Source organism: Muntiacus reevesi, chromosome 1, assembly GCF_963930625.1.
Source record: "Muntiacus reevesi chromosome 1, mMunRee1.1, whole genome shotgun sequence".
NCBI lineage: Eukaryota > Metazoa > Chordata > Mammalia > Artiodactyla > Cervidae > Muntiacus > Muntiacus reevesi.
In genome coordinates, this window is record NC_089249.1 from 5,719,856 (window position 1) to 5,837,086 (window position 117,231).

The following is a 117,231-nucleotide window of genomic DNA, read 5'->3' on the forward strand; positions in this document are numbered from 1 at the left end:
CATTACCTCACCAAGGAAATTCCAGGCATGGTTGACAGATCACACCTTAGAAAGTGTTTATAGTTCAGAGTAATACAGAATTGTTAATTACAGAGGTTTGTTAATTGAGAATGATGACTTTTGTGTTTAAAAATACCTATCACATAATTGAATGGCTATACATTTGTCTACAGAATATGAAATTTTAATGCCTATTTTTCTTGCAAGTGTTCTTCACCTTTCTTTTCCCTCTAGTCCCTGAGGATTAGGGAAAAAATAAGTTCATTTTCTTGTGAACATCACATATTCTCTCTGTAGCACTGACTATGATCCATCTCAGCAGGAATTTTTCTTAAATCAACAGCAGCTATACTTTTTGCTGTTCAATGAAGTGAGTGAAAGAAGTCTCAGACTAGTAAGTGAAAAAAACACTGAAAATTTTCACAATATTATGATGCTTTACGTATTACAAATCAGAAAACCTATATCTTGATATTAAAAAGTCTATTGCCAAAACTTCTGACAGTGGAATGTAAACTTTATACTTAATGAGTATTCTCAGAGTGAGTGATATGAAAATGAACTGGTTTAATGTAGGGAGGGAATTCTTTGCTTCTTTTTAAAATGCATTATTTTTAATATTATTATTTAATGCATTATTATTATCATAACTGTTATTTAGAAAGACAAAATAGAAGACCTTCTTTGCTATTTCTTGGATTGTTCCAAGGTAGTAGTGACTTTCTATTAACAAAATATTAATGTAGATTAAAAAATGATAATACAGGTTAGAAAGCTATATATTTGTATATAGAGAAAGACAGACAGAGGGAGAGGGAAAGAGAAAGAGAGCATTAATATCATTTAGATAGGAGAAATTTTGAAGGAAAAAAGTTTTCTGAGAGATAATGATTTAAGTTTTATTTTCAGTTCAGTTCAGTTCGGTTGCTCAGTAGTGTCCTACCCTTTGCAACCCCATGAATTGCAGCACGCCAGGCCTCCCTGTTCACAACCAACTCCCAGAGTTTACTCAAACTCATGCCCATCGAGTTGGTGATGCCATCTAGCCATCTCATCCTCTGTCATCCCCTTCTCCTCCTGCCCCCAATCCCTCCCAGCATCAGGGTCTTTTCCAATGAGTCAACTCTTTGCATAAGGTGGCCAAAGTACTGGAGTTTCAGCTTCAACATCAATCCTTCCAATGAACACCCAGGACTGATCTCCTTTAGGATTGACTGGTTGGATCTCCTTGCAGTCCAAGGGACTCTCAAGAGTCTTCTCCAACACCACAGTTCAAAAGCATCAATTTTTCAGTGCTCAGTTTTCTTCACAGTCCAACTCTCATATTCATACATGATCACTGGAAAAACCATAGCCTTGACCAGATGGACCTTTGTTGGCAAACTAATGTCTCTGCTTTTTAATATGCTATCTAGGTTGGTCATAACTTTCCTTTCAAGGAGTAAGCTTCTTTTAATTTCATGGCTGCAATCACCATCTGCAGTGATTTTGGAGCCCAAAAAAATAAAGTCTGACACTGTTTCCACTGTCTCCCCATCTATTTCCCATGAGGTGACGGGACCAGATGCCATGATCTTAGTTTTCTGAATATTCAGCTTTAAGCCAACTTTTTCACTCTCCTCTTTCACTTTCATCAAGAGGCTTTTTAGTTCTTCTTCACTCTCTGCCATAAGGGTGGTGTCATCTGCATATCTGAGGTTATTGATATTTCTCCCAGCAATCTTGATTCCAGCTTGTGCTTCTTCCAGCCCAGTGTTTCTCATGATGTACTCTGCATATAAGTTAAATAAGCAGAGTGACAATATACAGCCTTGACCTACTCTTTTTCCTATTTTGAACTCGTCTGTTGGTCCATGTCCAGTTCTAACTGTTGCTTCCTGACTTGCCTACAGGTTTCTCAAACAGGCAGGTCAGGTGGTCTGATATTCCCATCGCTTCCAGAATTTTCCACAGTTGATTGTGATCCACACAGTTGAAGGTTTGGCATAGTCAATAAAGCAGAAATAGATGCTTTTCTAGAACTCTCTTGCTTTTTGATGATCCAGCAGATATTGGCAATTTGATCTCTGGTTCCTCTGCCTTTTCTAAAACCAGCTTGAACATCTGGAATTTCATGGTTCACGTATTGCTGAAGCCTGGCTTGGAGAACTTAGCATTACTTCATTAGCATGTGAGATGAGTGCAATTGTGTGGTAGTTTGGCATTCTTTGGCATTGCCTTTCTTTGGGATTGAAATGAAAACTGACCTTTTCCAGTCCTGTGGCCACTGCTGAGCTTCCCAAATTTACTGGTATATTGAGTGCAGCACTTTCACAGCATCATCTTTCAGGATTTGAAATAGCTCACCTGGAATTCCATCACATCCACTAGCTTTGTTCATAGTGATGCTTTCTAAGGCCCACTTGACTTCACATTCCAGGATGTCTGGCTCTAGGTCAGGGATCACACCATTGTGATTATCTGGATCATGAAGATCTCTTTTGTACAGTTCTTCTGTGTATTCTTGCCACCTCTTCTTAATATCTTCTGCTTCTGTTAGGTCCATACCATTTGTGTCCTTTATTGAATACATCTTTGCCTGAAATTTTCCCTTGATATCTCTAATTTTCTTGAATAGATCTCATCTTTCCCATTCTGTTGTTTTCCGCTATTTCTTTGCATTGATTGCTGAGGAAGGCTTTCTTATTTCTCCTGGCTATTCTTTGGAACTCTGCAAAATTTGGTTTCCTTAGACCATGACACAGATCATTAATCATAGTCTACTAAAGATCCAATATGCCTCTTCTAATACTCTGGACTCTTTAAATATGTCCCCAACACTTTTGTAACCAGGAACCAGTTTCCTGGAAGACTATTTTTCCATGGACCAGAATAGAAGGTGGTTTCAGGATTATTCAAGTAGTGTGACATTTATGGTGAACTTTATTTTTATTGCTACTGCATCAGATCCACCTCAGATCATCAGACATTGGATCATGGAGTTCAGGGACCCCACCTCTAATACCTGAGGAGGTCACGGCATTGAATGCATTACCTGTGGCTTCAAATGAGTAGAAGGAGGTTGGGAAAGTGAAAGTTTTCTTAGTGAAAACTTAGAAATCTGTCACATTGTGAAAGATTTTATTCTAATGACTTTCATCTTGGACGGAACCATCTGAATGATCTTTTTCTGACATACTTAGATTTACTATATTAACTAGTACATAAAAATACAAGAAATTAGGTGAAAGATTAGGAAATAATACAATTTTACTGGGTTTGAAGAAAAGAGGAGTTTCTCAGTGGGAAAGGCTTTTAAAAATACTTAGGAATATATCTACCTAAAGAAACAAAAGGCCTATATATAGAAAACTATAAAACGCTGCTGAAATAAATCAAAGAGGGCACAAATAGATGGAGAAATATACCATGTTCATGGATCAGAGGAATCAATACAATGAAAATGAGTATACTATCCAAAGCAATCTATAGACTCAATGCAATCCCCATCAAGCCACTGATGGTATTTTTCAGAGAACTAGAACAAATAATTTCACAATTTGTTTGGAAATACAAAAAACCTTGAATAGCCAAGGCAATCTTGAGAAAGAAGAGTGGAACTAGAGGAATCAACCTGTCTGACTTCAGTCTCTACTACAAAGCCACAGTCATCAAGACAGTATGGCATGGGCACAAAGACAGAAATATAGATCAATGAAACAAAATTGAAAGCCCAGGGATAAATCCACACACCTATGGACAATTTATCTGTCACAAAGAAGGCAAGGATGTATAATGGAGGAAAGACAATCTCTTTAACAAGTGGTGCTGGGAAAACTGGTCAACCACTTGTAAAAGAATGAAACTAGAACACTTTATAGCACCATACACAAAAATAAACTCAAAATGGATTAAAGATCTAAAGATCTAAACATAAGACCAGAAATGATTAAACTCCTAGAAGAAAACATAGGCAAAACACTCTCCAACATAAACCACAGCAGGATCCTCTATGACCCACCTCCCAGAATGTTGGAAATAAAAGCAAAAATAAACAAATGGGACCTAATTAAAATTAAAAGCTTCTGCACAACAAAGCAAACTATAAACAAGATGAAAAGACAGCCTTCAGAAAGGGAGAAAATAATAGCAAACAAAGCGACCGACAAAGAATTAATCTCAAAAATATACAAGCAACACAAGAAGCTCAATTTCAGAAAAGTAAAAGACCCAATCAAAAAGTGGGCCAAGGAACTAAGCAGACATTTCTCCCAAGAAGACATACAGATGGCTAACAAACACATGAAAAGATGCTCAATGTCACTCATTATCAGAGAAATGCAAACCAAAACCACAATGAGGTACCAATTCATGCCAGTCAGAATGGCTGCTATCCAAAATCTACAAGCAATAAATGCTGGAGAGGGTGTGGAGAAAAGGGAACCTCTTACATTGTTGATGGGAATGCAAACTAGTACAGCCACTATGAAGAACAGTGTGGAAATTCCTTAAAACACTGGAAATAGAACTGCCATATGACCCAGCAATCCCACTACTGGGCATACACACTGAGGAAACCAGAATTGAAAGAGACACGTGTACCCCAGTGTTCATCGTGGCACTGTTTATAATAGCCAGGACGTGGAAGCAATCGATATGTCCATCAGCAGATGAATGGATAAGAAAGCTGTGGTACATATACACAATGGAATATTACTCAGTCATTAAAAAGAATACATTTGAATCAGTCCTAATGAGGTGGATGAAACTGGAGCCTATTATACAGAGTGAAGTAAGCCAGAAAGAAAAACACCAATAGAGTATACTAACGCATATATATGGAATTTAGAAAGATGGTAATGATAACCCTGTATGCGAGACAGCTAAAGAGATACAGATGTATTGAACAGTGTTTTGGACTCTGAGGGAGAGGGTTGAGGGCAGGATGATATGGGAGAATGGCATTGAAACATGTAAATTATCATATGTGAAACGAATCACCAGTCCAGGTTTGATGCATGAGACAGGGTGCTCAGGGTTGGTGCACTGGGATGACCCAGAGTGACATAATAGGGAAGGAGGTGGGAGGGGGTTTCATGATGGGGAACACACGTACACCCATGGAGGATTCAAGTTAATGTATGACAAAACCAATACAGTATTGTAAAGTAAAATTAATTAATTAATTAATTTTAAAAATAAATAAATAAAAAATCAATAGGTAGAATTTCTATTTCGGTATTTCAAACACTTAGAAAGGCCTATATTAAAATCTCTGCTCTTCCCATTCAGAGTGCGTGATTTGAATTTTTGCCATTTAGCGGATAAGTCCTGTCCCACTCTTGTGCAACTTCATGAACTGTAGCCTGCCAGGCTTCTCTGTCTGTGGGATTTCCCAGGCATGAATTCTGGAGTGTATTGCCATTTCTTTCTCCAGCCAACATTCCCAACCAAGGAATGGACCTATGTCTCCTGCATTTCAGGTAAATTCTTTACTACTGACCCACTAGGAAAGCCCATGATTTGGATTAGCTCTTTAAAAATAATTTTAGCCTGGCTTCAATCAGTAAATTAGAGTTTTAAAAGAAAAATTCTATGAGAAATTCAGACCAGCATATGGTGAAAAAAATTACTTTAAAGCAAGTTATCTATTTTTATTAAGTTGTTTTAAAGATCTCCCAAGTCAAATCAAATATGGCATAACACTTAAAGAAATAAATTCCAGTGCTATTCAGGAATAACTCCCTTTTATTTGAGGCTTCTTTTTATTTTTCCCCCAAAATGTACACAAAAGAAGGACAAAAATGAGAAACTACACAGAAACAACAGAGTTTACCCCTGGGACTGTCCGATGACACATAACTTCAGGTTGTGATCTTTGTCTTTCTGCTCATCAACTACAGGCTCAACATCACTGGGAACCTGACCTTTATCACCTTGACACTGAAGGATGCCCAACTCCAGACCCCCGTGTCTTGCTTCCTCAGGAGTTTCTCCGTATTAGAAGTGTCATTCACAACTGTCACTATTCCTAAGTTTCTGACCACCATTATTACAGGAGATAAAACCGTTTCTTTTAATGATTGTATGGCTCAGTTATTTTATTTTATTTTTTTCATTCTCTTGGGAGTCACTGAGTTTTACCTTCTGGCTGCCGTGCCCTATGACTGTTACATTGCCATCTGCAAATCACTGCATTACATGACCATCACGAATCATAGTCTTCACACTGCTTGTCTTGGCCTCTTGGCTGGCTTCATTCCTAACTATATTCCCATTACTCGTGTTCTTCATACAGCTCAGTTACTGTAAGTCCAGTACTATCGACCATTTTACTTGTGATTATTTCCCCTCTAACCTAGATAGCATATTAAAAAGCAGGGATATTACTTTGCCAACAAAGGTCCATCTAGGCAAGGCTATGGTTTTCCAGTGGTCATGTATGGATGTGAGAGTTGGACTATGAAGAAAGCTGAGCGCCAAAGAATTAATGCTTTTAAACTGTGGTGTTGGAGAAGAATCTTGAGAGTCCCTAGGACTGCAAGGACATCCAACCAGTTCATTCTAAAGGAGACCAGTCCTGGGTGTTCATTGGAAGAACTGATGCTAAAGCTGAGACTCCAATACTTTGGCCACCTCATGTGAAGAGTTGACTCATTGGAAAAGACTCTGATGCTGGGAGGGGTTGGGGGCAGGAGGAGAAGGGGATGACAGAGGATGAGATGGCTGGATGGCATCACCGACTCAATGGACATAAATTTGAGTAAACTCCTGTAGTTGGTGATGGACAGGGAGGCCGGGCGTGCTGTGATTCATGGGGTTGCAAAGAGTCAGACACGACTGAGCAACTGAACTGAACTGAACTAATACATATGTCAAGAAGGGAAGTGAAAAGCAAAGGAGAAAAGGAAAGATATACCCATTTTAATGCAGAGTTCCAAAAAATAGCAAGGAGAGGTAAGAAAGCCTTCCTCAGCAATCAATGCAAAGAAATAGAGGAAAGCAATATAATGGGAAAGACTAGAGATCTCTTCAAGAAAATTAGAGATACCAAGGGAACATTTCATGCAAAGATGGGCTCAATAAAGGACAGAAGTGGTATGGACCTAACAGAAGCAGAAAATATTAAGAAGAAGTGGCAAGAATACACAGAAGAACTGTACAAAAAAGATCTTCATGACCCAGATAATCATGATGGTGTGATCACTCAACTAGAGCCAGACATCCTGGAATGTGAAGTCAAGTGGGCCTTAAAAGCATCACTACCAACTAAGCTAGTGGAGGTGATGGAATACCAGTTGAGCTATTTCAAATCCGGAAAGATGACACTGTGAAAGTGCTGCACTGAATATGCCAGCCACTTTGGAAAACTCACCAGTGGCCACAAGACTGGAAAAGGTGAGTTTTCATTCCAGTCTCTAAGAAAGGCAATCCCAAAGCATGCTCAAACTACCGCACAATTGCACTCATCTCACATATTAGTAAAGTAACGCTTAAAATCCTCCAAGCTCAGGGCTGGTGCCCTGTGAAGACCCAGAGGGATGGGATGGGGAGGGAGCAGAGAGGGGGATCAGGGTGGGGTACACATGCAAATTCATGGCTGATTCATGTCAATGTATGGCAAAACCATTACAATATTGTAAAGTAATTAGCTTTCAACTAATAAAAATAAATGAAAAAAAAAAAAATTTCCCCAAGCCAGGCTTTAGCAATACATGAACCGTCAACATCCAGATATTCAAGTTGATTTTAGAAAAAGCAGAGGAACCAGAGATCAAATTGCCAATATCTGCTGGATCATTGAAAAAGCAAGAGAGTTCCAGAAAAGCATCTATTTCTGCTTTATTGACAATGCCAAAGCCTTTGATTGTGTGGATCACAATAAACTGTGGAAAATTCTGAAAGTGATGGGAATACCAGACCACCTGACCTGCCTCTTGAGAAACCTGTATGCAGGTCAGGATGCAACAGTTAGAACTGGACATGGACCAAGAGACAAGTTCAAAATAGGAAAAGGAGTATGTCAAGACTGTATACTGTCACCCTGTTTATTTAATTTGCATGCAGAGTACATCATGAGAAACGCTGGGCTTGATAAAGCACAAGCTGGAATCAAGATTGCCAGGAGAAAATCAATAACCTCAGATATGCAGACAACACCATCCTTATGGCAGAAAGTGAAGAAGAACTAAAGAGCCTCTTGATGAAAGTGAAAGAGGGGAGTCAACTTTTTGTTGACTTAAAGCTCAACATTCAGAAAACTAAGATCGTGGCATCCGGTCCCATCACTTCATGGCAATAAGATGGGGAGACTGTGGAAACAGTGGCTGACTTTATTTTTGAGCTCCAAAATCACTGCAGATGGTGATTGCAGCCATGAAATTAAAAGACGCTTACTCCTTGGAAGGAAAGTTATGGCCACCCTAGATAGCATATTAAAAAGCAGAGATATTGCTTTGCCGACAAAGGTCCATCTAGTCGAGGCTATGGTTTTTCCAATAGTCATGTATGGATGGGAGAGTTGGACAATAAAGAAACCTGAGTGCCAAGGAATTGATGCTTTTGAACTGTGGTGTTGGAGAAGACTCTTGAGAGTCCCTTGGACTGCAAGGAGATCCAACCAGTCAATCCTAAAGGAGATCAGTCCTGGGTGTTCATTGGAAGGCCTGATGTTGAAGCTGAAATTCCAATACTTTGGTCACCTGATGCAAAGAGCTGACTTATTTGAAAAGACCCTGATTCTGGGAACGATTGAGGGCAGGAGGAGAAGGGGACGACAGAGGATGAGATGAATGGATGGCATCATCGACTTGATGGACATGGGTTTGGGTGGACTCTGGGAATTGGTGATGGACAGGGAAGCCTGGAGTTCTGCGGTCCATGGGGTCACAAAGAGCCGGACACGATTGAGCGACTGAACTGAACTAAACTGATACACATATCATCAGAGCAATTTTGAGGATCCCTTCTATCACTCAGAGGACAAAGGCCTTTCCACATGTTCTTCCCACATAATTGCCATCTCCATCTCTTATGGCAGCTGCATTTTCATGTACATGAATCCATCAGCAAAGGACAGGGTCTCTTTTGAGCAAGGGAGTAGCTGTGCTAAATATTTCAGTTGCCCCCATGCTAAACCTATTCATCTGTACCCTAGGATTCAGCAAGTCAAAAGAGCCTTTATGAACGTGGCAAGGAAGAATTTACTTTTCTCAAGAAAATGAAAAAAATAAAAGTCTTATTTTCATAAATTAGAGGCATAATGAAATGTAATTAAATAAAACTCAGAACTATTCAAAATCTATTAATTTTCATATTGTCTCCAGAGTTATTTTCCATTACTCATAATTTCATTGACAGAAGCTTTGCAAGGATACTGTAGATATTATTTTTTCTATTCAAATTCCCATCTTTCTCTCATTCACTTACCTTCCTTTGGGCTCAGCTTTTCATTCTGTGCTTCCTGGTTGGTGCCAGGGGTAAAGAGTCCGCCTGCCAATGCAGGACATGCAAGAGACACAGGTTTGATCCTTGGATGCGGAAGACACTCTGGAATAGGAAATGGCAGCACACTCCAGTATCCTTGCCTGGAAAATGCTATGAACAGAGGATCCTGATAGGCTACGGTCCATACTGTCACAAAGACCTGGCATGATTGTGCAGCTGCTCATGTGTTCCACACTGTAACTATGAAACTGCAATTTCCTTCTTTGAAATTTTTAAAAGCCCATTTCTTCCACAGTATTTTTTGGGAAATTGAATTCCAACAGAAAGAGGCAGAACAGGAATGCACAAGAGAGAGTTCTTTCTAGAAATTCAGGAAACAGTAAATCATGCTAAACACTATTTTTAATTTACTATACAAGACCATGAGCATAATCTGACCGCCTTATTAAAGTATTACATATACTATTCTCTCCATACAATGGCCTACTTTGTAATTATGTGAAAAACAGCACAACTAAAAAATTAAAAATTAAAAAAAGAATTAATGAAATCATAGTTTCTTGAGAAATCAAAATCTTTTATTACCCAACTTAAAATCTTCTCTGCCATGTAATTTATCAATTTGAGAACAATTATGAATATATACTTTCAAGAAAACTGTGAGATTGTCCCTCTTTTGGGGAACACTATAAGTAATACATAATAATTTCTAATAAAAGCCTGAAGAATTAAAAATTATTGGAAACCATATATGACTACATCTGCTATAATCAGTTTTATATTTAAATTAAAGCTTGAAGTTAAGCTGTTTTTGTAATTAATCAATAGCTGACAGTTTTTACAACTTTCTATTATTAGTGGTTATTTTGAGTTGATATCATACACATATAATGCATTCAGCTACCTAATTAAATGAAAAACTTAATTAATAGGGATAAAGACACTGACATTGGCAAAATTTTACTGTATATAAATTTGAAATTTTCTTTTGTTAAAAATTTGCATGTTCACTCTGTTTTAAGCATTATAATGATTAGAATTTAGAAGATGATTATGCAAGATCATGCAATCATGCAATTCTGGCACTAAACTTTTTTTTCACTTTTCCATGAAGCCAAAATTTTAAATAATACTGAATGCTATCCAAACTCATCTTACATTTTCTAACCTTTTTTCTATAAAGACTGTAATTGTAATTCATTAAGCCAAATTATTCCTGATATGCATATACTGTACTCAGTTGAAAGTTTAGATCCATGCTTGCTGAGAAACAAAGAAAATAACTTTAAACATTACTAAAGAGTTTTCCAGTTTCGAAAGAGTCATGGAGCTACTATCTCCTATCTTCTTGTTGAATCAATAATTTCTACAGTTAACTGGAAATATTTGAAAATACTGAAGTTTAGAATTGATTGATGATGTGGGTTCTTGATAGCTGAATAAAAATATACCATAAACTAGCGAGTTATAGTTTCAGGAATTAAAAGAACTGCAAATTTTATTACAAAAGATATGAAGGAGTTTATGTTGATATCAAATAATGTGGCTCTTTACACAAACTCTTTAGTGGTTATTATAAAGGTTTCAATCAGTGTAAACATTTTAATTATCAGTATCAGAAGTCAACACAATTTGTGTCTAAAGGACACTGTATTAATAATTTAGAATTTGCAGACCATAGCGTCCCTGATGAAATTACTCAATTCTCCCCCTCTGTCATACAAATGCAGCTATAAACCATATGTGAATGAAAGGGTTCATGTGTGCCCAATTAAACTTTTAACACAAATAGGTGGTGGACCAACTGTGACCCATGGACAAGGTTTTCCATAAACATTGGCTAGTATATTATTTCTTATTTAACATAAGTTAATTTGACTAAAATTTGAAAATTCAATAAAAGATGTAAGACTTTCAAGTTTAACAGCAAATGTCATTTATTTATTTATTGTTAAGAAGGTGAATGAGGACATCTATAAAATATTTATAGAAGAAAAGATGAGGCAAACATTTCTAACTAATTTTTAGACATTTACATTGTTTTTGATATCAAAAGATTAAGTGAGAAAATCACCAACAATTTGACTCATAAATAAGGGGATAATGCACTAAAAGAAATGATCAAAACTAGTATTTCATGTTACATGTGGCCCTATCCCAAAGATAATTTATCTTTAGAGAATTTACTTGTGGAATTTGCCTCATCAAAAGACTAAAAATGAAAAACAAAAGCTGAAATGAAAATCATATGTGCAATGATAAAATGCAGTGACCATTCATGATTTTTTAAAGTCTCTTAGTAAAATAGAATAAAACATTATTTCAGTAGCATAAGTAACCTGACCAGATCATCACAATTTGATATACTACATGCTCCTTGTCTGGCTCTAATTTGAACAAGCCAACAAAAAAAATGATGTTTTGAGACAACTGGGTATCTAGGATTATGTTCCCAGTGGCTCAGTAGTAAAGAATCCTCCTGCCAATGCAGAAGACTCAGGAGACATGGGTTCAGTACCTGGGTCAGGAAGATCTCCTAGAGGAGGAACTAGCAACCTCTTCCTGTGTTCTTGCCTGGGAAATCCCATAAGCAGAAGAACCTGGTGGGCCAGAGTCCATGGGGTCACAAAGAATCAGACACAATTGAGCAAGTGAGCATGAACATGCACAAGTGTGTGCAAGGTGATAAATGATACCAAAGACATTTTGCTAATTTAGCTAACTTGGAAACTGCATCAGGATTAAGCAATATATATTTTAGGAGTTCATACTAAAAATATACAGGTAAGAAAAAGTTTGCTGTATAGGTTCTAGTTTAAAATACAACAAAATATTTAAAAGTTTTTCAAAAAACAGGTAAAGCAATATAAAATAGCCTTCATATCTATTGAATCTGCTTGACCTGCACTTGAAACTATTTCTCCAGTTCTCTATCCTAGTGTATAGTTGAAAATATTCAAAATTTAAAGTTTACAGCAAATATCATTTTTAATGTTTTAAATAGTAGCTGTAGTCTTGGTAAAATCACTTATAAGATGTGGAGGACCACTATAACTGCTTTATTCAATACTCTGCTGGAGATTCTATCCAGGAAACTAGTTCAACAAAAATTGAAAAATATCAGAAATGAGAAAAAATAAACAACCAAAAATCATTCTTTGCAATTAACATGATTTTCCTTCTAGGACCTTAATGTATTTATACTAAATGTTTCTTAAACAGGAAAGTCTCCCTCTCCCAGATAATCACATAGTTAGCACCCATCCCTCCTTCAGATCTCTGTCCAAATATCACCTCAATAAAATCTACCCCATTGACACTATTTAAAATTATACCAGCTCCCCACTTCCAAGCCATTTCAGCTTTTTCTTCCTCTTCAAAACACTTATTATTATTACATTCATGCTTATTGTCTACATTCTCTCCCATCCCTCATCCCATGAAAGCAGGGATATTTGTCCACTTTGTAGATGAACTGGTTCACTATCAGCAGTGGTGAGCTGGAGCCTGTCTGGACCACATCATGGGACCCAATTGTGCACAGGTTCTTGAAATCTGTCCCGGTAAGAGACTTTGCCTTAATATTTGAAGGGACTAGCAACCCACTCCAGGATTCTTGCCTGGAGAATTCCTTGGACAGAGGAGCCTGGTGGGCTACAGTCAATGGGGTCGCAAAGAGTTGGACACCACTGAGCAACTAACATTTTTATATCCAAATAGTGATTCTTCTCATATTTTGTTTCTAAAATTCTTTAACAGTTTTTAAGATTTTATTGAGTACTGGAGATTGATTATACACCAAAATTATTGCAACATATTTATTCATTCAGAAATATTTATTGAGTATCCACCACATGACTGACAGATGTTCTAAATGAGAGAATAGTAAATGTTTAACAACTGCCTCTCAGAGGTGAAGTTGAGGGGCTGTTTTGTCGAGTTTTTCAATTTCTAAATCTAAATCAAATTTTTGCACACTCAGTATGACATGTTGTTTACGAAGTTACTTCATTTAGCTCAATCATTTTGGTTTTTGCCTCTTTTTAAAAAAAAAATTGTATTTATTTGTTTATTTTGGCTGCACCGGCTTTCTCTAGCTGAGACAGGTGGCGGGTGCTGTCTACTCACGATGTGTGAGCATCTCACTGCAGTGGCTTCTCCTCAGGTGGAGCAGGGCTGCAGGTGGGAATGGTTTCAGTAGCTGCAGCAGGTTGACTCAGTAATTGCTGTCCCCAGGCCCTAGAGCACAGGCTCAGATTTTGTGGCAAACGGTCTTAGTTGCTCCATGGCTTGAGGAATCTTCCCACTTCAGGGATCACAGCTGTGTCTCTAGCATTGGCAAGTGGATTCTCTACCACTGAGCTACTAAGGAAGTGTAAGCACTTTCTTATTAATACTCACAAAACCGATTCACCTGTGTCTTTTCATAATGCCTCATCAGCCCTCTGTTTACTTAACAAATTACCCTGAGAAAACAGGAAAGACAAGGTAAATCCAATTCCCTGTGTTTGACATACATGGGGAAGAAATTTCTAAATCTCTTTTTCTCAAAGCAGCATTCGTAGGAAAATATAACAGTCTCGGAAGCCTAAGGAAAATATTACTTAAATTGCATGGATAAATAATCATAGAATTACAAAATCTTCATTTAAAATCTGTGCATTAATCTAAAAAAATGTTTTAATAAGTAATGCTTTATTATGTGAAAGGTGTAAATATAAGAAATATTTGACTAGTTCCCCCAAGTGCAACTGAGTTTGTACACAGAGCTCAGATAAGAAACAAGAATCAATTATGAGTTACAGTATAATGAAATGTGCACCAATTTTGCAATATCAGGAATGAAGGATATTGTGGGTCAAATATTACCAGTTGAACCACAATGAGAATATAATCCTTGAGAGCAATGACACGGTTAAGTCATGGATTGGAAGAATCAATATTGTCAAAATGGCTATTCTACCCAAAGCAATCTATAGATTCAATGCAATCCGTATCAAGCTACCAACGGTATTTTTCACAGAATTAGAACAAATAATTTCACAATTTGTATGGAAATACAAAAAACCTCGAATAGCCAAAGTAATCTTGAGAAAGAAGAATGGAACTGGAGGAATCAACCTGCCTGACTTCAGACTCTACTACAAAGCCACAGTCATCAAGACAGTATGGTACTGGCACAAAGACAGAAATATAGATCAATGGAACAGAATAGAAAGCCCAGAGATAAATCCACGAACCTATGGACAGCTTATCTTTGACAAAGGAGGCAAGGATATACAATGGAAAAAAGACAATCTCTTTAACAAGTGGTGCTGGGAAAACTGGTTAACCACTTGTAAAAGAATGAAACTAGAACACTTCCTAACACCATACACAAAAATAAACTCAAAATGGATTAAAGATCTAAATGTAAGACCAGAAACTATAAAACTCCTAGAGGAGAACATAGGCAAAACACTCTCCGACATAAATCACAGCAAGATCTTCTATGACCCACCTCCCAGAATATTGGAAATAAAAGCAAAAATAAACAAATGGGACTTAATGAAAATTAAAAGCTTTTGCACAACAAAGGAAACTATAAGTAAGGTGAAAAGACAGCCCTCAGATTGGGAGAAAATAATAACAAATGAGGAAACAGACAAAGGATTAATCTCAAAAATATACAAGCAACTCCTGAAGCTCAATTCCAGAAAAATAAACGACCCAATCAAAAAATGGGCCAAAGAACTAAACAGACATTTCTCCAAAGAAGACATACAGATGGCTAACAAACACATGAAAAGATGCTCAACATCACTCATCATCAGAGAAATGCAAATCAAAACCACAATGAGGTACCATTACACGCCAGTCAGGATGGCTGCTATCCAAAAGTCTACAAGCAATAAATGCTGGAGAGGGTGTGGAGAAAAGGGAACCCTCTTACACTGTTGGTGGGAATGCAAACTAGTACAGCCACTATGGAAAACAGTGTGGAGATTTCTTAAAAAACTGGAAATAGAACTGCCATATGACCCAGCAATACCACTTCTGGGCATACACACTGAGGAATCCAGATCTGAAAGAGACACGTGCACCCCAATGTTCATCGCAGCACTGTTTATAATAGCCAGGACATGGAAGCAACCTAGATGCCCATCAGCAGATGAATGGATAAGGAAGCTGTGGTACATATACACCATGGAATATTACTCAGCCGTTAAAAAGAATTCATTTGAATCAGTTCTAATGAGATGGATGAAACTGGAGCCCATTATACAGAGTGAAGTAAGTCAGAAAGATAAAGAACATTACAGTATACTAACACATATATACGGAATTTAGATAGATGGTGGCGATAACCCTATATGCAAAACAGAAAAAGAGACACAGAAATACAGAACAGACTTTTGAACTCTGGGGGAGAACGTGAGGGTGGGATGTTTTGAAAGAACAGCATGTATATTATCTATGGTGAAACGGACCACCAGCCCAGGTGGGATACATGAGTCAGGTGCTCGGGCCTGGTGCACTGGGAGGACCCTGAGGAGTCGGGTGGGGAGGGAGGTGGGAGGGGGGATCGGGATGGGGAATACATGTAACTATATGGCTGATTCATGTCAATGTATGACAAAACCCACTGAAATGTTGTAAAGTGATTGGCCTCCAACTAATAAAATAATATTAAAAAAAAAAAAAAAAAAAAAAAAAAACAAGTTGGACCTAATTAAACTTAACAGCTTTTGCACAGCAAAGGAAATCATAAACAAGATGACAAAACAACCCTCAGAATGGGAGAAAATATTTGCAAATGAAGCAACTGACAAAGGATTAATTTCTAAAATATAAAAGAAACTCATGTAGTTCAATAACAAAAGAACAAGTCATTGACACAATAGGCAGAAGACCTAAATAGATGGCTATTTCTCCAAAGAAGAGATAATGATGGCTAATAAACACAAAAAAAAAAAATAGAAAAAAATACTCAACTTCACTTGTCAATACTACAATGAGGTAAACACATCAGTCAAGATGGCCATCATCAAACAAATACTGGAAATGATGTGAAGAAATGGGAATCCTCTTGCACAGTTGGTGGGAATGTGAATTTATAGAGCCACTATAAAGAATAGTATGGTGATTTTTTTTAAAATTAGGAATAAAACTTCCATATGACCCAGCAATCTCACAACCAGGCATATATTCAGAAAATCGCAATTCTAAAAGACATAGGTACCCCAATGTTCATTGTGGCACTGTTCACAATAGCCAGGACATGGGAGCAACCTTGATGTCCATCGACAGATGAATGGATAAAGAATTTGTGGTAAGCACATGGACAGAGGAGACTGTCAGGCTATAGTCCACAGGGTCACAAAGAGTTGGCCATGACTGAGCACACATGCACAACCATATGCTGGGTTACAAACTAGTTCATAACAAGCCAAGCATCCACATAAAGGAGCAAACTGGAATCAAATATAATGAGGTAGATAAACCTAGAGCCTGTTATACAGAGTGAAGTAAATCAGAAAGAGAAAAGCAAATATTGTATATTAGCACATATATATATGGAATCTAGAAAAATGGTACAGATAAACCTACTTTCAGGGCAGCAATTAGAGACACAGACATAGAGAACAGACCTGTGAACATAACGGGGTGGCGGTTGGGAGAGGATGGGGCAAATTGAGAGACTAACATTGAAACTCATACGTTAAAATATGTAAGACAGATAGCCAATGAGAAGCTGCTGTACAGCACTGTGAGCTTAACCCAGGCCTCTATGACAACCTGGAGAGGTGGGCTGGCGTAGGAGGTGGGAGTGAAGTCCAAAAAGGAGGGGACATGTGTATACTTATGACAGACTCACGTTAACGTATGGCAGAAACCAACACAACATTGTAAAGCAATTATCCAACAATTAAAAGACATTGAAAAATAGTATTCCACCTCATTTAATATTTCCTGAATTTCTAGAAAGGCTGTTTCCTGTCAAAATCAAAATGCAAGTCTCTCTCAGGTGCTGCTGCTCGGCCTCTTTCTGTCTGTCCTTAATTTTCCAAGAAATATTGTGAATACATGGAATTAAAAAACATTTCAAAGAGGGAAATGAGGTCAGTTCCAAGGTTGGGTGGAATGATGAGCCCAAAGGAAGGGCAGTACATGAGAGAATGATGAGAATTTAAAGGCAAAAAATGTATATACTATATTTCGTAGTTCATTTCAGTTATTCACTCATGTTCAACTCTTTGCGACCCCATGGACTGCAACATGCCAGGCTTCCTGGTCTATAACCAACCCCTGGAGCTTGCTCAAACTCACGTGCATTGAGTCGGTGATGCCATCCAATTATCTCATCCTCTGTCATCCTCTTCTCCTCCTGCCTCCACTCTTTCCCAGCATCAGGGTCTTTTCCAGTTAGCCAGTTCTTTGCATCAAGTGGCCAAAGTATTGGAGCTTCAGCATTTGCCCTTCCAATGAATATTCAGGATTGATTTTCTTTGGGATTGACTGATTTAATCTCATTGCAGCCCAAGGGACTCTCAAGAATCTTCTCCAACATCACAGTTAAAGAGCATCAATTCTTTGGCACTCAGTATTCTTTATGGTCCAACTCTCACATTCATACATGACTACTGAAAAAGACCATAGCTTTAACTAGATGCATCTTTGTTGGCAAAGTAATGTCTGCTTTTTAATATGCTGTCTAGTTTGGTCATAGCTTTTCTTCCAAGTTGCAAGTGTCTTAATTTCATGCCTGCAGTTACCATCTGCAATGATTTTGGAGCCCAAGAAATTAAAGTTTGTCACTGTTTCCATTGTTTCCCCATGTGTTTGTCATGAAGTGATGGAACCGGATGCCATGATCTTAGTTTTTTGAATGCTGAGTTTCGAGCCAGCTTTTTCACTCTCTTCTTTCACTTTCATCAAGAGACTCTTTAGTTCCTCTTGATTTTCTGCCCAAAGGATTGTGTCATCTGCTTATCTAGGTTATTGATATTTCTCTCAGCAATCTTGATTCCATCTTGTGCTTCATTCAGCCTGGCATTTCGCATGATGTACGCTGCATATAAGTTAAATGAGCAGGGTGACCATACACAGCCTTAGTGTACTCCTTTCCCAATTTGGTACCAGTCCATTGTTCCATGTCTGGTTCTAACTGCTGCTCCTGGAATGGCATACACATTTCTCAGGATGTAGGTAAGGTGATCTGGTATTCCAATCTCTTTAAGAATTTTCCATACTTTGTTGTGATCCTACACAGTCAAAGGCTTTGGCATAGTCAATAAAGCATAAGTAGATGTTTTTCTGGAACTTTCTTGAATTTTCTATGGTCCAACGGATGCTGGCAATTTGATCTCTGGTTCCTCGGTCTTTTCTAAATCCAGTTCTAACATCTGGAAGTTCTCTGTTAATGTATTGTTAAAGCCTCACTCGGAGAATTTGACCATTACTTTGCTAGAGTGTGAAATAAGTGCAATTGTGTGTAGTTTGAACATTCTTCATGGTGGAGAGTTCTGACAAAACGTGGTCCACTGGAGAAGGGAATGGAAACCACTTCAGTACTCTTGCCTTGAGAACCCCAGGAACAGTATGAAAATGCAAAAAGATATGACCCTGAAAGATGAACTCCCCTGGTCGATAGGTGCCCAATATGCTACTGGACAAGAGCGGAAAAATAACTCAAGAAAGAATGAAGATATGGAGCCAAAGTGAAAATGATGCCCAGTTTGCATGTGACTGGTGATGTAAGTAAAGTCTGATGCTGTCAAGAACAATACTGCATAGGATCCTGGAATGTTAGGTCCATGAATTAAGGTAAATCAGTTCAGTTCAGTTCAGTTCAGTCACTCAGTCGTGTCTGACCCTTTGTGACCCCGTGAAAGGGTACATCAGAAGTGGTCAAATAGGAGATGGCAAGAGTGAACATCAACATTTTAGAATCAGTGAACTAAAATGGACTGGAATGGTCAAATTTAACTCAGAGGACGTTTATATCTACTATTGTGGGTAAGTAGTAGAAGAAATGGAGTATCCCTCATAGTCAACAAAGGAGTCTAAAATGCAGTACTTGGGTGCAATCTCAAAAAAGACAGAATGAACTCTGTTTGTTTCCAACGCAAACCATTCAATATCACTGTAATCCAAGTCTATGCCCCAACCAGTAATGCTGAAGAAGCTGAAGTTGAATGGCTCTATGAAGACCTACAAGACCTTCTAGAAATAACACCCAAAAAAGATGTCCTTTTCATCAAGGGGACTGGAATGCAAAAGTAGGAAGTCGAGAAATACCTGGAATAACAGGCAAATTTGGAGTACAGAATGAAGCAGGGCAAAGACTAATAGAGTTTTGCCAAGAGAACACACTGGTCATAGCAAACACCCTCTTCCTGCAACACAAGAAAAGACTCTACACATGGACATCTCCAGACGGTCAATACTGAAATCAGATTGATTATATTCTTTGCAGCTGAAGATGGGGAAGCTCTATGCAGTCAGCAAAAACAAGACTGGCAGCTGACAATGGCTCAGATCATGAGCTCCTTACTGAAAAATTCAGACTTAAGTTGAAGAAAATAGGGGAAATCACTAGGCCATTTAGGTATGACCTAAATCAAATCCTTTATGATTATGCAGTGGAAGTGACAAATAGATTCAAGGGAATAGATCTGATAGAGTGCCTGAAGAACTATGGACGAAGGTTCATGACATTCTACAGGAGGCAGTGACCAAAACCACCCTCAAGGAAAAGAAAGGCAAAAAGGCAAAATGGTTGCCTGAGGAGGTCTTACAAATAGCTGAGAAAAGTAGAAAAGTGAAAGGCAAAGGAGAAAAGGAAAGATATACCCATTTGAATGCAGAGTTCCCAAGAACAGCAAGCAGAGGTAAGAAAGCCTTCCTCAGTGAACAATGCAAGAAAATTGAGGAAAACAATAGAATGGGAAAAACTAGAGATCTCTTCAAGAAAATTAGAGATGCCAAGGGAACATTTCATGCAAAGATGGGCACAATAAAGTACAGAAATGGTATGAACCTAATAGAAGCAGAAGATATTAAGAAGAGCTGGCAAGAATACACAGAAGAACTATACAGAAAAGATCTTTATGACCCAGATAACCATGATGGTGTGATCACTCACCTAGAGCCAGACATCTGAAGCCAAGTTAGCCTTAGGAACAATCACTATGAACAAAACTAGTGGAGGTGATGGAAATCCAGTTGAATTCTTTCAATTCCTAAAAGATGATGCTGTTAAAATGCTGCACTCAATATGTCAGTTTTCATTCCAATCCCAAAGAAGAGCAATGCCAAAGAATGTTCAAACTACTGCACAACTGCACTCATATTTTGTAAGATGTTGGCAATAAAAGCATAAGCACTGAAAAATACTTCCAGGGAGACTATGTGACAATTAATAGACTTTGAAAACCCTGGTTTTTATCTGATTGCTCATTGTTGTGCCTCTAATTATAAAACAAGATGTTTATTTTTTCATTTCCTTGAAGAGTACTGTCTTCCTGGCCATGTCCATGAAGGCTCACTTGACTTTCGGATTCCTTAGGGTATAAATAAAGGAGTTCAGCATGGGGATTACTGAGGTGTTTAGCACAGCCACTCCCTTGCTGAAAGACACCCTGTCTTTTGCTGATGAATTCATGTACATGCAAATGTAGCTTCCGTAAGAGATAGAGATGACAATTTGTGGGAAGAACACGTGGAAAAAGGCCCTTGTCCTCTGAGTGGTGGAAGAGATCCTCGAAATTGTTCTGATGATATATGGATAGGACAGAATTATTAATACCAAAGTGAACATTAGGGTAAACACAGCAGTGGAAAAGCCCATCATCTCTAGCAATTTGCTGTCTGTACAAGAAATGTGTGAAAGGGGAAATAATCACAAGTAAAATGGTCAATAGCATAATCAAGTTGTCTGAACAGCATGAGTGACAAGAAAATGATTAAGGATGAAGTCAGCCAAGAAACCAAGACAAGTAGTGTGCAGACTCTATGATTCATGATGGTTGTGTAATGCAGCTGTTTTCAGATGACAATGTAATGGTCATAGGACTTGGCTGCCAGTAGGCAAAACTCAGTGACTTCCAAGAGAATAAAAAAAAAAAAAAATAGCCATACAATCAGTAAAATAAAAGCTTTTATCTCCTGCAATAATGGTGGCAAGGAACTTGGGTATAGTGACAGTTGTGGATGACACCTCTAATATGGGGAAATTTCTGAGGAAGAAACACATGAGGCTCTGGAGGTGGGCATCCAGCAGGGTTAGGGTGCTAATGGTCAGGTTCCCAGTGATGCTGAGCATGTAGGTGGTGAGCAGAAAGACACAGCTCAGAATGTGAAGTTGTGGGTCATCTGACAGTCCCAGAAGGATAAACTCTCTTATTTCTATGTAGTTTCTCCTTTTCTTCTCCTTTTGAGTTTCCTTCAGGGTAAAACACAAAGAGACTTAAAGAAAAGGAAATTATTCACAGATAGCACTAGAATTTATTTCTGGAAGAGCTATGCCATACTAATTTAACTTGGGAGATCTCTGAAACAACTTATCTTTAAAGTTGGTGTTTTGTTTTTTTGTGCCATAAGCCAGTGTGTGTTTTTCAAAGAATATTTTTTTTTAATTAACTATTTCACTGATTGAAATGGGGTTTAATGTATGCTTAAAATTTGTATCCAAATCACATACTGTAAATGTGAAGAGCAGGAATTGTAACCTAGGCTTTTCTATATGTTTGAAATACTGAAATAGAGATGCAATCTGTTGATTCTTTTAAATCCTTTCCTAAACTATTTCTTTCCTGATGGGAAATTCCTCATCTTTTCTTCAAATTCAGTTAGATTGCATTCTTTCTTAATCCTTTACCTGATTTCTTATATTATTATTTTGCTAGTTAGTTTAGAAAATCCCAATATGTCAGGGAAAAGGTCACTCAGATGGGCCCATCTCCCAAGTGAAAGTCATTGGACTTAAAACTTCAACAGTATGAAAGGCTTCTAAGTTCTCACTCTGACTCACATCCACCTTCCTAACTTCTGACTCCTTATCTGAATCACATCTAATGGATTCACTATTGTGACCACCTCGAGTATTGGAGCCAGGGTTTCTGAACTCTGAAATCTATTGCCTGATGATTTGATGTGACAAAGATGTAATAATAATAGAAATAAAATGCATGATACACAAAATGAGCTTGAACCATCCTGTAACTAGCCTCTACCCAGGTCCTTGGAAAAGTTGTCATCTACTAAACTGATCTGTGATACAAAAAGTTGGAGAACTTCTGTAGATAGCCCAGAGAACAGAGGAGGCAGAGTGGATTTTTCATAGACTGGATCTGTGTCATTGTCTAAGGAAATAAAATTGTATGAATATCTAAAATCAAACGTAAAATGTTATCTTTCAGAGAACATTTTTTTCTTCAAAATCTCTGCCATCTAAATATTATTATTCTCTCTATATGTATGTGTATATTCTGCTTTCTATTCTATGTTGTATTTTTACATTTTCCTTTTTTCTACATCGATATTCACTTAGTAAAATCTTTATTTTGTCAGTATATTGGTATAACTCTTAAATAGCAATGAAAGACTTTTACTTTGTCTTGCTGTTTAACAGTAACAGTAATAACAATGCATTTGTTTTAAAAGGTCAATAAATTGACCGAGTTCTTTTCAAGATCATTCATTCTGTGAATTCTCTTTGAATGGTAAAATTTACATTTCAGTATCAGGAGAGAACTTTCTGCAATAGAATATTTAATTTCAAAATATAGGTTTATTGATTTGTTGTATGTGCATGCTTAGTTGCTCAGTTCTGTCCAGCTCTTTGTAAACCTATGGACTATAACCCATCAGGCTCCTCTATTCATGAGATTCTCCAGGCAAGAATACTGGAGTAAGTAACCATTCCCTTCTCCAGGGGGATCTTCCTGAGCCAGGGATCTAACTGGGTCTCCGGCATTGCTATCAGATGCTTTACCATTGAGCCACCAGGGAAGACTTTTTTAGTATGTAATGCATCATAATATTGTAAAAATTCTCAGTGTTTTTTTCTTCTACAAGCCTGAGCCTTTCCATTTGCTTTACTGTATAACAAAACTATAGCTACTGTCGATTTAGGAAAAATTCCAACTGAGATGAATGGTGGCCAATTCTACTGGGAAATCATGTGATGTTTAGGAGAAAATGAGCATATCCTTTTGCTAATCCTCGAAGAGCAGAGGAAAACAATATCTTGAAACTTACAAAAACAACAGAATTTACATTGTCTGTAGACAAATTCATGGCAACTCAAGTATTTGATAAATATTTTTAGTAAATATACAAGTAATAAATACTTGTAAATAAGTAATAAATAGTAAATAATACAAGTGTAAAAGTCATTGTTCTCAATTAACAACAATCTTCTCTAATTAACAGCTGTACATGACTCTAATCCTTAAACCATTTCAAAATATGAAGTGTCTCTGAGGTTGTCCTCATTTCTTTTGATCCTTTTTTCTTTTTTACTCTCTGCTTCATTTGTTTCGAAAGAACAGCATATATATTATCTGTGGTGAAACAGACCACCAGCCCAGGTGGGATACATGAGTCAAGTGCTCGGGCCTGGTGGGTTGGGAAGAACCAGAGGAATCGGGTGGAGAGGGAGGTGGGATGGGGGACCGGGATGGGGAATACGTGTAACTCTATGGCTGATTCATATCAATGTATGACAAAACCCACTGAAAAATAAAAAATAAAAAAAAATAAAAGAAAACTAAAAAAAAAAAAAAATATATGAAGTGCCAACCACTCCTGGGATGTTTTTGGTAAAGCCATGAAGAATATACCCAAGTCTTTAAGACCTCATTTTAGACTTATCCTTCCTTAGGACTTATCCACACTTTTCTTGCTATTCCCATGAAATTTAGGATAACAAGCTTCATATTCCTTTTTCTCCCTTAAGAATTCTAATGTCTTATATATCTCATGTTGAATCAGGCTTGTGGTTCATTTAGAGTGAAAATTAACCTATCCTATAAACTAATGCTTGCCAGAGGAAGGGGGGATGATTGGGATTGGCATATATACACTATTGATCATTGTTCATTATTGCTCATCTCAGTTGCATCCAACTCTTCGTGGTTCTTTGGACTGTAGCCTGCTAGGCTCCTCTGTCCACAAGACTTTTCAGGCAAGAAATACAGGAGTGGGTTGCCATTTCCTCCTCCAGGCAATATTCCTGATCCAGGGATTGAATCTGTGTCTCCTGCACTGCAGGCAGATTCTTTATCCACAGGGCCATTGGGGAAGCCATACACTATTGTTGAGTAATTTTTATAAATTACTCATAAATCTAATTATTTTCACATAGTATCTCTAGAGTTGTTTTTCATTTCTCATACTTTTGTTGCCAGCTCTTGCCAAGGATATTAGATACATTTTTTTTCCTCATTCAAATTCCCATCTTTCTCTCATATACTTCCCTTCCTTCAGGCTAGTCCTTCCACTCTATAACCATGAACTGACCTCATAATTCTTCTTTGAAATGTTTTTAATTCCATGTTGCTGAACAATATTTCTTAAAAAATTAAAGGCAGAAGAGGCAGAGCAAGAGCACACAAGAGAGGCCTGTGTATTATGATTTCACCAGAAAACACTTTCTAGAATTTCAGGAAATATTAGATCATGTAAAATATTATTTTTAATTTACTCTACAATGGCCATATACATAGTCTGTTTGTCTTTTTAGACTATTACATATGTCTCCTCTGCAAATTGTGGGCCTACCTAGTAGTTACGTGAAAACAGTACAACTAAAAACATAATGTAATTATATTTTCTGAGAACTCAAAAACTTTTCTCATTACTCAGCTTAAATCTTCTGTGCCATATAATTTATCAATATGAATATATACATTTAGGAAAAATGTGAAATACTCCCCTTTTTAGAAATATATAATTAACATATATGCTGTAATAATTCTTAAAGAAAGGTCGAAGAATGATTATTACCAGATACCATATATGACTACATTTTTTGTGGCCAGCAGTATATTTAAATAAATGATTGATGTTACGCTGATTTTTTCAATAATCAATAACTAAGAGTTTTTGTAACTTTCTCAGATTGGTGGCTATTTTGAGATAATATCTTACAGGTACCATTCATTCAATAATCTGCTTAAATGACAAATCTAATCAGTAGGGATAAAGAAGCTCACATTGGCAAAGTTAATTGAGGTTAAAAAAAATTGTAAGTTCACTATATTTTAAGCATTAGAAAATTGCATTGCTTTGGAAAATATATTGATTAAAATTTATAAAACATTCACACAAGATTATGCTATTCTGACACTGAAATTTTATTTTTATATGTTTTCCATGAAGTCAAAACTTGAGATAATAATGAGGAATACTCAAACTCATCCTACATTTTTAAAACATTTATCCAGAAAGAGTATAATTGTAATTCACTGAGCCAAATTCTTCCTGATATTCTTGTACTATTATCAATTGAGACACTCAAGTCCAAAATTTACTGAAAAACAAATAAAACAACTTATTAAAAAATACTGAGGAGATTTCAACTTTGTAGGAAAGTTGTGGAATTACTATTTCCTCCCCTCATGCTGAAACATTTATGATTTCCTAGATTAATTGGAAATATTTGAAGATACTGAAGCTTAGACTAGATTGATGATTGTGAGCTCTTAATACCACAAACTGTAGTCTGGGAATTAAAAGAACTGTAAAGGAATTACAAAAGAGGAGTTTATGCAGATATTATCAGATAATGTAGCTCTCCACATAACTCTGTACGAACTCCTTAGTGGTTAGTATAAATGTTTGCAATCTACATGAAAACATTGATTATCAATATCAGAGTTAAACACAATTTGCCTGTAAAAGGGTAATATATCAATAATTTAGAATTTGCAGACTGTAATGTCCCTGTTGAAACTATTCAATTCTCTGTCTTTGTAATAAGAATGCTGCTATAAGCATTGTGTGAATGAAAGGGCTCAGGTGTGTCCAATAAAACTTTTAACAAAAATAGGAACTGAGCCAAATTTGGCCCATAAACCTTAGTTCACCCACCCCTGTTTTAGACTTTTCCCATAAACATTAACCCATATGCTATTTTCTTTATTTAATATGGGCTAATTTGATTTAAATGTGAAAATTTGATAATAGATGTAAGATTTAAATTTAACTCCAGATCTTTTTATTATGAAGGTAAATTAGCATAATCTTATAAAGTATTACCAGAGGAAAAGATGAGGCAAACATTTCTAACTCGGTTTTGGAGATTTTTATTCTTCATATCAAAACATAATATCAGAAATTAAGTATCATCAGCAATTTGAGCCCTAAATTAAAAGATAAAGTACTAAAAGTATCAAAACTAGTATTTCATGTTACATATGATTTTATCCCAAAGGTAATTTATCTTTAGAAAGCTTATTTGTGGAATCAGTTACATTAAAGGATTAAAGATGGAAATCAAAGGTTGAAGAAAGAAAATCACATATCCTTGAACAAGATGCAGTGACTGGTCATGATTCTTAACAGTGTCTTAGTAAAATATAACAGAACACTTTTTTTCAGTAGCATAAATAACCTGACTAGATCATCACAACTAGATATGCTATATGTTCCTTGTTTGACTCAATTGGAACAAGTTAACACAAAATGATATTTTCGAACAACTGGGTACCTCTGGGTATTGCAAGATGATAAATGATACCAAAGACCTTTGGTTAACTTTACTAGCTTGAAAATTGCATCATGGTTAAGCAAAAGTCAAACATGTATTTTAGGAATTCATACTGAAAATATACAGGGATGAAAAAATACTCCATTTCAGTTCTGATTTAAAATATATCAATAAAATTCTTTAAAAGTTTTTAAAAGACAGTTAATGAAAATATTTAAAAAGTCCTCGTATTTATTGAGTCTGCTTGATCTGTAAATGAAAGTTATTTCTCCAGTCCTCTATCTTAGTGTATATTTGATAATATTTATAAGAATGATAGCAAACAATTTTAATGTTTTAAACAGTAGCCAAGTCTTGATAAAATCACTTATAAAATGAGAACTATCAGCATAACTCCTTTCATTTAGTACTCTGCTGGAAGTTCTATCCATGGAACTATCATAAGAAAATTAAATATATATAAAAGTATTGGAAAGTAGGAAACAAATATGTCATTCATTGCAAATAACATGATTTTCCTCCTAGGGCCTTAGTGTTTTACACTAAATATTTCTTTTACTGGAAAGTCTCCTCTCCCAGATATTTGCATGGTTAGCAAATATCCTTTAGGTCCTCCACTCCTTTAGGTCTCTGTTCAAATATCACCTCAATGACAAACATCCACCCCAATGACATTTTTTAATATTACAGTATCTCCCCACTTCCAAGATTTTTCAGTTTTCTCTTCCTTTACAAACTACTTATTAACATGTGAAATACCATATATATATAGTTTACTAATCTTATATTCAGGTTTATTGTCTATATTCTCTTACATCCCTCCCCCCATGAAAGCAGGGATCTTTATCTACTTTGTAGCTGAACTGATGCACCCCCAGCAGTGCTGTGCTGGAGCTTGCCTGGGAGCCAATGGTTGCAAGTCTGATCTCACCTCTGAGTTCAGTAAGGGTGCACCGATAGCTTGAAATCTGCCATGGTGAGAGACTTCACCTTCATTTGTGTAACCAACTAGTGACTTTTTCATATTTTCTTTCTCAAATCTTTAACAATAATACATGTTGCAATCAGTTGTTAAGGTTCTGTTGATTAACAGGGACTGACTCTGCACATAAATTATTTAAATCTGTTTATTTATTTTAAAATATTTATTGAGTATCCATTGCGTGGCTGACAGATGTTCTAAATGAGAAGGATTAACGACTTCTGGTAAATGCTTAACAACTGCCTCTCTGGAGTTGTACAAATACAAATCTATTTATAGAGACTCTCTGTTTCTATGATATAAATTCAAAATTCAAAGGCTATAAGCACACTAACTTTCTTAAGGGTAAGTTCAGAATTTCTGGGAAAAAAAGGAGACTCCTTAAACATAATCATACAAGAGTCAAATCTAAATTAAATTTTCACGCACTCAATATCACATGCTGTTTCTGAAGTTGCCTCATGTATCTCAGCCATTTTGCCTTTTTACACTTTCTTATCCATGTTTACAAAGCTGACTCACCCGTATCTTTCAATGCTGCCTAATTGGGCCTCTCTCTATTTAAATTCCCCTGGGCTAACAGGAGACAGATAAAATCAATCCAGTCCCATGCGTGTGCCATACATAGAGAAAAACATCCCTATTTTCTGTTTTTCAAAGCAAAATTTGTACAAAAATGTTAGGCTCTGAAGCCCAAGGAAAATGTTACTTTAATTGTGTAGATAATCATAGAATTACAAAATATCATTTAAAATCTGCATTAATACAAAGAAAATGTCTTAGTAAGTAGTGTCTCATATTATATGAAAAGGAGCAAGTGTAAGAAGTACTTTATTGAGTTTACCCAAGTGTAATTAAGTTTTTACACAGAACTTGGCTAAGAGACAAAGAGCAACTATGCATTGCATTATAATGAAAATATTCCTCAAGTTTTGCAGCAGCAGGAATGAAGGATATCGTGGGTCAAATATTACCAGTCTAACCATAATGAGAACTATAAACCTTGAGAGTCATGACAAAGTTAAACCACCATACTTGATTTGAGAGTACAAAAGAAACCAAATAAATTGCTAACTCAATTCACCAACTCTGAATTTACATAAGTATGGAAGTAATCACTTTAAAATTTGAGACTAAATCATCAAGAAGAACCAGAGAGTAAGTATCTTTGTTATTTTCTAGTATAATAATATGATTCCATCTCATTAAAATGTTATAAAGTAGTATTTGTTTATGGGTTTGTGAATTCAAAACCTTTCTGATATTAAAATTGAGTATCTACTAACAAGAAAACTATTCATAGAGTCCGAAAAAACCAACACAGCAATAAGTCTTGGGTTTTTCATTAACTTTTCTTAAGTTAAATGGTTTTCTGTTACAGAAATAAAATGGCATTCCCTATGTAAAGAATTATCTGCTTCCCAGTAGAAGTGTTGACCATCTACTTGGTCAATTTCTTGGTCACTTTTCAAAGCATTATTGTAAAACAAAAGAAAACTGATGTGTTCACTGCATGAACTGAACTATTTCTAGGCAATATTTATTTTAGTAGCAGAAGTTACTCTCTCTTCCCTTTCTGGCCTTTTATCAGAAAAAGAAAACAATGATGTGAGAAAGGGTTGCATCAACCAAACCCATAAGGAAGGAGAGAATACTAAAAAATATTCCCATGGATAAACACATATTCTAAAGTGAGATATTTACTATATAAACTAGCCATTTAAACTTGTGAAAGTTTCCTAAACAAAGTGGGCATCAGTTTTTCAAAATATAAATGTGAAAGTAGGCCTACATAGCCTCTGTAAGCTTATAAACTCTGTATTTAGATTACCTACAAAGCATACTGGTTTTTATACTACTGAGGAAAGGAAAACAATAAATTAAATATTATCATATTATTACCAAAGAAGGTAAATATTTTAAAGACTTATTTAAAATATTTAAAGACTAACTTGAACTCTTACTAAAGAAAGTAGTAGAAGAAATGGCCCTGTTTAAATGTTAACATGTAATTCTTATTTCATCCATGGCCTGTGAGAGTGTATTTTTGAAGATTAGAGTTCAATATTTAACTTTTCAATATTCATTACTTGAGTGAAAGGTTGAATGGAAACTGGAGAAAGTTACTGTATGGGAACAGAGGTTTTAAATTTCAAACACTGACTTCATGATGGAATCTTTAAAAATTTTGTATTCTATCCTCAAATATCTTTTAACATTTTTATGTCCTATAGGGAGAGCATATATTTTCTGTTCTAACAAAGGAGAAAAAAGGATCAGCAATGAAAAACCACACAAGACCCACAGAATTCATTCTTTTGGGGCTATCAGATGATCCAGAGCTTCAGATTGTGACTTTTCTCTTTTTAATCATCACATATATATTAAGTGTCACTGGAAATTTGACCATCATCATTCTCACCTTGGTGGACTCCCATCTACAGACACCTATGTATTTTTTCCTCAGGAACTTCTCTATACTAGAAATTTCCTTTACAACGGTCTGTATTCCTAGATTTCTGGGCACAATTATCACCAGGGACAAAACGATTTCATACAATGATTGTACAGCTCAGATGTTTTTCTTCATCTTCTTGGGTATCACTGAGTTTTATCTTCTAACCGCCATGTCCCATGATCGCTATGTCGCTATCTGCAAGCCCTGCATTACGCAATCATCATGAACAACAGAGTCTGTGTATTGCTTGTCTTTTGTGCTTGGCTGGCAGGATTCTTAAACATCTTCCCACCTGTTCTTCTTTTCCTCCAGTTAGATTACTGTGGTTCTAATATCATTGATCACTTTGCTTGTGACTATTTCCCCCTCTTGAAACTATCCTGCTCAGACACATGGCTCCTTGAAGTGATTGGTTTTTACTCTGCAATAGAGATTCTGCTTTTCACTTTGGCATTAATAATTCTATCCTACATGTTCATCATCAAGACAATTCTGAAACTGCCTTCTGCCAGTCAGAGAAAAAAGGCATTTTCTACATGCTCCTCTCACATGATTGTCATTTCCATCTCTTATGGAAGCTGTATATTCATGTATGCCAACCCTTCAGCAAAAGAAAAGGCATCCTTGACGAAAGGAGTAGCAATTCTGAATACTTCCGTTGCTCCTATGATGAATCCATTTATATATACACTGAGGAACCAGCAAGTGAAGCAAGCCTTTAAGAATACCATCCAAAAGGTTATCTTTTTCTCCAGCAAATGCAAGTAACTGTAGCATTAAAAAAATAATGTTCTGGTCAATTATTTCTTTATTCATATTCCCTCAAAACTCTTGCACTACAGTTATGTGATTCCTTTTTATTAATTCTTATTCTAAACTTCCCCAGACGTTGAACCAAAAAAATTGGATAAAGCTGAATATTGCTTCAGAATTTTCTGTAAATTGTTTTTTATTCATATATATTTTATGAAGTAAAACGATGTTACAACATAAGCCATTTCGTTTGAGAAAAAGAATCTCAGGAATAATGTGGATTTCTGAAATTTTCACTCTTAGAAGATAAAAAAATGATTATTAGAAAAACTTGATTCTACTTGGCATTTTCATGAAATCAAAAAACCACATACACTAGCAGGTTGGAAATAAAATATAAATATTTACTTAAATATTTTTGAAAAATAATAAGCATATATATTCAAATTTTTTATACTACTACTAATACTTTTGATAATAATGAAGAGAAGGGCAAGAAAAAAGAGGGTAGAGATAATTTTGTTTGGCAATTACTATACTCCAGACTTATTCCAGAGAATGATTTTCTGGAAGAAAGCGATTTCTTCCTATTGGCTCACTGAATCCTGCCAACAACATTCTGAGGTACCTGTAATTGCTATTCTCTTGTGGAAATATTACCTTATGTTTTCCTCTGGAAATATCTTATAAGATTATCATCATTCATAGGCATGTAAAAAATGTTGGAATTAAATTTTAAAATCTTACCTCTGTCAAGAATTTTCACATTTTATTCAAGAAGAGTTCAGTCACTCAGTCGTGTCTGACTCTTTGCAACACCATGGACTGCACCACGCCAGGTCTCCCTATCCATCACCAACTCCCGGAGTTTACACAAACTCATGTCCTATGAGTCGGTGATGCCATCCAACCATCTCATCCTCTGTCGTCCCCTTCTCCTTCCACCTTCAATCTTTCCCAGCATCAGGGTTTCTTAAAATGAGTCAGTTGTTCACATCAGGTGGCCAAAATATTGGAGTTTCAGCTTCAACATCAGTCCTTCCAATGAAGATTCAGAAATAATTTCCTTTACAATAGACTATTTGGATCTCTTTGCTGTCCAAGGAACTCTCAAGAGTCTTCTCCAACACAGCAGTTTAAAAGCATCAATTCTTCAGTGCTCAGTTTTCTTTACAGTCCAACTCTCACATCCATACATGATTACTGGAAAACCCATAGATTTGACTAGATGGACCTGCTGGCTGCGACTGACCACGCAGAAGCGGGGCGAAGAAGAGCTACCCAACGTCCAAAGTCAGGGACGGAGGCTGAGAGGAGTAACACCCCTCTCCCCTGCTGGTCCAAGGAGCGGTGGCTGTGCTTTACTGGAGCAGTCGTGAAGAGATATCACACATCCAAGGTTAAGAGAAACCCAAGTTAGACAGTAGGTATTGTAAGAGGGCATCAGATGGCAAACACACTGAAACCATAATCACAGAAAACTAGCCAATCTGATCACATGGACCACAGCCTTGTCTAACTCAATGAACTATCCATGCTGTGTGGGGCCACCCATGAAGGAGGGTCATGGTGGAGAGGTCTGACAGAATGTGGTCCACTGGAGAAGGGAATGGCAAACCACTCCAGTATTCTTGCCTTGAGAACCCCATGAACATTACGAAAAGGCAAAATAATAGGATACTGAAAGAGAAACTTCCCAGGTTGGTACGTGCCCAATATGCTACTGGAGATCAGTGGAGAAGTAACTCCAGAAAGAATGAAGGGATGGAGCCAAAAAAAAAAAAAAAAAAAATACCCAGTTGTGGATGTGACTGGTGATAGAAGCAAGGTCTGATGCTTAAAGAGCAATATTGCATAGGAACCTGGAATGTTAGATCCACGAATCAAGGCAAATTGGGAGTGGTCAAACAAGAGATGGCAAGAGTGAATGTTGACATTCTAGGAATCAGCGAACTAACGTGGACTGGAATGGGTGAACTTAACTCAGATGACCATTATATCTACTACTGTGGGCAGGAATCCCTTAGAAGCAATGGAGTAGCCATCATGGTCGACAAAAGAGTCCGAAATGCAGGATTTGGATGCAATCTCGAAAACAACAGAATGATCTCTGTTCATTTCCAAGGCAAACCATTCAATACCATGGTAATCCAAGCCTATGCCCCAACCAGTAATCCTGAAGAAGCTGAAGTTGAATGGTTCTATGAAGACCTACAAGACCTTTGAGAACTAACACCCAAAAAGGATGTCCTGGTCATTCTAGGGGACCAGAATGCAAAAGTAGGAAGTCAAGAAACACCTGAAGTAACAGGCAAATTTGGCCTTGGGGTATGGAATGAGGCAGGGCAAAGGCTAATAGAGTTTTGCCAAGAGAACGCACTGGCCATAGCAAACACCCTCTTCCAACAAAATAAGAGGAGACTCTACACATGGACATCACCAGTTGGTCAACACCAAAATCTGATTGATTATATTCTTTGCAACCAAAGATGGAGAAGCTCTGTACAGTCAGCAAAAACAAGACCGGGAGCAGACTGTGGCTCAGAATATGAACCCCTTATTGCCAAAATCAGACTTAAGTTTAAGAAAGCAGGGAAAACAACTAGACCATTCAGGTATGACCTAAATCATATCCCTTAAGATTATACACTGGAAGTGAGGAATAGATTTAAGAGACCAGATCTGATAGACAGAGCGTCTTATGAACCATGGACGGAGATTTGTGACATTGTACAGGATACAAGGATTAAGACCATCCCCATGGAAAAGAAATGCCAGAAAGCAAAATGGCTGTCTGAGAAGGCCTTACAAATAGCTGTGAAATAAGAGAAGTGAAAAGCAAAGGAGAAAATGAAAGATATTCCCATTTGAATGCAGAGTTCCGAAGAATAGCAAGGAGAGATAAGAAAGCCTTCCTCAGTGATCAATGCAAAGAAATGGAGGAAAACAACAGAATGGGAAAGACTAGAGATCTCTTCAAGAAAATTAGAGATGCCAAGGGAACATTTCATGCAAAGATAGGTTCGATAAAGGACAAAAACGGTATGACCTAAGAGAAGCAGAAGATATTAAGAAGAGGTGGCAAGATACACAGAAGAACTGTACAAAAAAGATCTTCACGACCCAAGTAATCACAATGGTGTGATCACTTCCCTAGAGCCAGACATTCTGGAACGTGAAGTCAAGTGGGCCTTAGAAAACATCACTAAGAACAAAGCTAGTGGAGGTGATGGAATTCCAGTTGAGCTATTTCAAATCCTAAAAGATGATGCTGTAAAAGTGTTGCACTGAATATGCCAGCAAATTTGGAAAACTCAGCAGTGGCCACAGGACTGGAAAAGGTCAGTTTTCATTCCAATTCCTAAGAAAGGCAATGCCAAAGAATGTTCAAACTACCACACAATTGCACTCATCTCACATGCTAGTAAAGTAATGCTCAAAATTCTCTAAACCAGGCTTCAGCAATATGTGAACCATGAACTTCCAGATGTTCAGGCTGGTTTTAGGAAAGGCAGAGGAACCAGAGATCAAAATGCCAATATCTGCTGGATCATCGTAAAAGCAAGAGAGTTCCAGAAAAACATCTATTTCTCTCTTATTGACTACGCCAAAGCCTTTGACTGTGTGGATCACAATAAACTGTGGAAAATTCTGAAGGAGATGGGAATACCAGACGACCTGACCTGCCTCTTGAGAAACCTGTATGCAGGTTAGGAAGCAACAGTTAGAACTGGACATGAAACAACAGACTGGTTCCAAATAGGAAAAGGAGTATATCAAGGCTGTATATTGTCACCCTGTTTGTTTAACCTATATGCAGAGTACATCATGAAAAACTATGGGCTGGAAGAAGCACAAGCTGGAATCAAGATTTTCGGGAGAAATATCAATAACCTCAGATACGCAGATGACACCAGCCTTATGGCAGAAAGTGAAGAGGAACTAAGAAGCCTCTGGATGAAAGTGAAAGAGGAGAGTGAAAAAGTCGGCTTAAATTCAACATTCAGAAAACTAAGATCATGGCATCCAGTCCCATTACTTTATTGCATATAGATGGGGAAATAGTGGAAACAGTGACTGACTTTATTTTTTTGGGCTCCAAAATCACCGTAGATGGTGATTGCAGCCATGAAATTAAAAGACGCTTACTCCTTGGAAGGAAAGTCACGACCAACCTAGATAGCATATTTATTTTTCCCCCATTGTTTTTATTAGTTGGAGGCTAACTACTTTACAATATTGTAGTGGTTTTTGCCACACATTGACATGAATCAGCCATGGATTTACATGTTTTCCCCATCCTGAACCCCCCCTCTCACCTCCTTCCCCATTCCATCCCTCTGGATCATCCCAGTGTACCAGCCCTGAGCACTTGTCTCATGCATCCAACCTGGACTGGTGATCTGTTTCACACTTGATAATATACATGTTTCAATGCTGTTCTCTCAGATCATCCCACCCTCGCCTTCTCCCACAGAATCCCAAAGTCTGTTCTATACATTTGTGCCTCTTTTTCTGTCTTGCATATAGGGTTATCGTTAAGCAGAGATATTACTTTGTCAACAAAGGTCCGTCTCATCAAGGCTATGGTTTTTCCAGTAGTCATGTATGGATGTGAGGGTTGGACTGTGAAGAAAGCTGAGTGCCGAAAAATTGATGCTTTTGAACTATGGTGTTGGAGAAGACTCTTGAGAGTCTCTTGGACTGCAAGGAGATCCAACCAGTCCATCCTAAAGGAGATCAGTCCTGGGTGTTCATTGGAAGGACTGATGCTGAAGCTGAAACGTCAATACTTTGGCCACCTGATGCAAAGTGTTGATTCATTGGAAAAGACCCTGATGCTGGGAGGGATTGGGGGCCCGAGGAGAAGGGGATGACGGAGGATGAGATGGCTGAATGGCATTACTGACTCGATGGACATGAGTTTGAGTGAACTCCGGGAGTTGGTTATGGACAGGGAGACCTGGTATGCTGTGATTCATGGGGTCGCGAAGGTCAGACAAGACTGAGTGACTGAACTGAACTGAACTGAACCTTATTTTAAATACGAAATAATATATGTGTCAATATTTAGGAAAATTTTATGACAGAAGGTCGGTGGACTATCCATAGCCCACTGGGAAAATTTGGCCCACCACCTATTTTTGTTAAAAGTTTTATTGAACACACCTGAGCCCTTTCATTTACATGTTGTTCATAGTTGCATCCAAAATAAAGACAGGAAGAACTGAGTAATTGCATCAGGGACACTGCCTGCAAGTTCTAAATTATTAATATATTACCATTTTACAGAAAAAGTGTGTGTTGACCACTGCTATTGATAATCAAAATGATTATACTGATAGCAAATATTTAAACTAACCACTAAAGAGTTTGTATAGAATTATGTAGAGAGCTGCATTATCTGATAATATCAACATAGACTCCTTCATATATTTTGTAAAAACTTTACAGTTTTTTATTTCCCAGAACTAACCTATCTACTGTTTATGGTATATTTTTATTGAATGAATAAGAACTCACAATCCTCAATCAAATCTAAACTTCAGTATTTTCACATGCTTCCAATTAAGCTTACAAATTATAAATGTTTCAGCATGAGGAAAGGAGAAAGTAATGGGATGACTTCCCTACAAATTGGAAATCTCTGTTTTTTTTATAAGTTGTTTTTCTTGTGTTTCACCAAATAATGGATCCAAGACTCTCAATTGAGTATAGTATGTGAATATCAGGAAAAACTTGCCTTTGAGTTATGGTTACAGTGTTTCTATAATAATGGTTTAAAAATTTAGGATGAGTTTGAGTACTTTTCATCATTATATAAATGTTTGACTTCATGGAAAACAGAAAAGAAAAAAGTGTTAAGGGCCAGAATTGCATGATCTTGCATGATTATTCATATATATTCTAATCAGTGTATTTTCCAATATGATAATGCTTAAAATAAGCATTTTTAACAAAAAAAACTCAAGTTTATATATGGTAAAACTTTGCTCTTGTTTCTTCTTTACTCCTATTGATTAGGCATATCACTTAAAGAGGCAATTAAATGAATTGTATGTACAAGGTATTATCTCAGAATAGTCACAAATATGAGAAAGTTATAACACCCCTTAGCTACTGATTATCAAAAGATCAGCTTAACATCAAGCTTTTATTTAAATATACAACTGACCACAGTAAATTCAGTCATATTTGGTATCCAGTAATATTTATTTTGTCAGCTACAAATTGGCACTTGGCATGAGTGCTTTCCATCTACTTCTGCAAGGATTAAACCATGTGCTGTGCAGCTGTTGATGTTCAACACGCCTGAAGGAGTTCAGTGTGGAGAGCAGGAGGGAGGCACTTTGTGCTCTGGGAAAAGTGGCAGGACACGTCTTCAGTTAGTTAAATAGTCTCAGGAGCTGATTTTATGAGCCCAATTCTTGTGTCTCCGCATATCAAGAAAAACACTAAAATTCTTCACGGTGACAATTGTTTCTCATAACTAGCAGAAGTCTCATGAGATGAGCAGAAACTTTCTACAAAAAATAACGTGCTTGAATACACATACTCCCATTTTACCAAATTATATATATATACCCCAGTATCTCTATATATATACTGTCCTTCCCCTATACCTCTTTAGATCTGTTTCTCACAGATATCTGAGATCTGTCTTCCAGTTTGCAATCCTCATATTGCCCCAAATAAAATTTAACTTGCAACTCTCACTTTGTGCACTTTTTTAATTGATAATTTCTTCAGGAATTTTAAAAGAATTTTTATGATACATATGTTAATTTTGGAGTTCCCCAAGAAGTGGAGGCTATTTCATAGTTTTCCCTAATAGCTTTCATAGTTTTCTTCATTATGATAGTCTTTGAGTTGATAAATTATACAGCACAGAAAATGTAAAATTCAGTAATGAGAAAAGTTTTTTGATTCCTCAAGAAAATGTAATTACATTATTCTTTTTAGCTGTACTGTTTTTCATGTAGTTACTAAATTGGCAACAATATGAAAAGGAGAGTATATGCAATATTCTAATGAGACTGTCAGATTATGTTTATTGTCCTTGTGTGGTAATAAAAAATAAGGTTAAACATGATGCAATATTTACTCAATTACTGAAAAGAGTAATTCTGGTGAAATCACAAAATGCTATTCTCTCTTGCATTTTGAAATTTCACCAGAAGTACATGAGAGAAGGTTTACAATCTGAATGGAAAAAATGTATATGTATATATATATATATATATATATATATATATATATGAAGATTTCAAATTTAAATGGCAAAAATAAAATACACATCTGCAAATATCCTTGATAAACTGCTGACAATAAAAGTATAAATGATGAAAATGAATCTAGGGAAGCTGTGTGGATATTAACAAATTTTGATAAACCTGGATTTTAATTTAATTGCTCTTCATTCATATGCCTCTAATTCATGAAACATAACTTTTATATTTTCATTTCCTTGAGAAAAACATGGTCTTCCTTGCCATGTCCATGAAGGCTCTCCTGACTTGCTGATTCCTAAGAGTGTAGATAAAGGGGTTCAGCATGGGTGCTACTGAGGTATTTAGCACAGCTACTCCCTTGCTCAAAGAGACCCTGTCTTTTGCAGATGGATTCACATACATGAAAATGCAGCTGCCATAAGAGATGGAGATGACAATCATGTGGGAAGAACATGTGGAAAAGGCCTTTGTCCTCTGGGTAGTAGAAGGGATCCTCAAAATTGTTCTCATGATACATGTGTAGGACAGAATTATTAATGCTAAAGTGAACAATAGAATAAACACAGCACAGGAAAACCCCAGTATCTCTAGGAATTTGGTGTCTGAACAAGAAAGGTATAATAAAGGGAAATAATCACAAGTAAAATGGTTGATAACATTAGACTTACAGTAATCAAGCTGTATGAAGAACATGAGTAATGGGAATATAATTAAGAATGAAGCCATCCAAGAGGCCAAGACAAGGAGTGTGCAGACTCTGTGATTCATGATGGTCATGTAATGCAGCGGTTTGCAGATGGCAATGTAGCGGTCATAGGACATGGCAGCCAGAAGGTAAAACTCAGTGATTCCCAGAAAAATGAAAAAAAATAACTGAGCCATACAATCGTTAAAAGAGATGGTTTTATCTCCTGTAATGATGGTGGCCAAGAACTTGGGAATAGTGACAGTTGTGAATGAAACTTCCAATATGGAGAAACTCCTGAGGAAGAAATACATGGGGGTCTGGAGGTGGATATCCAGCAGGGTCAGGATGATAATAGTCAGATTCCCAGTGATGCTGAGCATGTAGGTGATGAGCAGAAAGACAAAGATCACAACTTGAAGTTGTGGGTCATCTGACAGTCCCAGGAGGATAAACTCTGTTATTTCTGTGTAGTTTCTCATTTTTCTTCTTCTTTTAAGTAACATTCAGGAGAAAACACAATGGGAAGACACAGAAAAGGGGATTATGAATGTATAACACTGGGATTTGTCTCTGAAAGTAAATTTACTATGCCATGCTAACATAATTCAGGAGATCTTTAAAAACAAGTTAATAAAAATAGATAACTTACTTTGAAATAAGTTTTTACTGTATGCCAGTATGTGTGTTTCACACAGAATATTTCTTTCTAAAATCCCTATTTTACAGGTTGGAATCAGAGTAGAAATAATTTTAAAAATCTTATCCAAATCACATACCCTGAATTGAAAAAGCAGGGATTATACCCTAGATCTTTCTAAAACCTAGGAAATACAGTAAAATAGATGCTACCTGTTGACTTTTAAAATGCCTCACCCCCCACTCTTAGAGGATTCCCTCCTGTTGGGAAAGACTTCATCTTTTTTCAAGCCCCATAAAATCATCCTATCCTAATTTGTGTCACCTGGTTCCTTGTATTGTTATTCTCTACTGTAATATAGAAAACCTAAATGTCTCAGGAAAAAGTCACCCAGTGGATATGTCTCCAAAGTAAAAGTGATTGGAATGAAAACTTTAACAACATGACAGATTTCTAAGTTTTCACTCAGACTCACATCAACCTCCCAACCTCATATCCCTCTTCTGAAGCCCCAGATAATGGAATAAAGGAATCCAGACAGTGGATTTGCTTCAGCAGTCTTCTCAGATATTAGATAGTCAAGAGAGGAGGCAGAGTGGACCTTTAGTAGATTGGATCTGTGTTATGAGTTAAGGAAACCAAAATGTGTTATTCAGTTTCCAAGTCGTGTCCGACTTGTTGTGACCCCATGGACTGCAGCACGCCAGGCTTCCCTGTCCCTCACCATCTCCCAGACTTTGCTCAGATTCATGTCCATTGCATTGGCGATGCCATCCATGCCATCATGCTATGGTGATGCCATGCCTCTGAAGTCCTCTTCTCCTTCTGCCCTCAATCTTTCCCAGCATCACAGTCTTTTCCAGTGTGTCAGCTGTTGGCATCAACTGGCCAAATTATTGAAGCTTTCAGTAGATAGCAGCAAAGCTGCTCTGCTACATAGGAAATCCCAAACAAGAATTAGGTCATCTAGGAATGGTTTAGCACCAGGCACAAATTGGGGTGCTGTGATGGGTGAGGGGGTGGCTACCTTTCTGGCTACACCCAGGGTTCCAGGAAGAAGGGCTTTCTGCTCCTGACCCTGGTCCCAAAGCACAGGGTGGCGCTCCCTTAAGGACCCGGTGGAGGCCTGCCAGCAGGGGTGTTGGGGGACCAGCTATCCAAGGCCGATCAAGGTTCCTGGGATGCTGCCGTATCATTCTGTATGGGCAGGATTCTGACTTAGAGGTGTTCAGTCATAATCCCACAGATGGTATCTTCGCTCCATTGGCTCCTCAGCTAAGCTCTCAACCAAAGTGTATGAATATCTAAAAACAAACATTACCTTCTAGAGAATGTTTTTTCTTCAAAATTTCTCCCATCTAAATGTTATTAGTATGTATGACTCTGATCTGTAAACCATTTCTGGAATGTGAGGTGTTAACCATTCCTGGGATGGTTTTGGTAAAGTAATGAAGAATATATCCAAATGTCTAAGACATCATTTCAGACTTTTTTTCCTTACAACTCATTCACATTTTTCCCCCCTTAGTCCTGTGGATCTTAGGATAACAAGTTGCATATTCCTTTCTGTCCCTTTCTTTTTAATGAATTCTAGTGTCTTGGATAAGGGCTTCCCAGGTGGCACTGGTGGTAAAAAACATGCCTGCCAATTCAGGAGACATAAGAGATGTGGGTTCCATCTCTGGGTTGGAAAGATCTCCTGGAGGAGGGCATGGCAATCCACTCCAGTATTCCTGCCTGGAGAATGCCCATGTACAGATGAGCCTGGCAGGCTACAGTCTGTAGGGTCTCAAAGAGTCAGACACGACTGAAGTGACTTAGAAGCAGTGTCTTGGATATCTCATTGTTGAAACAGGCATGTGGCTCACTGAAAGTGAAAATTAATTTATATGATAAACAAATGTTGGCCATTGTGTTAAATAAGATAACTGGAAGTGATTTTCAGGACACATATGCTATTCCATAGTAAATTGTAAGCATGGCTTCTTTAAGAAAAGATCACTAGCATTCCCCAAATGCACCAATTTAAAAAAGTGACAATATTTAAATGTCAATTAAAGATTGCATTCCTTATTTTATATAAATTGTGAGACATGAGTGGGGAACTCTCTAAATTCCACAATATAATTGAAAACAAATTAGCTTCTCACATTCTCTATGTGTACTGAATTTTCTCTTCTTAACTTTAAGACTCCTAAGGAAATCATAAGTAATTCGATGAACACATATATCCTCAAGGCAGCTTGCACCTTTTGCATGCTATATAGTATTCCACTTCCTTATCTTTTCCTTCCACTTGAGGATCTTTTCCTTGGTGTTAGGTTTATAAGCTAGAATAATTTGTCACAGAAGAGAATAGAATATTTATTAAATTTGATATCTTGGGTAATAGCTTGGTTTTATAACAATCCTAATCTTTTTCTAGAATGATTTGTTCCACTCCTGATTGTGTTCACTGACATCTAATACCATATAAGAACATCATCATGACTGTATGGGGAAAAAAACTCATAAGAGTCAATTTAGATTATTTTCAGATTATTACTTTAAGACTGCCTTTGACTAGTCCTAAAATTAGTTCAGAATCCTGTTTCTCTTAGCCCTCTAGTTTTTTTCTTTTAAGTCCTTGTTTTTTCTTAATGGAAAAGGGAAATCAAATCAAATTACCAATAAGTATGAATAGGAATAATGAAGGAAAACCTGTAAAGACCTAAGTCACTCTCAAAATCTGTATATTTTCCTAGAAATGTTGCTTCTCTCCTAACTGTCTCAGTTTTAACTATTATCTATTTCTGAAGATAATTTTTAACTTAACAAGGAAATAAATTCTTATAAAAGTATGGCATCAGGACTTAATTTTAGTTAAAAATGTGTGAGACTATTAGGGATTTGCATTCCAAGATAAATTATTAAAGATACAACTGAGTTATAGGTTTCTTTTCCACTATGAACATGACTATAATATTTCATGGAATTATTATGAGGGCTAATTTAATTAAAAGAAAAGTTAAATTATATAAAACTTTAAAACATGTATTCATTCCCACAGAGTAAATATTATTTTATTATTATTCCTAAAAATAAAGTCAATTATTACCTTTGAGGAAGATGATCCCAAAATAAAAAATAATAGCCATTTTTTGAGGAAACTCATTTGAAAGACAATGCTAAGATTTATGTAATTATCTAACAGACTCATTACAATAGCTTTATGTAGTGTTTGAATAAGCTAACAATGAGAGGCTAAATATTAAACAAAATCATACAGCCAGTAAATTGTCAAGTTGGTATTCTAAATTCTTCCTGCTTGAACTGAAGCATGTGTTATTTATTAAACATATATTCAATGAGGAGGGCCAAACTCAAAGAGTGATTTTCTAACAATGAATAAATAATTAATAAGACAAACAGAAAATATTAATGTGCTCATTCTTCATAACCCTTGGTATTTACAGAAAGGAAAGGCAACTCCAAATTATTCACCTCAATGTAATGAAAAGTTAAGCTAAGAACATATAAATCAATGCTAAGAAAAAGTTGTCATTGACTTTTACTTTACAGTCTTACCTCTATTTGTACAAATGCATCACTTCAGGTGACTGAAGCTATTTTTAAAAATTGGTAACTATATCAATTTTAGGATAAGATATCGAGCATTTCTAAAAATGCTCTATCTCAACACATTTGGAATTACTTTATTTCTATAGATAAATTTCTTTGATACATTTTACATGGAAGCCATGGGAGCAAAAACAGGGAAGGGAAGCAAGATATGGAGTTACTGTGGTCCTTTCTGGTTGTGATTTCTATATGAATTTTAACCTGCATGAGGCAAATGTTGCTTTATCCACCATATGACCAAGGCTCATGGGAAATACTCCAGCGAATCAAATATGACAACAGGGCCAAAAGGAAAGAAAATACACTAAGGATTATAAACGTGTTATCAACATTTATACCACTACTGAAACAGAAAACTTGGCAGATAATATCCAAGCAGATAGAAAAGCATGAGAACTTGGCCAGAAGCATATGGATTATTTTGCTTACTATCTATGAGAAGATATCTAAATGTACAAGGTTTTGGAAGAGATTTCTTGAATATCCTACATCACCATTTCTCTGAAGAATAGACCTTTTTCCCCCTGCTGACTAAAATACTATGATGAATGAATCATATGTGTAAACATTACATTTTCCTTTCTTATGTAGTAAAATGTCTCTATAAAGTGGCTCTCTAGACTACTAGATATAAAAAAAAATTAAAAAATCAAATAGAGCACAATAAAAACAAGAATGAAATAAAATATCATACTTAGTGAATCCCATGAAAGTTACAAGAAATTTTGGATTAAATACACTTTAAACTGTTCAAACTCTTCCAAAAAACTTTTCAAGTTATTTTTCCATAATAATGGTAATAATTGTTGACAAGGATCTACCAGAGGTCCTGTTTTCATCTGATTGATGATCTGTGTTCCAGTAATTATTGAAAGTGTAAAATCCAGGAATTTTTACAAGAATTTGCAAGTCAGATTCCTTTTAATCTAATTTTAGAAAGGACAGAAAATCAAATAAACCTCATCTAGTGACTCAAACACTGTTATTCATTGAACAAACATTTATTGAAATTCTTCTATCTTTAGATACTATAGGAGCACTAAGGACACTACAGGATCAAATTAGATATGACCCAAACTTTAATCAGCCTACCAAGGACTCTCCAAACAAAAATATAAAAGATACTGTCGTGGTTCATGCACAGGTTGGAAAAGAATTTCTAGACATGAGGCAGAATGAGAGGGAAATAAAGTTTATTAGAGTGGGAGATGCTGATAAGAACAAATACTACACTTAATCTTAGCCCAAAGGCTGAGAAGCAATAGACTTATGGACATGGGGTAGGAGAGGAGAGTGTGAGATCTATGGAAAGAGCAACATGGAAACGTACATTACCATATGTAAAATAGATCGTCAACGGGAATTTGCTGTATGGCTCAGGAAACTCAAACAGGGGTTCTGTATCAACAGTGGTGAGATTGGGAGGGAGATGGGAGGGAGGTTCAAAAAGGAGGGGATATATATATACCTATGGCTGATTCATGTTGAGCTTTGACAGAAAACAGTAAAATTCTGTAAAGCAATTACCCTTCAATAAAAGAATAAATAAATAAATTAAAAAAGACTTGTGGGTCATTTGCTGATTGGATGAGGCAGGTATACTGGGTAGGGAAGAGTAAGGCAAATACCTTCCCTGTGTGGGGTTGGAGGGCAAACAGGTTATACTGCTCAGGAGGACCTGAAATCCGTTAATAGTTACAACATGGGGGAGGGAAGGACCATATGTGTCTGGTTTTTCCGTTCCTGCATTAATCCTCCTTGATTTTATCTGTTTTTTAGTCCTTGGGTCACCACATTCCTCCCTTCTGTTAACACTAATGATAACTAGAATTTTAATTGACCACATTTTTATCAGGGCATATCAGATCTATGTGAATTCCACATAATTTTAGGATATCTATATTAGTAAATCAACCATATAGTATGACCTGAGAAGATTTATCATCCTTTCAACAATAGTTTCCATGTAACTTAACATGTCTAATGAATCCAGGTAGTTTAATAGCTCTTTGGGATGTCTCAGGGGCCCTCTGAAGCTTCCCAAAATCATCCTCATAAAATATGTGAGATGCCCCCAAATCTCTTGGTGGGCTTGATGATGATGAAGTCCTGAACAAATCCAACTCCAAAATACTGGACCGCCCCTTGGTGTAGGTAAAAACACCAAGTTACAAGTGACAAGAAGAAACAGAAAACAACCCAATCAAATATATATAAACCTCAAAAATTCTACCCTAAACAAATGGAGGTTTTTGAACACTTGACAAAAACATCAAAATAACTGTCATAAATATGATCACTAAATTCAGGAAAGCGGCAGTGTTTTAATTTTCTTGAATTTATTCTGAATTATTTGAATTTTTTTCCAAAATAATAGAGGATAATTGAATTATATACAAAATGCATGATATCATGATCAACATTTACCTTCAAAACGTGTATTGAATTTCACAAAATAAATATCTTGACATTAAAAGTCTGATGCAAGAGTGCATATCTCTTTGGACTGAATTTAGTATATGTTGGCTAAAAAATACAGTCACAACCTGAAAGGAGAGAGCTATTTTATTTTATGAGAATGTTTAGGACTCTGAGCCCAGGAAACAGCATCTCAGTAGCTTGGAGAAAATTGCTTCAAGAAGACAGGAGAGGGAGTCAGACTATATACAAGTTTGCAACAAAGAGAGCAGGCAATCTGAACACCAAAGATCAGGTATCGAATTAAGGAATTTAACATTCTAGATATGGGAAGATGCAAGCCTCTAGGTTCTCTGAATTAATTCATTTCATAGACACCTCAGCTATCTGGGGCCAAATCCTGTTCCCTTGTTCACCTTAAAGAGTTGCAAGTGGCTACTTCTTGCATCACCCCCAGGTACTCAGCAATCACCATGAGGGAATGAGAGTCTGCTGGATCTCAGTTTGGGGAGCCCTCATTCACATCTGGAGACCAGAAATTGCTGATGGCTGTGACGTTTCTTGTTTGTTGATATGGCAGGAAATATTTTCATTTCACATGTAATACCACACAGAATATATAGACTCTTTAAATCATAGGAAATATCAATGTTCATCTTGAAAATACACAGGAAATTACACACTCATTTTGAAACTCTATATTTGAAGTACAGTGTGGTATCATAGGATCTTTTCAGGGACTGATTAAGAAAATTAAAACTATCTTTCACATTGTGCTATGTCTTAAAGATATACATTTCATTTTTACAAAAGGTCTTTTTTCTCTGACTGGCAGATGGGATTCTCAGAATAGTCCTGACAATGTACATATAAGACAAAATAACTAAGGCCAAAGTGAATAGCAACGTAACCAAAGCAAAGTATAAACCCATTACTTCTAGGAACCATGTATCTGAACAAGACAATTGTAAAAGGGGGAAATAGTCACACAAAAAGTGATCAATGACATTGGGAGCACACTAATCCAGCTGGAGGAGAAGCATAAGGGGCGGGAAAATGGTCAGAAACCCACCCAGCCAAGCGCAGAGCACAAGCAGGCTGCAGAGTTTCCTGCTCGTGATGGTTGTGTAATGCAGGGGCCTGCAGATGGCAACATAGCGGTCATAGGACACGGCGGTTAGAATGTAAAATTCAGTCATCCCCATGAAAATAGAGAAAAATAGTTGGACTGCACATTTGTAAGAAATGGTCTTGTCCCGGGTGATAATTGCCCCCAGAAACCTAGGGATTCACACAGCAGTAAAGGAGATTTCTAAGAAAGAATTTTCGGAGGAAGAAATACATGGGCGTCTGGAGATGGGCGTCCACCCAGGTCAGGGTGATGATGCTCAGGTTTCCAGTGACACTTAACACATATGTGATAGATAAAAAGAGGAAAATCACAATCTGAAGCTCAGAATCATCAGAATGGCCTAGGAGGACAAACTTTGTGATCACAGTGTGGTTCATTTCTTTCTCTTTTTTCCTCCTTTTTTCTTCTTTTAAATATATTTAGGTAGAATGTGTATTAAAAGGAAGAGACGAAAAATATAATTCATTATGATTAATATCATCACCAACTCTAAAGCAGTCTCTTTAATTCATGCCCATATTGTTTTCTTTTAATTACCTTATTTACAATTTTTCTTAAAACGTATTTGTGGGTCATGTTTTATATAATAGTTCTCTTATTCTAAATCTAACAGGAGAAGTTAGGAAATCTTTATATGAGTCATATTATTCAGAGATGATAAATTAATTCGATACTTTTTGCTTTGTCTGATTTATGCAAGTCATTGCAGTTTTGTTGGGATGATCCTATAAAACATACATTACTTTTTGTCATATAGGTATCAGAAGACGCTGCCATCTAAAAGAGAAATGGATGATCTTACTTCCATCATAAGATACAAATGAAACTTAGAAGAATAAAGTAGCAACACCTTTTATGAAACAGGAAATCAATTCATGATTTTCTTAGCAAATAAAATAAACTTTAAAATGTTTAATAATTAGATAAGTTAATTACCGGCTTTATTTTTATTTTGGTATTTATGAATGTAATTATCAATATGAGAATATACTATAGGTATTACATAGTATTTACAAGAAAGTAGAATAAATAGCCTAGTTATTTTGTATATTAAATAACATTCGCCTAATTGTTTGTCTGATAATTCCTTTGAAATCATTAATGTTTGACATTCTGTAAGATTTTCTATGAATATATGTATAGAAACTCTATATGTAGAAAGCTGTGTATATTTTTGAACTTAAAAGGATATGCAGTATTAATCAACTTTTTATTTTGCACTGAAGCACAAACTGAAAAGTAACTACTTGCTGCAGATAGTAGCAGCTCTGTCACCCAGACTTTAGCCCAGTACATTTTCCATTTGAACATCCTTGCTTCTCAGCTATTAAACTTTATGAAAAACTATTTTATTCCCTTGGAGTTCTACCCCACATTTATCTTTTGCATGAGGTGACTGATCCAAAAGGATATTCCAGAGACATAAACGAAAACCTATCCTAATAATCCAAAGCCATTCAGCTGATTCCCAGCTCCACTGGATGTATCTATCATTCTGTGTATCTGGTTTGCTAAAATCATGATAGCTCCCTTATCTTATTCTAGATATTCACATTTCTGCTGTGAATAATAGAAGATAAATCATTGCTACTCTGCCAGACACTAGCAAACATCACATGAATCAAATTTGTTTATTTTTCTCTATTTTATGATGATTCATGGAAATAAAAATGGAATATCAGAAACCTTAAGAAGATGTGTAAGTATACCATCATCTCTTCAATAACTTTGGTCTAGAAGTTTAAGGGAGCAATATTTAAAGCAAGAACTCCAAGTGACATGGCAACTTGGGGGTATTCGGAGTGTAGATTCTTAAACTAGGATCTGGCATTTAGTTGCACTAAACCTCAAATATTCAAGTTTAGCTGTTGTGACCTATGAAGAGAGACATGTGTTGATCTCTGAGGAATGAAGTCTAGGCGACAGCTTTGCTATGACGTGGAACCTCGGGGATTTCTGGAAGCTACCATTGGTGTTCACAGAGCCTCCTGACTCTCTTCTTTGGTGAATCTCTCTTGGGAATGTTTATGTTCATCCCACAGAAAAGTTCAATGAGGACTTCTACAAAATAATCCCATTCATTAATCACAATTATTTAATATTTTTGAGTAATAAAATTGACGTGAAATCTTACAAAAATAGCACTCAATCTACTTTAGTTTTAAGTCATATTTTTGATGTATAAAAGTTTTCTACATATACACTTCATTGCTTATCCTTTGACTTCATTATTGTTGGAGTTTCAAGGTTCTTTCATAATTCTAAGTTATATAAGAACTTTATTGAATATTAAAAGTAACAAGGGAAAAATAACATACAAGGGAACTTCCATCAGGTTATCCGCTGACTTTTTAACAGAAACACTACAAGCCAGAAGGGAATGGCATGATATATTTAAAGTGATGATAGGGAAGAACCTACAACCAAGACTACTCTACCCAGCAAGCCTCTCATTCAGATTTGATAGAGAAATCAAAAGCTTTCCAGATAAGCAAAAATTGAGAGAATTCAGCACCACCAAACCAGTTTTACAACAAATGCTAAAGGAACTTCTCTAGGCAAGAAACAAGGAAGAGACCTACAAAAAATAAACCCAAAACAATTAAGAAAATGATAATTGAATGATACATATTGATAATTACCTTAAATGTAAGTGAGTCAAATGCACCAACCAAAAGACATAGACTGACTGGGTGGATGAAAACATGTGCATGTATGTACTCCCAATTACTATATCACTCTGCTTAACCTCCCAAACTGTATGTAATTATTTTATGTTATTAGATTAATCATGTTCCCATTATAGCTTGCAATTGCAGTGATCTATAATTTTTTTGTCTGGCTAATGATTGTGAAAACTGATAAACATCATTTACTATTGTGATTATGTAACAATTACTCACTTAATATCATTTTGTCATTATTGGTCAACAATAGAATTCTTTATCATCAACACTAACATTTAATAGGAAAACATATAATCACATTTTAAAATTAAGATGCATATCTGAATTATCTTGGAATTTTTTGAAAAATACAAATGCCTAGGTATTGCTTATTTCCTCCAAAGCTCCAGATATGTTTCTAAGGAGCAGCCATGTTTAAAAATAACTGGACCATAGCATGATCTTTTACTTTTATCTAGTAGGTTTCACTTTTTCTATTTCATATTCAGTGCTCCCATATCATTTAGCTTTTGTTTTCAGATTTCTCCATCTTTTCTACTTTTTTTATGTCCTTTCTCAAGCCTTTATCAAGCATAGTAGAACAGTTTTCATATACATATATATATAGTATTTTTTAGAATATATATATATATATATATATATATATCTTAGACAATTTATAAACTGTTTCCTAAGTGAAAAATTTGACATTTTGACTCAGCTTGTTTGACTTAGTATTAATAGAATGCTATATTTCTAATTATAAAAATAGATATACAACAAGCAACAAAGTTTTATTGTATCACAGAGGGAACTATAAGCAATATCATGTAAAAATCTATAATGGAAAATAATTTGAAAAATAATATATGTTTATATGTGTAACTGAATTACCTGGATATGTATCTGAAACACTGTAAGTCAACTATGCTTCAATAAAGTATGTATGTTATGAAATTTTAAGAAAGAAATGTAGCTTCATGGTACTCAAGGATGAGATTCTGCAAAGTATTTTAAGATCACTATAGAAAATTATTCTATACTATAAAGCCTTTTAAGCATGTAAAAGACTATGTAAATAATCAGTAAAATGTCACAGAACATTACAATGTTTACTGAGCTTAACAAAGATTAGAAACTCATATATATATATATATATATATATATATATATATAAATTCTTTATATTATTAATAGTACTTGTGATAATAATGAGGAGGAGGAAAAAAAAGAAGAGGGTAGAGAAAAATTTTTTTCAGCAATTACTATAGTCCAGATCTATTCTAATTGTTTTCTTCACATTGCCTCTTTGAATCCTGCCAACAACTTTAGGAGGTACCTGTAATTGTATTCTCTTGCAGAAATATTTATTTTATCTTTTTATCTGGAAATCTGTTATAAGATTGTTGCCCAATTGGTCAAACTTTATGGGAAATTTTAAGACAGCAAGTGGACTATCTATAACCTATTGGGCAAATTTGGCCCATGAACTATTTTTATTAAAAGCTTTATTAGAGGGAGGAGCCAAGATGGCGGAGGAATAGGACAGGGAGACCACTTTCTCTCCTACAAATTCACCAAAGAATAACTGAACACAGACCGATCTTCACAAAACAACTTCTGATCGCTAGCTGAGGTCATCAGGTGCCCAGAAAAGAAACCCATTGTCTTCAAAAGGAGGTAGGACAAAATATAAAAGATAAAAGGGGAGACAGGGGAGCTAAGGATGGAGATCTGTCCCAGGAAGGGACTCTTAATAGAGGAAGTTTTCAAGCACCGGGAAACCCTCGCACTGGAAGGTCTGGGGGAAGTTTTTGAACCTCGGAGGGCAACCTGACTGGGAGGGGAACAATAAATAAAACCCACAGATTACGAGCCTAAAAGCAACTCCCAGCGGAAAAGTACCCCAGACGCCCGCATCCGCCACCAGCGAGTGGGGGCGGAACGGAGAGGAGCCGGCGGCATTGCTTGGGGCAGGGTCCGGGCCTGAGTGCCCTGAGGACAATCAGAGGGAGCTTTTGTGAGTTACCAACTTGAACTGTAGTACAGCAAAAGAGAGAGAGAAAATTAACCTGCCCGAACACACTGCTGGCCCGTTCGCAGAACAAAGGGACCGAGAAAGTCCAGAGGAGAGCTCGCAAGCTGTGGACCGGCCCAGGCCCGCCGGAGGCAGGAGGCAGGGGGGAGGGGAAGGGGGCAGGCTCTGCCCCAAGGACCGCATCCCCTACCGCACTGCAAACGGGCCTCCACCTTCTAATAAAAGACCTCCTGAGATTCTGGATGGTCGACATCCGCCGGGAGGGTCGCAGCAAGACAGAGGGCCCAGGCACCCAACCGGTGCGGGCGGGGATTGGGGCTGGGGACGCGGAGGGCAGAAGGCGCAGGCACCCGACTGGTGTGGGCGGAAACTGAGGCTGGGATCGCACAGGGCAGAAGACGCGCTGCACCCAGGGAGAGAGCGCTGGAAAAGCGCCTGGCTGCCTGAGCCACTCGGGCGGCGTAAGCACAAAACGCAGGCGCAGCTTTGTGTTCAGCGGTTTTGTGGAACACCCGAGGGCAGGAACCGCGCGCAGCTTGGGGCGCGCTCCATACAGAGCAGCCGGGAGCCTGAGCAGCGCAGACGGGAGCCTGAGCAGCGCAGACGGAGAAAACAGCGCCAGCCCCTCCCCGCAGCGCGACAGAACTAGCAACCTGAAGAAGAGACCACCTCCGCCCGCCTGTGTCAGGGCGGAAATAAGGCGCGGAAGAGACCGGCAAACAGAAGCCAAATAAACAAAGGGAACCGCTTCAGAAGGGACCGGTGCAACAGATTAAAATCCCTGTAGGTAACACCGACTACACCGGAAGGGGCCTGTAGATGTAGAGAAGTGTAAGCTGGAATGAGGAGATATCTGAAACTGAACCGAACCCACACTGACCGCAACAGCTCCAGAGAAATTTCTAGATATATTTTTACTTTTTTTTTTTCTTTTTGAGTGTAAAAAAAAAAATTTTTTTTCCTTTTTTATTTTTTCTCTTTTATTTTCTTTTAAAATTCCCTGTTACTCCCCCATTGCTCCTTAACTTTCATTTTCATAGATTTTTACGATTTTCTTAATTAGGAAAAAAAATTTTTTTTACTTGTGTTGTTTTTCTTTTCTTTCTTTCTTTCTTTCTTTTTTTTTCCTTTTTCTCTTCTATTTTCTATTTTTCTTTTTCTCTTATTTCCTTTTAAAGTCCTCTATTACTCCTCTACTACTCCTTCATTTTCATTTTCATTACACTGTAATCTTACAAAAAAAAAAAAAGAGAGAGAGAGAGAGAAGCCCTATTTTTAAACCGAACTTCTTATATATTTCTAAAATTTTTTTGTGTGTGTTTTGGTTTTTGCTTTTAGTATAGTATTTTTAAGAGTCTAACCTCTACTCTAGATTTTTAATCTTTGTTTTTCAGTGTATGATATAAATTGTGGACATTTAAGAATCCAGTATTCAGTTTCCATGTTTATTCAGGAGTGTGTTGATTATTCTCTCCCAATCTTGACTCTCCTTTTTCTACCTCAGAACACCTCTATTTCCTCCTCTCCCCTTCTCTTCCCAATCCAGTTCTGTGAATCTCTGTGGGTGTCTGAGCTATGGAGAACACTCTGGGAACAGACAACTGCATAGATCGATCTCTCTCCTCTTGAGTCTCCCTTTTTCTCCTCCTGCTCATCTCTATCTCCCACCTCCCTCTCCTCTTCTTCATGTAACTCTGTGAACCTCTCTGGGAGTCCCTCACGGGGGATAATCTTTCACCATTAACCTAGAAGTTTTATTAGCAGTGCTGTATAGTAGGAGAAGTCTTGAGACTACTGGAAGAATAAAACTGAAACTCAGAGGCAGGAGACTTAAGCCCAAAACCCGAGAACACCAGAAAACTCCTGACTACATGGAACTTTAAGTAATGAGAGACCGTCCAAAAGCCTCCATACCTACACTGAAACCAACCACCACCCAAGAGCCAATAAGTTTCAGAGCAAGACATACCATGCAAATTCTCCAGCAACGCAGAAACATAGCCCTGAGTGTCAACACACAGGATGCCCAAAGTCACACCTAACACATAGACACATCTCAAAACTCATCACTGGGCACTTCATTGCACTCCAGAGAGAAGAATTCAAGTTCCATGCACCAGAACACTGACACAAGCCTCCCTAACCAGAAAACCTTGGCAAGCCAAACATCCAACCCCACCCACTGGGTAAAACCTCCAAAATAAAAAGGAACCACAGACCTCCAGAATACAGAAAGCCCACTCCAGACACAGCAATATAAACAAGATGAAAAGGCAGAGAAATACCCTACAAGTAAAGGAAAATGAAAAATGCCCACCAAGTCAAACAAAGAGAAGGAGATAGGGAATCTACCTGAAAAAGAATTTAGAATAATGATAATAAAAATGATCCAAAATCTTGAAAACAAAATGGAGTTACAGATAAATAGCCTGGAGACAAAGATTGAAAAGATGCAAGAAATGTTTAATAAAGATCTAGAAGAAATAAAAAAAGAGTCAATTAAAAATGAATAATGCAATAAATGAGATTAAGAACACTCTGGAGGGAACCAAGAGTAGAATAACGGAAACAGAAGATAGGATAAGTGAGGTAGAAAATAAAATGGTGGAAATAAATGAAGCAGAGAGGAAAAAAGAATCAAAAGAAATGAGGACAATCAGGGACCTAAGGGACAATGTGAAACGTCCCAACATTCGATCATAGGAGTCCCAGAAGAAGAGGACAAAAAAAAGAGGCCATGAGAAAATACTCAAGGAGATAATAGCTGAAAACCTCCCTAAAATGGAGAAGGAAATAGCCACCCAAGTCCAAGAAACTCAGAGAGTCCCAAACAGGATAAACCCAAGGCGAAACACCCCAAGACACATATTAATCAAATTAACAAAGATCAAACACAAAGAACAAATATTAAAAGCAGCAAGGGAGAAACAACAAACAACACACAAAGGGATTCCCATAAGGATAAGAGCTGATCTATCAATAGAAACCCTCCAGGCTAGAAGGAAATGGCAGCACATACTTAGTGTAATGAAAGAGAATAACCTACAATCTAGATTACTGTACACAGCAAGAATCTCATTCAGATATGAAGGAGAATTCAAAAGCTTTACAGACAAGCAAAAGCTGAGAGAATTCAGCACCACCAAGCCAGCTCTTCAACAATTGCTAAAGGATCTTCCCTAGACAGGAAATGCAGAAAGGTTGTATAAACGTGAGCCCAAAACAACAAAGTAAATGGCAACAGGACCACACCTATCAATAATTACCTTAACTGTAAATGGGTTGAATGCCCCAACCAAAAGACAAAGATTGGCTGAATGGATACAAAAACAAGACCCCTATATATGCTGTCTACAAGAAACCCACCTCAAAACACGAGACACATACAGACTAAAAGTGAAGGGCTGGAAAAAAATATTTCACACAAATGGAGAACAAAAGAAAGCAGGAGTCACAATACTCATATCAGATAGAATAGACTTTCAAATAAAGGATGTGAAAAGAGACAAAGAAGGACACTACATAATGATCAAAGGATCAATCCAAGAAGAGGATATAACAATTATAAATATATATGCACCCAACATAGGAGCACCGCAATATGTACGGCAAATGCTAATGAGTATGAAAGAGCAAATTAATAGTAACACAATAATAGTGGGAGACTTTAATACCCCATTCACAACTATGGATAGATCAACTAAACAGAAAATTAACAAGGAAACACAAACCTTAAAGGACACAATGGACCAGCTAGACCTAATTGATATCTATAGGACATTTCACCCCAAAACAATCAACTACACTTTTTTCTCAAGTGCACACGGAACCTTCTCCAGAATAGATCATATCCTGGACCACAAATCTGGTCTTGGAAAATTCAAAAAAATTGAAATCATTCCAATCATCTTTTCTGATCACAGTGCAGTAAGATTAGATCTCAACTACAGGAAAAAAAATTGTTAAAAATTCAAACATATGGAGGCTAAATAGCACGCTTCTGAATAACCAACAAGTCATAGAAGAAATCAAAAAAGAAATCAAAATATGCATAGAAATGAATGAAAATGAAAACACAACAACCCAAAACCTATGGGACACTGTAAAAGCAGTGCTAAGGGGAAGGTTCATAGCATTACAGGCTTACATCAAGAAACAAGAAAAAAGCCAAATAAATAACCTAACTCTACACCAAAGCAATTAGAGAAGGAAGAAATGAAGAACCCCAGGGTTAGTAGAAGGAAAGAAATCTTAAAAATTAGGGAGAAATAAATGCAAAAGAAACTAAAGAGACCATAGCAAAAATCAACAAAGCTAAAAGCTGTTTTTTTTTTTTAAAAATAAGCAAAATTGACAAACCATTAGCAAGACTCATTAAGAAACAAAGAGAAAAAAATCAAATTAACAAAATTAGAAATGAAAATGGAGAGATCACAACAGACAACACTGAAATACAAAGGATCATAAGAGACTACTACCAGCAGCTCTATGCCAATAAAATGGACAACTTGGATTAAATGGACAAATTCTTAGAAAAGCATAACTTTCCAAAACTGAACCAGGAAGAAATAGAAGATCTTAACAGAGCCATCACAAGCAAGGAAATCGAAACCGTAATCAGAAATCTGCCAGCAAACAAAATCCCAGGACCTGATAGCTTCACAGCTGAATTCTACCAAAAATTTAGAGAAGAGCTAACACCTATCTTACTCAAACTCTTCCAGAAAATTGCAGATGAAGGTAAACTTCCAAACTCATTCTATAAGGCCACCATCACCCTAACACCAAAACCAGACAAAGATGCCACAAAAAAAGAAAACTACAGGCCAATATCATTGATGAACATAGATGCAAAAATCCTTAACAAAATTCTAGCAAACAGAATCCAACAACATATTAAAAAATCATACACCATGACCAAATGGGCTTTATCCCAGGAATGCAAGGATTCTTTAATAACCACAAATCAATCAATGTAATACACCACATTAACAAATTGAAAAATAAAAACCATATGATTTTCTCAATAGATGCAGAGAAAGCCTTAGACAAAATTCAACACTCATTTATGATTAAAACTCTCCAGAAAGCAGGAATAGAAGGAACATAGCTCAACATAATAAAAGCCATATATGACAATCCCACAGCAAGCATTAGCCTCAATGGTGAAAAATTGAAAGCATTTCCCCTGAAATCAGGAACAAGACAAAGGTGCCCACTCTCACCACTACTATTCAACATAGTGTTGAAAGTTTTGGCCACAGCAATCAGAGCAGAAAAAGAAGTAAAAGGAATCCAGATAGGAAAAGAAGAAGTGAAACTCTTGCTGTTTGCAGATGACATGATCCTCTACATAGAAAACCCTGAAGACTCTACCAGAAACTTACTAGAGCTAACCAACAAGTATAGTAAAGTTGCAGGATACAAAATTAACACAGAGAAATCCCTTGCATTCCTATACACTAACAATGAAAAAACAGAAAGAGAAAGTAAGGAAACAATACCATTCACCATTTCAACAAAAAGAATAAAATACTTAGGAGTACATCTACCTAAAGAAACAAAACACCTATACATGGAAAACAATAAAACATTGATGAAAGAAATCAAAGAGGACACAAACAGATGGAGAAACATACCGTGTTCTTGGATTGGAAGAATCAATATTGTCAAAATGGCTATTCTACCCAAAGCAATCTATAGATTCAATGCAATCCCTATCAAGCTACCAATGGTATTTTTCACAGAACTAGAAAAAATAATTTCACAATTTGTATGGAAATACAAAAAACCTCAAATAGCCAAAGTAATCTTGAGAAAGAAGAATGGAACTGGAGGAATCAACTTGCCTGACTTCAGACTCTACTACAAAGCCACAGTCATTAAGACAGTGTGGTACCGGCACAAAGACAGAAATATAGACCAATGGAACAAAATAGAAAGCCCAGAGATAAATCCACGAACCTATGGACACCTTATCTTTGACAAAGGAGGCAAGGATATACAATGGAAAAAAGACAGCCTCTTCAACAAGTGGTGCTGGGAAAACTGATCAACCACTTGTAAAAGAATGAAACCAGAGCACTTTCTAACACCATACACAAAAGTAAACTCAAAATGGGTTAAAGATCTAAATGTAAGACCAGAAACTATAAAACTCCTAGAGGAGAACATAGGCAAAACACTCTCCGACATGAATCACAGCAGGATCCTCTATGACCCACCTCCCAGAATATTGGAAATAAAAGCAAAAATAAACAAATGGGACCTAATGAAACTTAAAAGTTTTTGCACAACAAAGGAAACTATAAGTAAGGTGAAAAGACAGCCCTCAGATTGGGAGAAAATAATAGCAAATGAAGCAACAGACAAAGGATTAATCTTAAAAATATACAAGCAACTCCTGCAGCTCAACTCCAGAAAAATAAATGACCCAATCAAAAAATGGGCCAAAGAACTAAACAGACATTTCTCCAAAGAAGATATACAGATGGCTAACAAACACATGAAAAGATGCTCAACATCACTCATTATCAGAGAAATGCAAATCAAAACCACAATGAGGTACCATTACACGCCAGTCAGGATGGCTGCTATCCAAAAGTCTACAAGCAATAAATGCTGGAGAGGGTGTGGAGAAAAGGGAGCCCTCTTACACTGTTGGTGGGAATGCAAACTAGTACAGCCACTATGGAAAACAGTGTGGAGATTTCTTTAAAAACTGGAAATAGAACTGCCATATGACCCAACAATACCACTCTTGGGCATACACACTGAGGAAACCAGATCTGAAAGAGACATGTACACCCCAATGTTCATCGCAGCACTATATATAATAGCCAGGACATGAAAGCAACCTAGATGCCCATCAGCAGACGAATGGATAAGGAGGCTGTGGTACATATACACCATGGAATATTACTCAGCCTTTAAAAAAAATTCATTTGAATCAGTTGTAATGAGATGGATGAAACTGGAGCCCATTATACAGAGTGAAGTAAGCCAGAAAGATAAAGAACATTACAGCATACTAACACATATATATGGAATTTAGAAAGATGGTAATGGTAACCCTATATGCAAAACAGAAAAAGAGACACAGATGTACAGAACAGACTTTTGGACTCTGTGGGAGAAGGCGAGGATGGGATATTTTGAGAGAACAGCATGTATATTATCTATGGTGAAACAGATCACCGGGCCAGGTGGGATGCATGAGGCAGGTGCTCAGGCCAGGTGCACTGGGAGGACCCAGGGGAATCGGGTGGGGGGTGAGGTGGGAGGGGGGATAGGGATGGGGAATACATATAACTCCATGGCTGATTCATGCCAATGTATGACAAAATCCACTGCAATGTTGCGAAGTAATTAGCCTCCAACTAATAAAAATAATTGGAAAAAAAAAAAAAAGCTTTATTAGACATGACTTAGCCCTTTCATTTACATGTTGTTCATAGCTGCATCCACACTACAGAGGGGGAGAGTTAGTTACCTCAAGGACTTATGGTTTACAAATTCTAATTTATTCATATATGACCTTTTTATAGAAAAAATATATCTTGACTTGTGATATTGATAATCAAAATGCTCATACAGATTGCAAACATTTATATTAATCACTAAGGAATTTGCATAGTGTCATGTAGAGAGCTGTATTATCTGATAATATCAACATAAACTCTCTCATATCTTTTGCAATAATCTTACAGTTCTTTTAATTACCAAAACTACACCTATCTACAGTCTATGGTATATTTTTTTTGAGTCATTAAGAAGTTACAGTTATCAATCAAGTCTAACTTCAGTATTTTCATGTTTCCAATTAAGCTTAAAAATTATAAATGTCCAGCATGAGGGGAGGAAAAAGTAACTGCATGATTTCCCTACAGTGTGGATTCTCCTCAGTAGGGTTTATAAGTTATTTTCTTTGTTTCAGCAAATGATATATCTAAGACTCTCAACTGAGTATAGTACATAAATATCAAAACTTAGTTCAATGTATTATGATTACAGTCTTTCTATAATAATGGTTTAAAAATTTAGGAGGAGTTTAAGCACTCTCCATTATTATTTCAATTTTTGACTTCATGGAAAACAGAAAAAAAAAAATGTTCAGGGCTAGAATTGCATGATCTTGTAAAATTGTTCATATAAATTCTAATCAGTACATTTTCCATATGATGTCATACTCTAATGCTTAAAACAAGAATTTTTAACAAGAAAATCTCAATTTTGTATATAGTAAAACTTTGCTACTGCTAGTTTCTCTACTACTGATTAGGCATATCATTTAAAGAGGCAATTAAAAGAATTGTATATATAAGGTATTATCTCAAAATAGTCACAAATATGAGAAAGTTATTTAAAAAACAAAAAACAAAAAAACCTTAGTTATTGATTATCAAAAGACCAGCTCAACATCAAGCATTTATTTAAATATACAACTGACCATAGCAACTGTAGTCATATTTGGTATCCAGCAACTACAAATTGGCAATAGGCTTGGGTACTTGCCATATAATCGCTACAAAGATTAAATCATGTGCTGCTGCAACTGCTGACCTTCAACACCCCCTGCAGGAGTGAGGGTAGAGAGAAGAAATGAGGCACTCTCTGCTCCAAGAAAACTGCCAGGACAGGTCTTCAGATAGTTAGATACACTCAGGAGCTGATTAATTGTATCTCCCCATATCAAGAAAAGTACTAAAATTCTTCATGGTGCAAATTATTTCTCACAACTGGCAGAAGCTTCACAAGACCAGCAAAAATTCTAAAATAAATATGTGCTTAATTGCATATAATCCCCATTTATCAAAATCACATGTATACTATCCTCCCCTGTACCTCTTTGGAACAGTTTCTCAAGTTTCTCAGAGTTATTTGAGGCACTATCTCCTGGGTTGCTCATATTGCCCACCTAAAAACTTAACACACAACTCAAGTTTTTTTGGGTTACCAGTTTCTTCAGGCTTTTTAAAAGAATTGTTGTCATATACATGTTAATATTGACATTCCCCCAAAGCAGGGTCTGTATCATAATTTTCCCTAAGCAACTATTCATTAAATAGTTTTTGAGTTGAAGAATAATACAGTGATGTTCGAATGGTATCATAGACCCAATGGACATGAGTTTGAACAAATTCCAGGAGATAGTGAGGAACAGGGAAGCCTGGCTCCAGTCTTCTACAGCCGGGGAGTCTGCAGCCCATGGGGTCGCAAAGAGATGAGTGAGCGACTGAACAACAGCACAGACAATGGTAAACTCGATTATGGGAAAAGTTTTTGATTTCTCAAGAAAATGTAATTACATTTTTCTTTTAGTTGTACTGTTTTTCACATAGTTACAAAGTAGGCCACAGTATGAAAAGGAGAGCATGTGCAAGATTCTAGTAGGCTGTCACATTATGTTTATAGTCTTTGTGTAGTAAATTAAAAATAAAGTTAAATATGATTTACTATTCATTTAATTTCTAGAAAGATTGATTTCTGGTCAAATTGTAAAACACTATTCTCTGGTGTGTGCACCTGCTCTGCCTCTTTCTGACTTTAATTTTCCAAAAATTAGTGTGAAATAATGAAATCAAAAATGTTTCAAAGAAGGAAATAAAATCACTCTCATAGTTACAGACTGGAAAAACCAGCCCTAAAGGAAGAAAAGCACATGAGAGAAGGATTGCAAATTGAATGGAAAAGAACTGTACACATATGTATAACCATATATTTGTGTATATGTGTGTGTGTGTATATGAATAATTCAAATTTGAGTAGCAAAAAGAAAACATACATATGCAAATATCCTTGATAAACTGCTGGCAATAAAAATATGAATAATGAAAAATGAATCTAAGGAGGCTGTGTGGATATTAATAAATTTTGAAATTCCTGGAGTTTCATTTAATTGCTTTTCATTCATATGTGTCTAATTCATAAAACAGGACTTTTATTTTTTCATTTGCTTGAGAAAAATACAGTCCTCCTTTCCATTTCCATGAAGGCTTGCTTGACTTGCTGATTGCTTAGGGTATAGATAAAGGGGTTCAGCATGGGAGCTATGGAGGTGTTTAGCACAGCCACCCCCTTGCTCAAAGACACCCCGTCCTTTGCTGATGGATTCATGTACATGAAAATGCAGCTTCCATAAGAGATGGAGATGACAATCATGTGGGAAGAACACATGGAAAAGACCTTTGTCCTCTGGGTGGTAGAAGGGATCCTCAAAATTGTTCTGATGATATATGTGTAGGACAGAATTATTAACGCTAAAGTGAACAATAGAATAAACACAGCACAGGAAAACCCTACTATCTCTAGAAATTTGGTGTCTGAACAAGAAAGGTATAATGAGGGGAAATAACCACAATTAAAATGGTCAATAACATTGGACTTACAGTAATCAAGCTGTAGGAAGAGCATTACTAATGGGAATATGATTAAGAATGAAGCCATCCAAGAGGCCAAGACAAGGAGTGTGCAGACTCTGTGATTCATGATGGTCATGTAATACAGCGGTTTGCAGATGGCAATGTAACAGTCATAGGACATGGCAGCCAGGAGGTAAAACTGGAATCAGTGATTCCCAAGAAAGTGAAAAAAAAAATAAGTAACTGAGCCATACAATCATTAAAAGAGATGGTTTTATCTCTTGTAATAATGGTGGCCAAGAACTTGGGTATACTGATAGTTGTGAATGAAACTTCTACTAAGGAGAAATTTCTGAGGAAGAAATAAATGGGGGTTTGGAGGTGGCCATCCCGCAGAGTCAGGGTGATAATGGTCAAGTTCCCAGTGATGCTGAGCCTGTAGGTGATGAGCAGAAATATAGGGCTCACAACCCGAAGCTGTGGGTTGACAGTCCCAGGAGGATAAACTCTGTTATTTCTGTGTAGTTTCTCATTTTTTCTTCTTCTTCTTTTGAGTAACCTTCAGGAGAAAACACAAAGAGAGGACACAGAAAAGGGGATTATCCATGTATAGCACTGGGATTTGTCTCTGGAAGTAAACCTATTATGCTCTGCTAACATAATTCAGGAGATTGTTTAAAAGTTAATGAAATAGATAACTTGTTTTGAAGTAAGTTTTTACTACATGTCGGATTTGTGTTTCACATAGAATGTTACTTTATAAAATTTCTAGTTTACAAACTGGCATCAGGCTAAAACTATTTTTAAAAATCTTATACAAACAACGTATCCTTCACAGTAAAACCAGGGATTATAATTTATGTTTTTCTCAAACCTAATATTTGCTACATGTTGACACTTAAAAAGAGTCTCCACAGTACCCCCTCCTACCGGGACACTCTTTGTCTTTTCTTCAACCTCAGTAAATCATCCTATCTGCACAGGACTGGAAAAGGTCAGTTTTCATTCCAATCCCTAAGAAAGGCAATCCAAAAGGATGCTCAAACTACCGCACAATTGCACTCATCTCACACGCTAATAAGGTAATGCTCAAAATTCTCCAAGCCAGGCTTCAGCAATACGTGAACCAAGAACTTCCAGATGTTCAACCTGGTTTTAGAAAGGGCAGTGGAACCAGAGATCAAATTGCCAATATCCGTTGGATCATCGAAAAAGCAAGAGAGTTCCAGAAAGGCATCTGTTTCTGCTTTATTGACTACGCCAAAGCCTTTGACTATATAGATCACAATAAACTGTGGGAAATTCTGAAGGAGATGGGAATACCAGACCACCTGACCTGCCTCTTGAGAAACCTGTATGCAGGTCAGGAAGCAACAGTTAGAACTGGACATGGAACAACAGACTGGTTCCAAATAGGAAAAGGAGTACGTCAAAGCTGTATATTGTCACCCTGCTTATTTAACTTATATCCAGAGTACATCATGAGAAACACTGGGCTGGATGAAGCACAAGCTGGAATCAAGATTGCCGGGAGAAATATCAGTAACCTCAGATATGCAGATGACACCATCCTTATGGCAGAAAGTGAAGAGGAACTAAAAAGCCTCTTGATGAAAGTGCAAGAGGAGAGTGAAACGTTGGCTTAAAGCTGAACATTCAGAAAACTAAGATCATAGCCTCTGGTCCCATCACCTCATGGGAAACAGATAGGGAGACAGTGGAAACAGTGTCAGACTTTATTTTTTGGGGGTCCAAAATCACTGTAGATGGTGATTGAGTCATGAAATTAAAAGACACTTACTCCTTGGAAGGAAAATTATGACCAACCTAGATAGCATATTAGAAAGCAGAGACATTACTTTGTCAACAAAGGTCTGTCTGGTCAAGGCTATGGTTTTCTGGTGGTCATGTATGGATGTGAGATTTGGACTGGGAAGAAAGCTGAGCACTGAAGAATTGATGCTTTTGAACTATGGTGTTGGAGAAGACTCTTGAGAGTCCCTTGGACTGCAAGGAGATCCAACCAGTCCATCCTAAAGGAGATCAGTCCTGGGTGTTCATTGAAAGGACTGATGCTGAAGCTGGAACTCCAATACTTTCACCACCTCAAGCGAAGAGTTGACTCATTGGAAAAGACCCTGATGCTTGGAGGGATTGGGTGCAGGAGGAGAAGGGGACAGCAGAGGATGAGATGGCTGGATGTCATCACCGACTCAATGGGCATGAGTTTGAGTAAACTCCGGGAGTTTGTGATGGACAGGGAGGCCTGGCATGCTGCGATTCATGGGGTCGCAAAGAGCCAGACAGGACTGAGCAACTGAACTGAAGTGAACTGAATGTCTGTCACCTAGTTTCTCGTATACTGATTGTTTCCTAGTATAATATAGAAGAGCCAAATGTGTCAGGAAAAAGGCCATTCAGTGCATATGTTTCCAAAAGGAAAATCATTGAAGATAAATATTTATCTACATGACAGATTTCTAAATATTGAGTCAGACTTGCACTCATCTTCTCAATCTCCTACTCATCTGAAGCCCCAGATACTGGAATAAAGAAATCCAGGTCATGTATCTTTTATACATTAAGTATATTGGATCTGTGTCATGAGCTAAGGAAACCAAAGTGTGTCAATATCTAAAATAAAACATTATCTTCAGGAGAAAACTCTTTTTCTTCCAAATTTCTCCTATCTACATATTATTAGCATCCTCTCTTTATATATATATGTGTGTGTGTGTGTGTGTGTATTCTGATTTTTACATTATGCTTTTATTTTATCTACATTAATATTCCCTTAATAGAAGTTCTATTTTGTCAGTCTACTAGTATAGACCATGAAAGAGCAATAAAGTCTTTATTTTGTCATCATAACTAACAGTAGCAGAAATCATTGAGCCAGTTTAATTCAAAATCTGCTTAATTGACAATGGTAAAGTCTTTGACTGTGTGGATCACAACAAACTGTGGAAAATTCTTAAAGAGATGGGAATACCAAACTACCTTACCTGTCTTGAGAAACCTGTATGCAGGGCAAGAGGCAACAGTTAGAACCAAACATGGAACAATGGGCTGGTTCCAAATTGGGGAAGGAACACATCAAGGCTGTATTTTGTCACCCTAGTTATTTCACTTCTATGCAGAGTACATCATGTGAAATGCCAGGTTGGATTGTGCACAAACTGTAATCAAGATTGCCCGGAAAAATATCAACAACTTCAAATACACAGATGAAATCACTCTAATGGCAGAAAGTGAAGAGGAACTAAAGAGCCTCTTGATGAGGGTGAAAGAAAAGAGTGAAAAAGCTAGTTTAAAATTCAATATTTAAGAAACTAAGATCATGGCATCCAGTTTCATCAGTTCATGGCAAATATAAGTGGAAAAAGTGGAAGCAGTGACAGATTTTCTTTCTTGGGCTCCAAAATCACTAAGGACAATGACTGCAGCCATGAAATCAAAAGATGCTTGCTCTTTGGAAGAAAAGCTATGACAATCCTAGACAACATATTTAAAAGCAGAGATATAACTTTACCAAAAAGGTCCATATAGTCAAAGCTATAGTTTTTTTTTTTTTTTTTTTTTTTCAGTAGTCATGTATGGTCATGTATGAATGTGAGGGTTGGACCATAAGAAATGCTGAGCGCCCAAGAATTGATGCTTTCAAATGATGGTGCTGGAGAAGACTCTTGAGAGTTCCTTGGACTGCAAGGAGATCAGACCAGTCAATCTTAAAGGAAATCAACCATGAATATTCAATGGAGCGACTGTTGGTGAATGAAGCTGCAATACTTTGGCCACCTAATGTGAAGAGCCAAGTCATTGGAAAATACCCTGATTCTGGAAAAGATTAAAAGCAAAAGGATAAAGGGGCAGCAGAGGGTGAGATGGTTAGATACCATCACTGACACAATGGACATGAATCTGAGCAATGTCTAGGAAATAGTGAAGGACAGGGAAGCCTAACATGCTGCAGTCAATGGGGTGGCAAAAAGCTGGACACGACTTAGTGACTTAATAACAGCAACAATAACAAATTTCAATATAATTCATTTGTGAATTTTCATTGACTTGTAGCTTTTACATTCTAGTGTCAGGAGGGAAGTTTTTGCAATAGAATACTTAATTTCAAGGTGTGAGTTTGTTGATTTGTAGCATGTAATTTATTGTAACATTGTGAAAATTCTCACAATTTTTTTCTCTACAAACCTGAGCTCTCTTTTCATTTACTCCTCTGTATAGCAAAAAGTAGGGCTGCTGTTGATTTAGGGAAAATTCCAACTGACGTCAATGGTGGTCAGTGCACTGGGAAAAAATGTGACGTTCATGTTAAAGTGAACCTATCCTTTTGCTAATCCTCAATGATTAGAGAAAAAAGTTTAAAAGCACTTATAAAAAAAGCAAGCCTTACAAGGATAATTTCTGTAGACAAATTTATGGCAATTCAAGTATTCGATAGATATTTAAAATTTAAAATCATTGTTCTCAATGAACAATCCTCTGCAATTAACAGCTATTTATGACTCTAATCTGTAAATAATTTCTGAGATGTGAGGTGTTAACCATTCCTGGGATGTTTTTGGTAATGTAGTGAAGAATATATCCAAGTCTCTAAGTCATCATTTCATACTTTCCTTACTAATGGCTCATTCACATTTTTTCTAGTCCCAAGGAACTTAGGATAAAAGCTTCATGTTCCTTTCTGTCTCTTTCTCTTTAATGAACTCTAGTGTCTTGGATAGTTCAGGGTCAAATTAGGCTTGTGGATCTTTGAAAATGAAAATCAACCTATATAATAAGCAAATGTTTGCCATTGAGCTAAATAAAATTTGGTGTTAAATAAAATAACTGGAAATGATTTTCAGGAAGCATCTGCTACTCCATAGTAAATTATAAGTATGACTTCTTTGAGAAAATATCACCAGCATTCCCTAAATGCTACAATTTGAAAAAGCAACAATATGTAAATATCTATTAAGGATTGAGAAATTGTTTTCCTTATTTTATCTAAATTGTGAGACATGGGTGGGAAGCTCCATAAATTCCACAATATAATTGGAAACATAAATTATCTTCTCACATTCTCTTTATGTACTGACTTTACTATTCCTAACTTTAAGACTCCTAAGAAGTCACAAGTAATGCTATGAACAAATATAAACTCAAGAGAGTTTGCACCATCAGTATTAATAAAGGTGCATACGTGCTCAGTCATGCCCAACTCTTTGCAACCCTATAAACTGTAGTCCAACAGGGACCTCTGTCCTTGGGATTTCCCAAGCAAGAATACTGGAGTGGGTTGCCATTTCCTCCTCCAGGGGATCTTTCCAACCCCAGGATCAAGAACCTGGGTCTCGAATCTCCTGCACAGGCAGGTGGATTATTTATCACTGAGCCATGTGGGAAACTCTAGCATTATTACACAGCATTCCAATTATCTGTCTTTCCCTATTAATAAAAGATCTTTTTCTTGGTGTTAGGTTTATAAGTTAGGATAATTTGTCATAGAAGAGAATAGAATATTGTTTAAATTTTATATCTTGGATAATAACTTGGATTTATAACAACCCTAATCTTTTTCTAGAATTATTTGTTCCACTGCTGACTGTGCTTGCTGACATCAAATACCATGTAAGAATTTCATCATGACTGTATTTAAAAAAAATTCATAAGAAGAGTCAATTTAGATTATTTTCAGATTATTACTTTAAGACAATTTTTGAATAGTCCTATAGTTATTTCAGAATTCTGTTTCTCTGACTCCTCTGAAAAAAGGCACCTTACTTTTTCTTAGTGGAAAAGGGGAGTCAAATCAAATTAGTCAGCTCAACACACAAACCCATATGATTAGGAACAATGAAGGAAAAAAATGTAGTCACCTAAATCACTCTTAGGATCTGTGGATTTCCATAGAGATATTCTATTTCTCCCTAAATGTCTGTTTATTAACTAGTATTTATATTTGAAGATAATGTTTAACTTTAAAAGGAAAATAAATTCTTATAAAATATAGCATCAGGTCTTAATTTTAATTATTTTCTGTGGGATTATTGGGAATTTGCATTCTAAGATATCTGGATTAAAAATACAACCTCTCTGAGTTATATGTTTTTTCTCCCACTATGAAAATGAGGATAATATTTCATAGAATTATTGTGATGGCTAACTTAATTAAAAGTAAAATTAAATTATATAAAATTTTAAAGCATGTATTCCCACACAGTAAATATTGTTCTCCTTATTATTCCTACAAATAAAATCAATTATTAAATTTGAGGAAGATGGACCCACTATAAAACAATAACGACCATTTTGGAGGAAACTTACTTGAGAGACAGTGCTAAGGTTTATGTACTTATCTCATTGATCGCATTGATTCATTGCAATAACCTTATGTTACCTTTGAGAAAATGGACAATGAGAGATTAATTATTATAAACAAAAGCATACAGCTAGTTAAAAGTCAAATTGGAATTCTATACCTTTTCCTCCTGAAACTGAAGCATGTGTTACTTATCAGACATATATTCAATGAGCAGGACCAAACTCAGAGGAATTTTCTGAAAATAAAAAATTAGTATGACAAACAGGAAACATAAACAGACTCATTCTCCAGAATCCTTGGTATATACAGGAAGGAATGGCAACCCCAAATTATTCATTATTTATTTCACCTGATGAACTGCTAAGCTAAGAATTAAGAAATCAGTGCTAAGGAAGGTCAAGTTTTCATTGGCTTTAATTTTACAATCTTACCTCTATTTCTACAAACACATCACATTAAGTGGCAGAAACTATTAAAAAAAATTGGTGGCTATTTCAAGTTTAGGTTAAAATATTTAGCATTTGTAAAAATACTCTGTCTCAACACATTTGCAATTATCTTCTTTCTATAGCTATTTTTCTTTGATGCATTTTGCTTTGTAGCCATGGGAGCAAAAATGGTGAAGGATAGCAAGATATCATTACTGTGGTTCTTTATGGACATGATTTTTATATGGATTTTTAACCTGCATAAGCTACATGCTGTTTTATCACAACATATGCCCATGGCTCATGGGAAATACTCAAAGCCAGCAGAGCCAAGAGGAAAATACTCTAAGGATTATGCATATGTTATCAATATTTGTACCAATATTGAATTAGAAAACTTGGTGGACGATGTCCAAAGAGATAGAAAAGCATGAGAAGTAGGGCAGAAACATATGTAACAGTTGCAAAATTTTTGGAAGAGGTTTCCTGAATTTGGTAAATCAGAATTTCCCTAAAGTATAGACATTTATTGATCTTGCTGACTGAAATATTGGGATGAATGAATCTCATGTGTAAACACTACATTTCCTTTCTTGTGTAATAAAATGTCCCCATAAAGTGGCTCACTAAGCTATTAAGTATAAAATAAAGTATTCAAAAGATTAAATAGAGAACAATGAAAAGTAGAATGAGATACAATATCATGCTCAGTGAATTCCCATAGAAGGCATGAGAAAAGTTGGATTAAATCAATTTTAAAATAAAGTCTTCAATATGTTCCAAGAATTTTCACAGGTCATTTTGCTTAATAATGGTGCTAATTGTTGAGAAGTATCTACTTTCCAGAGGCCTCTTTTCATTTGATTGGTGGGCTGGGTTCTGGCAATTAAAAAAACCATAAAACCTAGGAAATCTGCAAAAATTTACAATTCAGATTCCTTTAATCTAATTTTAGAAATGACCAAAAAAACTCCACATCTGTTGACTCAATCACTGCTATTCATTCAACAAACATTGAGAAACTGCTGTCTTAGATACTATAGGAACACTGTAGACAAAATAGACTCAAAATAGATATGAACCCAGTTTTCTCAGCTTGCTGAGGAATTCCAAACACAAATCTGAGGACAGACATCTTCAGAAAAGATTGGAGAGGCCCCCAGAGTCTCTAGGTGGACTGAGCAGTGATGGTTTTGCCTGAACAAATCCAGCTTTAAAAGACTGGGAGAGGTGGCTGTTTCATCAAATGTGTACATAACAACACCAATTTACAAGGGACATAAAGGAGCGAAAATGATGCAAATAAAATGAATCTCAAAAAATAAACCCTAAATAAGCGTAGGTTTATGAACACTTGACAAAGAATTCAAAGTAATTACCATAGATATGAGTATTAAGTTCTGGAAAGTGGCAGTGTTTTAGTTATATTATATTTATTTTTAATTATTTGATTATAAATATAATTTACTATGCATTTTTTATAGAATTAACATATAAATTCTATAAAAATACATAATATCATGATCAATATTTACCTTCAATATATATATTGAATTTCACAAAATAAAAACCTCTACTTTAAAAGTCCAATGCACGAATACATATTATCTTTTTGGACTGAATTTCATGTACTATCACACAGAATATATAGCTTCTCTAAACCATAGGAAACTAACAGTTTTCACCTTGAAAATACATAGGAAATTACACAAAGGAAATTAAACTCTACATTCAAAGTACAGTGTGGCACTTCATAGGATCTTTTCAGGGACTGATTAACAGAATTAAAATGATCTTTTCACAACACACTTTGTCTTACAGAAATACACTTCAATCTACAAAAATTCTGTAGGAGGAGTAACTTTATATATTTTGAAATGTCGATAAGCAGTGCACGGGAAAAACTTAGCTTGGATGTGAACGTAACAGATTAGGAAATCAATAACTGTCATGTGGCAGCTTAACAGGCTATAAAGAGCAGAGGTAGTTATTAATGAGTAGATGGTTAGGAATTTCAGTATTTAACCTAATTGTTCTTTAAAGTGTCCTTTATTTTTGACCCAAAAAAAATTTATTGGCAGAAAAGACTGCTTTATAGACCATGTCTTTGAAGACTTGTTTCACTTGCTGGTTTCTCAGGGTATAGGTGAAGGGGTTCAGCATGGGGGCCACAGAGGTATTTAGAATAGCTAATCCTTTTGTCAATGATGCCTTTTCTCTGGCTGAGGGATTAGCATACATGAATATACAGCTTCCATAGGAGATGGAGATGACAATCATGTGAGAGGAACAAGTGGAGAAGGCCTTTTTTCTCTGACTGGCAGATGGGATTCTCAAAACAATCCTGACAATGTACATATAAGACAAAATCACTAGGGCCAAAGTGAACAGCAAGGTAACCAAAGCAAAGTATAAACCAATTATTTCTAGGAACCATGTATCTGAAAAAGACAATTGTAAAAGGGGGAAATAGTCACACAAAAAGTGATCAATGACATTGGAAGCACACTAATCCAGCTGGAGGAGAAGCATAAGGGGCGGGAAAATGGTCAGAAACCCACCCAGCCAAGCACAGAGCACAAGTAGGCTGCAGAGTTTCCTGCTCATGGTGGTTGTGTAACGCAGGGGCCTGCAGATAACATACGACAATGGCAATTAGAATGCAAAATTCAGTCACCCCCCCCCCCATGAAAATAGAGAAAAATAGTTGGGCTGCACAATTGTAAGAAATGGTCTTGTCCCTAGTGATAATCGCCTCCAGAAATCTAGGGATGCACACAGCATGAAGGAGATTTCTAAGAAAGAGAAGTTTTGGAGGAAGAAATACATGGGCGTCTGGAGATGGGAGTCCACCCAGGTTAGGGTGATGACGGTCAGGCTTCCAGCGACACTTAATACATATGTGATAGATAAAAAGAGGAAAATCACAATCTGAAGCTCAGGATCATCAGAAAGACCTAGGAGGACAAACTCTGTGATCACAGTGTGGTTCATTTTTCTCTCTTTTTTTCTGGTATTTTTCTTCTTTTAAACATACTTAGGTGGAAAGCACATTAAAGGGAAGAGATGAAAGATATAACTCATTGTGACCAATATCATCATCATTAAGGCAGTTCTAAAACATTCTCTAAAATTCATGTCAATGGTATTTTATTTTGATTATCTTATTTGCATTATTACTTAAAACATATTTGTGAATCCTGCTTCACATACTAATTCTCTGATTCTAAATCTAGCAAATGATAGGAAACCTTCATGCAATAAGTTGCATTATAGAGAGATGATAAGTGAAATAAATCAATGCTTTTTTGCTTTGTCCAATTAAATCATTGTAATTTTGTTGGAATAATCCTATAAAATATATGTTTTTCTTTGTTTCTGTCATATATTTATTAGAAGATACTACTACCTAAAACAGAAATGGATGATCTCACTTTCTTCACAAGATCAAAATGAAACTTAAAAAACTAAAGTAACAACTCAATACTTTTATGATATAAGTAATTAATATTTACTTAGCAAATAAAATAAATGTTTAATGATGAAATAATTTAATTACTAATTTTATTTTATTAGTATTTATGAATGTAATTATCAAGATAATATGAGAACACTGTATATATTTTACATATGTATTTACAATAAATAGAATAAATAACCTAATTATTTTTTTAATAGTGGACATATTCACTTATTTAATGATTTGTCTTATAATTCCATTGAAATCATTAATATTTGGCATCTACTATGATTTTGTAGGAATGTACATATGGAAACAGTTTTATGTTTTAGCTTAAAACAATATACAGTATTTATATACTCTGTATTTTGCACTGAAACACAAATTGAAAAGTAATTCCTTGCCTCAGATCTTAGCAGTTCTGTTACCCAGAAAATGCTCAGTGCATTTTCTATTTGAATATCATCTCTTAGCTATTAAGCTTTATGAAAAATTGTTTTATTCCCTTGTAGCTCTGCTCCACATTTTTCATTTGCATGAGATGACTGATTCAAAGGGATATTCCAGATATGTATAGCAAAACCTCACCTATGCATTCACACCTCTCCAGTTAATTCCCAGCTCTGCTGCATACATCTTTCTGTGTATTTGGTTTGCTAAAAATCATGAAAACTCCCTTCTCCTCATTTTATATATGCATACTTTTGCTGTGAAAAATAGAATGCAAAATAACTGCTTCTCTGCTATACACTACCAAATGTCACACTAATCAAATTGGATTTTTTTTCTCTGTTTTATGATGATTCATGAGAATAAAAATGTTTAGAAACCTTAAGAAGATGTAGAAATATACTATCCTCTTCAGTAACATTGATCTAGAAATTTAAGGGAGAAATATTTACAGAAAGAATTGCAAGGGATATTGCAACATTTAGTTTTACAAGTATAGATTCTGGTATCTCTAGGATTAGGATCTGGGGTCCTTCTGGTTGCACTAAAAGCCAAATACTCAAATCTAGTTGTTTTGACCTATGAAGAAAGACATGTATTGATCTAGGAACAAAGCAAAGTCCTGGCTACATCTGTGTTCTGCTGTGGACCATGGGGGATTTCTGGAAGGCCCTCTTGGCGTTCCCAGTAACCTCCTGACTCTTTTCAATAGCAATGTCCCTTGAGAATGGCTATGTTCATCCTACAGAAGACCTCAATGACGACATCTACAAAACAATCACTTTCATTAATCACAATTATTTATTTCATGAGTAATAAAATAGATGCAAAACCTTACAAAATATACTCGATCTACTTTATTTTTAATCTTTATACATGAAAATTTTCTACATATACAAATTTTTTGCTTATCCTTTGACTTTATTATTTTTGGAACTTCACAAAACAAGGTTATTTCACATTTCTAAGTTATATGATAACTATTATAATGCACATAATGTCCTCACAGTTTTTAAAAATTGTTGTTACGTAGGTTAACTGAATAACCTACGATATCCTCACTATCGATAGCAATACTTAAATGCAGTGTCAATTTTGTCCATCTTATTTTTCATCTTGGCCTTTGCATGTCTTTATCATGTCTGACATACTAGTGAGAAATATCACAAAATACAAATATTTTGTTTCTTTAAGGTTCTAGTCAGTGAATTATTGTTCCTTATTTCCTTTGTTGTTGTTTTCATTTTTCCCCAATACTTTGATAGTGAAAATTATATGTAATCAGCTAATAATATGCCATACATTGCTATATAATTATTAATATATAAATAACACATATCATAGAATAGCTACTTTATATTAAATACATTTATATATTTCAATGAAATGTCTTTATTTAACATAAAGAATACAATAATGAATTTATATAATAAAATAATAATAGAGTCACTAATGCAGAACTAGATCACAGCTGGGGGGAAGTCTGCATGAGAATTATTTACTGGAAGAGAGGCATTAGGAAAAAGTACAAAGAAAAATAGAAGAAAATGATAGCATAACTCGTATCTGTGACAGGACATGTACTGTTTTTATTTAACTCAGGAAAGGAGCATTTTGGCAGATGTGTCTCTATATCACAAGGATTGATACCTTTGTCCACTTCATCTTTTTTTCAACTCTATTGAGACACAATTGACACATAACATTGTGTAAGTTTAAAATGCACATGTTGATTTTATTTATTTTTTATGTTAATTTTATACACATATACTGTGAAATGATTATCACAGTGGGTTAGTAAACATATCTATCACTCACATAGTTCCTATTTACTTTTTGTGTGGTGGGAGAATTTAAGATTACTCTCTCAGCAATTTTCATTTATATAACACAGTATTCTGATATCAGCTTTGTGGTGATAGTGATATGATGAATGCCTTTACCCTAAAAGCCCAATTAACAAGGAACAAGGTGACTAGATTAAACCCTCATCTTCATGATAGAGGCTTAACCCAGGTTTAGATCTGGGTTTTTTTTTTTTTCTTTTGCTATGATACTCCAGAAATATGTTGAATTGATTTTTTTTCTTTTTTTTTAAATTTATTTATTTATTTTTTATTAGTTGGAGGCTAATTACTTCACAACATTTCAGAGGGTTTTGTCATACATTAATATGAATCAGCCATAGAGTTACAAGTATTCCCCATCCCGATCCCCCCCTCCCACCTCCCTCTCCACCCGATTCCTCTGGGTCTTCCCAGTGCATCAGGCCCGAGCACTTGTCTCATGCATCTCACCTGGGCTAGTGATCTGTTTCACCATAGATAATATGCATGCTGTTCTTTTGAAATATGTTGAATTGATTTTTTTTCATCCTTAATATCCATTGTTGATCAATGGCTGGAGCCATTATTTTTTTGTGGTACAAAATGGCTCTATTATTTTTAATCTGCTTTCCAATAAGAATTTTGTGCCATAATATTGCTAACACTTTATACATTTTTCCTGTTTCTTGACAGTCAGGGATGATAGTTTGAAGTTATCTGTTTTTATTGATTAATGTTAACACTATAAAATTAAGCAAACACAAATTTCTTGTTTGTTGTGTTTTTTCAAATCAGTCTCTTATGTTGGCTATTATAGCTCACAACCTCATGCAATTACACAACTTTTCTGAGCATCAATTTACATATTTGTAAAAATAAGTAGTGTCTAATCTGCCAATTAGTTCTGAAGTTTAAATAATTATTTTTTTTAAATATGTGAAAACAAATATTTAGACAATCACCATTACTCTTACACTATCTGGAGTTTTATAGGAATACTATAAATAATATATATTTCTTGTAGAGAGCATTTATTCTTTTAGTTCATATGCTGAACTAGGTATGTCAATTTATGCCTGGAATGAAGAATTGATCAATATACAAAAATCAATCATTGTGAGACACTACTTTAACAGAACAAAGGATAAAAATCACATGAGTATCTCAATATATGTAGAAAAAGCATTTGGCAAAATTCAAAAACCTTTCAAGATAAAATCTCTCAACAAACTAGTAATAGAAGTTACCTCGACACAACAAAGAGCATATATGAAAAGCCCACAGCTAGTATTATCTGTTTTTGTTGTTCAGTTGCTAAGTTGTATCAACTATATGTGACCCCATGGAATGTAGCATTCCAGGATCCTGTCCTTCACCATCTTCCAGAGTTCACTCAGATTTATGTCCATTGAGGTGGTAATGCTATCTGACTATCTCATTCCTTTGCTGCCTCCTTCTCCTTTTGCCTTCAAGCTTTCCCAGCATCAGGGTCTTTCCAATGAGTTGTCTCTTAGCATCAGGTGGCGAAAGTATTGGAGCTTCAGCTTCAGCGTCAGTATTTCCAGTGAATATCGAGGGTTGATTTTCTTTAGGATAAACTGGTTTGATCTCCCTGTAGTACAAAGGACTCTTAAGAGTCTTCTCCAGCATCACAGTTCGAAGTCACCAATTTTTTGGTGCTCAGTCTTTATGATCCAACTCTCACATCCATACATGACTACTGGAAAGACCATAGCTTTGACTATACAGACCTTAGTTGGCAAAGTGATGTCTGTGCTTTTTAATACACTGAGTTTGTCATAGCTTTTCTCCCAAAGAACAAGTGTCTTTTATTTACATGGCTGCAGTCACCATACACAGCCAAAAAAATTTTGGAGCCCGGGAAAATAAAATCTGTCACTGTTTCTACTTTTTTCCCCATCTATTTGCCATGAAGTGATGGTACTGGATGCCATGCTGTTAGCTTTTGGAATGTTGAGTTTTAAGCCAGCTTTTTCACTCTCCTTTTTCACGCTCATCAAAAAGATGAAACACTATACTCAAAACTTAAAAACTGAAAGCTTTTTTTTTCTAAAATTAGAAACAAGCAAGGAGGCCCTAATATTCAATATAGTACAGAAAGTACTAGTCAGGATAATTGGACAAAACTGATCAATCAATAAACCAGTCATCTCTATTGCAGGTGACATGATTTATAATAGAAAACTCTACACATTTTGTTAAAAAGTTTTAAAGTTGCAGAAGATAGAATCAACATTAAAAATTTAAGTTGCATTTTTATACTATTAATAAGCTATCTGAAAAAGAAATTAAGTAAAAAATGAAAGTTGCAATAGTACCAAAAGGAATAAGATACTTAGGAATAAACTTAACTAAAGGAGTAGAAGATACATACATTGAAAAATGCAAAACTTTGATGAAACTAAAGACATAAACACATGGGAAAACATTCAGTACTCATGGATTAGGAAACTTTTGCATATGTCCTGCTCCCCAACAAAATCAACAGATTCAGTGCAATCCTGTCAAATACCAACGGAATTATTTTTTTTACAGAAACAGAAAAAAAAATTCTAAAATTTATAAGGAATCACAAAAAACCATGAATAGTCAAATAAATCTTAAGAATAAAAGCTAAAGCTGGTTTCCAGATTTCAAAATATATTGAAAGCTATGATAATTAAATTGATAGAGTACTACCATAATAGCCATCTTAACCAACTACACAGCCTGGGGAGCCCAGTAAGCACTCAGGTACATACAGTCAAATGATCTTTGAAAAGGGTGCCAAAAACCCATGGAGGGAAAAAGACAGTGTTTTCAAAGAGTCGTTAGGGGAAAATTGGGCATCTATAAGCAAAAGAAGGAAATTCTACCCTTACCTTTCACTGCACACAAAATCAACTCAAAACAGATTAAAGCTTAAACATAAGATATAAAGTTTCAAAAATCTTTAGAAGACACCATAGGGGAAAAGCTGCATGATATTGGACTAGGCAATGATTTAATGGATATGACCCCAGGAGCATAGGCAACAAAAGTAGATAGAACAGTGGGATTACATCAAAATAAAAAGCACTTTCACCATCAAAGAAAGAGTCGACAAATAGTAGTGTAAAGAAACAACCTATAGAATAGAAAAGAATATTACAAACACTGTATCTGATAAGCAGTTAATGTTTAAAATATGTACGAAAGTCTTACAACTCAGTAGAACAAAACCAGGACAAACCCCCAAAACCTAATAGCTTAATTAATAAAAAGACTGAAGACTCAAGTATACATTTTTCCAAAGAAGACAAACAAGTGTAAGGAGATAAATGGCCAACAGATATATGCTAGATGCTTAATGCCACTAATGTTCAGAGAAAGGAAGATCAAAAGGACAATGTTAAATCACCTCACACCTATCAGGATGGCTGTTATCAAGATGATAAAAGACAGGTGTTGATGACGGTGTGGAGAATTTAGAATCCAGATCCATTGTCGGTGGGAGTGCACATTGTGCAGCCACTATGAGAAACAGCACAGATTTTCTTCAAAAATTAAAAATAGAACAACCATGTTATCTTGCAGCTCCATTTCCAGATATGTATTTAAAATAATTGAAATCAGGGTGTCTAAGTGGTAGCGTTTTCATGTTCTCTGCAGCAGTATTCACAATTGTTAAGACATGGAAACAACCTACATGTCTAGGGAAGGATGGATGGACACAGAAAATATGGTAAATGCACTTAATGGAATAGCATTGGACTATTATTCAGCCCTAAAAAAGGAACAATATCCCAATATATAGAACAGAATGGATGAAGCGTGAGGGCCTTATGCTAAGTATAATAAGCCAGTCATAAAATGTTAAAAACCACATGAATTCACCTAGGTGATAAACCTCAAATTCTCAAGCTCATAGATTCAGATAGTGGAATGCTGCTTGCCAGGGGGTAGAGGGAGAGGGAAATGTGGATATTGCTAACCAATTGACATAAAATTTGTGATAGTTAGTACTGTATTGTGTTTTTAAATTATTAAGTGGATAAATCTCATATTAAGAGTTCTTATCACCTCAAAAGTATAATCTGTATATATCTGTAATGGTTAGATATGCAGGATAATGTTAATAATCATTATTATAATTTATTGATAGCTAATTATGTTATATGCTTTACAAATTCATTTTCATTTCTATAGTAAGTTATGTAGACCTGGCTTACCTGAACTTACTCCTGACTCACTGATGAGGAAATATGTGCTTAGAGGTTGTAGAGGCCTTAAGTTTGTCAGATATTCACCTTATGCAATATATAAATAGTGTTTGAGAGAGGATAGAAAGAAATGGAGAACCCACTATTAGCTTCCCTTTAACATTTGAATCCCCTTCAATTTTCCATCACTCCCATCCTCACCTCTCCCTTTTTTCTTTTAAAGAAAACCTGCGGTATATCTCTCAAGTGTGTATATCTCTTAATGATTATTAAGAATATTGTACCACTAATTAGGTTTATATTTTCTATTACTAAAATGTGGTTTATATAAACGAGGGGTTTTTGGTATCTGTAGTCACTTCACCTACACACATACACCCACCTTTCCAAACACTTTAGGCACCTATTAAGGCCTTAATAAGTGGAAAAGCATTTTAGCACATGAAATCATAATTTTCTATGAAGAGGGGAGATTTTGTTTTATTATCAAGATTTTAGATTCTACAAAACTTAAGCGATTTTGTTATAAAATAATTTAAGGTATAAATAAACAAATAAATATTTTAGGGATTAAATAATTTAGATATATGCCCTGTCTCAAACTAGTCCTGAACTTCGGAAGGAGCTGTGTATATATTTCAGCCAGATCAGAAGATGGAGCTTACTTTCTGTGGAATTGGAGAAAGTGAACTTAATCCTACATATCTAAAATGGCTATTTCTTCACCATATTCTACTACATATGTATGTGTTTACTGATGTCTATTGAGTTACTATGGGATTTGGAAATAAATAGTGATATATCTATCACTATATTTACAAAATTACATATTGTTAAAAGTCTATGTTTTGAATTAATGAAGAAATTATTCAGTTCAGTTCAATTGCTCAGCTGTATCTGACTCTTTGCAACCCCATGGACTGCAGCACGCCAGGCCTCCCTGTCCATCACCAACTCCCGGAGCCCACCCAAACCCATGTCCATTGAGTCGGTGATGCCATCCAACCATCTCATCCTCTGTCATCCCCTTCTCCTCTTGCCTTCAATCTTTCCCAGCATTAGGGTCTTTTCAAATGAGTCAGCTCTTCGCATCAGGTGGCCAAAGTATTGAAGTTTCAGCTTCAGCATCAGTCCTTCCAATGAACACCCAGGATTGATCTGCTTTAGGATGGATTGGTTGGATCTCTTTGCAGTCCAAGGGACTCTCAAGAGTCTTCTCCAACACCACAGTTCAAAAGCTTTAATTCTTTGGTGTTTAGCTTTCTTTATAGTCCAACTCTCACCTCCATACATGACCATTGGAAAAACCTTAGCCTTGACTAGACACACCTTTGTTGGCAAAACAATGTCTCTGCTTTTTAATACACTGTCTAGGTTGGTCACAACTTTTCTTCCAAGGAGCAAGTGTCTTTTAATTTCATGGCTGCAGTCACCATCTACAGTGATTTTGGAGCCCCAAAAAATAAAGTCAGCCACTATTTCCACTGTTTCCCCATCTATTTGCCATGAAGTGATAGGACCAGATACCATGATCTTTTTTTTTCTGAATGTTGAGTTTTAAGCCAACTTTTTTACTCTCCTCTTTCACTTTCATCAAGAGACTATTTAATTCTTCTTCACTTTCTGCCATAAGGGTGGGGAAGAAATTATTAGGACATACCTTATTAAAGTGTGTCATAAATAATCTCTCTGTTTATAAATTAAAATATTCACATTTTTCAATAAACTATACAGCATTTAAAAACACTTACCCAGATAAATAGTGAAGGGACTTCCCTGAAGCTCTAGTGGCTAAGAATCCATCTGCCAATCAGGAGACACAAGTACAATCCCTGGGACAGGAAGATCCCATATACCATGAAACAGTTAGGTCCCTCCGCCACAACTACTGAGCCAGCACTCTAGAGCCCACCAGTTGCAACGACTGATGCCATGAACCACAATTAAGGAAGTCTGCATGCCTAGAGCCCTTGCTCCACAACAAGAGAAGCTACTGCAAAAAGAAACCCATGCACCGCAACAGAGTAGCTCCATCTTGCCTCAACAAGAGAAAGCCTATGAGCAGTAATGAAGATTCAGTGCAGTCAACAAATAAATAGTAAACACATTTTTAAAAAACTATAAAATGGTAAAAAGAGTTTCTGTCAAATATACTGTAAATGAAATTCATAAGATTATATTTCCTGTGCTGAGTAAACTAAATATCACATCCAAACTCACAACAGGAATTTATATTAAACAATTTTTAATTTAAGAAGTTGCAGCTAACAAAATGTTCAGAAGAATGGGAGTCAGAAAGACATAAGAAAAGCTGTTTAAATTGAATGAGAAATATATAAACTAACATGATTTTAAACTCCTAGGAATAAAAAGAATAAGCAAGGTTGACAGGGAAGCCATTGTGATTTGAATAAGTTATTAGAATTCTTGATTATATATTTCTTAAAGTTGCCCTGCAAAAGGTCTCTCATTTATTATAGTCCATCATTTAGTTTCCTTCTGAAAAGTAGTCTTTCTTGCCATGTCCAGGAAGGCTTGCTTGACTTGCTGATTCCGTAGGCTGTAAATGAAGGGGTTGAGCATGGGGGCTACTGAGGTGTTTAGCACAGCCACTCCCTTGCTCAAAGATACCCTATCCCGTGCTGAGGGTTTAATATACATAAAAATGCAGCTGCCATAAGAGATGGAGATGACAATCATGTGGGAAGAACATGTGGAAAAGGCCTTTGTCCTCTGACTAGTAGAAGGAATTCTTAAAATTGTTCTGATGATGTATGTATAGGACAGAATTATTAATGCTAAAGTGAACATTAGAGTAAACACAGCACAGGAAAATCCCATCATTTCGAGGAAGTTTGTGTCTGAACAAGACAGTTGAAGCAAAGGAAAATAATCACAGGTAAAATGGTCAATAATATTAGACCTACAGTAATCAAGGTTTAAGAGCAACATGAGTGCAGGGAATATGATTAAGAATGAAACTAGCCAGGAAGAGAAGACAAGCAGTATGCAGACTCTGTGATTCATGATGGTCATGTAATGCAGGGGTTTGCAGATGGCAATGTAGCGGTCATAGGACATGGCAGCCAGAAGGTAAAACTCAGTGACTCCCAAGAGAATGAAAAAAAATAACTGAGCAATGCAATCATTAAAAGAAATGGTTTTATCTCCCGTAATAATGGTGGCCAGGAACTTGGGTATACTGACAGTTGTGAATGATACTTCTAAGATGGAGAAATTTCTGAGGAAGAAATACATGGGTGTTTGGAGGTGGGCATCCAGCAGGGTCAGGGTGATAATGGTCAGGTTCCCAGTGATGCTGAGCATGTAGGTGATGAGCAGAAAGACAAAGATCACAACCTGAAGTTGTGGGTCATCTGACAGTCCCAGGAGGATAAACTCTACTCTTTCTGTATGGTTCCTCATTCTTCAGTTGCTTGTTTGTTTTTCTCCTTCCAGGAGATCTACAAAAGAAAGCACAAGGCATATACTAGAAGAGAGGATTACCAAATATCCTAGTGTAGATAGACCTAGAATTTGATGAAATTAGTATGTCATTTCACCTTCAGGGGAAATTTAAAGCAAGTTGATAATAACATTGATCCTTAAGTTTCCTCTGTTTCATAAGTAAAAAAACTCTTTGATTAAGGGAAGTTTAAAACTGTAAATATCACAAAGCTTGTAGGGTAAGAATTTGTTTCTACACTTTTCTGACACCAAATACTACGTGTGAACTTTCAGAAACATACCCACCAGGTTTCATGAGAATTGCCTTTGTGCTAATATTCCAGTCCCTACACAGTTTTCCTCCCATGTAACTTAAAAGCTTAATTATATTGAGAATCTTTAAAATGGAAAAGATATTGCAATTTTTAAATAAAAAATGACTATTTTGTCCTTGGCTTCTCTGGTGGCTCAGAGGTAAAGTACCTGCCTGCGATATAGGAGAAGCAGGAGAAGCAGGTTTGATCCCTGGGTTGGAAAGATCCCTGGAGAAGAAAATGGCAACCCACTCCAGGATTCCCACCTGGGAATGGACAGAGGAGCCTGGCATGCTCAGTCCACAGGGACGCAGAGGAGTTGAACACAACTTAGTGACTAAACAACAACAAAACAGCAAATCAAGTTTTGCTAACACCCAGTTGTTTTTTTTTTAAGAATTTTATATGTGAACCATTTTTAAAATCTTTATTGAATTTGTTAGAATATTTTTTTTTTTCTGTTGAGGTTTTTTTGGCCATGATGCATGTGGGATCCTAGATTCCCCATCAGGAATCCAACCAGCACCCCCTTCATTGGAAGGCAAAGTCTTAACCACTGGAGCACCAAGGAAGTCTTTCATTTTTTTCAACTCTTACTACCTCACTGGAAGTCAGAAATGCTAAAGTCATTGCCACTGGCAACTGCAGGTTTTAGAGATAGAGGGGAAATGAGATAGACAATAATGTAAGCTTAAGGTTGATATCATCTTAATCCCTGGCAACATTTTATAATATTACAGCACAACTATGTGTCATCACTATGGACTTTATTCTCATACAACCCATTTCCCTTTATATTTAAAATATTACTTATATGCTATTATTATGCTGATGATTAATAAGTAAGATAATTGCCCTTCAAGAAAGCAAATGTTAATAATATGTTTGTTAGTATATGTTTTGGAAATAATGAGTTTTAATTTTTCTTTTTTGGGGGGTAAAATTTAAATGATATTACAGAAGACTGAGGATATGTAGGTTTTAATCCAATTCACTTACTAAGTCTGAAAGTCACTCAGTCCCTTCATGCCCCATCTATAAATACACACTAATATAAGTCTATCTCATAAAGTTATTTTGACCATTAAGTGGGCAAATACATGTGAAGCATTTTGAAAAATGCTTATCATTTAATAAAACCCATATAAAGCATTGTTCAATGGAGAAAACATTCCCTAACCACTGAGCTGAAAACATCTGGAATTTAGATGTTGTGCTATGTAAAAACTTACATCTAAGATAAGTAGTAGTGCATAAATTTAGCATCAAGAGAGTCACATAATAACAATAACAGCAACAGCAATGAAAATAGAGTAGAATCACCTGACTATAGAGTACTTGTCAGGCATTCTGGGAAAGTGAATCTTATCCTCATTCTTCCACTTTGAGTACATGATCACTTCTCCCAACACAGTGTATCTGCCTTATCTACTCATCACTGCTCCCCTACTTCCCACAAACAATCCACTTCTCTCATCTTCAGCTAGGATTTGATCACCACATTTGAGGCATGTTAGATATTTGCCAAGACATCAGCATTGCTACCAGTGGCCTCTTCATTTCTCTGCTCCTCATTACTATTAGTAACCTTTCTGAGAAAGACTGTGAAGGTTGTATTAAATAAAATATATGTATGTGACTAGCATAGAGGGTAGAATATTTGAATGATTTTCAAATCACCTTCTTCCTTATTCCCGAACAGATGTAATACTCATGATATGAGTTCTGTAGGAATTTATATTCATCCTTTCAAACCCACCTCACATACTACAGAATCTCTTGTGAACTCCTCTCTGGTCTGTGTAGGACCAAGTCTTACCTTCAAAGCTATGGCAACATGATCCAGTGCCTAGAATAGTGAGAGTAGATTTAAGATAAACACTTAGCTAAGCAAGTAATTAATGCTGTTTCTTGTTGAATTTCATACTGCCACTAAGTGCAACTCTCCATTTTAAGCCAAATTCTAGACTATATTTCATGTCAGTTCTATCTTTATTTATAAGATGTATTTTCCTACTTTACCTACTTTTCAGGATGCATTATCTGCTTAAGTTAAATACCCTGTATTGAGTATTTTATAACAAAGAGCATGTAAAGGAAGCTAAATTTTTGATATATAATTTAAAAATTGTAAAATATTATTTCAAAATTAATATACTTAATTTCTTTACAATTCATTCTTTTAATGAACTCTACTCCTGCTCAGTAACATCACTGTTCCTTCATCAGAATTTGCCTTTCATTGAAAGCACTAGTTTTTCATAACACTTTGAAGTCACAAGGTACATTCTCATAAACTGACAAATTTTGGTTTCAATCTCAAGATTGAAATTTATGCAATAACCTACAGACATTGGAGAGTCAGGTTTCTTTTTAATTATATTACTATTATATGATGAACCATGTGTCATTGCACTGTATTTTTAAGCCTACTTCAACTTCATTACCTATTCATTTTCCTCTTGTTTCCTCATAATTTTAATTATTTGATGAACTATAATATCATGATTTACACTTTTTGCTGCTGACTAAACTTGAGACAGAATGTATGAAGAGCTGTGAAGAAAGATATTAGTAGACATCAGAAGAATTCATATGAGCATTACTGGTAATGGACACTAACATAGTCTTATAGCACCAGAGAAAACAGGCTTAGGCAAACTCTAGCAAGAGACAATTTAATAGCATAAAATTGGAAGTGGTATATGAAACTTTGTATGTAAAAAAAATTATGAAAATGCAATGGATTTTATTCATTTACTAACATCAAATAAGCCTGATAAAAAATTATCAGCATTCATTCCTTCATTCATCAGCCTTTTGAGAGAAACACATTTCAGTGTTTAACAGGGTACATAAGATTCCAAAAGATTTAAACCATCCAAAAGATGTATTCATGCAGAATATGAACTATATCTCCAAGTATTTAACTCATGTTTTAAGCTTTTATTTCTGAGCCCAAGTCCATATTTCTCCCCGGAAGTTGTGGTTTAGGTTGCTAAACTTTGTATTTCCTTCCACTCATTTCATAAAAATTAAGTCTTGTTTTCTGAGAATCCTTGAGACAGACTCTTTGAGCTATTCAAAATTAAAATTAGCAATATTATTTGTAATTTGTTAATAAGATGACTGCAGATCATTTTCAAAATGTCATTCTGAAAATATTCCTATATCCTGCCCTTCCTAAACCCCCATTATCATATTAACTTTGACAATGAAACTGTAGATAAATGTATGATTTCTTTGATACCCAACTTGAAAAAGAGACCCATATTAATGAACACATTCTTTTTAAAGCAATAAAAGGTATTCCTTTGAGAAACTGAGATAGGCATCTTAGATTGGTTCCATTTTATTTCTGGTGTGCTTTGTTGTTTTTAAAAATGTTTTTGTACACTGGGAGGAAAAATCACTTAGTAATGCAATGACTTTGAAGGTATAGTTGGTACAACATTTACTGCATCTACTAATTCTCTCTTCTTCAGTTAAACTTCATTGCAGGTCATTAGAAATCTTTGACAAATCATACCAGAAAAACAATGCGCTTCATTCATCATATCATTATTTCTTTGTGAGTTTAAAGGGTATGTTAGGGTTAAGGTTAATGCAGTAAGAAAAGGGCAGTTGTTTAATTACATGTTTACATATAACATTTCGTTTGGCTTCATATTATCCTGGACACTGCTCAGTCATTCTGAACTTTGGGCCATGACACTGGATCCTTAAAAATTTGTCTCATCTTGAATGAAGCAAAGACTCCTCAGGAGAACCAGTCAAGTGGTTGGAAGGATTGCTTCATTAGATACTTTTTTTTTTCCCCCACAATTATTTTAGAGGACTATTTCCTAGAAGAAATCTGATTAATTTACATTTCTTTATTTCAATAGGGATAGGCAGGTTCAATTCTCAGCATATGTACCAGTGTTCACAGAGACAACACAAGAGGAAAAAGAGATAATAAATCACATTTAATAAGAAGTTCAGAAATAGTACCATTAATATCTTTGGAGGTTTGTGGTGAATATCAATTCATAACCTCACCCTTTCAGTTCATTTATTAGTGATCTATAATTTAAACAATGAAGGGAAAGTAAATCAACAAAAATTATTACTATTATTAAGATTATTAACATGCTATTAATTCCTTAGTTATAGCATTCTAGGGTAAATTATTATCACACAAAATATATGTGCATTGCAGTAAGAAAAACATGAATTAAAAATATGAATGGGCCATTAATGGATGTATGATTCTGGATGAGCTAATTAATTTTTTTTTGCTAATTAATTTTTTAAGCTTCAGTTTTCTGTGTTTAAAATGGAGTTGAACTTTCAAAAGTATTTCTTAGAAATAACTGCAATAACATAAATGAAATTATTCTAAAATCATGTGACACAATATATGTTAAGAATACTAATTTTCTTTATTTTTATTTACTTTAATTTTCTTTTGATTGCAATTAATTCTCAACACTGGGAAGGATAATCATAGCAATTATGTTTTAGAAAAAGGTATTACTTATTTCAGTGAGATAATAGCTTTTGTATTTTATTTCATTTAGCCCTTGTAACATACCTATGAATCTTTAATCTTTATTCCCAAATAAATAACTAGACTAAGTTAGGTTATGTACCTTAGATGTATTATATACCTAGCAAAGAATATACCAGAAATTAAAGTCTATTCTGTTAAACAAATTACTGCAAAGCCCATATTCAGTTAGAAACAAACAACAGAAATAATAACTACCTGCCTTTATTTAATAGTGAGGGCTTCCCTGGTGGCTCAGTGGTAAAGTATCTGCCTGCCAATTGAGGAGACACTGGTTCGATCCCTGGGTTGGGAAGATCCCCTGGAGAAGGAAATGGCAACCCACTCCAGTATTCTTGACTGGAGAATTCTATGGACAGAGGAGTGGGCTATATAGACCTTGGGGTCACAAAGAGTTGGACATAACTGAGTGACTAACACTTCCACCTCCACAGCAAAGTGAATCAGTTATACACGTACATACATCCACTCTTTTTTAGATTCTTTTTCCATCCAGGTATTGCAGAGTATTGAGTACGGTTGCCTGTGCTGTATAGCAAGGCCTTATCCTATTTAATTTGTTGAGATGATAAGTAATAAATCACTGACAAAATTTGTGAGACTGTCACTGCTATCTATTTGCCAAACTTACCTCTGATTTTTGTATAAGTTCGCTAACATTCGAATGGCTGCAATATAAATGTATTAGCAACTACCATGGTTGTAATCCATTTCCGCAAAAAAACATTTCTTCTCATTGCACAAATTTTCTTTCCATTGTCAAAGCTTTTGTCTTAAATTTCTCTTTTGTTCTGAGAGGAAATGTTTATTTGACAATAGAGAATGAGAAAAAGTAAATATACGCAAGATAAAAAAATATCAGGTGTTTAAAAATCCTCTGGAATCGTTTCTGTATAGATTTTAAGTAGCAAAAGCTACTAATGTTTTATCTATTCTCTCTCCTACAGGCTCAAGGGACCTAATTCAGCGAGTTAAAATTGCCAAAACAGAAATGTGCACAAAACATGAAGGAATATAAAACATAAGACACATTAGTATTGGAATTAGAAAAGAAAGCTTGAGAACAGTATCCAATGAGACCAAAACAAACAAACAAAAAACAACACTAAGTGTGAAACCTTTTCCCTTGAGATCATTTTTAGACTGATATTAGCAACCAATTATGTTAATTCCAGTACTGATTTCTACCCAATACTCCATGTCATTTTTTTAAACTAGTAATCTACCACATTTAACTAACTACATTCATAAACTCCATTATTTTTAATCTGTCTTCCAGCAAAAAATTGTGTTACCATTATATTGCTATACATTAAAAGTATAATAGTTTATACTTTTTTCCTACTCCTTCTGTTGCTCAGCACAATAGGAATTGACAAGTATCTTGTTTTGATTAATCTGTATGCCAAGCATAACTTTAGGAGTTAGTACCTTGGGTAAATAGACTATAATTATATTAATATAAACACACCCAAGTAAAATGATGGGGGTCAAAGGCAATAGAATCATGCAGGTCCTTACCTAACGCTGTGTAAAATTTGCAGGTCCTTACAGAGTTTCAAATAAGTATACAGTCAAACATATAAACACTTTTTGTTTGCCTTTTCAAATTGAGCTATCATATTGGTTATATTGGCTGGAGAAGGCAAGGGCAACCTACTCCAGTATTCTAGCCTGGGAAATCCCATCGACAGAGAAGCCTGGAGGGCTACAGTCTATGAGGTCACAGAAGAGTCAGACATGATTAAACAGCTGCAGCAGCATTTATTAATAGGCAAATCACTCAGGCAAAACACTCACATTTTCTGGGCATCTATTTACACATTTGTGTAATAAGTAATCATGCCTAATTTGTCACATAACCTGTCAGATGGCTCAGTGGTAAGAAATCCGCCTGCCAGTGCAGGAGATGCAGGAGACTCAAGTTTGATCCCTGGGTCAGGAAGGTCCCCTGGAGGAGGAAATGGCAACCCACTCCTGTATTCTTGCTTGGGAAATCCCATGGACAGAGCAGCCTGATGGTCTACAATCCATGGGTTGCAAAAAGTCAGATGCAAGTTAGTGACTGAGTACACATACAATCTGCCATATACCTGTAAGATTGCATAAGATATGAAACAGTACATACTTAATTCAGCATACATAATGGAATGAATGCTCTCTATAGAAGAAATGTTATTCAAGAATTTCCTGTTAAATTTTCAGGTGGCATTAGAGTCATGGTAGCTGTCTAACTAACTATTCCTTTTTATGTATTTATGAAAAAATGTAGATACATAAGGAGAGTATATAAAATACACATAACACATGCCTTCAGCATAACTAAGAATTATGAGATATTATGAACTTCTTGTTATCTGAAAGTAGGAAAATAAATATCCAAGTACATCAGATGAGTGGAAAGAACTGGACAGATACTGCAGATAGTGTGCAAAAAACATGGTTGTTGATTATTTCATATCTTACAAATTTAAGAAATTGCCATATTAGTACCAAAAGATAAAATTTAAGAGTAAGCTGATTAAAACAATGTTTACTCCTTTAGAAATTATCATATTAAATATTATATTTTTATTATTCAGAATAATGGATAAAACAATTTATGTTCTAAAGCTACTGGTTTTCTATTTGGAATTGTAAGTCAGTGATTATATGAAAGCTATAGATAGCTTGAAAGGAAGACACAGCACAGTCAATTCCATTAAAAAGGAAGTTTGAGCTAATGAGCTCAGCAGTGCAGATGATATCTGTGAGATGGAGCTAGGTAGATACTGTAGAAGTTAAATTGCATTCATTCATGTTAATAAACACTTTCATTTATTTCTAGAAAATATCACTTTATGAACCAAGTTTTGGAAAGCTTGTTTTACTTGCTCGTTCCTCAAGGTATAAATAAAAGGATTTAACATGGGGGCAATTGAAGTGTTGAGAATAGCTACTCCTTTGGTCAATGAAGCTCTTTCTTTCGCTGAAGGCTTGACATACATGAATATACAGCTTCCATAGGAAATGGAAATGACAATCATGTGAGAGGAACATGTGGAGAAAGCCTTTTTCCTCTGAGTAGCCAATGGTATTTTCAAAATGGTGCTAATAATGCATATGTAAGATAGAATCACTAATGCCAGTGCGAAGAGCAGAGTCATAAAAGCAAAGTAAAAGCCAATCATCTCTAAAAGCCACGTATCTGAGCATGAGAGTTGCAAAATGGGAAAGTAATCACAAGAGAAGTGATCAATTATGTTGGAAGCACAGAAATCTAGCTGAAGGATAAGCATGAGTGGTGGAAAAATGGTAAGAAATCCCCCTAGCCATGAACTAAAGACCAGCAAGAGGCAGATTTTCTTGTTCATGATGGTGGTGTAATGGAGAGGCTTGCAGATGGCAACATACCGATCATAAGACATGGCAGTGAGAAGGAAAAACTCAGACACACCCATGAAGATGAAGAAAAATAATTGAGTCAAACAATTGTTATAGGAAATAGCCTTGACTTTAGTAATGATTGCACCCAAAAACCTGGGGATAGAAACACTGGTGAATGTAATCTCTAAGAAGGAGAAATTCCGGAGGAAATAATACATCGGAGTCTTTAGATGACAGTCTGTTAAAGTGAGGATGATGATGGTTAGGTTTCCAGCTACACTCAATACATAAGCCAGAAATAAAAAGATAAAAATGACAACCTGAAGCTCTGGGTTGTCTGATATGCCCAAGAGGACGAATTCTGTCAGCATTGTGTGGTTTCTCATACTGATTTTATTGTCTTTAAGCCAAATCTGTTGGTATAAAACAAAACAAAGAATAAGTGAATAGTAAAGGAATTGAAGATCTAACTATTGGAATTATTAGCTCTCATTAAAGGAAGCACTGGACCTGTTTCCCTGTAAGAACTTTTGCAATATCCACTCACTCCTACTAAAGCAAAATGCTTTACACATTGTCTATTAAAGAGAAAAATGTATTTACAGGTCTATGTTAAAAGTCCCCACATTAGTGATTTGACATAAAACCTTTGCCGCTGCTGCTGCTGCTGTTAAGTCGCTCAGTCGTGTCTGACTCTGTGCGACCCCACAGAAGGCAGCCCACCAGGCTCCTCTGTCCCTGGGATTCTCCAGGCAAGAACACTGGAGTGGGTTGCCATTTCCTTCTCCATAGGACTAAATTTTCTATGTGAGCAAATATCTTTTAATTACATTTTCTACAACCATATTTACTAGCCAAATCTGTAGTTTAGATATTAAGACATTAGCTTCTAGTTTCCAGGATGCTGTGCTTATAGGATTGAAATATCTAATTTTGAGTTATGGTTCTGATACTGTGTACAAACTGTATTGGCTTAGAAGGCTTCAGTGGCAACCGATGGCCCAATGACAATTCCTGAGCTTAATAATAGCTATGATTTTTTCTTTCTTAGTATATATTTCTTCAATATGCCCAAAATAAATAAATGTATTTACAACCACATATACATAGAACTAGAATTGCCTTGCTTATAAATAAGAACAAAGTTCTATATTATAGGAAAGAAGAAATTAGAGACATTTATTAATGCCCACGTAGAGCTATATCAATATTGCATTTCTATGACATACTGATCCTTTTATATCATTTTCACATCTCTTTAATTTATAGTTGTCTCATTTTTTAAATTTTGCTATATTTATTCTTTTTACCCTTATGTGTCTGAGGACAGGACAGAACACAAGATGCCAAAATATCCCATTAACTTCTTTCTAGAAGGCTAAATCATTAGAATAAATAAAATTCTGTTTAAGATTTACTGTCTAGGAACCAAAACAGTTCAAAAGTAATCTATATAATTTTTATTCATCTTGATCTCTCTTTATTCTTAGCAACCAGACCTGTATTTGTTAGCTCTTATTAATATTTATTTTCTTTTTATAGCATGCACTAGAACAGTCAACAGGTGGTAAGTATCAAAGCTTGCAGAGTGCCTTCTTTTTTCTCTTTAAGACCTTCCTAACAATCAGCATTTTCTTCCTTTAAGAATAAACACATTTTGTTATACATATTAGCAAAATTGGCAGATCAAAAGGCAGAAACTATTGCTGTATTTTGAACAATGATTGAAATATTAAAATACAAAATAAGTAATAGTAAATATGTTAAAGAGCAAATAGTAAATATGTTAAAAAGTAAATATGTTCATTTATTCTGACAAAATAAACTTTTGGATGGAAGAAAGGTGAAATACACATTTAAAAACTGGGAACACTCTTACTTTCTGATACATCTAATGATTCCAGTCAGAAAATATTATCCCAGATTTTCTTTACTTAAAATATTTACAAAAAATTAGGAGATTTTTGGTCATTATCTCATCCTTGTCTCTATTATATAAAAGTATCTTACATAGAGAAAACACAGACTTGATTTCATGAATATTTTCTATAAACTCTGCTACAAATTTCTTTTTTTTTCATTTTTTTCATCTTGCCATATAAAAATAAACATTGTCCTGACTGAAACTTTAAGAAATTACTCTTGGAATCCTGAGAGTTCTTGAAGGAAAAGTTCAAGAAACACTGCTTAATGGCTGGAAGATGAAACATTTCAAAGCTCCCTGGATAAGATGAAGATTGACTATTACCAAAAGATTAAACAATTTTACCTTCTCTGGTCACTGCTTAAATCTCTGAAACCAGAGGGAAGATAGAAAGGGTATAAGGAGAAATAATTCAAGAAATGTAGTGACGTCATGACATACACTTTTCCAGAAGCTAATGAATAGAGCGGGATAAAAGCAAAAGGGTGCCAACCAGTTGGTTTTCCTTTGGCTGGACTTAATTTTTCTAATAAGCACATGGCACTCAGTCCACACTTGGGAGATAATTTATCCTCAGTTCCTTTGGGATGCGTTGAATACAGGGCTGAGTTACACCACAGTGGACCCTTCACTAAGCGTAGTACCTATGTTTCATTCATTTTAACATTTCCACCAGCACAAAGTAGAATGAATGAATAAAGAAAGCATTTTAATATTCTTAAAAATAAGAAAAGTACTTGAAACTTCAGTATTTTTCATTCTAATAGTTACACATGCTTAATGTTATGAGGATCAAGTATGAGAGAACCAGCATCAAATCAGCACTTTGTGACATATGAAATGACCCTTATGTTTCCAAATGAATTTTTGTCTGCCCTCAAAGCTTAAAATTATATAGTGTCAAATTTTTGTACTGTGTTCTGCTACATATTTTTCTATATATTCAGCTATAAACATAGCCACATTCACACACTCAGAGATACATTTTTTCCTTCTTATATTAATGCAATTTTATTACAGAAAATAATTGGAAATTTTGCTTTATTTTCAGTTAATAATATGTAATGGTTATTATTCGTTGCTAAATTATCTAGATGGAACTCATTATAATGATTGCATAAAATACCAGAGGACACATATATAATTTGGTAATTTCATTGATTACTGAGATTTATGGAATTAGTCTGCTACCAATTTCATACTATTGGTTATAATGCTAAGCCTATTTTTATGCATTTTTTGCATACATAGATATTAATGTAACATATATGCTAAATTTTGATAGATACTTCAAAATGTCTCTCCTACAGACAAGAAAGAACTCTTTCAGTGCATCCTAATCAGTACTGGATGCATTCAAAAATTTTAATGGATGAAAATGACACCACAATTAATTTAATAAAAAGGTAATATCATAAAGACCTCATCATGGTGCCTAGGTGACGAGGTTTTGAGGTTAAAGAGAGCCAAGTTCTTTGTAAACTTTCCAACATGATTTAAGCTCTATGAGGTTGTTTTTCCTGTAAAATGAGAACCCTAACAATCTTCATTCACAGTATACTGTAAAGATTAAAGTGATAATATATAAATTAGCAAAATAGTCACAACTCAGGCCATAAGGAGCTACCCCTCGTCCGAGGCCAGGGGCGGCAGTTGAGAAGAGCTACCCCACGTCCAAGGAGCGGTGGCTGCATGGGCGAGGGGGTCTGAGAGGAGCTACTCCAAGTCAAGGTCAGGAGGAGCGGCTGTGAGGAGATACCCCACGTCCAAGGTAAGAGAAACCCAAGTAAGATGGTAGGTGTTCCGAGAGGGCATCAGAGGGCAGACACACTAAAACCATAATCACAGAAAACCAGCCAATCTGATCACAGGACCACAGCTTGTCTAACTCAGTGAAACTAAGCCATGCCGTGTGCGGCCACCCAAGATGGATGGGTCATGGTGGAGAGGTCTGACAGAATGTGGTCCACTGGAGAAGGGAATGGCAAACCACTTCAGTATTCTTGCCTGAGAACCCCATGAACAGTATGAAAAGGCAAATAGATAGGACACTGAAAGAGAAACTCCCCAGGTTGATAGGTGCCCAATATGCTACTGGAGCTCAGTGGAGAAATAACTCCAGAAAGAATGGAGGGAAGGAGCCAAGGCAAAAACAATACCCAGTTGTGGATGTGACTGGTGATAGAAGCAAGGTCTGATGCTGTAAAGAGCAATATTTCATAGGAACCTGGAATGTTAGGTACACGAATCAAGGCAAATTGGGAGTGGTCAAACAGGAGATGGCAAGAGTGAATGTTGACATTCTAGGAATCAGCGAACTAACGTGGACTGGAATGGGTGCACTTAACTCAGATGACCATTATATCTACTACTGTGGGCAGGAATCCCGTAGAAGCAATGGAGTAGCCATCATGGTCAATAAAAGAGTCCGAAATGCAGTACTTGGATGAAATCTCAAAAACGACAGAATAATCTCTGTTCGTTTTCAAGGCAAACCATTCAATATCATGGTAATCCAAGCCTATGCCCCAACCAGTAACGCTGAAGAAGCTGAACTTGAATGGTTCTATGAAGGTCTACAAGACCTTTTAGAACTAACACCCAATAAAGATGTCCTTTTCATTATAGGGAACTGGAATGCAAAAGTAGAAAGTCAAGAAACACCTGGAGTAAGGCAAATTTGGCCTTGGAGTACAGAATGAAGCAGGGCAAAGGCTAATAGAGTTTTGCCAAGAGAACTAGCAACATTCCTCTGACTCTAAACATGGACATCACCGGATGGTCAACACCGATCAGATTGATTATATTCTTTGTAGCCAAAGATGGAGAAGCTCTATACAGTCAGCAAAAACAAGACCAGGAGCTGACTGTGGCTCAGATCATGAACTCCTTATTGCCAAATTCAGACTTAAATTGAAGAAAGTAGGGAAAACCACTAGACCACTCAGGTATGACCTAAATCAAATCCCTTATGACTATATAGTGGATGTGAGAAATAGATTTAAGGGACTACAACTGATAGTCAGAGTGCCTGATGAACTATGGACAGAGGTTCGTGGCATTGTACAGGAGACAGGGATCAATACCATCCCCATGGAAAAGAAATGCAAAAAGGCAAAATGGTTGTCTGAGGAGGCCTTACAAATAGCTGTGAAAAGCAGAGAAATAAAAAGCAAAGGAGAAAAGGAAAAAAATTCCCATTTGAATGCAGAGTTCCAAAGAATAGCAAGGAGAGATAAGAAAGCCTTCCTCAGTGATCAATGTAACGAAATAGAGGAAAACAATAGAATGGGAAAGACTAGAGACCTCTTCAAGAAAATTAGAGATATCAAGGGAATATTTCATGCAAAGATGGGTTTGATAAAGGACAGAAATGGTATGGACCTAACAGAAGCAGAAGATATTAAGAAGAGGGGGCAAGAATACACAGAAGAACTGTACAAAAAAGATCTTCATGACCCAAATAATCACGATGGTGTGATCACCAACCTAGAGCCAGTCATCCTGGAATGTGAAATCAGGTGGGCCTTAGAAACCATCACTATGAACAAAGCTAGTAAATGTGATGGAATTTCAGTTGAGCTATTTCAAATCCTGAAAGATGATGCTGTGAAAGTGCTGCACTCAATATACCAGCAAATTTGGAAAACTCAGCAGTGGCCACAGAACTGAAAATGGTCAGCTTTCATTCCAATCTCAAAACGCTCAAACTACCACACAATTGCACTCATCTCACATGCTAGTAAAGTAATGCTCAAAATTCTCCAAGCCAGGCTTCAGCAATACATGAATCGTGAGTTTCCAGATGTTCAAGTTGGTTTTAGAAAAGGCAGAGGAACCAGAGATCCAATTGCCAACATCTGCTGGATCATCAAAAAAGCAAGAGAGTTCCAGAAAAACATCTGTTTCTGCTTTATTGACTATGCCAAAGCCTTCGACTAGGTGGATCACAATAAACTGTGGAAAATTCTGAAGGAGATGGGAATACCAGACCACCTGACCTGCCTCTTGAGAAACCTGTATGCTGGTCAGGAAGCAACAGTTAGAACTGGACATGGAACAACAGACTGGTTCCAAATAGGAAAAGGAGTATGTCAAGGCTGTATATTGTCACTCTGCTTATTTAACTTATATGCAGAGTACATCATGTGAAACGCTGGGCTGGAAGAAGCACAAGCTGGAATCAAGATTGCTGGGAGAAATATCAATAACCTCAGATATGCAGATGACACCACTCTTATGGCAAAAAGTGAAGAGAAACTAAAAAACCTCTTGATGAAAGTGAAAGAGGAGAGTGAAAAAGTTGGCTTAAAGCTCAACATTCAGGAAACTAAGATCATGGCCTCTGGTCCCATCACTTCATGGAAAATAGATGGGGAAACAGTGGAAACAGTGTCAGACTTTATCTTTTAGGGCTCCAAAATCACTGCAGATGGTGATTTGCAGTCATGAAATTAAAAGACGCTTACTCCTTGGAAGGAAAGTTATGACCAACCTAGACAGCATATTAAAAAGCAGAGACATTACTTTGCCAACAAATGTTCGTCTAGTTAAGGTTATTGTTTTTCTAGTGGTCATGTGGATGTGAGAGTTGGACTGTGAAGAAAGCTGAGCGCTGAAAAATCGTTGATTTTGAACTGTGGTGTTGATGAAGACTCTTGGGAGTCCCTTGGACTGCAAGGAGGTCCAGCCAGTCCATCCTAAAGGAGATCAGTCCTAGTTGTTCATTGGAAAGACTGATGCAAAGCTGAAACTCCAGTACTTTGGCCACCTCATGCGAAGAATTGACTCATTGGAAAAGACCCTGATGCTGGGAGGGATTGGGGGCAGGAGGAGAAGGGGACGACAGAGGGTGAGATGGCTGGATGGCGTCACCGACTCAACTGACATGAGTTTAAGTAAGCTCTGGGAGGTGATGATGGACAGGGAGGTCTGGTATGCTGCGATTCATGGGGTCGCAAAGAGTCGGACATGACTGAGCGACTGAACTAAATTGAGGGATCGAACCCTCAGTTCGATCTCCCACGTTGCAGGGAGATTCTTTACCAGCTGAGCCTCCAGGGAAGCCCAAGAATACTGGAGTGGTAGCCTCCAGTGGTATTCAATGGATAGGATAGGGTAGCCTATCCATTATCCAGCAGATCTTTCTGACCCAGGAATCAACCTGGGTTCTTCTGCATTGCTGGTGGATTCTTTACCAACTGAGCTACCAGGGAACCTGCAGTAGAGTATAAACGTTAATATTACTTTAAATTTCATATTCTGCAATTAATAGAGAGATTGAACATTTTTATTTCTATTTCTCATCCATGAATGATCTATTTTAACCTGTGTTCACTTTTTCTTGGTTTTGTTGTCCTTTTATTTTTTTGTAGGATATATCTGTTATGAATCATAACCCCCAGTCATATCTGTGGCAGGATCTTTTCAGAGACAATCCTTCCTTTTAAATTTTTAATGGAGTGGTTCAACTTTGAAAGTTGTAGTCTGTCATGAATTCTTGGTGACCTATTCTCTCAGTACATCCTTGCAAGTATTTTAAAATTCTATAAATATCTGCTTATATTCAACACTTCTATGACTTTGCTTTCTACATTTTTGTCTTTGTTCCATCCAGAATTTATTATTATATGAGATATGGATTTTTTTTTTTTTTTTTTTTTTTTTTGCTTTTTAAATGAATAACTAATTGCCCTGACATCAGTGAGCTAGAGACAATATGAGAGTTTGGACAGTGGGTTGCTAAGAGCACCAATGTCCTGTTATCCCCTGTTAGCAGATTCTGTCTAGCTCATTGTTCTCATTAACAAGATTTCTATGTCATCTTTCAGCTGAAAGATGTACTTTCAGCTGAAAAAGTAACTGACTCAACTGAAATATTGCCTTGCCTTGAGAAACTCATAATTCTCATATCCCAAAAAAAGGAGGTTTCTTTGACTTCAGTATAAATAATCTAATTATAACAGAGTCAAAGTCCTGGAAGCCTGGATCCCCTCCTTCCATTCAGCCCCACTGCCTCACATACACCTTCACTTTTTCACTTGAGCATACCTGTGTTTTTTGTTTATTTGTTTTAACAGTTTGATAATCTGCTTCTTGGAAGTGGTTTCTTTGGAACTTCAATTCTCTTCTAGTCATCTGATAAATCTACTTTAACTTTATTCTTTATGGCAGTATTCCCTGAATCTTTGATTTTCCTAAACTCTTACATGTTTCCATAAGGCCTTGTACTTCATCTTTGCAGTAGTGGTTATATTTTAATTGCTAACATGGTCACATTCTCACTAGACTGTAAGTTTCACAGTATAAGTGGTAAGTTGCATGTGTGGCTATTTAAATAAAAATATAAATTAGTTAAAAATACAAACTCAAATCCTCACTTACAGTAATTTCATTCTAAGTACTCCAAAGTCAAACGTGACTGATAGCTAATATATTGAATAGCACAGATTACAGAGCATTCCCATTAATGCAGATAGTTGTATTGGACAGTTATTTCTCTTTCCATTACTCTTGAAATATTGCTTAAGTTCATGGCATCTTTCTGGAACCAAGGCTCTGTGTGACTTCTGCTCTGACTTTATCAAATTGTTCATCATTTCTTGTATTGCTAGGCATTCCCTCTCTCTCTTTCTCACATGCACACAGACACACACACACACATACATGCACATATTTTTCTTTAAGGTTTTATCTAAATGCCATCTATTCCTTGAAGTCTTCCATGGTTTGCAAATCCAGGATTAGGTTCCCTCTGTTCTTTGCTCTCTTAAAACTTTGTACACTTTATCTTACTCTATTGCAATTACTCATATATATATATATATATATATATATCTTTTTGCATTCTAATGCTACATAATATGGAGGAAATGGCCTTTTGTTTAATTCATCTTTATACATCTTAAGTCAAGAAAAGAAATGCAACCAAACTTGATTTATATATATATAAAATGTTATAAATATATATTTATATTTATATATATGTTATAAATATAAATTTATATATATATAATGTTATATATATATATACAAAAGTTTGAGTTATCCATATATATATATATATACGCATGTATGTTATTATATATATAATATATATTACAGTATATATATATTACTGTATTTAACTACTAATCAAATTAGTAGTTATATATATATTACTGTATTTTGACTACTAATCAAATTTTGTTAAGAAATCTTTCATCAATGTTTAAGACAGATATTGAGCTGTGGCTTCCTCTACAGGAAGGAATATATATATATTACTGTATATATTATATATATATATGATAGATGTTACTATATCATATGTATGCTACATATTATATACATATTACTGTATTATAGCTGCTAATCAAGTTTTGTTAAGAAATCTTTCATCATTGTTTAAGACAGATATTAAGTTGTAGTTTCCTCTTCTCACAATTTCTTTTTCTGATTTCAGATTCAGTTCAGTTCCGTTTCGGATTAGGATAATGCTAATAGGAAGTTGGTGAACATTTTTATTGGGGAGAGATCTTTAGCACACTTTTTAGCACACCTCCACACTTGAGTAGATACAGGGCCAGTCATGCCTTCTTCAGTGAACTTCTTAACTTTGTGTCTTCCAAGAATAGGGTCATTTCATTTGTTATCATATATATGATCATAATATCATTTGTAATTTTTCCCTATTTCCTTTTAATGTCTGTGAAATCATGAACATACCTTTTACTTCATTATTGATATTAGTAGTTTGTGTCTCTTTCCTTGGTTAGCCTTGCTAGATATTAATTGATTGAATTAATTTTTCAAATAAACAACTTCTGTTGCTATTAGTATCATATCCAAAAAAATTATCACTAAGAACAATGTCAAGGAACTTTCTCCTATGTTGTCTCAGGGTTTCATAGTTCCAAGTCTTACATTTAGGCTTTCAATCAATTTTGAGTTAATTTTTGTTGAGTATTGTAAGATATGGGTCCACTTTCATTCTTTTAAATATTCAGTTTTCACAATTATATTTATTGACAGTATATCTTTACACATTGAATATCCTTGACTTCCTTGTAAAATATTATTTGAGCACAGAAGCATTGGTTTGTTTTGAAGCACTCTATTCTGTTATCTATGTGCATGTTTTTATACCTGTCCAGTTCAATTCTGTCGCTCAGTCGTGTCCGACTCTTTGTGACCCCATGAATCGCAGCACTGCAGGCCTCCCTGTCCATCACCAACTCCCAGAATTTATACCTGTAGCATACTGCTTTGATTCCTATAGCTCTGTAAAATAGTTTGACATTCAGAAATGTAATGTCTCCAGCTTTGCTTATTCTCAGGATTATTGTGGATATTCAGGGTCTTTTGTATGTCAGTATAAATTTTATTTCTGAAAAAATACCATTAGACTCTTAATAGAGATTTTATTTAATCTATACATGGCTTCAGGTAGTATGGACACTTAAAATATTAATTCTTATAATCCATGAACAGTATACTTTTCCATATATTTGTGTCTTCTTCAATTTTTTAACAATGTTATATAATTTTAGATCTACAGATCTTTCACCTTCTTTGTCAAATTTATTCTTAAGTATTTTATTGTTTCTGTGTTGTTGTAAATGGAATTTAAATGTTACTTTTTTTCAGATAGTATGTTGTTATCATATACAAGCACAGCTGGTATTTGTATGTATATTTTTTATCCTGCAATTTTGCTGAATTTGTTGATTAACTTTTAACAGTTCTTTTGGGTTTTCCATATATAATATATCATCTGAAAAGAAACATTTTTAATTTGTCTTTGATTTTGATGCCTTTTGTTTCTTTTTCTTTCTTGATTGTTCTAGCCAGGACTACCAGTACGGTGCTGAATAGGAGTGGTGAACAGGAACACCATTGTCTTGTTGCTAATCTTCAAGGAAAATCTTTTAAACCTCCTCATTGTGTATCATGTTATGGAATCATCATATATGACCTTTTTTATGTTGAGGTACGTTCTTTTTTTGAGGTATGTTCTTTCTGTATTCAATTTGTTGAGATTTTGTTGTTTTCTGATTTTTCTTCATCTTGTTTCATTAGATGAAGATGTAATTAGCATATACATTACTTGAATTTAAGGTGGTGGTGGTGTTGTTCAGTCAGTCAGTCATGTCTGACTTTTTGCAACCCTGTGGACTGCAGCATGCCAGGCTTACCTGTCCTTCACCAACACCCAGAGTTTGCTCAATCTCATGTCTGTTGAGTTGGTGATGCCATCCAACCGTCTCGTCCTTTGTTGTCCCCTTCTCCTCCTACTTGAATCTTTTACAGCATCAGGGTCTTTTCTAATGAGCTGGTTCTTCACACGAGGTGGTCAAAGTATTTGAGTTTCAACTTCATCATCAGTCCTTCAAATGAATATTCAAGACTGACTTCCTTTAGGATTGACTGGTTTGATCTCCTTGCATCCCAAGGGACTTTCAAGAGTCTTCTCCAATACCACAGTTCATAAGCATCAGTTCTTCAGTGTTCAGCCTTCTTTATGGTACAGTTTGACTTACATACATGAAAAGATTACCACAATATGTTTAATGAAAATCCATCATTTCATATCAATTCTAGATTAAAGAAGAAATTATTTTTCTTTGTGATAAGAATTCTTAGGATTTACTCTCTAAATAACATTAATATGCAATATACAGCAGTGCTAAATATAGCAATCATACTATACATTACACCATTAGTAATTATTTAGACTTATAACAAGAAATTTGTACCTTTGACCACTTTAGTCATCATACAAACACAACGCATTATTATTGCTTATATTCCAACCATGTGCATTTCATCTTCATGACTCATCTATTCTGTAAGTGGAATTTTGTTCCTCTTCACCTGTTTCAACCATCCCTTAACCCCATTCTATCTTTTTTTTCTGTATCTATGACACATTTCTGTTGTGTTATATTTGTTCATTCGTAGTGTTTTAAATATATGTCACATGTAATTCAAATCATATGGTAATTATTTTCCTCTGTCACGTATATTTCACATATAACACTCTCTAGGTCCATTCATGTTATCCCAAATGGCAAGATGTCATTTCTTTTTATCGCTGAGTAATATTGTGTTTATATTTTTAATCTATTCATCTATTGATAGGAATTTGGGTTGCTTCCATATTTTGACTATTGTGAGTAATGTTGCAGTGAAAATAGGGGTACATGAATCTTTTCAAAATAGTGTTTTGTTTTTAAATACAAGAAGTAAAATTGCTGGATCCTATGCAAGATTTATTTTTTATTTTTTTTTCTAGTCTTTTATCTTTACTTTATAGGTGAAGAAACGTGGATAAAAGAGAACTAAAGAATCTTGCCCAAATATTAGTAATAAGCAGCAGCAAAACTAAGGTTCCTAATCCATTGTTCTAGCTGCCAGGCCATACTATTTTTAATCCTTTTAAGAAGATTCAAAATGTTTTCCATAGTGGCTGCACCAAGTTACATTCCCAGCAACAGTGCAAAGAATTCCCTTTTATCCATATCCTCACCAACACTTATTTTTGTTATCTTCTTAACGACAGCCATCTTGACAGGTGTAGATGATATCTAATTGTGGTTATGATTTGCATTTCCCTCTTGATTAGTGATACAGAGCACATTTTCACGTGCTATTGATCTTCTTCCTTGGAAAATGTCTTTTCAGATCCTATGTCCACTATTAATTGTTTGTTTATTTTTATGTTGAGATATAGGAGTCTTGTGTACTTTTGGATATAAACTTTTATGAGACTATTGTTTGCAAATAGCTTTTTCCATTCAGTAGGCTGTTTCTTCTCTTTGTTGATAGTTTCCTTCACTATTCAAAATGTTTTAGTTTGATGTGGTCTCATTTGTTTATTTTTGCTTTTGTTGCCCTTGCTTGAGAAGATATATCCTAAAAATTATTCCTAAGACCTATGTCAAAGACTGTACTGCCTAAGTTTTCTTCTACTAGTTTTAGGGTTTGGGGGTCTTACATTCAAGTCCTCAGTTCATTTTGACTCTATTTTTTTCAAAAAGTGTGGTAAAGTAGTCCAGTTTGATTGATTTTCATGTGGCCATCCAGTTTTCCCAACACCTATTCATTGTAGAGGCTGTCTTTCCCCCATTTTATAATCTTGCCTCCTTTGTTGTAAATTAAATGACCATGTAAATGTGGGTTTACTTCTGTTCTCTCCATTCTGTTTCCTTGATTTTTCTGTCTGTATCCTATGGTGCCAGACTGTACACTGGGGTAAATGAAGGGAAGAGGTATAATCTATAACTTCAATGATTTTATAGATTACTTAGTATAGTAGCACTATAAAAAAATATTTAGAATTTAAGTTTTATATATAGATGTATACATTCCTTAGGCCCAGGGGAAGGATTTATCCTATACCTGAGGGTGTTGTACCAGGCTGACAATAGGAAAAACTACCAGAGTGATTACATAGAAGACTTTATTCCTGGTAAAATAATCACTCTTGAATATTATTTTCAGCAAAAGCCTACAACTTAGTGTTTTAATATATACAGTTTTTTATAAGGAATGATATCATCACAGGGAAGAAATTGAGAACAGTCATATAAAAATTGTTCTCAAAAACTCCTGTTAAATTTTTTCACAGTAACCACTCACAATGTGTCAAGAAGATTTTAGACTGCATTTGTGTTATATAGTTTCTTCATTTTATGTGTGCTTGCAGTGTTCTTTGATGCTGTTGTTATTTACTTGCTAAATTGTATTCAACTCTTTTGCAACCCCATGCATTATAGCTCTGCAGATGCTCTGTCCAATGCAATTTCCAGACAAGAATACTAGAATGGGTTGTCATTTCTTTCTCTAGGGGATTTTCCAGACCCAGGGATTGAACCCATGTATCCTGCTTGGCAGGTGATTCTTTACCACTGAGCCTTCAGGAAGCCCATGCACTAAGTTACATTAAAAAAAAAAAGAAAAGAAAAGAAATCCAATTTGAAAACATATCATAAAGCTACAGTCATCAAAAGAGTGTGATATTGGCATGACAGTCAACATACAAATCAAGGGAATAGAACAAAGAACTCTAAGGTAGAACCCCACATTTATGGTCAATTGATATTTAACAAGGGTGACAACATTATTAAAAGAAGTAACAGCTTTTGTAAGAAGTCATGTCGGGAAAACTAGATATGTACATGCAAAAGAAAACTTTATCTCACCCCATATATAAAGGCTATATGTAGGGTTTCCCTGGCAGTCCACTGCTTAAGAGTCTGGCTCGCAATGCAGGGGACACAGGTTCCATCCCTGGTCCAGGAGGATTTCACGTGCTGAGGGGCAACTAAGCACCACAACTACTGAGCTTGAGCGCTAGAGTCAGCAGGCCACAACCACTGAGCCCAAGGCCTGTAAGCACTGGAGCCCAGGTATCTGGAGCCCGCGCTCCACCACAGAAGCCACCACAGTGAGAAGCCTGAGCACTCCAGTGAAGAGAGCCCCCACCCGCCGCAACTAGACAAAGACCGTGTGCAGCAACAGAGATGCACTACAGACGAAAGAAAGAAAGAAGTAATAAAAAATAAACAAATCTTTTTTTTTTTTTTTTTTTTTTAGAAAAGACCATATATAAAGATCAACTCAAAAGAAAGACAAGATTATTATGGGCACTAAAAGTATACATTTCTTAGAAGAAATCATACATATAACTCCTTGTAACTTTGAACTAGGCAATGATTTCTTAAATATGACACCAAAAGCACAAACAGCAAAAGAAAAAAAAGTTAAAATGGCTTCATCAGAATTAAACCTTTAGTGATCAAAGAGCACTATGAAGAAAGTGAAAATGCAACCCAAAGAAGGAAAAAATTATTCACAAATCATGTATGTAATAAATAAGGTTTTGGTGTTTTTTTTTTAAGGGTCTTCCTCGGTGGCTCAGATGGTAAAGAATCTGCCTGCAATGCAAGAGACCTGAGTTCAAAACTTCTTCTTCTTCTTCTTTTTTTAAGACTTATTGAAGGCAAAGTCTCTGTCAATGGAGGTTTTCAGGGTCTTAAAAACAAGTACTTACTCCCCTATTTTTCCATAGAAGAGCAGATAGATAATAGTGTTGGCTTAAAAATGGTAAAATGAACCAGAACACAACTCAGGTAAAATTATTTCTTCAGGTACACATAGATAATAGTCTTATCATTGAATAAATACCTTTGTGAATTTTTTCATATGTATTTCTCTGATGGAATATTATATCCAGAATGGAAATCTATATATTTTAAGGAGTTTGGGTAGTTTTATTTTTTTAAGAATCTGACAGTATATAAACCAAAATTCTTTCTTAAAAGTCATTATATTGATATATTTAAGCGAGTATGTACAGGAAAATGAAAGTGTTAGTCATTGAGTCATGGTCAACTCTTTGCAACCCCATGGACTATAGCCTGCCCAGCTCCTCTATTCATGAGATTTTCCAGGCAAGAATACTGGAATGGGTAGCCTTTCTTATCTCCAGGAGATCTTCCCAACCCAGGGATTGAACCCATGTCTCCTGCATTGCAGGCAGATTCTTTACTGCCTGAGCCAACAGGGAAACCCAAATGCATTTGTATAAACTTTAACTCTGTGCATGCTAAGTCACTTCATTTTTGTCTGGCTCTTTGCAACCCTATAGACTATAACCCACCAGGCTCCTCTGTCCATGAGAGTCTCCAGGCAAGAATATGGAGTGGGTTGCCATTTCCTTCTCCAAGGGATCTTCCTGACTCAGAGATCCAACTTGCAGCTCCTGCATTGCAGGTGGATTCTTTACCACTGAGCTACAGGGGTAACAGGAGTGAGCAGAGAGGAAATTCCAAGAAGATTCAATTCATTTTTAAAACTCCCTTTAATTTTTCTCAGATATTCAAATTTTTAACAGTTCACCTCAATTTTTTCTAAAAATCTCTGGAGATATCTCACTGAGATTTGAATTCATGGGCACTACTGCATTTTAATCCTCAAATAATTCATTTAGTATAAATATTAGTCTTCTACCTTGTCTTCTTGACTCCAACATTTGGACTTCTGTCTTCAATACAGTTAACAGAGTGATCCTTCTAAAATAAAAATCTGATTATATATTTACCACTGGCTTCCGAGTCACCTATAGTCTATGTTTCTACACTCCTGTTAAACTGAAAATATATATTTAGGGATGAGAACATGGACTTTAAATTTAGATAAGTTAACCAGGTAGGTGATTCTTATTTCTTCCAAATATTTAGGACTTTACACCTACCAAATAAAGAACAAGTACAGTTTTGGGCATAAAAGTTTCTTATGATTTGAAGTCTGTCTTTTTTTTCCTTGACTTGTTAAACATTACCTCAGCTGAGGCAACATCTTCCCTCAAGTGCAACATTTCTTGACAGTTCAGTGTAGGCCAGATGCAGATTGTGCATTAGTTTATATAATGTGTCATTTCATCCTCAAAGTAACATTAAAATAGAATTATTCCTATTATATCTATTTCATAACTGGAGAAATTCAGCAACATAGAGTTTGAGAAACTTGATCAAGCTCATACATACATCTAAATTTAAGCCTTCGATGACTGGCCAAAAGATCAGACTTGTGATATCAGCAAGTTGCACTTGAAGTATCAATACTTCTCAGAGCCCCAGTGGTGCATGAGTGCTAAGTTGCTTCAGTTGTGTCTGACTCTATGATCCTATGGACTGTACCCCATCAGGCTCCTCTGTCCATGGGATTCTCCAGGCATGAATACTGGACTGGGTTTCCATGTCCTTCTCCAGGGGATCTTCCCTATCCAGGGATCGAACCCACATCTCCTACATCTCCTTCATTGGCAGGCAAATTCTTAACAACTAGCACAACTTGGGAAAGTCCAGAATCCCAGTGGTAGGATATGCTATTAATAATATTTCCATCAATAAAATTGTCATATGATTAATATATAATTATAACAGTTTTTAAAAGTCAAAACCATGCATTTCTTGTAGAGAAAATAAAATTCAACATTTGTGTTGACAACGTGAAGAAAGGACTCACTGTAACACAGAAAAATGCTAATGATAAACTGATAAAGAAAGATGTATTATGCTGAAAGCCTTGGTTAAAATGTTTTAAGAAGTCTAAATGAAATTGAAGGACAGGTTAATTAAACTGTAAAATGTGTAAAAATGTTTGCTTTTCTCCAATATTTCACAATTAAAATTTTCTTCACTTATTGAAAAACTTGTAAATATTTTGGAGTATATCTTTGAAGGTTTGTTTCACTTGCTGGTTCCTTAGAGTGTGAATGAAAGGGTTTAATACAGGGGCAACCGAGACATAAATAACAGCTGCACCTTTGGACAATCACCCCTTCCTTTGCAGGTGGCTTCGTGTAACTAAAGATACAACTACCCAAGTAAGGGAGACTGCAATCATACAAGAAGAACATGTGGGAAAAGCCTTTGTTCTTTTCTGAGCAGACGGAACGTTTAAAATGATCTTGACAGTGTATGTATAGGAAAGCATCACTAACAATAATGTGGCCACAAGTGTTACAACAGCTGAGACAAATGAAATCAATTCTAAGATATGAGTGTCTGTGCAAGAAATCTGCAGCACAGACAAAGTGTCACATACGAAATGATCAATTACTCTGGAAGCACAGAATTCCAGTTTCAATCCCAAGAGCACTGGTGGAAAAATAATCAGAAAACCCGCTGCCCATGAACTGAGTACAAGTTGGTAGCACACTGTTTTGCTCATAATGATCACGTAATGTAAGGGTTTGCAGATTGCTACATAACGATCAAAAGACTTGGCAGCCAGTAGGTAAAATTCTGTAACACCTAATAAGAGAAAAAAGAACAGCTGAGATGCACAACTGTTGTAGGAAGTGATTTTGTTTTTAGTCACGATGGTTATCAGGAATCTGGGAATACAGATTGTTGTTAATGAAACTTCCAAGAAGGAGAAATTTTGGAGGAAAAATACATGGGAGTCTTAAGGCGGGGATCCAGCAAGATAAGAAGGATGATGGATAAGTTTCTCATCACACTCAACATGTAGTTTAGGAAGAGAAACATAAAAATCACAATTTGCAATTGTGGTTCATCAGTCAATCCCAGGAGAATAAACTCTATCTCTCTTGACTGGTTCATTTCAGATTTAAGTCCTATTGAATAGACATAGGAAAACAACTCTAATAAAAGCAGATGTAACAATACTTTCTAAAACGCTGCAGACATAGAAAAAATATTCAGAAGTGTAAATAAGTTTTATAATTTGATCCAGTGTGACAAGACAGAAAAGTGAAAGTGAAGTCGCTCAGTATGCCCAACTCTTTGTGACCGTATGGACTGTAGCCTACCAGGCTTCTCCGTCCATGGGATTTTCCAGGCAAGAGTACCGGAGTGGGTTGCCTTTTCTTTCTCCAGGAGATCTTCCCAACTCTGGGATCAAACCCAGGTCTCCCACATTGCAGGCAGTCACTTTCTGAGCCACCGGGGAAGCCCACAACAAGACAGATATCTAAAATAATTGTACAGTTCAACCTAAGCATTCTCTAATTGTTCCATTTAAGCCACAGTTAACTTCAAAACTTCACAATAAATTATTTTTCCCATTGCAGCTTGAAAGATTATTTAAATTTTGGCTTATCATTTCCAAATGAGCTGAATTCTATTTAAATATAACTATTACTCGAAATGAACTTTCTATATATGTTTCGCAAATTAATAACAAATTTCTTAAAGCGTGTTGACAATTACACCAGCTTCAATTAGCAATGTTTATTTTTTTTTAAATTCTTAGCTCATTAAAAAAATTTTTAAGATATGAAACATATAGTAAATAAAATAGTTACATATTTTCCCTATCATGAAAATATTCTAACATTTCCCATTAATTATTTTGTGTCAATATGGTGTTTTCCTATTTTTTCTTATATCATTTGATTTAATTTGGGGGGCAAGGGACTTCAAATATACCAGTCTTCTTATAATCAGTCGTATTTAATCAGAAAGTATGGAAAATTGCATCTACCTAAAAATGAAAAAAAAAAAAATGTGACAGTTCAAGAGGCAGTGAAAATTATCTGACTTGTACTTGCAAAATGACTTTCATTTATGGCCTAGATATATATTCCAAATTATACATTACTTACCATATGCAGATTATATTATTATAATTCTGCATACAGGAATATGATAGAAATGAGTCAAAAATAAATGGTAAATATTCTCCTCCTTATAATATAAAATATTTAATTATTTCAAGTGTAAATTTAATTTCAGGGCTTCTCTAGTGAAGGATTCAAAAAAGGGGAACAATCTGGAAATTATATGCATCTGCTAATGTTTTCCACTATCAATCAAACACATAAAAATCAGAGAACATAATTTTTACAGATAATTGGAATCTTATTTCATGCCACATAAATTTCATTTTCCTGTTGTTAGAAGATATATTTAAATAGAAAAAGTACTCTATAAAAATTCTAAATAAAAGTGTCATACTCTAATTGAAAAGATGTTTTAGGAAATCTCTCAAATGAAAGGAACGCTATGCTATTTTTCTCATACTACATAAAATATATATCTTCAAAACCAGTTTACTTGAACTGAAATTTCATATTTGTTTAATTTGTTTACTATGTCCAAGTGTCTTCTCTCATGATCCTTTATTTTTCTGCTTATAATTAATGGATATGTATGCCTTTAATCCTTGCAGGCAAGTTTGGCCTTGAAGTACAAAACAAAGCAGGACAAAGGCTAAAAGAGCTTTGTCAAGGGAGCACACTGATTATATCAAACACCCTCTTCCAACAACACAAAAAACTACTCTATACATGAACATCACCAGATGCTTAATACTGAAATCAGATTGATTATATTCTTTGCAGCCAAAGATGGAGAGGCTCTATACTGTCAGCAAAAACAAGATCTGGAGCTGACTGTGGCTCAGATCATCAATTATTGTGATATTCAGATTTAAATTGAATATGGTAGGGAAAACCACTGGGCCATTCAGGTATAACCTAAATCAAATATCTTATGATTACACAATGAAAGTGATGAATAGATTCAAGGGATTAGACCTGTTAGGGTGCCTGAAGATCTATGGACAGAGGTTCATGACATTATAAAGGAGGTAGTCACCAAAACCATTCCCAAGAAAAAAAAATGGAAGAAGCCAAAATAGTTGTCTAAGGAGACCTTACAAATAACTGAGTAAAGAAGAGAAGTGAAAGGCAAAGGGAAAGATATACTCAACTGAATGCAGAGTTCCAAAGAATAGCAAGGGGATATAAGAAAGCTTTCTTAAGCGAACAATGAAAAGAAATAGAGGAAAACTATAGAATGTGAAAGACTAGAGATCTCTTTAAGAAAGTATGGAGATATCAAGGGAACATTTCATGCAAAGAGGGGCACAATAAAGGACAAAAAATGGCAAAGACCTAACAGAAGCAGAAGATATTAACAAGAGGTAGCATGAATATACAGAAGAACTATACAAAAAAGCTCTTAATGACTCAGATAGCCATGACCATGTGGTCACTAACCTAGAGCCAGACATCCTGTGTATGCCTCAAGTGGGTCTTAGGAAGCATTACTACAAGCAATACTAGTGGAGGTGATGGAATTCCAGCTGAGCTACTTCAAGCCCTAAAAGATGATGTTGTTAAAGTGCTGCACTCATTATACCAGCAAATTTGGAAAATTCAGCAGTGGTCACAGGACTGGAAAAGGTCATTTTTCATTCCAATCCCAAAGAAAAGCAATGCCAATGTTCAAACTACCTTAAAATTGCATTCATTTCACATGCTAGCAAGATTATGTTCAAAATCCTTCCAAAAAGACTTCAAAAGTATTTGAACTGAGAATTCCAATTGTGCAAGCTGGATTTAGAGAAGGCAGAGGAACCAAGGATTAAATTGCCAACTTACACTGAATCATAGAAAAAACAAGACAACTCCAGAGAAACATTGATTTTTGCTTTGTTGACTATGCTAAAGCCTTTGACTGTGTGGATCACAACAAACTATGGAAAATTCTTAGAGATGTAATACCAGACCCCCTGGAATGGAATAGCTGCCTCCTGAGAAACCTGTATGCAGTTCAAGAAGAAACATTTAGAACTGGACATGGAACAATGGACTGGTTCAAAATTCAAAAAGGAGTATGACACAGCTGTTTATTGTCACTCTGCTTTTTTAACTTATATGCAGAGTACATCATATGAAATACTGCACTGAATGACTCACAAGCTGGAATCAAGATTTCCAGGAGAAATATCAGCAACCTCAGATATGCAGATGATACTGTTAGGGGAAGCACATTGATTGAAACCGCCCACCCTGGCCAGGCACCATGGTAACCACTTGAATGAGTTGTTTTATGACAGGAGATCCTGATAAGGAATACGGAACTAGTAAACCACCACCAACCGGAAGAGTTTGGGAAAGGTCAAAAGGAAACACCGCGTGTCTGTCCACTTCCCAGAATTCTTCTTGCTAGCATCCATCTTGGCTGAGTGATGCGTGCGCCACCAGGAAAGACTCTGAATTAGAATGATTGGCCAAAGACTACCCGGAAACGAATCCCATCACCATAAAACCCAAGACTGCGAGCCATGCGGCAGAGCAGTTCTCCTGGGTTCCCTTACCTACTACTCTCCACCCGGGTGCCCTTTCCCAATAAAATCTCTTGCTTTGTCAACATATGTTTCCTCGGACAATTCATTTCCGAGTGTTAGACAAGAGCCCAGTTTTGGGCCCTGGAAGGGGTCCCCCTTCCTGCAACAATACCACTTTCATGGCAGAAAGCAAAGAGGAACTAAAGAGCTTCTTGATGAAAGTGAAAGAAGAGAGTGAAAATGCTGGCTTAAAACTCAATATTCAAATAACTAAGATTATGGCATTGGGTCCCATTGTTATAGCCATGCTTTCTGGGAAACAAACTCACTCAGAAGGACAATGCAGACAGTGGAGTGCAGTTTATTACACCAGTGGGCCCAAGACAGAGTCTCCTCTTAGCCAAGGACCCCGACCAGCATTTGTGAAAATCTTTATACCCCATGTGTACATGTCCAAACCCACCAGCCCAAATCCCCTGAGGCTTACAAAGGAAGGGTAAATACAATCACAATAACCCCATCATTCACGTGTTATGTGTTCAAACAGTTAATAATCAATAAGCCTGTGGTTACATTCCAATACATACTGTCCGAGGCAGGGGTGATTAGTGTCTGTTTTCTCTTAGGCAATGAGTAACCTGGATGTGATCTTCAAGTTTCCCCTGCCCAGAGCGGGTCTTATCCTTCCATAGTCATTCCCACAGGCACTAAGCACAGAGTTCAGAGTCCATTGGAGAGGCGGCCTAGCATGATCAGCACGGACAGGCCTGAGATGGAGTCCAGGCCCTATGAATTCCTTCTTCACCATCACTTCATGGCAAACAGATAGGGAAAAAGTGGAAGTAGTGACAGACTTTATTTTCCTAGGCTCCGAAATCACTGCGGAAGGTGAGTGCAGCCATTAAATTAAAAGACACTCACTCCTTGGAAGAAAAACTATGAGAAACCTAGACAGAGACATCACTTTGCTTACAAAAATCCAAATAGTCAAAGCTATAATTTTTACAGTAGTCATGTATGGCTGTGAGTGCTGAATCATAAAGAAAGCAGAATGCCAAAGAACTTGCCGGGAGCTGGCACACGGGATCCCACCCATGACAAGGTCATGAGGAGAAAACCTGACAAGCAAGGTAGATCAGGACTTCAGGGATTTCGAAAAGCTGCCCCAGCACTCACCTTAAAGATGATCTCTGTCTTTCTGAGGCTTGCTATATTAGATTATTCCCTAATTTCTGTGACACAGGTAGACGACCTTCCCCAATCTCTCTCCAAACAGAATCAACTTAGAACTTTAATCAATATGTTCCCCGGACGGTGGTATTCTATAAGATTATCCAGGATGAAAGGAGTGTTTCAATTTAGACCCCTTTGCTGGCATTCTAGCCTGCTTGGCAAATGCGTACTAATGCACATGACTGCTCACAACAACTTAATCATAAACAGAATAAAGAACCTTATCACAAAAGGCCCTAATAGGCACAGAGCCCTTCGGGGGTGAGGAAGCCCTATTAAAGAACACAAAAATATTATTCTAAAAGTGGTTATAGTTAAAGATTTAGAAAAATAAGAGTTTAGAATTGTTCATTTTAACCAGGAATGCTAAATAGGAGCTGCCTCACCGGAGCTGCAGAGTCTTTGTGTGGTAAACATTTTAGATAAATTTAACTGATAACTTCTGCAAAAGGACTGACCTTTGTGTTCATTAAAGAATAGATTACAGAAAACAGCTTTGCACTCAAGTAGGTCAAAAAATCAATAGGCCCCAAGGCCAGAAGATAATGTACAAGACTCTCACAAAGAAATATGCAGAAAACACCCTGGTTTCATGAAGAATAAGCTGATGTATTATTAAACTATCTTCCCCTTAAAATGTACTAACTTAGAATATAAAAGCTACAGTAAAAAAAATAAAGATTTGCCAGACTCTGCTGCACACCCCCAGTCTGCTCGCTCTCTCTCTCTCGCTCTCTCTCTCTCTTTCTCTCTTTCTCTCGCCGACGCCGTTCATCCTGAGGGTATCCCTGGATCCTGCTGAGACTGGACCCTGGCAGAACTGATGCTTTCAAACTATGTTGCTGGAGAAGATTCTTGAGAGTCCCTTGGTCAGCAAGGAGATTAAACCTGTCAACCCTAAAGGAAATCAACCCTGAATATTCATTGGAAGGACTGATGCTAAAGTTGAAGCTCCAATACTTTGGGTACCTGATGTGAAGAGCTGATTGATTGGCAAAAAGCCTGATGCTGAGGAAAGATTGAAGGCAGGAGAAGGGGATGACAGAGGACGAGATGATTAGATGTTATCACTGACTCAATGGGCATTAGTTTGAGCAAACTCCAGGAGATAATGAAGAACAGGGAAGCTTGGCATGCTGCAGCCCAAAGAGTCAGACACGACTGAGCAACTGAACAATAGCCAGCTCTGACAGTTGTTTTTTTTTTTTTTTTTTCATATTTTCTAGTGCTTTGTTAAAATTATTACTCTGTTCATCTATTCTTTTCCCTAGTTCAGTTAACATTTTCATTACTAATATTTTGGACTGTTAAATTATTTATTTTCATTTCACTAGTTGTTTGTTCAAATTTCTTTTGTTTGATTTGAAACAAATTACTCCATCTTCTTGTTGCTTAAACTTCTGCCTTTATGAAATTCGGTGAAACAGTCATAGCTATCCCTGTCTCGAAGGCTGTCTTATGTGGGTGCATCACTATACAGTCTGTGTGTGAGTATGGTCAGAGATCTGAATCAGAAGTGAGCACAAATCTTATCTTTCCCTGGAGTGTGCTGGTGGCTATTAACTTGGTGAGATGGTGGTTGGATATGAAGGGGCTAGAGTCAGAGCCAGATGTGAGTTGGGGCTTTTTCTATGGTCAGAGGCCAACACAGCCCCACCAGGGATATGGACTGTCTCTTGGTGCTGAAGGAGAAGCACTGAGGGTCAGGTTATACCTGATTTCCTGTTCCCTTTAAGTGTGTGCTCTCCCTGCCTCTTATCATCAACGCCTTTATCCAGAAGGCGCTAGAGCTGGAGTAAGAGGGACCAGAATGGGCACCTGTTGCAGGCCAGGGTGTGTTCTGGGATGGCTCTGGCACACCAGTATTCAAGACTGGACCTGATATGCTACTTCTATGAGTACCACCAGCAAAGGCCACCCCTACCTTGTTCAGATGTAGTGCCAGATCTAATTGATTTTATCCCTTACTGTTGCCTGTCCTCAGCAATGACAGCCCTTGCCCTAGTTGGAAGCTGTACCATGGAGCAAACACTTGACATCAGCCAGGGCACACCTGTGGCCATCCTGGGGAAATGACCAGAGTCACAGGCAGTCTCCATCTGCTTCTTCCACCTTGTTTCAGGAGCAAGAAAGCATATGTGCTCTTCACAGAGTCTAAGTTTCCCAAAGCCCTGCTTCCAGCTCCATGGGTTTTCAAGTCAGCCAAGGAAACTTATTTTCCCAGTGTTAGACTCTAGGACTGTGGTGGATATGTGGTTCAAACTGCTCACTCCCCAGAGAGGATTTCTGAGTCCATGTAACCTCTCCCCTCTTCAGTGTCCCCTCCTAGGGGTGCAGTTCCCTACCTGATTGCTTCTTTTTCTTTCCTACCTGACTCTGAGGGGGTCTTTCTTTACAGCTTTGGTGGTATAGCAATCTTTCTGGCAATCTCCAATTTGATTTCAGTGAGAATTCCTCCATAGGTAGATGTGTTTTTGATGTATTCATTAGGGGAGGTGATCTCAGCATCTTCCTACTCTGACATTTTCATCTCCCTAAGTAATTTGTTTTAAAAATAACACTTCATATCTTTTAATCTTCTCCACCTATTTTAACCCTCCACCAACTTCTCTTCCCTTTGGTAACCCCTACTTTCTTCTCTGTATCTGTCAGTCTCTTTCTGTTCTGTCAAATTTGTTTATTTTTGATTCCACATATAAGTGAAGCATTTGATATTTGTCTTTCTCTGTCTGACTTACTTCCTTAAGCATAATACCCTTCAGCTTCATAATGTTCCCACAAATGACAAAATTTCATTTCTTTTCATGGTTGAGTAATAATTGCCTGTATACAGGCACCATTTCTTACTTATCCATTCATCTCTTGATGGACTTTAGGTTATTTCCACATCTTGGCTACTATAAATAATGCTACTATGAACATTGGGGTGCATTTTTTTTTTCAAACTCATGTTTTTGCTTTCTTTAGATAAATATCCAGGAGTGGAATGACTGGATTGAATGGTAGTTCTATTTTTAATTTTTGAGTAATCTCCATGATGTTCTCCACAATGACTGTGTCAATTTAAATTCACATCAACAGTGCACAAGGGCTGCCTTTTCCTCACATTCTCACCAACACTAATTATTTACTGTCTTTTTGATGATAGCCATGCTGATAGGTTTGACATGGCATCTCATTGTGGTTTTGATTGGCTTTTTCATGATGATCAGGGATGTTGAGCACCTTTTCATGTGCCTGTTGGCCATCTATATGTCTTCTTTGGGGAAAAATGTCTATTCAGGTCCTCTGCCCAATTTTTAATTGAGTTGTTTGCTAGGGAAAGGCAACCCAGTCCAGTATTCTTACCTGGAGAATCTCATGGACAGAGGAGCCTGGTGGGCTACAGTCCATAGGGTCACAAAGAGTTGGACATGACTGAAGTGACTTAGCCATCATGCACTGTTTCTGGGCTTTCTATTCTGTTCCATTGATCTCTGTGCCTTTTTTTTTTTTTTCTTTGTAAGACCATACTGATTTGATGACTGTAACTTTATAGTATGATCTGAAGTAAGGGAGCGTGATATCTCCAGCACTGTTCTTTTCTCTGAAAATTTCATTGACTATTTGGGATCTATTGTGATTCCATAATATTTTAGGATTATTTGTTCTAGTTTTGTGAAAAATGTCATAAGGATCTTAATAGGAAATTCATTAAATCTATAGAAAATTTTGGATAGTGTGAATATATTAACATAATTAATACTTTTAATCCATAAACACAGGATATCTTTCCATATATTTGCATCATACTCAATGCCTTTCATCAATGTTTTATACTTTCAGAATAAAAATATTTCACATCCTTGGTAAATTTCTTCTTGAGCAATTTATTCTTTTTGATGTAATTATTAATAGGATTGTTTTCTTGATTTTTCTTTCTAGTAGCTTCACTGAGCTAGCCTTTGCTCTTATGCATAATGATCATAATTTTTATATCACACTATTGTTTCCAAAATTATATGATT

General features: G+C 36.1%; 3 protein-coding genes and 8 pseudogenes across 3 annotated transcripts; 2 read left to right on the forward strand and 9 right to left on the reverse strand.

Moving 5' to 3' along the window:
• The first annotated feature begins 5,444 nt into the window (after positions 1-5,444).
• LOC136161869 (olfactory receptor 6C1-like) lies at positions 5,445-19,131 on the forward strand (annotated as a pseudogene).
• Positions 19,132-20,899: 1,768 nt separating this feature from the next.
• LOC136162005 (olfactory receptor 6C1-like) lies at positions 20,900-23,709 on the reverse strand (annotated as a pseudogene).
• A 6,679-nt stretch (positions 23,710-30,388) lies between these two features.
• Positions 30,389-38,020, forward strand: LOC136162163 (olfactory receptor 6C3-like; annotated as a pseudogene).
• Positions 38,021-38,777: 757 nt separating this feature from the next.
• LOC136158940 (olfactory receptor 6C1-like) lies at positions 38,778-39,716 on the reverse strand. The gene has a single exon (XM_065920795.1). The coding sequence runs from the start codon at positions 39,714-39,716 to the stop codon at positions 38,778-38,780; it is 939 nt and encodes a 312-aa protein (XP_065776867.1).
• A 4,930-nt stretch (positions 39,717-44,646) lies between these two features.
• On the reverse strand, positions 44,647-44,758 carry LOC136156545 (U2 spliceosomal RNA; annotated as a pseudogene).
• Positions 44,759-46,689: 1,931 nt separating this feature from the next.
• LOC136162324 (olfactory receptor 6C3-like) lies at positions 46,690-53,362 on the reverse strand (annotated as a pseudogene).
• An 8,335-nt stretch (positions 53,363-61,697) lies between these two features.
• On the reverse strand, positions 61,698-62,643 carry LOC136158950 (olfactory receptor 6C1-like; annotated as a pseudogene).
• Positions 62,644-70,909: 8,266 nt separating this feature from the next.
• LOC136162485 (olfactory receptor 6C3-like) lies at positions 70,910-71,854 on the reverse strand (annotated as a pseudogene).
• Positions 71,855-81,282: 9,428 nt separating this feature from the next.
• On the reverse strand, positions 81,283-82,224 carry LOC136162629 (olfactory receptor 6C1). Its single transcript, XM_065927124.1, has one exon. It carries the CDS (start codon positions 82,222-82,224, stop codon positions 81,283-81,285), a length of 942 nt encoding a protein of 313 aa, XP_065783196.1.
• A 7,700-nt stretch (positions 82,225-89,924) lies between these two features.
• On the reverse strand, positions 89,925-90,863 carry LOC136158960 (olfactory receptor 6C3-like). The gene has a single exon (XM_065920811.1). It carries the CDS (start codon positions 90,861-90,863, stop codon positions 89,925-89,927), a length of 939 nt encoding a protein of 312 aa, XP_065776883.1.
• Positions 90,864-107,584: 16,721 nt separating this feature from the next.
• On the reverse strand, positions 107,585-108,516 carry LOC136162724 (olfactory receptor 6C6-like; annotated as a pseudogene).
• Between the last annotated feature and the right edge of the window lie 8,715 nt (positions 108,517-117,231).

Coding starts and splice junctions, on each gene's coding strand:
- LOC136162629 (XM_065927124.1), bottom strand. CDS start 82,224: ATGAGGAACCATACAGAAAGAGTAGAGTTTATCCTCCTGGGACTGTCA.
- LOC136158960 (XM_065920811.1), bottom strand. CDS start 90,863: ATGAGAAACCACACAATGCTGACAGAATTCGTCCTCTTGGGCATATCA.
- LOC136158940 (XM_065920795.1), bottom strand. CDS start 39,716: ATGAGAAACTACACAGAAATAACAGAGTTTATCCTCCTGGGACTGTCA.